This window comes from Sorex araneus, chromosome X, assembly GCF_027595985.1.
Source record: "Sorex araneus isolate mSorAra2 chromosome X, mSorAra2.pri, whole genome shotgun sequence".
NCBI classification, from domain to species: Eukaryota; Metazoa; Chordata; class Mammalia; order Eulipotyphla; family Soricidae; genus Sorex; species Sorex araneus.
This window is the reverse complement of record NC_073313.1, coordinates 190,957,560-191,101,738: the sequence shown is the minus strand read 5'-3', so window position 1 is coordinate 191,101,738 and position 144,179 is coordinate 190,957,560. Positions and strand designations below refer to the sequence as shown.

Sequence of the window (144,179 nt, the reverse complement as noted above, 5' to 3'; positions counted from 1 at the left end):
TGGGACTCATTTGAATCTACATGGTATTTTCCTCCTGGGCATCTGTCCTCTCGACCTAAGCCTCAGTTGCCCTTACTTCTTAGCACCCCCAAAAGTGGGGTCCCGACGAGGGACGGGACGGACTCAGGGCAAGAGGTGAGATAGTGCTACCCTGGCATTGAGATGGACCTGGCCAAAGCACCTAATGCTTAACTATGTTAAGAGCTTGGTCATGGACAAATGCTGTCGTGATCCAGGAAGTAATAACTAGATTCGGACCCTGCTAGGATTAGGAATGATTAATCTGGCCTGAGTGCTGTAGTCTGAGTTTGTGGCAAGGTGTTGCCAGGAGAGCTGCCTTGCAAGCCTCAATGTATCTCTTGCTATGTCCATACAAAAATAACTAGTATTAAGATGTCAATGAGTTTTTGGATTAAGGAAAGGAGAAAAACCCCTTAAGAGGTATTTTGCCTACTGGCAGTCTGGAAGGGCTTTGGAATGCCCCTAGGTTGTGTTTCCTTTGAACCTGGCAGCCCTCAGGAAGGGCTTTCTTATGTTAATTTTGCTACCTGGCTGTGTGTAGCCTAGGGGCAAGGGGGAGAGAGACAAAGAGGGGAGAGAGACAAGAGAGGTGGCCACAGTAGATCCAGAGAGAGGACAGAGCTAGGAATGCAGGAGATGAGAAAGATGGAAGATTGAAAAAACAGTAACTAATCAGCAACCAGCGTGGTCCTTGGTCTTCCTTTGCCTGTCCTTGGCCAACAGCCATCTCGATCCAGCCCATACACAGCGGTTCCAGATCACTGAACATGGGCGGTGAGACAGAGCCACCCGGAGAGCCTTCGAGTGCACACGCCCTTCGGCATGCATAGTTTTTTACAAGAGGTATATGTTGTATGTTAAGGAAAATTAAATATGAAATTCTTTCTTGACTAGGTATTGATTTACTTTAAACACAAATTGATGTGTTATTCAACTTGTATTAATGAAGGCACTGTTAATTGTATGTGAAAGTACTAGATATTTTTTACCAAACTTATAAGTTGACATTTATGTCTTCTAAAATTTCCATGAGATTAATTTTTTAGTTTTTTGCAAGAAAGGACAAGGATGCAAAGGTGAAGCAATTGGTCCAAGTTCACCTGGCTGGTAAATAATAGTAGGTGGATGCAAATATGTCTTTCTTATTAGTTCTTGGGCAATTTCATTCATCTCCTCAATATAGAAGTCTAAATTAATGAAGAAAACTGTATGTGTATTTGAATATTTTCCTCCCAGACTTTCCTTTAACACTTATATGTCCTACCTCTTTTTCTTCCATTAATGGAAACTTTTGTTTCTATAGAGAGCAACTGGTACCTCTACATTTTTTCTCACCATTTACATCACAGGAAAACAAGTGTTTCTCTTCCCAGCCCCATTATCCAATTATTTAATTTGCTTTGGCCATTTAACTATGTAAAGTTCTGTATAAACAGTTATTTATTAGAAGATTACCTAAATTTTTAGCTCAAGTTACTTTGCTTATTTTATTCATGTTGACAAATGAGTAAAAATAGCTTTTTTATGTAACTCTTGAAAAATGAGTAAAAATAGCTTTAGGTTTTGAAACTTTAATTTTTCCTACAAATTATTCTATGGTTACAGAAAACTGAATATTTCCCAGATACAATGAACTAATAATATTGAATACTTAGAATTATCTTGAGACTTGAGGATGCAAAACTTAATACAATTTTCTATACCTCAGGTCTACTTTCATGATACTGTTATTGAAATTCCCTTCATTATGTATAAAGCAATAAACAGGGTTTTATAAAATGCCAGTGATCATGAAGTTGAAGCAGAAGCTTTCCATAAGAGACTTTGTGACATATTTATACTTCAAGGATTCTATCCTATATATTCATTAATTTCAAAGGGGTCTGGGCATTATCTATATAAATTGTAGATTCATCTCTTGACAGTTACTATTTAACTTCACACATAGAAAAGTTGGACAGGTATAATGGGACGTTTTCAAATTTTCTTTACATGGAACTTAGATTTTTTGCATTGCTGACAGTTTGATTTATGACTCTTAGATTAACTAACAGAAATTATTCAAAAAGACAGGAAAGACCTGAAACATAATGGTTTGGAGCCCCAAATAGCAATGTTTTTATTTCAGCATTTTATTTAAAGTTGGTTTATTCATCTTTTCTTTGACTTAGAAAAAATTATTAAATGAAAAAATTACGTCATGATTTGAATTTTTCATTAAAAATCTCATTGGAGGGCCCAGAGAGATAGTACAGCAGGTAGGGTACTTTTCCTGCACATGACCCACTGGGGTTGCATCACTGGCACCTTATGTGGTTCTTGGAGCCCACCAGGAGGGATCCCTATGCAGAGCCAGGAGTAAGCCCTGAGCCTAGCCAGGTGTGACCCCCAAAAAAACAAACGAAAAAACTCACAAAATACCACTGGAGTATCCTTAATTTCCTTAAGTATGTCTTCCTTGATTGGATTCAGTTTCAAATTCTTTATTACTATAGAAATTTTATCAGTCTTTTGAACTTAATTTAAAATTTTAGTAGTTCAAAAGTATAGGAAACAGATGATTAGAAATGAGCTTTCTTTACATTTTCTAGGCAAGTTCTAGACTTCTAACATTTTATTTCATTCAACCTCTTTGCTTTATATTTTAATCCTTGCTTTCTTTTTGTATGGGCCACATCTATGCTGATTATGCTTTATTGAAATTAGGTAATAGGGTTGTGGTACTTAATGAAACTTTGAGAAAAATTAGAATCTTGTATAAATATAAAGATGAGCATGGTAATACATGTTGCTATATTATACTATAGGAATGAAATACTAAATTACAAACTTATGTTATAACATAGAACAAAGTTTAAAGAATTCCACAAACCAGAAACCCGGATTTCACTCAGTGAGCATATAGTGAGCATATAACTAGAGACAGTACTTTATTCTTTCTAAAGGGATCTTAAATGTAATCTACAGTTTTCTGATATCTGTAGATCTTCTTCTATCTCAAACCTTCTACTATATTTTTAATATTAGTTTCCAACTCCTATTATGAAATGCAGCGAATAGTAGCACTGTGCTATAGCACTGCCGTCCTGTTATTCATCAATTTGCTTGAGTGGGTGCAAGTAACGTCTCCATTGTGAGAATTGTTGTATCAAATATGCCATGGGTAGCTTGCCAGGCTCTGCTGTGCAGACGGGAGCAATAGCACAGTGAGTACCTTGCATGTGGCCTACCTGGATTTGATTCCTCCCGTCCCTCTCAGAGAGCCTGGCAAGCAGAGAATAGTACAAAATGAATTAAGTGATAAAGTGTGGAAATTGCTACTCTACTCCTTTTTATTCCTCATGTGACATCAATAGCAGCAACAACAGACACCCTTTGACTTTCCCTCCAAAATATATCTTGACTCTAACTCATAGCCACTATCATTCCCCACTCATGTCCAGCATTCAGCAACAGTAGATGACATCAGCCTTTTCTTTCCCTTTCCCTGTATCACTGCTGTATCCTATCATCCCGTTGCTCAACGATTTGTTCGAGCGGGCACCAGTAACATCTCTCATTGAGAGACTTATTGTACTATTTTTGGCATATCTAATATGCATGGGTAGCTTGCCAGGCTCTGCCGTACGGGCTCCATACTCTCGTTAGCTTGCCGGGCTCTCCAAGAGGGGAGGAGGAATCGAACACAGGTCTGCCGCGTGAAAGGCGAACGCCCAACCGTTCTGCTATCACTCCAGCCCGATTAATTTCTTAAAAATGTAAAGAGGACCCTTTCACCCCATTGCACAAATTTCTCCAATTGCTTCCTATTGAATTTAGATGAAATTCTAACTTGCTCTGTACCACTGTGCACATGCTTTTGCAGAATCTGGCTCTTGTCTATTGCAATAACCACATCCTCAACCACATTCTGATTCTTATGCTTCAGCCACACTGACCTCTCTTCTCTAAATGTGTCATGCCTACATTTAGAGATTCCTTGTGATTCCCTCTGCTCTGATTATTCTTCCTTTTAGTATCTGAATGCCAGGCTTCTCATTATTTAATTCCTTACTTCCCAGATGCTGTCATAAGCAACCAATCTGAATAAGCTCTTCTCTGTCCCAGGCTCTATTGTTTTTCTTTATTCTGCTGCTCAGTTGCTTTCTTTATATGTGTCTCCATCTAGAATTATTAATTAATTTATATGCAATGTGCCTTCCTATAACAGAATTATAAGGCTATAAGGGCAATGTACTCATCTTTCTTGCTGACTATGCAGTACTCTCAATGCCTAACATATTATTGAAATGCAATAAGTTTGAAGAGCTAATAAATATCTAAAGACACTTTTAAAACAATAAAGACATTTGTACTCAGTAGAATGGTAGTGCTGAGTGGAAGGGTGCCAGGGATGGTAGATAAAAGTGAGTAAAGGGATTCAACTGTGTGGTGGTGGAAGGAAAGTTGACTTTTGTCAGTGATCATGATTTCAACATAAAGCATATAGTTGTTTGCCAAAAAATTATCTAATAAAACAAAATAAGTAAAAATCAATGAGTTGGGTCCTTAAAGAAAGAAAAGTGTGGCACTGCCAGTATAGATTTTTAGTTTTGAGCTAGCCATAATAGGAAGATTAGACTCAAACAAATTTATTGTTTTGAACACAAGGTTACTTAAATAATCCATATAATTGTTATTTTAGTACAAAGAATTTGTTGCAGCATCCTAGAAAATCTGTGAGGTATTTCCCAGAGACAAATGCATAGCATATTGAAATAAACATTTAAAAAAACTTAGACATGTGTATGACAAAAATCATGTAGGAGATCTATATTTACAGTTATACATGATCATGTGATTCTTAATTATTTCTCTGTGTATGCTGGCAAAAAAGAGTGTGACCACAACCTTTTGTATATTTCCTTGAAAGATTATTATCCAAGTTGTAACTTGGTTTGGCTTTCAGAGATGAATATGAAAAATAGAATAATTGGTAGTTCTATACTTTCAAATCAGTCATGAAAAGGAATAAAATAGAGGAACTGAGTAGAAGAACAGGTTAAATTTGAGGCAAAATGACAGGCTGGTTCTAAGTCCATCACCTGTAAAGATGCCCTATTTTTTTTTTTTTTGGTCCTTTTAAAAATACTGATTGACCAGTCTTCTTATGAATACTACACAGGACAGTTATTTGACAGTTATTTGAAACAAATTGCTTTGTCAACTGGCAATGGTTAAGTAAACAAAATCCTGTGATTTGAATTAATTCCAGGCTATGGAAGGGGTCATTAGGGCCACACCCAGTGGTGTTCAGAACTTACTCCTGGCTTCTGTGCCCTGAGATCATTGCTGGCCTGCTGATAATGCGCAGGAAACCATCTGTAGTGCTGGGGATCAAACCCATTAGCTATATGTAAGGCAAGCCTTATCCACTATACTTTAACTCCAGCCTCTGCAACTTTTAACAAATAGCCTGGAATTAATTCAAATCACAGGATTTTGTTTACTTAACCATTGCCAGTTGACAAAGCAAATTGTTTCAAATAACTGTCCTGTATAGTATTCATAAGAAGACTGGTCAATCAGGATTTTCAAAAGGACCAAAAAAAAAAAAAAAAAAAGGAGAGACAGAGAATATTGAAAGCAACAAAGTCAAAACAAGATTCACTGCAGATTTATGGAATGAAACTCCATGAGTCAGAAGAGAATGGAGAAATATGGTACAAAAACTCAACCAATGAACACTTCATCAAGAATACTCTGTTCACCTAGATTATCAACTAGACTTGAAAGGATGATAACAGATGTCATGGTCAGACAACAGTTTAGGGAATTCATAGCTTTGAAACCAGTTTTGCAAGAAGCATTAAGGGGGTTTATTTAAAGGACAAGACAAACTTCCCACAATGTGGCATTCATTATGGCACTCATTCATGGTGCTTATGGTTAAACTCTACTTGATTAAAAAGGTATGTTGGGGTCCAGAGCAATAGTACAAGGGGGTAGGGCACTTGCCTTGCACACAGCTGACCTGGGTTTGATCTCTGGCACCACACATTGTCCCCTAGGGAACTACAAAGAGTGATCCCTGAATACCAGCTGAGTGTGTCCCAAAACAATGACCAAAAAAAAAAGTATGTTTACTCCTAGATTTCTATTTCATACATTTTCAAAAACGAATGTCTGATTTATATTGAATGGTCTATGTCTAATCAGTTTTTTACATCTATGGAATTTTTATTTCAATATTTCACTCATTAATGAAGAAGCTTAAGCAGTATCTACAATATAATACTTTCTAATATAAAAGCAATATTCCCTTTCTTAAGATAAAACAGTGTACTTTTTTTTTATAGGCCTACTGATATTTTCCTCTTTAAATTTTCTTAATTTTACCTCTTTCAGGTAAACTCTGAAATATATTAGCACAGAATTTTTAAAAATTTTGTGTGGTTTTGTAGGGTTTTTGTCTTTTTTTTTTTTTTTGTATCACATTGGCGATGCTCAGGGGTTACTCCTGGCTCTGCCTCAGGGATGCCAGGGATTGAACTCAGGTGGACTGCCTAAACAGAAAACACCCTAACCACTATACCATCACTCCAGCCCATTTTTTAAAGTTTTATATGTAACAGGGAAGATATAATTACCGCAGTAGGTTCAAATACAAAATAAAATTTTATGCAATATATTTTAGATGCCAGGCTTGAAAAGTTATTTATGTAAATAAGAATAGGCATTATATTTTTAGACATTATATTGTATTAAATTATTTTAATTTCCTTATTTATATAGGTTAAAAATCACATAGGAACCAACAATCACACATCACAAATTGACTTTTATTGAATCATTTGCCATTCCTTTAAGTTTTGTTGGAGAAAGTAATGAGAAATAAATAAGTTATATGCCTGTCATGGACAGGCTGAAAGGATGGTGGGAATATATATATATATGTAGATACATATACATATATATACACACACACACATTTTGGACTAGAGCGATAGTACAGCAGGTAGGGCGTTTGCCTTGCATGTGGCCCACCCAGGTTTGATTCCTCCGTTCCTCTCAGAGAGCCCGGCAAGCTACCAAGAGTATCCCACAAGCACTGCAGAGCTTGGCAAGCTACCAGTGGCATACTTGATATACCAAAAACAGTAACAAGTCTCACAATGGAGACATTACTGGTGCCTGATCGAGCAAATTGATGAACAATGGGATGACGGTGCTACAATGATATATATATATATGTCTGTGTATATATGTACATATATATATACATACACATTATCACACAAGGCTCAACCTATAATAACATTTTATCTGATCTGAAAAATTTGTGATTATGCTATTATTATGCTACTTTATATCTTTATTATTTTTGAAAGTGTGTTGAATAATTCTGGACCTCAGTTTTTAATTTAGAAGAGGATACAGTACTAGAATGACAAATTCTTTTGAGGGGTTACTTGGTGCTGACAGTGCTCAGGAGCTCCTCCTCACTCTGTTCTCAGGTGCTACTACCATGCAGTGCTGGGAGTTGAACTGGGGTTGGTCACCTGTAAGGAAAGTGCCTTAATTCCTGTATCTAGAATGAATTCTAAGGTGCCATTCAGTACTTTAGCTAGCCACAAATAGTACACACATCATGAATGACAGAACGCTCCTTATTTTCATGAATGTGACATTTATTTCTTGGTAGTAGTTGTATGAGACTCAAAAACAGATTGTCTAGACTATCACACTTACTTCCCATTAAATTGTGTCACTATCAGTCAAGGTTCAGCCACTAATATAGAAACCACTGTGACTGTTTAACAAACAAGTTACTGCAAGTTACTGGTCATAAGGGTCTTGGAAAAGAACTGAAAGCAAAGTAGCCCAGAGATGAGGAAGAGAGGGATCACACGACCATACTTGGCTGTATGGCAAAGGTTGCAACCAGGAGAAGACTGATACTAGGGTGTCCGGAATAGGAAGCAGAGCCTGGAAAATTTATCTGGCTTCATTGTCAGGAACTAGAGCCCGTGAGGATGGAACTAACCCTGAAGATATTGGTCAATGTAGGAGGAAAACATATATTATATAATTCTGTTTTTATTTTGTTTTTAGGGTTTTTTTTTCAGACCATATTAGGTAATAACCTCAGGTTCTACTCATAGTACATTACTGAGCTACGCTGTATGCAGGGCTTTGCTCTTGACAGTGCTCTAAGGACCATATTCAGTGCTGGGGATTGAACTGGGTTGACTTTAGTAAGGCAAGCTTTCCTTATACTATCTCTCCAGCTCTCTCTTCTCATTAAGAGCTTCTCTTTTCTCAGTGTTCCAACAACATATATCCCACTTATATATAAAAGTTGCCCAGAAAATATATCTCCAAAGCAGTACAGAGCTTTTAAAGGGGAAGAGTGAACCTGAAGTCAAGCAGGGTTAGAAATAGGACAAATTTCTTGGACCAGATTGTAGCCTCATGTTCCTGATTTATACATTGAGGCAATAAAATGTTTTTTCATGATAATAAGAGTAAACGATATTGAGAGGATCTGGGAGTTCTAACCATATATATATATACACAAATATATATACCACATATATATACCATATACCAAATATATATATACCACATATATATACCATATGTGTATGTATATGGTATATGTATATGTGTGTATAAAGTATCAGTAACATCATTAGGACAGAGTATTTTATCAACAAGCTTCCAGAAAGGTTATTAAGTATATCTTGATGTATGAATTATTTTATTATTATTAAAGAAACAAATTTTGGTTTAGAGAATACATCCAGCATTGTTCAGGGGTTACTCTTTGCTCTATACTCAGGGATCACATGTGGCAGTGTTCAGGGGCTATGCCTGGGATCAAACTGGGGTCAGTCACTTGCAAGGCAAGCTCCTTAACCCCTATGATCACGATCACAAAATCCTGTTAATCATCGGTATCTCGAGGGGGCTCAGTAACCTCTCATTTTGTCCTTTCCCTGAGATCTTAGAAGTCTCTCTGGACTCAGCCCTCCCAACGATGTCGCACTGGGGGTTCTTTCAGGGTCAGGGGAATGAGATCCAGCTTGTTACTGGATTTAGCATATAAATACACCACGGGAAGCCTGAAAGGCTGTCCCATGTGGGCAGGAAACTCTCAGAAACTTGCCAGTTTCTCCCAGAGGGAGAAGTAGACTACAGTATATCGCGCGGCTGCAAAGCGGCTGCACGCTTCTGAGAGCTTGCTTTTAAGTCTCTCTCTGGATGTTGGCCTTTGATGGGATTACACACACCTGGGTTCCTCTACCGGTACCTTCATGCATGAGGCCTGTCCGAACATGTGGAGAGGGGCCTCCAGCATGGCTGTAGCTAGGTTCCAGTGGTCTTCAGCTGCCGGGAGCTCTGCTCGGGGTGGGGAGGGAAGCTAGAGCCCCGGGGAAGACAGCCAGGTGTGCAGGCAAGAGACTCTTAGCATCACTCTCTTCTGAGAGCTTGCTTTTAAGTCTCTCTCTGGATGTTGGCCGTTGATGGGATTACACACACCCCTATGATATCCTCATATAAATCCTATTTTATTTCTCCAATCCAGAGAGATTAACTTTTGATTTGACAGAAGGGAAGAATTGTTGCTTCTTAGATAATTGGCTAATGTTGTAAGAAAGTCAATTGAATGCTCCTTTTTTTTTTCTTTTTGGGTCACACCTGGCAATGCACAGGGGTCACTCCTGGCTCTGCCCTCAGGAATTACCCCTGGCAGTGCTCAGGGGACCATATGGGATGCTGGGAATCAAACCTGGGTTAGCCACATGCAAGGCAAACGCCCTCCCCGCTGTGCTATCACTCCAGTCCCAATTGAATGCTTCTTTTAATATTACAAATTATTATTGGGCTGAGCTCACTGGTCTGGAGCCCATACCATGCATGCAGGAAACCTACATAGAACCCCAGCACCAGATGCTCACCTGAACACTACCCAGAGCAACTTTTAAACAAATAGAGGTAATGCATGACCAGTGCCATGTGTGGCTTGCCCACTAAACTTGCTTTGCACCAAAATATATTCTAAAGCAAATTTAAGTTTAACAATACAAATAACAAGCATTATTATAGACATGACTGATGTTATTTTGGATTTGGACAGAACTAGATTTTAACCTTTTTTTGTGCTAAATAAATTCACTAACAATGGTTAACATCCTAAGTTCAGATTTATTACTCAGTATAATGCAGATAGCAGGACATTGAGTGTGAGGAGGATGATTTGAAAAAAATTATATATAAAGGGAAATACAGCATGATCTTTTCAAAACCAGATTATGTCTTAAGGGCAGATAGAAGAGTGATTGAAAAATTGTTTTCATTAGTGATGAGTTAACCTGGTACTCAGAAGAATCAGACCTAGATGATGATGAACCAACTAGCAAGTCAAATGTTAGAATTTTTTATTCTAGTAACTTAGGTTATTTTGACAGTCAAAAATTTTTATAAAAATCATTAAAATTATAAGACAAAGAATTACATTTTAAGGAAAAGCAGTATAGTTGAGAGCATTACTTAAAATAGTATAAAGAAGAGGCTTATTATTTGCAATTGGTGTGAGCACTCCTAAGCCAACTCCATGGTTATAAAAAGATTATAAATCTATCACTGCATATGCACTTCTAAAGTCTCCTATTAGATATCTCAATGGTGAATAATGCTTTTCGTGAATAATTAAATATTTCGCAGGATGAAGTTCTTGGATACGATTGCATGTTCTTTTCTGATCTAGAACTTTCAGTAACCTTTGTGATAGAATGTTAATGATTTTCTTTCCTATTGGCTATCTAGTACTTAACATTAAATTTTCAGGAGACCAAAAGCAGAGGATATATATATCGATGAGGTCTGTGAGGGAAAATGTCAAAAGGGCCCTGAATGACTGTACAGTAAAAGCTTTCTTCAAAAGCAAGAGTTGTCATGGTGATAGGGCTGGTGGTGGAGGATTGAAATGGGAATAGATTAGCAAAGACAGCATAGGAAAAGGGCTGAGCAGACATAAAACATGCAAGAAAGCACAGTTCATTCTTCTACTCCTGGATATTACAGACTGCTTGCTTGCAGCCGTCATCATATCAATAAACAGTTTAAGATCCTCTAAGTCATACTAGATTCTTTAATCTCTGCATTATTTCAGCTTTAACTTCAAAGTTGAGAGTGGGAATTTGGAGTGAAAACTGTCCTGAGAGTTAACATCTGAGTACTTAGATGAGACTTTATTCTTTACACTAAATTTTCTTGATACAGTGACTATGTGTCAGTTCAACACATTTTAATATGCCAAAAACAGTAACAACAAGTCTCACAATGGAGACGTTACTGGTGCCCGCTTGAGGAAATCGATGAACAATGGGATGACAGTGCTACAATGCTACTTTTTCTTATTAATAATAAATAAGAACCACTTCATTGATAACAGCAATATAATTACAGAATAAATGTGCACATTGCATTATATGGTATTTTCTCACTTTTTAGATACTAAGTTCATACTTTTTGCCAAAACTCTAACCACCTGTTTTAATTTTTATTTATTAGTTAGAACAAATCAATTCTCTTTTTCCTTAATTTGAAAAAGAATTGAAAAACTGGAAACACATATTACTTGCTATAAATAGAGGTAATTTTGTTCATATATATTCATTAAATTGAAAGTATTTAATTCAAATCTTGTGTTAATTTTTAAAAGTTTTTTGACAGTTGAACTGAATGATTTGTTTTTGCATATTGGATTTAATCCTTCATCATAAATCATTTAAACATATTTTTCTCATTTGAAAAGTTTTTTTAATTTTGTTTACTTGCTTCACTGTGGGAAAGAGTTTATGTAGGTGTACTTTTTTTTGCTTTTCATTTTCAGTTAAAATTTTAAAAAGAATCATAACTATGCTGAAAACTAATTACCCATTTTTAAAGTAAATTCTATAGTTTCCATTCTTCTGTTCAAATATTTGACCATTTTTTTAGTGTAATAATCCAATTTTGGCATATCGAATATGCCATGCCACGGGTAGCTTGCCAAGCTCTGCTGAGAGGGTGTATTCAATATGGCAAAAACAGTAACAACAAGTCTCACAATGGAGACATTACTGGTGTCCGCTGGAGCTAATCGATGAACAATGGGATGGCAGTGCTACAGTAATCCAATTTTATTCTTTTTCATGTGACTACTATTTTCTCAAATTTTTAAAGAAGCTATTTATTTAGTATTGTATTTTTTTATTTATTTGTTATAAATTAATTGAATATATGTAGATATATGTATATATGCATGGGCTTATTTATGGGCACTCAATTGTTCACTGATCTTTATGTCTGATTTTATGCGACAATCATACTATTTTGATTTCTATAGCTTTGTATAATAATTTGAAGTCCGGTAGTGTGAGGCTTCCAGTTTTATTCTTTTCTCTTCTCTCTTAAAAGATAATATGGGATGTAGAATCTAAGCTGGTGGATAATCTAAATATTTCACTGTACTCTCTTCTTCTTTGCATAGTTTCTGATAATTTGTGGCAGTTTTTAATCTGGTTTCATTAGAGATAAGTGACTTTTACCCCTTTGACCTTGTTTATAATTGCTTTGTGTGTGTGTGTGTGTGTGTGTGTGTGTGTGTGTGTTAGAGTTTGTGAAATTTTGCTACTAGATTAATGGGTGTTTTTTTGTTTGTTTGTTTTGTCCTCATTGGTATACTGTGATATCCCCCATTCTATGTTTCTATGTCTGTTATTAGTTTGGAAAAATTATTTGAGTACTATGGATGGAAAGATAATTCATGGGTTAAAATGCTTTTCTTACATGTGACTGAACCCAGTTTGATTGCTGACCCCACATATAATCCTCTGAATGACTGCTAGAACTGACATTTGAGCACAGAAAGCCCACAAAATACTCCTAGGACAGTTGTTTGTTAAGATATATAGAGAAGGTTCGAAATGATGAACAAGATTAATAAGGAACTTAGAAGCATGGATTTTTAAAACCAATTACAGAAGAACCATTTAAATATTTGATTTTATAGCATGTCTACAGGGCTAGAGCGATAACACAGCAGTAGGGTGTTTGCCTTTCATGAGGCAGACCAGTGTTCAATTCCTCTGTCCCTCTTGGAGAGCTTGGCAAGCTACTGAGAATATTGAACCCACACGGCAGAGCCTGGCAAGCTACCCATGGCATATTCGATATGGCAAACACAGTAACAATAAGTCTCACAATGAGAGACGTTACTGGTGCCCACTCGAACAAATTGATGTGCAGTGGGATGACAGTAACAGTGACAGCATGTCTATGCTAGCTCATATCTGCCCCTGTGAGGCCAGTTCATAATCATAGGGGAGTATATTTAGTGGGAGTACTTGTCTGCTTAAAGATACTCAGAAACATGTTATATGAAGAACCAGAGTGATGTTTATTCCAAAAAAGGAAAGGCTTGCAGTAAGAGGCTAGGCTTGAAAACTGTCTTCAAAAATCTGAAGAACTGTCTGATGGAAGACACACTGAACTTGTTCAGTGTGAACTCCAAAGGTTCAGTCAGAAGGATTGAAAGTTTTAGGATATAAAAGTGTAGTTTCACACAAGTATAAGTTTTCAAAACTTAAAGTAAAATGTATGGCTATTCCCATAAAATGCTGAATTCTTATTTAACGATATTCCAAAGAAAGCAGTCAAATTCTTAGCATACATTTGTTTTTAAATTCAAAGTCTCTACAAGGTCTATACCTCTACGAGAATCTTTGGTTCTATGACAAAAAAGCAGCAATTCCCAGAAGAAATTTTTGAATTTTCATAATCCACTTTTACATATAATATCAAGCTTACTCTTCTCTTTAGCCACCAAATAAATGAGAGCTGACAGCCACATAAGTTAATTAACAAGATAGTGGCTGTTATGTAAACTGTAAATTGAGTCCTCTTTGTCCTTGAGGTCTTCTAATCAAAAGAGAGACACATAAAAGCAGTTCACTATCAGGAAGATAAACAGAACAATTCAAACCTAAATGGGATGCTTGTTTTTTTAAGAAATGTTCCTCACCCTTTCCCTCTGTTGATGCTGTTGTTGAAGTGACCAGGGCTCACATGGACCCTTGATTGCATTGCTCCAGCATTTGGCTTGTGGTGCTCTCTAAAGGCTGCAGCACTCACCAGGGTTGAATCCCTCTAGATGTGGCCTTTGAACATGTGATCATCAGGGATTGCACTCTTCAGCTGTATTGCTCACAAACATTCTGCTTGTAGTGCTATCCAGGAGCTACATACTTTAGTTGCGGTGTCAAACATCAGGGTATGGTGCATTTTCAGCTTGGTGATCAATAGAGGTTGTATTTTTTTCCCACACTAAGAGGACTTATTGTTGGTTTTGTGCCCTGGGATCACTCTAGGTGGCTTGGGGATAGTATCCAGTGCCGTGATCTAACCTGGGTCAGCCACATGCAAGGCAAATGCCCTACCTACTTTACTGTTGTTCTGGCTCCAGTGATTGCACTCTTTACTTACGGTATGTCTGATTTCAGTGTGGCCAGATAACTCTTGAGGCTCTGGGGATCACAGGTAAAGAAACTTCTAGGTAGGAGCATCAGCATCAGAGCTTCTAGGATTATCCTCCCTCCCTTCCTCCCTCCGCCCCTTCCTTCCTTCCTTCCTTCTTCCTTCCTTCCTTCCTTCCTTCCTTCCTTCCTTCCTTCCTTCCTTCCTTCCTTCCTTCCTTCCTTCCTTCCTTCCTTCCTTCCTTCCTTCCTTCCTTCCTTCCTTCCTTCCTTTCTTCCTTCCTTCCTTCTTCCTTCCTATTTTTTCTGTTTTTGGGCCCCAGGCTTACCATGCCCAAGGCTTACTCCTGGCTCTGCCTTCATGGATGACCCCTGGTGGAGCTTGGTGGTGGTGGTAGTAGGCCATGTGTAAGGCAAATACTCTACCCATCATATCATGCTCTGTACTGTTGTTGTTAAAACATGGTCTTATGTTTTAATTTTACTCCCATTAATTTATAAGCAACATGTTTCAGTTATATATTAATTCCTGTTAATTTTATCATCAAGGAATTAACAAAGCATGAGAAATTTCAGAGATAAGAAAAGAGAACAAGAAAAGGGGTTGCGCATTTGGCAGAAAAATGCTGCCTTTTATTTACAAGGCTCTTTTACCTCTCTCATGCCTTCTCTTCTACTTCATAAAGCTTTCCATTCTGAATTTTTCATCTATAATAAGGAGAATTTGGGTAAGATATTTTCTTTATTCAATCATCAAACATTTCTGAAGTTGATACTTGGTGACAAAATTGTGCTAGTTTTCTGTACGATGCACACATGTTTTTAAGTCACCATCAGATTCCTTAAGTCTTTATCACATCAGTCGTGAGATGTCTGTGACACTTGGCTGTAAAAATATGCACGCAGAAGGATGTGTATTCGCGGGCTCTCCTGGTGATTCTCTCTCACCGCCCGCATTAGGTGCTCTATCTAGAACCACTGTGTATGGACTGAATCAGGATGGCTGTTGGCTATGGTAGGTGAAGGAATAACGAGGACCAAGCTGGTTGCTGGTTAGTTGCCATTTATTCAATCTCTCATCTCTCCCATGTCACACACTCTTCCTTCCTAGCCCCTCATTCCTTGACCTCAGCTCTCCAGATTTTCTCTCTGACTCTGACCTCTGGATTCTGACCCTGACTACTTCTCCTGCATGACTCCCTGACTCTTTTTCTGCCTCTCCCCCACTAGTTTCTCCACCCCTCACCCTCTGGGCCCACACTATATTCTGTATGGTAGAAACATCAACCTAGGAAAGTTCTTCCTGATGCCCATCAGGCTCCAGGGCAGAAAAAACACCTAGGGGTATTCCTTTTCTCCTAACATCTTGATTAACATCTTAATATTAGTTATTTTTGTATGGACACAGTAAAAGATACATTGAGGCTTGTAGAGCAGCTCTCCTGGGAATATCTTTCCACAGGCTCAGTCTACAGGTCTCAGGTCAGATTAATTATTCCTAACCCTAGCAGGTTCCGAATCTAGTTATGACTTTTTGGATCATGACAGAATTTGTCCATGGCCATGCTCTTAACTTACAGTTAAGCATTATGGCACTTTGGCCAGACCCATCTCGATGCCAGGGTAGCACATAGCTGACTGCTTGCCCGGGGTTCAACCAGTCCCTCATCAGGACCCTGGTTTGGGGAAGATAGGAAGTAAGGGCAACTGAGGCTTAAATTGAGAGAACAGATGCCCAGGAGGTAAATATCATTGAGAGTCAATTAGCTCCCACATTACAAAAGCATAGCATTTACTGTCTTCCTGTGTCCATACAAAAAGGACATTGCTCTGAATAAACTTCAGAGGACTTAAGGAGACAAGGAAAACAATATTTACAAGTCAACAGGGTACAAAGAAAGAAGTTAAAAATAAACACAGAGGGATGGAAGTAACAAATGGAAAAAAAACCTAAGCTCCCTGTGGCAATGCAGAAAAGACAAACCAATGTTATCCTACATTTGGCTGCCATTCATTACTTGCAAATAGGGAAAAAGAAAGAACCCCAAACCAAACCCAAACCCACCTCATAGCAAAATTCAACCTGAAATGATTTGTATCAGTTCCATCAAATGAATGACTGTGAACTATGAAATACATCCTCTGTAGGCATATTATTATCCAAAAGCCTTTGCACAAAGATTGTGAATGTTCAAAGTGAGAAAGGAAACAAATCATGGTTGAATTATCCCCAATTTTCCCTCACAGACGACTATGAGTTCTGATTCCTTTCATTCTCTTACCCATTTTTCTCTCTTTTCCCTTGGAATTTTTTAGATGAAAGAAGTGGCAATTGCTCCTAAAAATTGGTTGCTGAAGTCAGTCCTAGGCATGTATTATAGTCTCAGTCATTGAATGTCTTGCGAGTATTGCAATGGAGACATTACTCATTAGATTATGCCCTTGTTATAGATAGCAAAAAGGAGTAATAACCTTTCATTTTCTAGGTGCATATTTCTCTTTTTTCAAAACTAATCTTTTAAAGATATAACCAAGAGCTAACCCATTTCTTCAGTCTCTTTGACCTTGATTTTCACTAAGGATGGATTGACTTTAGTAGAAATTCATTTTTACATTGAAAAACACAGTTTAATTTATAAATGTAAACGAGACAAAGATTGTTCCAAATATATCAATGAATATCAGACTAAAAGATATTAACAATAGGAATTCAATATGAAGTGAAAGTGAAGACAAACCTAATTAGGATCAATTAAAATGGGAACACATAATAGTAGAATATTTTCAAGTTACCCATGACTTCAGTTAGTTACCTGTAGTTTCTTAAAGAGCCTGCGTTTTATGAACAAGGAAACTTGTTCTTTGTTTTGAAGAATTTTTTAGTCCATTTGTTTTGATTTAGTAGTGAATATTCTTACATTTTTAATAAAGGTCAATTTGTGTTTAAGAGCACAGGTTCCACAGCTAGACTTTCTGGGTTCAGGTCCTGGCTCTTAATTCTTAAAATAATTACTGTTATTTTAAAATTATTACTCTTATTCCAGAAATTTATCTTTAGCCTACTTCTCCTTCTCCCTCTGGGAGAAACTGGCAATCTTCTGAGACTTTCCTGCCCACATGGGACAGCCTTGCAAGCTTCCCATGGTGTATTCATATGCAAAATCCAGTAACAAGCTGGATCTCATTCCCCTGACCCTGAAGAGCCCCCAGTGCAACATCGTTAGGAGGGCCGAGTCAAGATAGACTTCTAAGATCTCAGGGAAAGGATGAAATGAGATGTTACTGACCCCGCCCGAGAAATCGGTGATAATGGGATTTCGTGATCGTGATTGTGTTGATCCCAGAAATTTATTTGTCCCTAGGCTTTACGTTCCTAAATGATATCACTGTATCACTGTGTCACTGTCATCCCCTTGTTCATTGATTTGCTCGAGCTGGCATCAGTAAAGTCTCCATTGTGAGACTTGTTGTTACTGTTTTCAGCATATCAAATATGCCACAGGTAGCTTGCCAGGCTCTGCCGTGTGGGCGGGATATTCTCGGTAGCTTGCCGGGCTTTCTGAGAGGAACAAAGGAATCGAACCCGGATCGGTGGCATGCAAGGCAAGTGCCATACCCGCTATACTATTGCTCCAACCCCCTAAATGATACAAATGAACAAAACTATTTTAGTTGCCAAAGAATAGTTTTAGTGTGTGTTTGGGGTAAGAAAATTTATAAGAATCACTCAGATGTTTTGTTAGTAATGGATATTCTGGCAGAGAGTCTCTTGCCCACACACCTGGCTGTCTTCCCTGGAGCCTCCTCAAAGGGGATGGGCTCCAGCTTCCCTCCCCACCCTTAGCAGAGCTCCTGGCGGCCGAAGACCTCCAGAGCCTAGCCACAGCTACGCTCAAGGCCCTATTCCACACTTTCTGCTGAGCCTCACACATGAAGGAACCAGCAGAGGAACCCAGGTGTGTGTGATTCGGGGCTGAGACCTCCAAGGCTTCTCGGATCGGGACTGGGCCTCCTCTGCCCAGATTTCCCATTTCCCAGTAGCTAGGCGGTCACACCCAGGCACTGCCCCCGGCACTGGGTAATCCTGTCAAGGACCAGCATCCAGAGACTTAAAAGCCAGCTCCCGGAAGCTTGCAGCTGCTTATAACCTACTTCTCCCTCTAGGAGAACCTGGCAAACTACAGGAGTTTCCTGCCCACATAGGAGAGCCTGGCAAGGTCCCCATGGTGTATTAATATGCCAAAATTAGTAACAAGTTGGGTCTCATTCCTCTGACCCTGAAAGAGCCTCCAGTATGGCATCATTGGAAGGATGAGTAGAGAGAGGCTTCTGAAATCTCAGGGCTTGGACAAATGGAGAGGTTACTGAAACCGCTTGAGAAATTCGACGATCAATGGGATGATGATGATGATCATGTTGATAATGATTCTGAACTTGACCAAATCAGAGTATCTAGGAATGAGATCTAGATCTGATTTGAGTGAAGTGCACAAATGAGAGTTCTAGGCAATGTGGATAACACAGACAGCTGAGTAAAACTAACAAAGTGCTTCATTTTCTCAAAGAAATGGGTTTAATTCAAGAACATATATATGAGACAGCAGCTATCTGGCTATCTGAGTAGAATCTTATTAAATCTGAGCAAAACCTCTGAGGCGTGGGACTATCAGAATCTCAGTTTGTCAGATCATGAATTGTAGTTTTTCATGGGTTAAATAAATTTTCCAACTTTTGCTTGTGAAGGAATCACAAAAGAATAGGTAGGTTCTTTTACCACCCAAATCTGTCATTTATAAACATGTCAACAAATTGCCTTCTGTGTGAGCACAAGTTCCTCTTCTGCTGAGACTTGTGCTCTGGGAAACCTATTCTGAATATCTACTATTTATAAGGGTGACTATGAAGCATCTCTATGAGAGTTAGGTTAGCCTATTATAATCTACTGAAAGAGTCTGTCCCCAGAGCCAGACTAGGAGACTAGGAAAGAGTAAGAACACTTTGAGAATTAATTTCCTTCTCAGAGCCAGTCATGTTATGTATATTTTCTAACTTGAATTCTGCCTACCTGCCAGTAGATGGCATGCTCTAAATTTATACCTTAGTCTTAAGCTATAGAAAACCCAACAATTTGGAACATTTAATTAAAATGATAAAAAGAGTTATCAAGCAATTTGGAGATGACTGCTGGATTAGATCTATTACCAACTGGATTCCACAGGATGTCAAAAGACCAGGTGGCCACTCACCTATGAGATGGTCAGACTTCTTTGTCAAAACACTGAATGAACGGTTTGAGGCTCTTCATGTTCCCGGAGTGAGCAGATAACATTGGGTTACACTAGCATGTGACAGGGACGAATGGAGACATTACTGGCGCCCACTCAAGCAAATCGAAGATCAATGGGATGGCAAGTGATACAAGTGATCAAGCAATGTGCAAAAGTGGGTCAGAGTTCTGTTCAAATAAATTTTATTATTACATCCTAATTATAAATATATCTATTTACTACCCACTCAAAGTATATATATGATATACAAAGCACATAAAGCATATACATATATATATATAAAACATTGACTGTGAAGCAGGTATTATGCTTCAGTCTACAGAAATTCAAAATGATTCACAAAAGTACACAAGTATCTTCCAAGACATTAATAAATATAAATATTAATATTATTCATCTCATCCTACTATGTGTCACACACTATACCAAGTATTGACATGTTTTATCAATTTATTTTGCCAATATAATTTTTAATAAAATAAAATCTTTAAAAAAGCTCCATGATATAGTCATTTGTAGAAAGTCTATCCTCCAGTAAGATCCTGAAAATGAAGCAATTTACTAAGTTCATATAGTTTTTTAGTGGCAGAACTGAGAGTTAGATGGCATCCTTTTAATTATAAACGTTTCTAGTAGTTAGGTAATCCAGCTGTACAAAATAATAACAATTGCACAAGACAAAATAATTAAAACAACATAAAGATAAATTGCTAAGGAGATTTAAAGAAAAATTCCAGCAGAGCCTTTCTTTTGGTGAAAGTGCCATAGTATTTGGAGAACATGTAATGTTTAACAGGGACTTTGAAATATGGTTCTAGCTCTAATACAGAGCATGATAGGATGCTAGGGATATAGGTGGCAGGTGTTTAAAGATGTACATGATATAGCAGGGATGTAGGGAATACCCTACCTCAAGGCAATGTCAATGAATTTCCTGAGAAATAATGATATCAGTAGCCCTGAAGTTTCAAAAAGCCAACTTTGCAGAAAACTGGAACTAAAACCTGATAAGACTTTCACCTGGCTAGCAACAGACCAAGAGAAGTCTGAACCCCACTCTGACAGAAGCTCCAGCAGAAACAAAAGGAAAGGAAAGAAATTTCAAAGAAAACCATTGATCACTTCCAACCCTACTCACCTTGGCAATCTCCCTAGGTATGGAGATTTATCTAGGTAGGAGACTCAAAACCCTATAAAAGTCTCCTTGAACACTGGGCATGCATATGCAGCCAGGGCCTGTGTGCTGCTTTTGCCCTTGTGATCAAGCACAGGTGGCACCTGAGCACATGTTGCCTACCTCTTTCTTCTTGAGACGTATACTTTCCTATCTACTGTGGGGCATGTGTGCAGTGGCACTCTCCGCCCTTGGAGTGGCCTGCTCTCTCTCCTGTTCATGTTACTCTCTATTCCCTCTCGCTTCCTCTCTCTACTCCCTTTCGAAAATCCCAAAATAAAATCTGTTTTAATTCACTGCTTGCCGACTCTTGAAATTCTTTTCTGCGAGGAGAGACAAGAACCCAGTTTGGGGAGAAACTGCCTCTCTCTTTTCCCCGCCCTACATAAACTACCCATGGGGTCCAACAACATCAAGCAAGCTAAGGAGAGATAACATCATCTTTGGTAATATGGAATTGTTTTCTGTGGCAAAGCAGTACAACAAAATGGGACAATTTGGGATGAAGAATATGAAAGTCTCTGAATCATCTTTAAAATGGTTTAATATACAAATTAGGAGCAATCAGCAAATGATGTCTGTTAGATTTTGGCAAATAATCTTCTATTTTTTTACTTTTATTGAATAACTACCTTTTATAAGATACACTGTGAGATTTACAGTATCTCCACTAGGAGGCTGGGTTCAGAGGCTTGTAGTTGGAAGACCAGTTAGAAACCTATCAACAAACTCCAGATGAACTCTGAGAACTCGGGGAGCCTATATTTATTTACTGAATTGATTCCACTGGGTGATCATGTTGCTCTACCTCTTCTGTGTCTCTGAATTGCCCACTCCTGAAGTGTGTTTCCTGTATGACATCCAGTTATTGGTGGTGAGCAAGCCAAACACATAGGAAATCATACAATGATTACCTTCTTCCTTGGAGTCAAAATAACAGCTTTACTGGAGTTTGGAATAGAAGTATAGATTTGTTTTGCTCCTTGAAAATGAATTTTTTCTTGAGTAAAATGAATTTACTAAGCAAATCATCAGAGACATTTGGGGATAAATTATATTTGTTCATGGTCACATCACTGTCTCCATATGAAAGCAGAGACTCACAATGTTTTGCACTTTTTTTTCCTTAAAGAAAAATGTGTTTAATTATTTTGTTGCCTATCTCCTCTGAATAACAAAACATTGTCTGAATTTCATAATGAGATTTGAAATAAGTTGGGAGGGATGTTGCTGACAAAGGTATTACTTTCATATGGCTCTGCAATATCCAGGAGGATTATAAAGGGCTTTCAAACTATCAGTGAGTGGGTATGCATATGTAGTTCAAAAATTTGATTTTTGTAGTTTCATAAATACCTGTGCAAATTGTATTTCTACCTAAATAATACTAGAGCATCTCCATGAGAGAGATGCCTTCTTACAGTTAAAAATGCATCAAGAAAAACACCACTGTTTGTAAGATAGAATTATAACTATCAAGCTAAATTCTCTAGATAATCCAACTATTATGGGCATTCTTTTATTCATTTACATTCATAAGTGCTGAATGGATGGGCCCTGAATTGGCGAAATGGCCTAAGCACTGACTCTGCTGTGCCCAACAGTGAGTGGGAGTGTCCGTCTAAGCTTAGCAACTATCACTTAAGTGAAGTGAAGGGTGAGGGACACAGCTTTGAGGAAACAGTACTTATACCTTTCTAATAGATCCATTGTGGTCAAGAGAAAACATTCCTCAGAGGAGAAAGAGGCCCAGAAAGACTTTTGGGAAAAGGTGATATAAGGCTTTGCTATAAGTTGTCTCACCCTGCTGTTCTCTACATATATAAAAGTTTGTCTGGATATTGTCATAGTGAAAAGCCTTGAACTCTTGATGTTTTTGTTTTATTTTTTCTTTTAATATGCCTTGGTGAAGACAGCCAGGTGTGAGGGCAAGAGACTTTAATCCCATCAATGACCAACATCCAGAGACTATAAAACCAAGCTCCCGGAAGCCTTATAGCCTAGTTCTTATAGCCTAGTTCTCCTTCTCGGAGAACCTGGCAAGCTACCGAGAGTTTTCCTGCCTGCATGGGAGAGCCTGGCAAGGTCCCTATGGCGTATTTATATGTAAAATACAGTAACAATGATGGGCCTCACTCTCCTGACCCTGATAGAGCCTCTAATGCGGCACCTTTGGGAAGGATGAGTAAATAGAGGCTGCTAAAATCTCAGGGCTAGGATGAATGGAGATGTTACTGAGCCCGCTCAAGCAAATCTCAGATCAATAGGATGATAGAGATAGTGATAGTAATTATAACCTTCAGGTTCTCTTGAAATTTCTTCTTTTCTGAGGGGGCTCAGCCTTCTTTGGGCATATTCAGTTTCTGCATCTGAATGGTGGCCTTTACTCCATCTCCAGAGAAATGAATGAGGTCCTTATGCTTTTGGGCTACTTCAGGGCAGAGCAATTTCCTAGTTTTTTTTTTTTATTTATTTCCTAAAAAGCTCATTACGACACACCTCCACTCCCACCATCGACCTGTAATATGCTCTATTATTCTTTTGGGATGTGGGTCCCACCTCTGGAATTTGCCCTCAGGATCTGATTTTAAGAATTAGACATGAAGTTTCCCCCAGCAAGTTTGTGAGGGGTATGTGAGATGATACCTGTCACTGATCATGACTGCTGCATGTGACTTAGAGTTCTTTGCATTCAGATTTGGTATTGCTAAAATAGGGTTGTAGAGTTGGTGTGCCAGGATATTAGAGGTCCCATTCACCCCTGTTTCTCAGAGCAGTGTCCAATACTTTAAAAGTCTCTTCAGACTGAGTCCGGTTACCCTAGGATGGGGTTCTGATCTTTACACTTTCCTTTGGCCTGGCCCTTGTTGCTCTGAAAAAGGTTCTGAGGTTTCTTGCTTATAGGCTCAGACTCTTACAGCTTCTTGACAGGAGCTCTGCTGTCACCTGACTCTGATTCTCAGACAGAATAGAGTCATTAATCCAAGTTTTGGTGTCAATTTTGTCACAATCACAAGAAAATGTGGATGAAAGATCTGCTTCTGTCCATTTTGATTCATCCTTTGATCAACGTCTTATTATGTTAGAAGTTTTTTTTTTTAAGTAAGATATACAGAGACTGATCTATTTTATCATATTATATCTTTTTGCATTTCTGTAACAGTTTATGTCTGCTTTTTGGTTTGGGGGACCACACATGGCAGTGCTCAGGGGTTGCTTCCAGCTTTGTGGAGTGGGGAAGGAAGTAAGGCTCACTTTTGGTGATGCTCAGGAGTTTACCTGTTGGAGGTCAAACCAGTCCTCCTGCTTGTAATGCATGTGCTTTAGTTATATTTTAGGCCCACTGTATTTACGTTCATTTTAGCTGGGCTATCACTTTAACTGGAATGTTAATCTCTTATGAGAACAATTCGGATTATCCTGTGTACTCAAGTTCATTCAGGGGCAAACATTCCCTGAAGAATTACTCTAATCTCAATAGAATAAATCTATGAGTTATTGGTGAGAATTTGGGCGGTCCCGTAGGGGTTCCCAGGCAATGGATGGAACTGGTCCATCAATATTTCAATGACATTTTATTGAGGAGTGCAAAAGACAAATCTAAAGTTTATATGGAACTACCAAAATCTCTAGTCAATTAAATACCGCCTCTCCCAAACAAACAAACAATTCAGGAGGCTTCATATTTCTAGTTTTCAAGTTAAACTATAAAGCTGAAATCATCCAAATCATGTGTTCTAGCACTATATAAATAAATAGACCAATAGGCAGAATTAAGAGCCCAGGAATAGGGGTTGAAGAAATAGTACAGTGCATGGCATTCTTGACTTGCACATGGCTGGCCTGGATTGAAGTCCTGGAATCCCATATGGTTCCCTGAGCCCCTCCAAGAGTGATCCCTGATCTCAGAGCCAAGAGCAAACCATGAACATAACTGGGTTTGCCACCTTGTCGCTCCCCAAAAATGTGCAGGAATAAACCCAACCATATACAGTCAACAAATATTTTACAAAGGAGCCAAAATTCCTCAGTGGAATATAAGATTTGATAAATAGTCCTAGAATATTTGGATAGTCACAAATAAAGGAATCAAATTAGATTCATATATTATATTAATCACAAAAATCAACTCAAAATAGATTTAAGATTTAAATGCACACATATTTATTTTTTTATTTCCCTTCATTGGTGACTCCAGGATAGCTCTTAAATACAGAACTTTAAACCATAAAACCCTGAAAGAATAGGAATAAATCTCTTGACATGAGTTTTGATAATGATATTTTGAATATATCTAAGGCATACAATAAAACACCAATAGAAATTACTACATCAAACAAAAAACTTTTGCATAGCAAAATAAATGGGTCTAACATAGAAAATACAACCATAGAATGGAAATAAATATGTGCTAAATATATATCTGGTAAGAGATTAATATGCCAAGTACATAAATAATCTATGCAATAAAATAGAAAAATAATTGAAAATAAAAAATTTGAATTTAAAAAAATGAGCAAAGGACTGATAAGTATCTTTCCAAAGGAGGTATACAAAAGGCTTTTACTACACAAGTTGTTATAACTAGTTATTAGGAAATACAAATTAAAATCACAATGAGCTATCACTTAACGCCTATTAAAACTGGAATGGGCACCACAAAAAATACAAGAAATAACAACTGCTAGTAGGGATGTGGAGAAAAATAAACCCCATGTAATATTGATCAAAATGAATTATATAGAATTTTATATAGATACTATTAGAAAGTAGTACACATGCAGGGTCCTCATAACATTGAAAAATAGGATTATAATATAATCCAGCATTATTTATAATATTCAGTAGCAAATACATAGAAACAATTTAAGTAACATTAATAGTGAATACATAAATAAGTATGTACATATATACATACAGGAGTTATTAATCAATCATAAAATAAATCTTTAACTTGAAACAACATAGATAAATCTTTAAAAACATTATGTTAAGTGAAATAGGTTAGATTAAAAAGATATATTGTATGATCTCACATATATGTGGAATCTTCCCTACTTCTGACCCAACCTAATATTCAAAGAAAAGAGATCAGACTTGTGAATACCAGAGGCAGGAGGTTGGAGAGAGAATATTGGAGGTCAAACAGCACATATGTCTAGCTGTTGAATAAAGAAGTACAATGATATAATGTACAACATGATGTCTATAATGGCTAACATGATGGCAGACACTGATATAGGTATATGAAAATGTTACAAGAGTATAATACTAAGAGTTTTCACTATAAGTAAGAATTTTTTCAAACTTTCTTTTCTTTTTCCTTTCAATATTATTATTTCTACAAGAGAAGACAAAAGTTCACTAAACCCAATATGGTAACCATTTTAGAATACAAAAAAAAATCATGAATCTATCATGATAACGATCACGAAATCCCATTAATCATGGATTTCTCGTGTGGGCTCAGTAACCTCTCATTTTGTCCTTTCCCTGAGATCTTAGAAGTCTATCTCAACTCGGCCCTCCCAACGATGTCGCACTCGGGGCTCTTTCAGGGTCAGGGGAATGAGATCCAGCTTGTTACTGGATTTAGCATATGAATACACCATGGGAAGCTTGCAAGGCTATCCCATGTGGGCAGGAAACTCTCAGAAGATTGGCACTTTCTCCCAGAGGGAGAAGTAGGCTACAAGATATCCTTCTTGAAGCTTGCTTTTAAGTCTCTCTCTGGATATTGGCCGTTGATGGGATTACACACACTTGGGTTTCTCTGCCAGTACCTTCATGCGTGAGGACTGTCCGAATGTGTGGAGAGGGGCCTCGATCATGGCTGTAGCTAAGTTCCGGTGGTCTTTGGCTGCCGGGAGCTCTGCTTGGGGTGGGGAGGGAAGCTGGAGCCCATCCCTCTGAGGGGTACTGGGGAAGACAGCCAGGCGTGCAGGCAAGAGACTCTCTGTATCACTCTCTTCTGAGAGCTTGCTTTTAAGTCTCTCTCTGGATGTTGGCCGTTGATGGGATTACACACACTTGGGTTTCTCTGCCAGTACCTTCATGCATGAGGACTGTCCGAACGTGTGGAGAGGGGCATCGAGCATGGCTGTAGCTAAGTTCTGGTGGTCTTCGGCTGCCGGGAGCTCTGCTCAGGGTGGGGAGGAAAGCTGGAGCCCATCCCCTCCGAGGGGACCCAGGGAAGACAGCCAGGCATGCGGGCAGGAGACTCTCTGCCATGAATATATATATACCTTAAAATTATAGTGATACCTGTGAATTATTTCTCTATTAAAGTACAAAAACAATTTCTGAAAATTTAAACTATACATTATGCTATAGGTTGTTAAAAATGATGGATGAAATCTTAACTGTCTATGGATAATTTTTTTTTTTTGATAATTGGATAGGTTCACTTTGGTGTTAAAGTTTCTCATCTTACACCTACTTGAAAAAAAATACAAGGTACAAACCACTTACCTTATCTTCATTATTCTTCTATGGGACTATATAAAACCACTGATTTTCATGGAGTGAAAAGATTGATGGATGGGCCAGAGCGACAGCACAGACGGGTAGGGCATTTGCCTTGCATGCAGCCAAACAGGTTCTATCCCCGGCACTCCATATGGTCCCCCAGGCACCGCCAGGAGTAATTCCTGAGTGCAGAGTCAGGAGTAACCCCTGAGCATTGCTGGGTGTGACCCAAAAAGCTAAAATAAATAAATAAATAAATAAATAAATAACGTTTAAAATATTTTTTAAAAAGTTGATGGAACTCTGAATAATTTTTCTATCTTCCTAAATCTCAAATAGCTATAAAGTAAAAAAATGAAAAGATGAAAAGAAAAAAATGAAAAGATGATATTAATTAATAATATGGCTCTGGATGCAAGACAAAGGGGCAAAGCTCTTTCTTATCATGCACATGGTCCCAAGTTTGATCACAGGCACCACCTGACTAAGTGAACACTGTTGGTATAACCCTGGTAGCCCCTAGTACAATTAGGCAGTTGCATCTAAGGGCTTGAACACTGAATCATCTACCCTGCCTCAGTCTGTTTGAGTATCTCTGTAAATTCTCCTCAAGCACCCTGAGCACTGCTAAGGAGGTCCCAAACACCCTCCATTAAAAGATAATATTAAAATTTTATAGAGTAATGACAACCTAGGAGTAGTAAAGATAAACTAAAGTATAAGGCCAGTCATGTTTCTGAATGGAAATGATTGTGTTAAGGTATTTGAATGATTAAAGAGAGGTCTTTAAAGCTGAAATGATCTATTTTTCTATGAAGCTATTTTTCTATGTTTATTGATCAACACTCCATTGAATTACTAGTCCTTTCATTCACAATAGGCTTTCAAGATTTAGTTTGTTTGCCATGTAGATAAAGTCTTACTTTTTGCATTCTCTCATTTAATATTTTCTTATGAATCTAGATCCTAGGTATTTTTCAACTCTAAATTAATGAAAAGCACTGACCTGGGCTGAAGTTCCAGATTCTGTCTTTAGAATTAAGTGCACAGTCCTGTTAATCCCAGTAGGGTGATACTTCCTGGCTCTGCCATCATTACCCTTAACAGGGAAGTTGTCTGGGGAAGGCCTTGATAACACTTCAGGCCTTGTATCTTGCTCTCACCTGACCACAGCTCATTTTTTCAATCAAGATGGTTTTTCTTGAGACTGAAACCCAGTGAGACTTTGGGCCAAAGATAGGAGCCCACTGATCAGAGGTAGCACTTAGTTTAATCTGTGCTGCAAACTCTCAGTGGTAGGCTAGGATCCGTGTGACCTGGATTAAGCTTTTTAATCATGCTGAGCTTCATTCTTCTAACATGTTAAATAGAAATACAAGCACTTGCCTTACAGTTTTCTTATGAATATTAAATGTGTAACTAAATGGGAAGCAAAGAGAACAGGGGCTGGTACATAGACTTCAGAGCTGTAGCTATGTTTCTGAAATAAGGGGGAAACTAATGAAGAGTAGCAGAATATGTAACCTTCAAATTATTCTCATTGACATAAAATTGTTTAAGCCGATATTTTTGAGAAACAGCAGACACGGTAGCTGCTTGGAAAACAGAGTAGAAATGTAATTGCCCCTTAAATAGAAAATTAATGACAAATTTATCTTTGATAGGGGCATGTGGTATTTAAAAGACAAGTCTCCATTATGTGTCTCCTCTCTGTACCAGGAAGAGAAGGATGACTCAATTACAAGAAATTCTTACTAATGGAGAAGGCTATGGATTTTAGAGTTACCCATATTTTCTGTTATACTTTTTCTTATAAGTCTTTATAATGGACTACTTATATGTTCCCCACTTCAGTAGGGCTTTGGAGTGGGGGGTTACTCACATTCAGAACCTGTTCTCAGCCTGAGTATCTCCCTTTGTGTATATTTACAGGTATGCCAGTAGTAAATTTCTGTTTCATTTTCTTTTGTATATAGGAGTCTAAGATAAGAATTCAAGAGCAGAGAAGAAAAATATTTTTCCTCTCTTACACAAACATATGGTAGAGAAGTAGCAATGATAGGAGAAATAGTTATAGGGTCCATGAGAGACGTCTTTCAAGTACATGAGAGTGGAGATGAGACCAAAGTGGCATGCATTTTGTCATTTCTCTTATAGATGCTAGGGGATCAACCCTAGGTGAGACACTTACCAATACCTGTTCTTTCCTTTAGAAAAGATGTGAAGCATGTTACCTCCTGTTACACTATTTGAAGATATGATTATTAAAATATTACATTCCTCCCTAGTTCAAAGCAGATACTATAGTCTAGGAACACATGCCAGTAAATTAAAAACAGCCCCTGCCCAGATAAAGCCATAAACACTCTCCTTAGTGAAAGAGATAGTACTTAGACAAATATGCACTTGCTCTTTAAGTAACAACTGTGATAATTACACTACAGTGAAAAATAATGTGTAACAGGAGACCAGTTCTAATTTTGAGAGTCAGGACAGAGTCCTTAAAGAGATTGTATTTTAGGTATTTTAGGCTTTTTCCACTCTAGAGATGCCTGTGTTCTCTCTTAAACACATGCATCTTTCTCTTCTCACACATCTTGAAGTAAAAACTACTTTGCTTCACTTAAAAATATGTATTTTAGCTTAAAAGCTCAGAAATTAGAGTGGTTGATTTAAGGGTTTGTTGTTTTGAGGGGAAAAATTATTTCAAGCAGAGGAAGCAGGTGAAAGGTCTGGAATCATCCGACACTCAGATTAAAAAACAAAATGACAGCAATTAATAACTTCTTTTAAAAAGAAAGCAGTGGTTAGTCACATGTGATTTTTGTTGTTGGTGGTGTTGTTGTTGTTTGTAGTACTTGAAATCAAACCGAGTACCTCACAAAAGCAAGAAAAGTGATATGCTACTGAACCACACCCCGGGCCCTTGAATCAGATGTTTTATATAAGCACACACTTTCATTGTCCAAGAACAGGTTGTGTTGGTGCTATATAATTTGATGGGCAATAGGGATTGTAAAGAATAATTCTGATTGTAGGTCGGACACTCCATGGAAGAAATAGACTTTTAAAGTGTGGGTTGAACTTCAATTAGACACAAGTTAAGCAGTGGATAGAAAGTTATAGACAAAAATGTTACTCTAAAATTATATATATAAAAAAAAAACCTTTGGAATTAACTAAGGTGCTAGAAATTTTTGTACTTTTTTAGCTCCCTTTTCTGGGCTCCAGAACTTCAAATGAAAGCTGTAGCCACAGCCATTTATAATGAAGTTGTCCTAATACAGGTTTTTGATAAGCTGTTTTTAGTCTTTAATAAATAAGAAACAATGCCATTGTCCCATACAAAATAGCTGAGGTTTTACTTGAACAAAATCTGTTTGGAAATGTTAAGCTGGTTACGCAGAACTAATATGTCTCAAGGTGGTCATTCTCTCTGGATTAGAGCTGAGGAACAATTGTGGCTCCTGTTACAAGGAAAATGACAAAGAGCTTTTATGCTAAGGGACAAAAATCTCTGTTCCCAGAGCGGGACTGACAAGCTGAAAGTCCCCCTGTACAAATCAACACAATAGTCCGATTGCCTCAGATTGTTTGTTTATGTAAATCAAAGGGCTGCCATTAATTCTACAAGTGAAACTGCTAAGCAACAAAGCAGGTAGTGATTGGCCAGATTCTTGCCCATGGGATTGGGGCAAATCTGACAAATCCTATTGCTTTTGTTCTAGGATCTATCTGGACACATTTAGAAAAATAAGCTTGCTATTATGTATTAAAGTAAATATTTTTTTCACTCCAAGTGTGGGATCTGGAACTATAGGACTTGAAGGCAAGAGAGCATATCTCAGCAGGAATCTATTCAATTTCTCCAAAGCTCTCTCCATATCCATCAATTGAACACCATGACGGATATTACAGGGACTTTCAGTCCAGTGGAATGTAATGGGGATACACCACCTGAAAACAGTCAACAAACACTCACTAAAATCAATGAAGAAATCAGTGATGTGGATGGCAGCCCACCACACTATAAGGAAGAACCTAACCCAGAAGATTTATCCACAGAAGTAAATCAGGAGGAAATTGAAAAGTTACAAGATAATATGCATCTCAAGTTGTCCACGGAGGAGAAGATTCTAGAAGGTAAAGCAATTTATGTCTCCAGTTTATTTGAGTTGTAAATGCATAGATATTGTTGTTAGTAGTATTTTTTTAAATAAATTGTTATGCTAAGAATAAACTGTACTTCTCCCAAATTCTGCCTCTGCCCTTATTCTACTGAGATTATAAAATTTAAGGATGAAGCCACTGCTTCTGGTCAAATCTAGATTTATTTATTTGAAATCTCTGAATCAATACCACTTTCCACTTTCCTAGTTTTCTAAATCCTTAGTTTTCTTATTAGGAGAAGGCAGAATAATAGTTCTAATATTTGTAGGTTGTGATGATTACTGTTACTTTAATGTTATCTTTTTATTCTTAAGGACAACCCTATAATTATTTGAACAAAGAAAATTGAAAATTTCTGATTTTCCTTCTATATATACCTGCCATTATCTGAACACTAGGTTCTGTATCACATCAATATCTTTATAGATAAAATTAATTAATGATAAAAGTGAGTGGGAAGAGGTGAAGTAATAATTTTTAGTAATCATAGTTATAACTCAAAGAAATCTACTCAGAGTCTAAATTTTTTTTTCTAACTCTTTAATTATTTAACTATCAAAATACTGATCTTATTGGGCTTTTCCACTTAGAGAAGCCAGAAGAGAACCTCTTTATTGTTCACAAGGCCATTACAGACCTTACTCTTCAAGAAATGAGTGTTGATGAAAGGCCGTTTAGAGAAGGTAAGAGAAGCTTTCATTTTATATACAGAAATGTTTTGGCTGGAGATGGATCACAGTTTTTGCACAGAATGTTGTATGAGTGCGGTGTTGAAAAAGCAAAGCTAGGCAATGCCTTGCAAACCAAAAACTGCCATAGGCAGATAAAAGAGTTTATCTCTTATCTATCTCTGAGTTCCTCCTTAGATAGTATTTCAGACACTTAAAACTGGTTAGTTCGATGTAACTGATTGGCATACTTCAACCTGATGCTATAGTTGTCTTTTAATAACTTAGTCTAATAAAGGAACTATATTTAGTGTCTCTATCAGTCTCAGACACCTTGAGAAATGTAAATGATTGAAGAATAAATTTACTCCTATAAGTTTACTATTGACATGCAGTTTAAAATATTTTTAAAAATTCATTGATTGTGTAGAAAAATTTCAAGACTCTGAGGTAAGACTGATAAGATTTTTGTTCAAAAATTTTCATAGGTGATACAATTTATTTATTATGCTTCTAGAAAAAGAGAATAAAAAAAACCCCAATGTTTCTAAGCAACACTATCATATTTGAAATAAACTCATGACTAAGAGGTATAAACTCTCATAGAGTTATAAGCATATATGCACAAGCAAGCAATTTGCAAGCAAAGAAAGGATAAAATTAAAAATTAATTAATTACTTATTTCCTTTCTTGAAGCCACATATAACTTATCTCAAAGTTGAACTCAGCTTATTAGTCTTAATTGATTGATTTTCAATAGGACATTAAAACAAAAATAATGAGAGCCTTATTGAAATATTAGAACATCATATAAAATAAATTCTAGGAAAGAATATTTATTCTTGACAATGCATTGGATGTTTCTTTTTTTGGCAAGTGCTAATGCAATTGTCTGCTCTGTAGAGATTTAAGGATGAATACCATAAGCAACAGCCATTTTAAGCTCTTCCATTATGAAAGATAATTTATGACCTAAAATTCTCTGGAATGGATTCTTTTCTATACTCTTTATGTTCGTAGTATAACAAACTCTCAGAGGTAGACTCTCAATTTATCTAGAAGTTCTTTCAAATTTCTAATTAAAACGTTCATCATAGAACACAATTTTCTATAATTTTTCATTTTGACCAAATTAAAATGAGAGAAAAAAATTTGAAATAAATCATCTCAGGTTGAAATTTTTCATAAATTGATTTTGGTGGAGTTAAAATTTTTCTGTAGGTTAGTGGTACACACTTTGGTATATTTATTTTCAGAATGTTCAAGAGGTATAGTATTCAGAGAGACTGCTCCTGGGTTAAATAAAAACAAGATGCTAAGAATATTCAAGAACAAAGTTCAATTTAAATTCATGGGGTAACTTCATGCATGATAATTTCATACCTGACTCACAAATCTAAGCAAAAGATTAGTTTCTCTGGCTATTGTGGAGGAAAACAAAAGAAACTGAAGAAAAAAAGAAAGAAAGCATGATAATAAATAAGGTATATAATGCAAAAATATTGAAGGGGCAACTGTGGTCTAACACGTTAGAAGGGATTTCCATATTCAATTATTTCTTTCTATGTAATATTACAGTTTGATGCATAGAAATGAGAAAACAAAAGAACAAAATGGAGGGTAAGAAAAAAATCTTGAATGGAAATGAACTTGTGGAACATCTCCATGAAAGTATAAAATTGTGGAACTGAATGGTTAAGAGCAACACTACCTCTCATCTAATTTAATGAAAAGTAAACAGAAAAATAGTAATGGACTAATACCTAGATATATCAGGCCCATTACACAAGAAATATTTTTGAACTGTCCACAGACTGGAGCTTCCCACAGATGATTCTTTAGGAGTAAAAGCATAGAGAACAACCTTCACTTTATCACAATTATTTTTAGTGTATTCAATAAATATGGTGGTATTATCAGTTAATATGATCTGCTTAAAGAATCAAGAATTTGTATAAGTTTCATCAGTCATGACTGTCTCCAAACAAGTCAAGTCAATAAATTATCATTAAAGGCATGTCTAAAATGATAGGTGTATGTAGCACTAGATAGATGTGAATTCAATATGATTTAAAAGTCTTAGCTTTCTGAAGTCACAGATTTTAGATTACATTGTGTCCTCTGATGCCTTGATGCTCTGACTGACTAATGCATGACTCTTAACATCCACAACACCATAACACCAGTTCCTTCCTTCATTTCTAACACTGTAGGGTGACTCTGAGGGACATTGTGGCATAAACTGAATGTTTTCCTCTATGCATAACTAGATGTTGGAAATCATTCTTGCTATGGGAAGAAAGCATTTTTTCCCCTATAAGATTTTTTTCTAATTTTTCTTCGAGTGTATGTGTGTGTGTGCATGTGAATATTTATGTATGTATATATACATGTATATGAAATATGTTTAAATATTCTATATTCTTATGATCAGGTATGAAAGCCTAGAAGACATTTTAAAAATGTTTTAGAAAAGTTCAGTCTCACTAGAGATATAATAGTCCATAACAAAAGATTTCCATAGTCAAATAAGGTTGAGTTTCTGAGTTTACTAAAGTTTTACAAAATATGTTCAAATTTTAGAAGTTTGGATTAATTCTGAAGATTAGTTAACTGTATTTAATACAGTGTTTTCCAAACTTATCTGGTATTCTAGCCCATTTTATTGTGTAAAACACATTTTAAATCCACAGAATAACAACCCATAAAACAGGTTGACAAATAAATATCCAAAAAAATAAATTGGAGACCAACAATTGGGCAGTATATAGTCTCTGAATATATCAATTGCCAATTGATTTTGCTACAGGGAATCAGTGGGAGAAGATGCCTCTGACTGGGAGTATCCAGGAAGTAAATAGACAAAAAGAAAGGATTACTGAACAACCTTTAGAAGAGAGAGAAGATGAGGACATGGCCAAAGATTCCCAGGCAACTGAAATTGAATGGCTGGGGTTTCAGAAATCTCGTCAGATCAACATACTGAGTTCTAAATATGATGAGGAACAAGAGGTTTGGGATGAAGAAATTAATAATGAAAACGATGAAGATAATGATGAAGATGAAGATGAAGTCCGAGAGATAGAATTTAAGAAAAAAAGTGAAGCCAGTTCTAAATTAAAAGAAGTTGATGCAAGTGAGGATTCCCCACTCAGTAGCCCCAGTTCTCAACCTGTGACACCTGATGAGCAGCCCACTTTGGTGAAGAAAAGTGATATCTCCAGAAATTCTTACTCAAGATACAATACAATATCCTATCGGAAAATCAGGAAGGGGAATACAAAGCAAAGAATTGATGAATTTGAGTCTATGATGAATTTGTAAACTAACTGCAACTGAGAGGTTCTCATGCCCACTAAAGCAAGCTAATTCTATTTTCCTGAGATTCATCTTTATGTACTTTGTTCGAGTCATCCCATTGATGAGCGGATACTCACTGTTTAACTGTAGAATAATGTGGAAATAACCCTAGGTGAAATTCAATATGGTAACCTCAAATCAAAAAATCTTTAGATTTATTTTAGGCATTCACTAATATGTGTGAGAAACACTAAACAACCAGCATCACTGGGAAATCTGGCATTATTTGTCTTTACAGTTGTCATGCTGGCGAGTGTAGTTGTCAAATGAAAAAAAGGACTATTTGGAACTATTTCTGTATTACTTTTTGTGTTTTTCCCACCTTGTACATTCAAGCTGATAGAAAGTCTGTTATTAAACTTCTCTTAATTTTAAACATGGCTTTATAGGTATTGGCAATAAACTTTTCAAAATACGTTGTCTTTTATATCACTGTATCACTGCCATCCTGTTGTTTGTCGATTTACTCGAGCGGGCACCAGTAATGTCCCCATTCATCCCAGTCCTGAGATTTTAGCAGCCTCTTCTTACTCATTTTTCCCAATGATTGGAGGCTCTTTTCAGGGTCAGGGGAGTGAGACCTGTTATTTTTACTGTATTTGGCATATCGAATAGGCCATGGGGAGCTTGCCAGGCTAAGTTATCTTTTATATTATCTTCAAAAATGTTTAAGTAATTTCCTTTGGCACTTAAAGAGTGAAAATTCTCTATAGGTCTCCTTCACTAAATTTTTTCCACCAGAAGGCTGAGCAATTGTTAGGGAGGAAAATTCTATTCACTAAGTGTTGACTTACCCTTTCAATATGAATTCAATCCATTGTGAGGGTGATACAGGGAGGGGCTACATGATTAGTTGGTAGTAAACTAAGGAGTTATATTGGACAGTTTTATTTCTGTGGCTGAACATAAAATCTTGTCTAGCACACTTAAAAATCATTAAAATTAAAAATGACAGCTTTAGCACAACTTTGAGAAAATATCCCCTCTATTACCAATCTTTGCCTTATTAACAGTATCTCAGAATAATTTTCTTTCCCAAGAAACCTGGGACAACTTTAGTCATAACTGTACTAGCTACTTTAAAAATGGGAATAATTATCTTAGAATATTTTCAAAGCAGAGTGTGAGCATGTATTTTTAGTGAGAAGGCACTGATACTTGTTGGGAATATATAATTTACTGGACCTCAGCCCGAATCAAGATAGATGCTTAAAAATTTGCTTGTGTATCTTCACTCAAACCAATGTGTCAAATAATGTATTGAATATTTATGAAAGGGGAGAGTCATATTTATATTCTTAGATAGTTCCATGATTTTTGTTTCATGCTTTCATATATATTACCCAGAGTTTTCTATCTCCACAGATAAAGATGTTTTTTGGGCCTGAAAATAAAGACAATCCCTTATTGTCTGAATGTAATATGGTCTTCATTGTACTATTCAACCCTTTGTTTACTTCTTTTCTCTTTTGTGAAAAACCAGGACTAGCCCTTCTTAGATTATTGCTTATTTATGTGTAACAAATCCCACAGATTCTACTGGAAATTTATTTAATTCTTCCTCGTTTTATATTTCCATAGTATCAGATACTGTTATTTAGTTTTTATAAGACTCAAAATTGAGTTCAAGATTGAGGTACTCCTCCTTTATTTTCTATTTTAAAAAAGTATTTAAATAGATACTTTTCAAGCAGAACATATAAAGTTATGTCACATAATATTACAGCCTGTAGATTTCATTAGTAACAATGCAAGTTTTCAAAATAAAGAACATGAAAGCATGTCATCATTGACGACTTTAAGTAGAAGATAGATGAACAAGGATAATCTTCATTTTATATAGATTTTGTAAATTTTCCCACTAGACAACCTATTGTTTTAACTGGAACACTGATTACACCTTCAATTTTATACTTAACTTTAAAGCACAGTACTGTGTTATTCATCTGGGAATAGGCTTGTAGTGTTAACCTATCATCAGTTGAGTTTATATTTTAAATTATTCCAGCATAGATGTTAAAATTAAGATATGGTGAGTGGCCTACTTGATCAAGTAACTAACTTTTATGTGTGCTCAATTTAAGAACTCTTGCCTTTTTAACTTTTGACCCTAAAAGAGATGAATAATTACTTATCAGAATTTGTTAACCAAAACTATTTCAGAGATGTTCAGGCCTAAGTACTCATGAATGAGGCAAGGATTAAGCAAAAGAACACTAAAATTGTACTTTGGTTTTGGTGTTCATTTCATTATGCTGACATATCCCACAAAGACCACAGTTTTGGTGACTATGGTGATATGTGGCTATTTGAATCTGTAATCTAGGAAAGAATACTGTCTGGTTCATATTGCATAAGGGACTTTAACATATTGAAAATTCATTGGGACAAATTAAGAACAAATATCTATGTCAACATTCAAATATTATCTTATTTGTTATTTCAAGCTTTCAGATAGATGATTTTAGGTCATGGTAGGAGGAATGTGGATCTTTTTCTGAGAATTGTGATATTTCTCACTTATACAACTTTATATTTTCTTAGGTCCTAAGTCAATAAAAATTAAAATTGCTTATCTAAAACTTACCTTTAATATAATGTTAACGTTGTTTTTTTTTAATTTTAAATTTTTTATTGAGTCACCATGTGGAAAGTTACAAAGTTTTCAGGTTTAAATCTCAGTTATACAATGCTCGAATACCCATCCCTTCACCAGTGCACATATTCCACCACCAAGAATTATGTTAACTTTGAAGGCCATCTGTTTATCTATCTCTAATTCAAATAAAGCACTATTGTGTCTGATTTGTTCACAATTAATGTTCTTGTTTTGGGCACCTAGATGTTATTTTCTTTAGCTGTATTTTATTTTATTTTGTTTTTTAGGGGGCCACAACCATGATGCTGAGGGCTTACTCCTGGCTCTATGTTTAGTGACCACTCCTGATGATATTTAGGTGTTCTTATGACAGGGAAGATGCTGATTATCAAACTCAGGTCAGCCACTTGCAAGGCAAGATCCCTACCAACTGTATATTCTCTTCATTCCATTCCTTTTAGATGTCTTTGAAAATCTAGAAATGAGCCTTACATTTCTGCAACTATTAAGAATATTCATAAGTGCTACTTCTGGAATTGAATTCATCTTATTTTAATCTATTTACATACTTTTAAAAGTTTAAAGAATTTCTGTTGGGTAGGTGTTGGATACTGACCCAAAGTGTTTTAAGTATATTGCCCTTTTCCTCCTCCCAAAGAAGCTTACAGTGCTCTTATGAACACCCCTAATACCCTGAGTTTATCTTTAACCTTTCCTTTGTGCTTTTCATTTCATGATTACGTTCTTCAAACCAGTATTGATTACTTATAAGTCAAAACTTTTGGTGATTCTGGACTTTGTATTTGATGTGAATTACTTGCTTTTTTATTTCTCTGTGGCCTTTTCATATTTTGACATAGAGCAATGTTCTTTGCTTAAACACAGAAATACCATTAATGTTGTGCTAGCAATATTTGGGAGTTGATTAACTCAAGTATATCTACTCCTGGACATCCATCATAATTACTTGGCTCAGGTTTCAGCTGTCGTAGTTCCTAGCACCCCACAAAGGGAAGTCCTGCCATGGGACTGGCATGGACCTGGGGTGAGCAATGAAGCTACCCCAGCATCGAAATGGGAAATGGGACAATCTAGAAAACATAAAAGCATGGTCTTGATGCAAGCTGTTATGACTTAAGAGACAGGATGTGTATGAGGAAGGACAAGTTGAACAGGCCTGGGACTGACTTTGAGATTTATGGTAAAAAGGACTTGCTTGCCCTCAGAGCCCAGACAACCAAGTTTTGGAAGCTATATCTTCTTATTGTGTTTGTCTAAATAACTAAGTATTATTATTATTATAAAATAATCTTAATTGTTTAATATGTACAACAAAAGGGAAAGAGAAAAGCAATATAGATGTCCTTGGGAGACAGAGTATCTACTTGAGTTAATACCCTCCAATAGAATTGCCTCTACAGAAAATCTTTACCACTGTAAAAGATCAATCACACCTACATGCAGTCCTATACCTTGAACCCTTCAGATGTTCTGTAAGTATGCTAACACTTCTACATTAAAGGGCCCATTTTGACCATGTGTCCATGGTCCCCCGCCTCTGGGGTTCCTCTACCAGTGAGACAGGGGAAGTGGTTATCATCCAATGAACATGTGTCATACATCCACATTTTTTTAACTCACAGATAGGTATATAATGCTCATGACTTTTCAAAATTACTTTTATAGTAATTGAACTATTGTTTCAGATGAATTTTAAGTTCCAACAAGTTGTAAAGCAGTGTATCTTTGTAGTCATTAAAACAACACATTTAAGCCATGTTAACACTTATAGAAATTATTTCATTGTTTTTGCATGGAGTTATATTCTTGAACATTTTCAAATGGAGAATGGGCATTTACATTTTTCAAGTTTATGGGGAAAAGGCAATTTTAAATTTACAAAACATTATGGAAGAAGATGAAATATCCAAGTACCATAAAAATGAAATAAATTTTTTTATGTAAGAAAGGAAGAAAAGGCTTGAACTTTGTTTTATAAAAAATATGGTTATATGATTGATATTAAAATCTATATCAAACATCTTTCAACATTAAAATATCACACAATAGCATAATAACTGTGACCACCAAAATGTGTATATATCTTATGAAGAACATGAAATTATTAGGTCTTAAAATCATCCAAATTACAATGAAGCAGGTAAGAACAAGAAGAAATTACCCAGTTGTTGAAAAAAAGTACAAAATCAAATGATGATGGCTTGGGAGAGGTTTGGAAGTGAATTTGAAAATAATTAGAACTTTTACTTGGAAAGAAATTTTCATATTCAATTAATTATTGATAATATCTGTGACTCACGGATAAAAAATTGGGGTACTTCAACTGTTAAAATAACTCCAGATCCCTTTATACTGTACAGTTTTTATTGTGCTCTCCCACTATCTAATGTTTTCAATAACCAACATATTACTTTGACCCTTGCTTTAGCCTGATGTTTATGTTTGTTTTGTGTGAATATATATAAAATTGGCAATATCAAAACAGACATTTGAAGGAGAATCACAGTATTGTTCACCATCATAAAATTAACAACAAATATCATAGTAATTTAAAGTTTGTACAATTCTTTTACGTTTGGAACATTATACCTATAACGAAACAATTATGCCCTGAGCTACTTTTGTCCTAAAGGTCAGATACAGACAAAGCTAAGAGAGATTTTAAAATATCCAAAAAAAATCCCTCATTTTCTGCAAGAAGAAACTCTTGCTTTTATTTTCTTCCAACTCAAAGCATAATATGTGTATCTATACCCAGATATGTATATATGCATATTTAGATACATTCATATGATTCAAATGGCCAAGGCAATGGAGACCACCAAAAATTTTCAGATTCAGTCCATAAATATTTAGAATAGGGGTCAAGAGAATATGTTCTGTGTGTGCTAATTCTTAGTTTGATACCCAGAACTGTTTAGTATAGCCCTGAAGGACCCTGAGATCCTGCTGGGCCCCAGAACCACAGAACCCAAACAGTACTGCATTTTTATCCAATCATTGACCTCTGACAGCCTGGTTGCTAAATATCACAGTGAGAGGCACCTGGATCCCCTTGCCACTGCTTGAGAGACTACCTCCCAAAAATATTACATTCAACATCTGAAATAAACACTTCATTTACATTGATAATTATAAAGATACTCAAGAAGTGGCAAGCATTTATATATCAAGCTATAATAAATTAAAAACTTTAGCTTCCAATCATTTATTTTAATGTTTTTTTAATGATAAAAAATGTGATTTAGGTAATGTTCTTGCTACTTTTTTGGCGGGGGCTGCTGAGGGAAGGTGTTTGGGAGCCACACTTGGCTCTGCACTCAGAAATCTCTCCTGGCGGGGTTCAGAGAACCCAATGGGATACTGAGTTTGCAAGGTAAGTGCTTTATCCATTGCACTATCTGTTCTGTTTGTTACTTAGTGGATGATAGCAATCATTATTTGGATCTCAGCACAAAAGACGCTGTTTGCTGAAATATGAGAAATTTACCCATTTTTGGTGAAAATTCACATAGAGTTACAAAAATCTCATAATGGAAGTGATTACTTCTATTTGACTCATTAGGTAGAAAGCAGAGGAATTAAGTCTGCTTGGTGCAGTGATATTTTCCTCCTCTCTTTTAGACACAGAAACCAACGTTATATTATTTACCATAAATATAATAAAACTTAGTCAGGATCTATTAAACCTAGTCAGTATTTTGCATGATATTTAAACATGTGCATTGAATGACTATAGACCAAAAGTAAGTATTTTGTATATTAGCTTCGTCTAATGTTCCTTTTCTTTCTTTTTTTTTTTTTTGCTTTTTGGGTCACACCCAACAGTGCACAGGGGTTACTCCTGACTCTGCACTCAGGAATTATTCCTGGCGGTGCTGGGGGACCATATGGATGCTGGGAATCGAACCCGGGTCGGCCGCATGTAAGGCAAACGCCCTACCCGCTGTGCTATCGCTCCAGCCCCTAATATTCCTTTTCTTATTTCAAGATATTTTCACTTGGTGCTGGAGCCATAGTATAATGGGTAGGGTGCTTGCCTTACAAATGGCCTACCTGGTTTCAATCTCCTGACCCACATACAGTTCCCTGAGCTTGACAGGGGTGATTTTTGAGTACAGAGCCAGGAATAAATCATGAGTGCACCTGGGTGTAGCCACAAAACACAAAATAAACAAACAAAAATAGAAATTTTAGCTTGTAGTAAATAAACTTGTTGAACAATTTATGCAAAAGCTGTCATAAGTACTCTGGGGACAATCTACACAATGAAGTAAGAATCAATATTTCTATTTTTTTTTGTTTTACATCATATTTTGGGGGTGAGAGTCACACCCAGCAGTACTTAGGGTTTATCTCTGACTCTGGGCTCTGTGCTCATACTGGTTGGGATAAGGGAGACATATGTGGTGCCAGAGATTGAACCTGGGTTGGCCTCTTGCAAAGCAAGTGCCTTACCAATTGTACGATCTCTCTGGTGCTTTATTTTGCATTGGAAATGTAAAATTTAAAATATCTTTTGTCTTTAATTCTTTACTTCTCACTTTCATACCAACTGAGCTGTCAATTCTGATTAATGGTAAAGAGAAGAAAGATCTGGCAATTATATAAGATAAATGGGATCTCTATAAATCTACACATTCCTCTCATATTTGTTTGAGAAACAAAAAAGAATGTGTCCTGAATGAAGCTGGGAAGACAGATACTACAAAGCATCTGAGAATTGTCACCCTAAGCCTATTATAAGTGGTTTAACTGAAAAGGTACAGCCTCTATTTCTTATCTGTATAATACCCATGAGAGACTTGATGCCACACCCAATGGATTTTAACAGAATCCATGTGAATTTATCGTCCTATTTCAAGAAATATAATCACAGCGGCATGTTATAGAGTGAAAGATTGTTTTTGACCCACTTAGAATAAAATAGTATTATCTCTCACTGATGGGGTTAAATCTCATTTTCAATCTTTCTCCTAGTCTATGTAATGAAGATCTTGAGACCCACCTCACTGATTTTAGTCGAGTGGGTGGCAGTACAGTCAGTGCTCAGATCACAGTAGCACTGTAGCACTGTCATCCCATTGTTCATTGATTTGCTCAAGTGGGCACCAGTAACATCTCCATTGTGAGACTTGTTGTTACTGTTTTGGGCATATCAAATATACCACGTGTAGCTTGCCTGCCAGGCTCTGCTTCGAGGGTGGGATACTCTCAGTACCTTGCCAGGCTCTCTGAGAGGGACAGAGGAATCGAACCCAGGTTGGCTGCATGCAATTTAAGCACTTTACCTGCTGTGCTATTGCTCCAGAACATAGTAGGTAATCAAAAATAATTCATTCCCACCACTTTTCCCTTTGCTCCTTGTATTATTTATCAAAAATGTTGGTGCATTCATCTGATGTGTATTTTTTCTTTTGTTTGAATGCATAGGTTAAGATATTAGAACAAATAAAGATATTACTATCTGATGTGACTCACACACATTTTCTTGTTTGATAGCATATTGAAATTTATTTTAAGACATTGAGAAATCAAAGGTGATTGGGGAGAGTGAATTCCCATACACTGCCATTGGTATTCTTTTGTTCCTCCACAATCCCTAAGGTGATTCTAGTACCAAGGTGTTTTAATATCTAAGAGAATATTTGCAAATTAGCATGTTGAAGCTAACAATACATTGTGATTGTGCCACATGGTGGGTTTTGGCCCTGTGAATAACAGCTGATTGAATGTCAGCAAGCGGAATTGAACAAATTTGATGCTGGTGATAAAACATGGTTGTTCCAACAACAGCTGTGCCATCTTTTGGAAGAGTAGGGTAGAAGCTCTGGGTAACTATTGAAATAGAAAAAAAGAGCTGTGCACACCACAATATTTCTGAAAAGCTCATAACAGGCTGTTTGGTTACTTTTCAATCAAATAAGCCTTGTTAATTTTTTTTTTTTTCAAAAACTACACTTGCTCAAGGTAGCATTATGCGTTGACATTTTCCTAAGAAAGTATGTAACTCAAGTAAATTCATCAAAAAAGAAAAAAAGAAAAAAAAAGAAAAGAAATCCCTAATAAACAAGCTCCCCATTTAAGAATTAAGGGCTGATAAGAACCCTATGTATGTGTGTATCTCACCTAAGGGTTCACTTATTATTAGAAGATTCGGAAAACCTACTAAGATTTATAGCTTCTAGTGCTTTTTGTATGTTTATTTGTTTTTTTGAACCACATTTAGCAGTACCCAGGCCTTACTTTTGGCTCTGTTTTCAGGGAATACCTGAATTACCAGGATTTCTCTCCTGGTATTGCTCAAAGAACTATATGCAGTGCTCAGAGAACTATGTGCAGTGCCAGGGATCAAACCAAAGTTGGCCACATGTGAGGCGAATGCTTTCACTTTGTATTATCTCTTTAGCCCCAAATATTTACTTTTTGGTTCACACCTGAAAGTGTTCAGGACTTACTCCTAGCTCTCTGCATAGGACTCACTCCTAGGATGCTTAAGTAGCATATTTAGTGAAGGGGATCAACCACGTCCGCCTCAAGCAAGGCAAGAATTTTAACCCCTATATTATCATTTTGTCCATTATCTTAATTAGTCTTATGAAAAGAATATTGGTAGCATATTTTATCTTAGAGTAATTTAGCAAATAGGTGGTAAATACTGCTTTAAAACTTTAAGAATAGACATGTGAAGCATGAAAATAATTTTATTTTCATATTAACAAGAAAAAACAAATAAAGCTTTATATTTAACTATGCCAAGGGAAGCCATGAGAAGCAAACATTGAATCAAACGTAGCTGTTTCATCTGAGAAAAACATTTAGATATTTTCAATTCTTACTGGTAAGTGTATACAAAGCAAATTTTATTTTACTGAACAGAATTGATATTATTAGTAAAAATCCTTTTTGTTTTGCTTTGGGCCACACTTGATGGTGTTCAGAGGTCAGTCCCAGCAGTGGTCAGGAGATCACGTGGTTGGTGCTGGCAATTAAACCTAGACTTCCTGCATGTATACACACAGTCTGTAGTGCTTTCTCCCTGACTCTGGAAATTGTTTTTAAATAGAAGAGGTAGGACTAAATGTTTCACGTATTTTTAAGATACAGAATTTCATGAAGTACACAGAATATTCCATTTGGTCAGTAATTCAGTTAGTCCTTGGACAACGGACTTGTTTTTTATGTCCTTTATGGTGATTTTCAAAAAGGATTTTCTCATTTTATAGTCTTCTTTTATCTCATCTAAAATGTCATTTATTTCATTAAGCATGTAAAATATGATGAAAACAAGCAAAAATCTTTCTGATTCTTAGGTAAAACTCTGCTTTTGTGTAATTAATTATTAAAACTAATTTTGAACAGAAAGTGCAAATAGATTGTTTTTATATTTTTCTTTTTTTATATATGTTAGATTTGAGGTCACACCCAGCAGTGCTTAGGTCTTATTTCTGGTTCTGTGTTATAGGGTACTGTGGATTGAAACCAGGTTAGCTATATGCGAGGCAATCACCTTACTCCTGGTACTCTCTGCAGCCACATTTTATTAAACAGTAAAAAGCTTATTATAGAGTTAACTATCCAAAAATCCAGCTCCAGCAAAACATTTCTTTCTTTTCTTAAGAATTCTTTAGAACGAGAGTCATTTTTGCTAGTGGCCAAAGCAGATTGAGCATTATATTTAGAAATCCATATCCTAATCCTGATACTGTTGCTGACTCAGCATTGTTTAACAAGTATTGTGTCTTCAGGACATTGTTCTATTATTATTATTTTACTTAAAGGCTTCTCCTCCCCCCAAAGTATTTCAGGATTTATAAGATCCCTTCTGGTATTCATGAACATGGGTGCTCTTAAGATTAGGAAAACAATTTAGATTTAAGTTCCTCTCAAATTTATCAGTGTTTTTATTTGGTCCATATCTAAGATTTTATTTCTCACTGCTACATTCTTAGACATACTAGACCTACTCTTTTTGGCTAAATCTCAGGAAATATTTTTTTCTTAACTCTCTTTTGAAGGGTTGCTTACCTCATACTCTTCCTCACATTATGCTTTCTTCATTTTAGGTCTTTTAGGTCCATTTTAGCATTTTAAAAAATTCCTATAATGTTGTTAAATAAAGCATTTATTTGCTTTATATATACCATCTTTCAGATCTTCATTTCTCACACTATTTCTTCTTTATAGTTTAACCTCTCTAAATTGTTCAAACATTGAGGGAGTTATACCAAATTGCGTGATTTTCCTTTTGTAGTTTTAACAAATATCCATATAGGATGGGAATAAACTCACTTATAAAGCACAAAATGAATTGAGACAGTTTCCATATCTAGAGTTGAATAAGCATTTAATTTCCTCATTTTAAAAAATTTCCACTGATTCAGACTTTAAAAAAAATCATACAATAATCAAGATCAAAACCTTGCCATCAAACTTTATAACAGTAACATTTTAGACTGTTAGGTAAATAAACGTGTAGTCTTGAGGGACTTTACAAAACTGATATTTCTGTGTTTATGGTTTTCTAGTTATGGAAACTCAATTTTTATTTTGATTATAAAAATGCAATTAAGAGAAGAGATTTTTAGTGATCATAACTACTCAGAGGGGGAACAGATTATCGTCAGGTGCAATTAATATTATTGTGCTTCTGTCTTTATTTCCATTTACCTGTAAGATTGCAGGAAGGCCCTTGCAGGCTGGGTGCCAGCGAAGACAGGAAACAGGCGATTCAAAGGGCCACCTTGAAAAGAATGACTCCAATCCACAGTTGGACTGTTTCCCTGAGTTAACATTTGGTATTTTAAATACTATGATTTAAAAAATTCCACTCCAATGCTATTCATTTTGAAACTTCGGACTACAATGGAAAAATGTCATCAAGTTCACTCTCATTTCACAGTATTTAATGGGCTTGCTAGATAAAAGCATCAGTTCCTCTTCAGGCTTCATAATATTTTTCAAATTTCCATTTTTGATTAAGTTTCATTGGGTCACAAACAACAGTTTTCAGGCTCTTTTGAAAAAGATTTCCTTCCAAGCATAGCAACTGGTGATAGTGTTCAAAAACAATGTGGTTCACCTGGAGAGAAAGAAGATCTGGGAATGAGCCACAGACAAATCTGACAACAAATATGCAAAGAAATGGAAAACAAAAAAGGGTTTGGACTCTATTGTTTGTCTCTGTCTCAAACTAAATTCTTCTTGGTCTGTAAACTACAAGACTCTAAAATTCTCAAAAAACCATAGATGGATTTTCTATCAATTCAGTTAACAATAATATCATTTAAAGAAAATAATTCTAGAAAAAATTTCTATATTTAACAAGTGGTGGCTCCCTTACCAATAGTGGGAAAGAAAAAATACATATCACAAACAAAAAATGTAAATTGGTTAACTTTTTAATTAAGTCCATATGTTATATATTTAATTTTTTTTTCTTCTTGGGTCACATCCAGCGATGCTCAGAGGTTACTCCTGGCTCTGCACTCAGAAATTACTCCTGGCATTGCTTAGAGGACCATCTAGGATGCCAGGGATCGAAGGCGGTAGGCTTTGTGAGAGGCAAACTCCCTACCTGCTGCACTGTCACTCTGGCCCCTTCAGTCCACATTTTATAATGTAAAGTTAGAATACAACTGTCTGTCATCCCATCTGTCTCGATTTTGTTTGAGTGGGCACCAGTAACATCTCTCATTGTGAGACTTATTGTTACTGTCTTTGGCATATCCAATACGCCATGGGTAGCTTGCCAGGCTCTGCCGCGCCGACTAGATACTTTCGGTAGCTTTTTGGGCTCACGGAGAGGGGCGGAGGAATCGAACTCGGGTCGGCCGCGTGAAAGTCGAACGCCCAACCACTGTGCTATCGCGGCCAACCCAGAATACAACGTGATGAATATTATTTTCCAGTAGGAAACTCACTATGGCAAGGGTGGCGGGGAGAGGAAGATGGGGATGAAGACCACTGGGACAATGGTGGGAGGAATGGACACTCAAGTGAAGGGAGGTGCTGGAATGTTTTATGTATGAAAACCCTATAATTAAAAGAATGACTGATGGTGCCTAAAATGAAATAAAACTTAATTTAAAAATTTACTATTCTATTTTACTCTACCACAATTTATGGTTACATATCATTTCTGATGCAATTAGAAAAAAAAGTCAAGGTTCAGGGTGGCTTATTGCTGCTTAATATTTATTTGAATATTTTAGAAAAATACTATTAGTCATATAATATTTTCAGTAGTTTTATAATTTTTGATCATATCCAGCTGTGTTCGCATTATATTATCTAATTTTACACTTCAAAAAAACTTAATCAGAAAATAAATCAATAGGGGTAGAGTGATAGTACTGTGGGTAGGACATTTGCCTTGCACACGGCCAATCTGAGTTCAATCCCCGGCATCCCATATGGTCCCCAAGCCATGACAGGAGTAATTCCTGAGTGCAGAGCCAGGAGTAAACACTGAGTATAATTGGTTGTGACCCAAAAAGCAAAAAAAAAAAAAAAAAAAAAAAATTAAATAAATCAATCAATAGTACTATGAAAGAAATATAATATCCTGAGAAGAAAATCAGTTATTTGCATAATATTGCTGCAAATCTGTTCAAATACTTTATATATAGTTTATAACATGTTCAGATAATTTATATTTGTAATATATTATATCTGAATAGTTTGTCTTTTTTAATTTTGCTATTTTCTATGTTTGCTAATGTCCTTTTGAATATCTTAAATGTCTTTTTTTTTTTTTTCATTTTTCACTACTGGCAAGGCTCTGGATCCCATTTGCAAGGGAATAAAATCCCTGGCTATTGCATGCAAGGCAAACACCCTATTGTTATTCTGTCTTTGACCCCAGAGACATCTCCATTTAAAAAACCACAATTCAGAGCATCTAGGGAAAAGGTGAAGTAAGAACAACTTGTATAAGTATGTTCAGAAATACGGAATTTTGTCAACCAATTTTAATGTGAGTTACAATTGGTATCCAATGTCATTAGTCACTCTTCCTTTTCCCATTCCTTTAAGATCCAATGTTAAGGGAAAGACTTGTTTTTCATACCCTTAGTTACCTTTCCCCATGTGTGTGTGTGTGTGCGTGTGTGTGTGTGTGTGTGTGTGTGTGTGTGTGTGTAGTCTGTGTATGGGCGGGGATTGGACAACACCTCACAGTAGTCAGGGGCTCACTGCTCTTGGCTCATATTCCAAGATCATTCCTAACAGTGCTCAGGACATTATGCAGTGCTGGGGATCGAATAAAGGTCAGCTGTGAGCAGGGTAAATGCATAATTCCCTTGGGCCTCATTTTTTCTTTCTCTCTTTTTTTTTTGACAAAGATTTAAGTGATCTTAAAAATATTTAAGAATATAGTGGGTTTAGTATGAAAACTATCAAAAGACCAAAGAAAGAACAATTGTCAAGAACTTAAGTCCAGGGCCAGAGAGATAGGACAGGGGTTAAGTTGCTTTCCTTGCCTGTTTGATCCTCTGCACTGCATATGATTGCCCCAGTCCTTTCTAATATACACAGACAGAAGTAATCCCTGAGCACAGAGTCAGATTTGTGAACACAGAGCCCAGAGCACAGCTATATGTAGCCCCCCAAAACACACAAAACTATTTATATATGTATATGATATACATATATATATATTTCTATGACATCAGGCAACATGAAATCATGATGTGGAGATGGAACAGCTCTGTAACATGCTGCAAGGACAATGACACAAAATTGGGGTGGAGTTCTATATGCTTTGCCATTTAGGTTATCTTCGTGTTTCATTTTGTTTTGTTTTGTTGTGCTAGTGGTGACACCAGTAGCCCTAGTGAGGCTAATCTCTGCCTTGTGCTCTGGGGTTGCTTCTCTCCTGGTTGTTCCAGGGGCACCATTAAGTGTCCTTAATGGAATCCAGGATCCCTTTGTGCTATCAGTTGTATTTCCTTCCTTACATATTGGCCTATCCGTTAGAGGAACAAAATTTGGGTTAATAAAGAGTCATTAACTAATGAAAGTTCTTTTTTTTTTTTTTTGGTTTTTGGGTCACACCCGGTGATGCACAGGGGTTACTCCTGGCTCATGCACTCAGGAATTACTCCTGGTGGGGCTCAGGGGACCATATGGGATGCTGGGAATCGAACCCGGGTCGGCCGCGTGCAAGGCAAACGCCCTACCCGCTGTGCTATTACTCCAGCACCCAACTAATGAAAGTTTAAGTTCTTCATAGGGCTAATCCAGGTTGTAAATAAGCTCTGAATGATTTAAGGACCATCATCTCCTTTATATTTCCCACCAATCTGAAATCATTTCCAGGAAGAGATTCACCTCTGGAGATGAGAAATACATTCTCAGTCTCTTGCACTCATTCCCTCTGACAGAAACCCATGGTTAATGATCCAGAAGATAAAATATAAGTTAATGATAGAGATGTCTATACTTCTCAAATACTATGCAATGCAAAAGTAGCAGCTAATACATTAGGAATTGCTAATTTGCCCGAATATCTCAATAACTGATGCTCTATGCAGGATATTAGGTCCACTTAAGAGGGAAAAAATGTACAGAATAAACTGAAGCATAACAGCAAATATCAAAAGTGATGTTCTGGACTTAACTATGACCCTTATCTGAAGAAAAACCCACTTTGGGGTTCTTTTTGTTTTGGCCACTCCCAGTGGTGTTCAGTGGAGCTCACTCCTGACTATGTGCCCAAAGATCACCCTAGCAGGCTTAGGGGATGATATAGGGTCCTGGAAATCAAATTCAGGTTGTCTACGTGCAAGGCAAGCACTCGACCCATTTCACTATCGATCAGGCCCAGATAAAATATGTTTTGACAGGAATAGTCACTGACTTATATCAAAGGGAAAATATGGGATGAGAGAGAGAAAGAGAGATAGAGATAGAGAGAGAGAGAGAGAGAGAGAGAGAGAGAGAAAGAGAGAGAGTGTGTGTGTGTACAGGCGTTTAGACATCTAGTATGTGACTGACACCTGTATGATAATTGGCACCACATATTGCCCCGTCAACACTACTAGGAGTTACTCCAGAGCAAAGGTACATGAGTAAACCCTCCATCTTCCATGCCCCATAACAACTAAAGACTGGAAACTGTCAGGGTGGGCAGGGAAAGTGTGCTTACTTTGCGGCCAGCCCTGAGAAAAAGAATCATCTGGTGTCTACTTTTTAGTGAGATAGTAGAAAATCTGAAGTTGGCCTGAAATTATTCTTATACCTAAGATCTACATCAGCATGTGTGACTCTTGAATCCTATTAAAGTTGTCTACAGCTACATCACCCTGAATATGCCAGACTTTATCTAAATCCTCAAAATAGGACTGGGAAAATTGGCTGAGACTTTGAGACTGAATAGGACATAATAAGGGTGTTCAGATGAATATTAGAAATCGAATCTCTGGCAAGACATGCCAAGCATGAGTGAGAATACTCATGTCATAACTAGTTCCAACCTGTCAATGTGAGGTAGGAAGAAACAGAAATATGAGGTAGGATGGAAAAGAAACAATTCACTCCTATTAATTGGAGGGAGCTGCCTTTAGCACTCTTGAGATCCCAGGTGTCTGAAAATCAGAGGGTATGAGAGACAGTATCTCTGAAAAAAAGGGAGGCTGAATTAGGAACCAAAATAATACAAAAATGCATGGCTTTCCTTATGTATTCTTCATATAAGCTCTTTTGATAATGATAAGAAGCAGTTCTAGTCTATTAGTCTTAGTATTGATTTGTTAACTTCCTTTTACTAAATTGGCTAATGGCATGTGACATTTTGAGGGATAGAAGGAGTGGGCTTGGACAACATTATGTATGCATGCTTTATATGCTCAGAGTGATTTCTAGGTCTATGCTCAGAAGTGACTCCTGGGGTACTGTGGGAATATATGTGATATTTGGTGACGAAACTGGTGGGTGGCATGTAAGGCAAGCATCTTATCCCCCGTACTATCTCTCTAGCCAAGGCAAATGACTTTCAGGAACAAAGATGATGAGAGCATTATAACCAAAAGAACTTGGTAGCTTTTATTAGAAAACAAAAACTCAAAAATAAGAAATAAACTATGTGACAATTAAAAAAAAAAACTTGACCATTTCCCATGAAACCTCCTCATCACTCCTTCCTGAGCTTTTATACTACCTCTATTGTCAGAAAAGCACTTAAAGCTTCTGATTTAGGTTGTTGACAGATAAAGATATAACCTCCCATTGAATTGAAAGTTGGATTGTGATAAAGAATAGGTACCAACAGTTTGCTTACCAGTCCTGGAAGAGAGACTGATGTTGATTTATGTAGCCATTTTAGTCCTTTGTTTCTGTTATCACAAGGGTGCAGCCCCAGGGCACCCTTATCAGGAATGGGAGCTAAGCACCATTCTCCATGCTTAATAAGTTTTAACCAAGTATAATTAAATTGTTGAAGCTGTGAGAGAAACAAACAATAAGAAGGTCAATTCAAGCAGCAAACTCCAGCAGGGGTTTTGCCAAACATTTTTAAACAATGGTTACAAATATAGACACTCTAGTCAGATTTGATATTCAAATCCTTGTTCTTCACTTTCATTTTGGTAGCATAGCAGTTATTAATTCTGTCTAATCTCTCTTTTTTAAAAAAATTTAGATGTGCATCTCAGTAGCATTGGAGTGAGTTGGAATAATGACAGGCAAATGTTTAGTACACAGTAAGCCTTCAATATGTTAGTTGCAAACATAAAAATGATTTAGTACATTCAGAATACAGCTGCATATGGATAGTATTTCAGGTTTTATGATATTTGATAATTCTACCACTGATGTATTGGATCACTCAACCCACTAGATGATTAAGCTATTTTGACTATGAGTGTCAAGCCATGGTCCTAACTTATCCGGAGGGAAAGTGAGGGAGACCAGAAATCATTATGCTTCATTAGTTAGGTAGATTCCTAGATTTCTTTATGGTATTTTTATACAAATTAAAAGCAAATCTTTCTTTGCTGGGACCTATAAATTCAGTGCTATAAGCATGAAGCCATGAGTTTAATCACTTAAACCCAAATATGGGCCTGGCAGCTCTGCTCTCTGGGAATCTTGGCTCTAAAATTAAATGGGCATTTTATGTTTCATAAAAAACTGTTGCTGTGTGAGTACCACAAAGGAAGGATGGAATCCTTGGTAGTACCACAACTCAAAAGGTGTCTGAGCACCATGGTCAGGAATACAACTCCTAAGCTTGTATGTACACACCATTGTTATTCCTGGTGAGCATTGAAAGAGGTGTGCAAGTACCACAGTCAAGCCTGTGTGACCTATCTCATCACAAAAGCAATGGCAACAAAGCGGAGGGGAAGGGTGTGTGCAGAGGAGCTGAGAAGAACTTTCTCAGTGCATCACCCTTGTGTTATTATCTTCCAATTCGTAGGAACTGCTTTGGAGAAGCTTAGTCTGGGGGAGTCACTCAGTGTCCAAAATACCAATTAAGGTATTACTGTATCACTGTCATCCCATTGTTCATCAATTTACTCGAGTGGGTGCCAGTAATGTCTCCATTCACCCAGTCCTGAGATTTTAGCAACTTCTCCTTACTCGTCTTTCCCAACAATTGGAGGCTTCTTTCAGGGTCAGGGTAATGAGACATGTTATTGCTACTGTTTTTGACATATTGAATATGCCACAGGGAGCTTGCCAGGCTCTGCCATGCAGGCAGGATACTCTCGGTAGCTTGCTGGGCTCTCTGAGAGGAGCATATATATATGTATTTCCCTCTATGATGATGTGCAGTTTCCAGGAATATGTTCACTCATGCATGAGGCTTGGCCGGAGTATGTGGAAAGTTGCCTGGAGTGTGGCAGCTGTTTGGTAGTGGAGGTCGGCTGCCAGGGCTGGGTCCCTTGGAAGGGCTCTCACCAATTAAGGTGAAGAAACTTAAATTCCAGTTCTTAAAACATTTTTTTCTCCAGTTGTTTATAAGTTTATGCAATCTTTCTGGTCACTTTACTCAAAATTTCTGAGTCTATAGGAACTTTGCTGTTTTGCACTAATGTAAGCATGTTAGAAACAAAATAGAGAACTGGTAAAAATCTCTGTGAATTCTCTTACCAGAGAAACCAATTACAATATCATGAAATTTATCTTGGCTCACTTAGAAAGTCTTAATGTTCAACCTAAACAATGAAATATATATATTATCATGGCATGGAGAGTGAAGTGCCATTATTAGGAGCTCATCTTCAATACTGTTTTGATTGTTTTTGTACCACTCATGACAGTGCTCAGGGCTTCTTCCTGCCTTTGTGTTTTGGGATCACTCCATATGGGGTTGGGGGACAATATTCAGTCCTGGGAATGCTACCCACATCAACTGCATACAATGCACTGTTATCCTGGGCTGGAGTGATAGCACAGCGGTAAGGCGTTTGCCTTGCAGGCAGCCGACCTGAGTTTGATTACTCTGCCCCTCTCAGAGAGCCAGCAAGCTATCGAGAGTATCTTGCCCACACAGCAGAGCCTGGCAAGCTACCTGTGGCATATTTGATATGCCAAAAACAGTAACAATAAGTCTCAAAATGGAGACGTTATTGGTGCCCACTCGAGGAAATTGATGAGCAACGGGATGACAGTGACCTGTTATCCTATCTCTCAGTCAGGCCTATGACATTCAGTGTTATAGAGTGTTATTTGTTTTCCCTAAGTCAGAACTGAATCCCCAGGGGATGGAAGACTCATACTGACATCTTTACTCTCTGACACTATTTTATATTTATGTGGACCTTTTTCACTAATCTTACAATTACTTAGCAACTTAAAAGTTCATTAGGCAAAAGTGAATTTCTTAAATGGGTAGCATATGTGTGTGTGTATATATATGTGTGTATATATACATATATATACTACATATATAAACTACACCTGAACTAATGATTAATTTCTTGTACACATACAGAGAAAACCCAAATTCATCATACCTGTTTGCTCCCATCACAGTCTTCCAGAATGGCTGTAGAGTTTTCAATAGCAATGCATTTTCCCAAGGCGACATTAATAAGCTAGAAAGCAAAGTGTAAAATATACATTTAAAATATTTTTATGTAGAATAAGACATGCACACACAATCAGAAAGCACAGAATATAGAACTCTAATAAGGTTAAAAGATAGTTAAGTTAATAGCTTAGCATTACTTAGCACTATACGATTTTATTGGTTGTTATCTCTAACAGAGACATAATGTAATCTTGCTAAAGTACAGCTTCAATCTGTCAATCTAGCCTGTGATTCAGCCATAGAGCCAACAACAAAAGCTTTTAATTAACCCTTGCCTGGAATATTGAATTGGGAAGAGCAAAAAGTGGCATAAAAGGTATTTATTTTCTTGTCTCAAGTTTGATCTGTATATTAAAAGTCAATGCACATACTTTGAATTTAATCAAACCAACAGTTACTGACTTGTTCTCTGGCTGACCCCTCCAAGCTATTTGACTGCTTTGGCACTGAATCATAGATAAATTGAGTCTTTTAAAGAACAGCAGATTCCAGCTGATTCCCTGTCAGAATCTTCCTAATGACTCAGGCAAACTACTATTCATTATAGGAAAGTCACCAATGCTAACGCTAAGCCAATTTTAAAGGCACTTTCTGGCAGCCCCCCAGGTTTTTAATGGATCTGTAGGGTCAAATATGGAGGCAAATTTCTATAAGACACCATTTAATTCAGAAAAATGCTGATTCCCATTCCCTTTTCTGACATTGTGGACCAGGCTAAGGAAATGGTGGATTAATAGTGCAACTTAGACTTCTTAGAGTCTACAAGAGCTGTGTAGAGAGAGCCCTGAACTGGGAGGTATTGAAGTCTTTGTTGCCAGGGATGCTACATGTGGTCCTTCTTAGTCCATGGCTTCTCATCCAGAGCACCAACTCTGGAGTGTTTTACATTGCAGACTGCACAGCATACAGCCCTACAAGACTACAGCAGGTGCTGAGTGGGCTGGCCCTCACTTTCACACACAGAAAGTAAAAGTCATCTTCAAGAACCAGTAAACAGAGGTTGGGGCAGGAACCTCACCTAAATTAAGGAGGGCAACGGTAAACATTGATTAGCGGGGAACTTAATTCCTTATGAGGACAAGAGAAAAATTAGGTATAAGGAAGTCATTGTTGGAACTGATGTCTTCCAAAAGAAGAAGAAAACAAGTTAGACTCATTGAAATGGGCTACTGGGGAAAACAGTTTACTTAAGCATAGGGAATAGGGACATGGTTTCTCCTACAAAAATTAGAAAACTTTTAGATGCAAGTTTGTACTACTTAAGTTGGATAAAGAAACTTCATAGGCTGGACTGGAGCAATAGCACAGCAGGTAGGGCTTGCACGTGACCGACCCGGGTTCGATTCCCATCATCCCATATGGTCCCCCGAACATCACCAAGAGTAATTCCTGAGTGCAGAGCCAGGAGTAACCCCTGTACATCGCCGGGTGTGACCCAAAAACAAAGCAAAAAAAAAAAAAAAGAAACTTCATAAGCCACAGGCAAACAATGAAGCGAAAATAGATAGAACTAGTTATCTGGCATAGAAAATTATTCTAGAAGAGAATCTTTCAGAAATTCTCCAACAAAGTCATAAAATATAAAATGACAACAACCATGACAACTATGGGAAGAGACAATTTACCATTAGTCAATGGGGTCCATCAAGAATACAGAGGCAGACCAAACCTCCATAGAATTTAGAGAACAGAATTAATAGACAGGTATAAAGTTAGAATAATCCTAGAGTTTAAAGACAGAAAATAGTGTTTCATTATTTTCTGCATATTAATAATAGGTATTAATTCCTTTATTTGTGAATTTTTAAAAAATATTGTTTTCCCAATGGTTTGGAAAATTCTGATTTCAATAGTCCAGAATATTGCCTTACCCAGAAAGTTGTCCACATATTATCAAAGAATAATAACATAGGCTGTCAGCTATTTGATAATAGCTTAATCCCTCATGAATACATGCTATTTGTGAATTTCTTTTATTACTTTAAAATATTTTGGGTTTAATTAGAAATGCTTTGTTCTCATTAAAATAAAACATTCACTGGATTTAAATTCCTAAGTGCATAGTTTGAAAGAAGGGAAAGTGTAGATGAATAATAAAAAGTTATAGTTAATATTTTTAGAATTTTTAAAGAATATTTATAAAATAATTAATTTTAAGATTAATTAAGGGTAATCATAAAATTAATATTAAACTAGAGAAAGGTCTTATTTTCAAGAAAAAAGGTAAATAATGCTCCCTACTGGTTGCTTTTGTGAATAACATCTTTTTTAAAATTTGTATAAGAAAGGCGACAATGAAGAAATAGAAAGAATTTGTTAAAATAATTTTCTAAGATATTTTCTGAACATTGACGATATTTAATTCAGATAAAGAAGATGGTTGTTTTAGTTCAAGAACTCTTAAAAATGTCCTTGTAAGTTTTAAAATTTAGCATTGCGAGGCATCAAAAGATAGTTTTCTAGTTCCCTCTAGTGACAAAAATTCAGTAATGCATTTGCTAACACTGTTAGGAGAAGGAAAAAATTACTATGAGTTACAATGGTGATTTTTTACTTCCTTTTTTCTTTTTCCTGTTCAAGAAATAGAACTAAAAAGGTAAACTTATTTGATGAATATATTGCTTAAACGTTTGTAAATCCAAAGTGAAATTCTGACTGTTGACTTACCTAAAATAAAACACCAGGTTGAATTATTTGGTTCCAACATCACTACTATTCTACACTGATTGTCATTTTATAATTCATTTGGTTACATGCACTTATGTTTGTCAGATGACTATGATAAAAGTAGAGTGCTTTTTCATACCAGGTTCCTCTCCTCACACTCTTCTGTGTTCCATAGCATCATCACAAGAACAGAATCTCTAAGTTTTTGTTTTTAGGAGATTTGTTAAGCAAAGAGTGGTAGGTTTGCACAATCCACTTCCTTGATGGAATGATAAAAAACTTGGCCAAAAAGAGCAGATTTACTCATAGTCAGGTGTGAGCACCTTTTAAATTAAAAAAAATTTTTTTTGAAAGAAAAAGACTGGTAAGAGTCTATTCCCATCACTATTTCTCTGTCTCTCTTTTCTTTCTCTCTCCCACTCTCTCTTTCTTCCCATAATGATTGAGAAATGAAACAACAAAAGAGATTTTTAAAAAAATCTCCCAGGAAAGAATATCAGCACAAGGCTTGCTAAACCATCTCTGAAGCCCTTTTCTGGGAACTGTCCTCATGTGTGACCTCCTCTTCAAATAAAGCCTCATTCCTCGAATGGGTAAAAAGTGACCTTCATGCAGATTCTCCTCTTTCCTGATTTTTCTCTCTTACTTTTGTACACTTTCTAATTAGCTTGGTTTATTCCTTTCTAGCATGTTATTCTTTCTCCTAAAATTAAATTTTCTTTTTAATTGTCTGACAATTTCTGTTATTTTCATTCTCTCTTGTTACAGTTTAACAAAAGATACATGATAAAATCATTGCCATTCCATTGCTTAATGCTATTCAGTGACTTCACATTGTGATCAGAAACATGACTGTGTATGTATTCGAAGAAAAAGAGATAGAGAGGAAGAGAGAGATATTAAAAATAAAATTCTTACTTTGCCTGTGAGGATCTACATGGTTTAAACCATTCTTTGTTCCTTCACACACTAACCAATTCTTTTATTTCAAGTTCTTGAAAGAACTCCCTCTAATTCTCCTTTCTCTGTAACTTAATGGGTAAGTGTGGTTTGCTGACCTTGCCTGCAGTCCTATCCTGAAAGAGTACTGTTTACCCAGAGGAGTCGATCTCTGTCATCGTGGCCTCACTGAGAGGGATATTTAGGGAATACTTTTATTTTTTAAAACTTTTCACATTGTTGGTTATATCTTTTTTCCCTACTAAACTATTATCCCCCACAAATAAGGAATTAAGTCAACCTTTTTTAACATCCTATACTAAAATGCTGCCTGCTTTCTTTCTTGATAGCTATGGGCAGAACATCAGTGACCTTGGGACAGCAGCAATTTTACTTACATTTGATCCTCAACCATCTTTCATCCTTTCTTCCTGCATGGCTGGTTTATTTAAATTAATAATTCATTCTTTCATGCACATTCTTAATACATTTTTTGCATGTTGTTGTTAAGGAGTAAGACTTGAAATTACTTCTTAAACTTACCACACCACTAGCTTTCACAAGGGGTGCCTTTAAGTCAGGAAAAACATTCTCCAAGTACCACTTGAAGCTCTTGCATTTGAGTTTCTGCCGAAGTTCCCGTTGTTGCGTGAGGTTCCCGGCATCTGGCACATGATCTAAGAGGTGATCCCTGTGGCCGTAGAATAACTCTTTGTACTCATCAAGCCAAACCTCAGCGACCCGCACCAAGTTCCTCTCCACTGTCTTCACCGGGTCTTGGGGGAAGGAATATGGATTACCATCTCTGAATATGTGGCCCACTCGGGAGCAGGGAACAATCTCAACCTCACCACCACACATCCATACCTGGAACAGTGCATAAACACAATCATAAAGTGACTGTCCACATATTTGATTAAAAAAATAAACCTAATTAAAATTATAATTAAATAACACAAAATTGCCGAGAATTGTTCCCCTCCCTTTGAAGTAGGAGCTACGTAACTACTAATATGCTTCTGAATAGAAAATTTAACAGTTTATTTAGTTTAATGTATATTGTTGTGGTCTACTTAGAATCAATTAAATATACAATTCCTCCACATCTTACCGTGAGAATCATGTTTTCTAAAACAAAGCTTCACAAAATCCTAATATATAAAATATAAATGAATTCATATAGATTTCCTCCCTCCCTCCCTCCCTCCCTTCTCTTTCTTTCTTTCTTTCTTTCTTTCTTTCTTTCTTTCTTTCTTTCTTTCTTTCTTTCTTTCTTTCTTTCTTTCTTTCTTTCTTTCTTTCTTTCTTTCTATCTTTCTTTCTTTCTTTCTTTCTTTCTTGATACAATATATTTCTGGAATGTTTTTAAGCATATTAGGAATAGTTTAAGCATATTAGGAATAGAAGCATAATAGGGAAGGAAGAAAAGATTTCCTTCCTCCCTCCCTCCCTCCCTCCCTTCTCTTTCTTTCTTTCTTTCTTTCTTTCTTTCTTTCTTTCTTTCTTTCTTTCTTTCTTTCTTTCTTTCTTTCTTTCTTTCTTTCTTGATACAATATATTTCTGGAATGTTTTTAAGCATATTAGGAATAGTTTAAGCATATTAGGAATAGAAGCATAATAGGGAAGGAAGAAAAGATTTCCTTCCTTCCTCCCTCCCTCCCTCCCTCCCTCCCTCCCTCCCTCCCTTCCCTCTCTCTCTCTCTCTTTCTTTCTTTCTTTCTTTCTTTCTTTCTTTCTTTCTTTCTTTCTTTCTTTCTTTCTTTCTTTCTTTCTTTCTTTCTTTCCTTCTTTCTTTCCTTCTTTCTTTCCTTCTTTCTTTCCTTCTTTCTTTCCTTCTTTCTTTCCTTCTTTCTTTCCTTCTTTCTTTCCTTCTTTCTTTCCTTCTTTCTTTCCTTCTTTCTTTCCTTCTTTCTTTCCTTCTTTCCTTCTTTCTTTCCTTCTTTCTTTCCTTCTTTCTTTCCTTCTTTCTTTCTTTCTTTCTTTCTTTCTTTCTTTCTTTCTTTCTTTCTTTCTTTCTTTCTTTCTTTCTTTCTTTCTTTCTTTCTTTCTTTCTTTCTTTCTTTCTTTCCCTCCCTCCCTCCCTCCCTCCCTCTCTCTCTCTCTCTCTCTCTCTCTCTTTCTTTCCCTCCCTCCCTCTCTCTCTCTCTCTCTCTTTCTTTCTTTCTTTCTTTCTTTCTTTCTTTCTTTCTTTCTTTCTTTCTTTCACTTCCTCTTCAAACAACTTGGGAAGACCCACTGTGGGCCAATTTAAAACCATTCTTGATCAGGAGGTTGATGTAAAATCCTTTAAATAAATGACGCCCCATTCTATAGGAAAGAATTTTGATTTTTGGACATTATTGTTGAATGTTGCTGAGGCATTGTAGATGATAATCATTTTATAAGTACCCAGATTTGTTGGATATGCCTCAAGTTACTGCATTATGGCCTGTTTGAACTTTGTGTCAGGTGCTCTTCTCCATGACCCATCACTGAAAGATTCGACTATTCCTAATATGCTTAAAAACATTCCAGAAATATATTGTGTCATATATTAATTTCACAAAATTTATTCTGGCTGAATTGCAGAAAGTTACATCCCTTATGCTGAGGTTTATTTGGAACCTCATAAGCGGGGGTGGGGGAAAATGGCTGGGGGTTGGGGCTTTTGGCCATCCCTGGTGATGTTAAGGCCCCTACTCTTAGCTCTGTTCCTATGAATCATTCCTGGTGGTACCAAGTGATCCATATTTTATGCCTAAGACCAAACTGGGATTTACTACATGCAAGGCAGGGACCTTATCCTCTGTATTACCTTTCCTTCATGCCCCCCTCACTATTTTGTGGTGTAGGGTATTGAACCCTTGCATGCATGAAAGGCATAAAATGTACCACTAAGATGCATTCCCCTTTTCTCCCGTATTTAAATAAACAGTGCTGTAAATACTATTAAACTTTTATGAGGGCTATTGCTTCTCAAATTTAGCCTGTGATACGGAAACATTTATCCCCAGACTACAGTTTCTATGAAATTTTCTCACAGTGGCTGTATTGGTAAAAGAAATTTATTTACTCTAGTCCCACACTTACTTTTCAAGATATTTAGTAGTTTAATTAAATTTATTAGTCTGCCATTGGTTGGTTAACAAATTATAAAGTATATATATATATGTTTAATGTAAAGAGATTTTGAGAAATACTTGATAATACCTTGAATGAGAGCTCCATATTTTCTCCACCCCAAACATCAAGCCCAGGGTCATATGTTCCAAGTTCAAAGAAGTAATTTTTATCAATAGAAAATAATCCACCTGCCATGATGGGACACCTACAGAAAGAGAAGTTTCTTTAAAACATTTGTGTCTCACTGGAGATTGAATTTTGGAGTGGGTCTTAGATAAAACTATGTTGAGGTTTTGGATCATTCCAATATAGCTACCAACTGTGGTGTGGTAGGAGTTGTAGACAGCACAAAAATGACAAGTTTCCTGGTTCTTGGGGAAACATTTGATTAGCAAAAACTGAATGAAGATTCTTTTGTCCTTTAGTCTCTAAGATACACATATACACATGTATATATATATATATTTATATATGTATATATGTATGTGCATACATAATTATCTAATTATCAAACATATCTATATAACCAAAACCAAATACATATAGCTGAGACTAAATTTATACATATCACTGTCACTTTATCACTGTCATCCCACCATCAATTTGCTCAAGCGGGCACTAGTAATGTCTCCACTGTGAGATTTGTTGTTACTGTTTTTGGCATATCAAATACACCACAGTTAGCTTGCCAGGCTCTGCTATGCGGGTGAGATATTCTCGGTAGCTTGTCGGGCTCTCCAAGAGGGACGGAGGAATCAAACTCGGGTCGGCCACATACAAGGCAAATGCTCTCCCCACTGTGCTATCACTCCACCTCCATACACACAATATATACACCAATATATACATATACACACCATATCTATATATACACACCTATATATACATATATACATATACACCAATAAATATATAATCTAAACCAAATATATTATACACATATATAAACTAAAAATAAGTATATGCACATATTTACAAATATATATTTAGTTCTGAGGGTGTTACTTAGGTTGCTTAGGGTGTTACTCTTGGCTCTACGTTCCAAGTGTTCTGTTCCCAGTGGTGTTTGATGATCAGGGGTCCATGCAGTCCTGGGGATTGAACCCAGATCTACCATAAGTAAAATGTGTGCTCAGCCCTTTAAGCTATCTCTCTAGCCGTGAGTTTATATGTGTGTGCGTGTTTGTGTGTGTGTGTAAGGGGCATTGTAATCCTCTTCAGGAGCTCTGGGCACCTCACTAATGGGTCTTGGCCAATCAGGCTGGAGGTTTCAATACAAGGGGCCAGAGTATATTGATGCTCAGGGTACTGGAAATCAAATCCAAGAAGGGCATCTGCTTGGTACTTGGCCTAATACTTCTTTATTGTCTTCTGGCCACCTAAGATGCTATTTTAAACACTTACTTGGTGCTAAGGTTGTGTCAGATATTGTTGTTGTTAAGTATTTTATATGTATTAATTATACTTCTCAAAAGTCCAACAAGTATAAACTGTTAAGAAAAAAAGAAACTTTCCAATTATTAGCCAGTGAGGTACATTTGATATTGACAGTTAGGCTGGCTTTAATCAATGCTCCTATATGCCACACACAACTAAGTGTATCTTAGTTATAGACATACTTTACTGACAACTTGTTATGGTAAACACTTGTTATGATAAGCACTTCTTAAAATAATTTTATATCTCTTATTTGTTGCAATTTTCAACACAATCTGATTTGATTCTCTAAATAATCAAAGTTGATATTTCTGTAAGTCAATGTAAAATGAGGAAATAGACTAAAAAATGTCAAGTAATTGGGGAAGGGAACATGCAGAGGTGCTCACGGGATGCCTCAGACTATTCAGGAGTGAACTCTACTAGTAGTGCTGAGGGAACTGTATGTGTTGTCAGGGATTAAGCCAGCCTTGTCTGATGTACCATCTCTTTGCGTCAGAGAAGTGAAGTAAATTTTTAAAGCTAATACCACAATAAATAGTAGGGTTGAAATACAAATTCAGAGATTGATTCCTGAGACTTTGCCTCTTATTCATTAGGAAAGTTAGAATATACATAGAACCAGTAGGTAGACAAGGAGCTTACCACTAAGACAGCTGAAAGTGATTTGTGTTGAGAATCTCCTGTGGCTGGTATTTAGAGGACACAATACTAACAATAAAGATCTTCCTGTGCACACCTGTTCAGAATGTATGCTCTTACCAATATTACATTGACTATAATCTGAACTCAGCCACTGTGTTAACATATGTAAGTAAATATAAAAGGCAAAGACTGTGCTTAGATATAGTATTAGAACAGAAGTGTTAAATTCAGACAGACATGAATTTGAATCCCTATTTTTTCTTGATATCTTTGCTGGTAAAAATTTAACATTTGCTTCTGTAGTCCAAAATCATAAGGAAAAAAAAGCCCTAGTTCTTTAAAAGTGAAGGTAATATAAGATTAGGTGCTAATAGCTTATTTTACAATATGAGGGGATGGCTTCAATAGTAATTTTTAGAAAATTGATTATTTTTATTTGAAGCAATATAATTTACAATGCATATAAATGATAATGGTTCATGCACACAATGTTCTAAGACCACACTCTCCACCAGAATGTCCACTTGCCTTCACCATTGTCTGAGTCCCTGCCCAAGTCCTCCTTTCTATTCTGTCTTTTGCTAGCTTATAGCTGGGGGAAAATACATTAAATCTTAAGTCCCAACTTCCTCATCTCTCTATGGGGATATTGTCACCTTTCTCTTATGTTTATGGGGAGGGTTAATCACATAGTGCTTAAAGGTCAGAACTTCCACTTCACTTTTTATGACATTCAACTCAAAGGAGACTCACTCATGCTAAGGGATGAGGCATTATCTATGAGACCTAAATTCAGAAAAACCATGTTGCAATGGATGATCTCTGCTTGCTGGCTTGTGTTTGCTCAAGTTTCCTATCCAAGAGGACTCCTGTTATTCAGAGTGGAGTCAACTACATGATTGGTCCACAGAATTAGAGTACTGAGGAAGTATTAAGAAGTCTCTATTTAGACATTAGATCAAAATCATTTCTTTGATCTTGATTTCCTAGTAATAGAGCTCAACTTGTAAGACTATTCAGTTCCTTATCTATATCTTAATCCATTCACAGATTTTGGCACCCTTTCCAATTGAAAACATAGGATTTGACTCTTAAAGAAAAATCTAACAGTAGATATGATTATAATGATGTTTATTAGTATTATCTTCATTAAAGTTTACTCATTCAGGTTTTTAACATTATATGTATTTAATAGAATTAATGTCATATTCTACTAGTTTAGACTGTTAAGTTCCAGAGAATAGGAAAATTTTTAGTGACTTTCTGAATTCAGGGATGAATGGGGGTTCAAGTGACCCTTTCTAGACAACAAGTTTTGATAGTGGCAAATATATTTCTTAGGAAAACATTATTATATTTTTGCTTTTTGTTATTTATTGCACAAATTATAATTCATGATGTTCCGTTGAATGATATCTTTTTACACCTGAATAAAAAGATGCATAAGTGCTTCCTAGTCTTAAATTTTACACACTTACCTTATTATGTCTGTTTCTTTGATATTGTCTTTTGCAACAACATCTGGAGGAATTGTTCTCCAAGCAAAGTTCATAGGCCACACAAAGATCCCTCTCTGAAAGTTATTCACTGTCATGTAACTAATGTAGGAAAGAAAAAAAGTGTCTCCTGAGATTATACACATTTTTATATGCTTTACCAACTCAAAGTAATTTCTTGTTCAATTGAATGAAAAGGTGTTTTATATAGATGATTTTAAATCATCACAATTGTAAAAAGTAATGTTCAATGAAAATATTAAGTCCAGTATTTTCAATACTAATTGGCAGTCTGGAGTGCTTGCTTTAAACTTATATCTTTCTCTTAAGTATCCACTTTTGTGAATAAAATATTAATAACATATATTTTTGCAATATTTTTCATAAAGAGCAAACTAAACATAAGGGAAATAGGTATTTTGAGGTTTAGCCAAATGTAAAACTGGAAAAAAACTGAACAATGCATATTTGAATTCATTAGTATTGAGGACAAATTCTGTGGTGATAAAATACTGTGCAGATCAGATCTAATTCCAAGATAGCTATCACATACTTTCATTTATTTAAATGAAAAAAATTATTCATTTGATTTGCAAAAATGTATGTATGTATATATATATATATATATATATATATACACACACACACACACATATGGTAGATCTCCACTACTCTTTGCTTCTGCTACTTAAATATTCACTTTAGAAATATCTTATGGAATAGGACATATTACCTCATATCCTTGTCATTGATAACTTCAATCACTGGACAGGCTACTTTCTTTCTACTTAAATAAACTCTCTCCAGAAGAGGTTCTAACCAACCAACATTGCATTCCACATGAGAATCTAAGAATGTTAGTACATCACCTAGAGACAAAAACCAAAAAACCCAACATTAAAAATCAGATGTATTAAATATTTGTAATTTTTTTTTTTTGCTTTTTTTTGGGTCACACCCGGCGATGCACAGGGGTTACTCCTGGCTCTGCACTCAGGAATTACCCCTGGCGGTGCTCAGGGGACCATACGGGATGCTGGGAATCGAACCCGGGTCGGCCGTGTGCAAGGCAAACGCCCTACCCGCTGTGCTATTGCTCCAGCCCCCAATATTTGTAATTTTTATTCAAAAGCCTTAGGGATCATTTCATAAAGAAGGTTATACAGGATTTTATTCTCATTTTAATTAATGGGAGTAAACTATTTTCATTAATAATTATTAATTTTATTTAAAATTTTAATTTAATTCAAAACTTTATTCAAAGTCCATCATTTTATTCTATAAATAAAATGAAACACATTTTTATTTTATTTAATCTATAAAGCAAAACAAGTATAGCTCTAATTTTCATCCCTTTAAATGATAAGGATATAAAAGAACAAAAAACTTCAGTAATACACCCAAAGTTTTATAGGTAAGAGAGAGTATAACAGAAAAAATGTGAGTAATCCATGATAATCTTCCTTAAAAATGGAATGAGAAAATAAGATAAACAAGAGGTAGAGTATTGAGTAGCAGAAGACTTAAAATAAAAATAATAGCAGGTGAACAAGGTGATAGACAACTGGGTGATACATTACTATCCTCTGAAATAAACAAACTACTTCTCAATTATTTGTATTTGGTAGCTTTCTAATGACATATTGAAAAGTGGTAGTATCTCTCTTTTGTTTTGTTTTGTGGGTCACTTATTGTGGTGTTTGAGGGCTACTTCTGGCTCAGTGGTGGGAAATGAAGCTGGACCTACCATCCTGTTAGACAGTGATAATTTTGTTTTAAGATAAAGATTCAATCTTAGCCATGATCTTGGTAGGAAGTATTTTTGAAGTGGTTTCTTTACACTGAATTAGGCTGTACTAGACAGAAGACTCTTGATGTACTCTTGTATAGCCTCCTCCTTATTGTTCAGAGAGATTATCTAAACAAGTATGATGTATAATAAAGATGTATCAGACTACTAGTAGCAGTACACTGGTAGTACAGACTACTAGTACAAAAGACAGTTGTTCCTTATCTCATTGTTTCTTATCTCTGTTGATTAAGAACTCAGACTAAAGAGAAGCCTCTATTAGACCACCTTTTGGTCTACTAGACCTTTACTAAACCACAAAAGTCTTCCAAACTTTTCAAACAGACCAGATTTTTACAAAAGTGTTCTTTTAATTCTTTCCAGGACCCAAAGGAAACAGCACTTATCCAACAGATCAATGGTTGTCTTTGGTTTCTACTTTATTAAAACATTCTGGGAAAAATATCTATCTTTTCATCTTTGCTGATTTATGATTATAGATTCTTCAGGACCAGATGATTCTTGCATATATATTATATATATTTTGCATATATATAACTATTATGTAATATAATAATATAATCTATCTTTCTTTTTTCTTGTGAAGGCTAGATAACTGAAGGTGGGTTAGCCTAAGAAGACTCATCAATCTCTTTTATCAAGCTCAATGACAGAGTATGAGTGGTTCCTGAATTATATCCTCCTCTAAAGCTTTTAAATGATCCTAATAATTCCTTTTGAATTCCTTAAATATATTAAATTCACTTCAGGTCAATTGATGTATCCCTTGTAAAGGGTTATTGAGACACAGTTTTCTATTTCTTTCCATATTCAGGTATCAGTCATCCACCAATGCTATTTAGAGTATGGACCATGGGCCCTGCTATCTATAGGGAGAAAACAACAGAATAATAGAGCAACTGGTTTTCAAATTTAGAACAATTTATTAGAGTGATTTGTTAATTTCTATTATATTTTTACTATTTTAGATATATAAACATACACATAACAATTATTATGCATATTCTGGTTGTATATATAGATATTTATATACACAATTTAATCTATCTTTATAAATTATTAAATAATCTGTTTTAAAGAAATTTCCATTATAATTGAAAAGCAAGTCTCCACCAGAAAATAACAAGTAATTAAGATGAACCTAGCTATATTTTTCAAACTAAAACTGTGACTACTTGATAACTCTTTAAAACAATTTAGTGGTATTGAACAGAATCTGAAAAATAAATACAATATATTAGAATGAATTTTACATAACATTTCTACTGCAGTTAAAGTATAACATATGTACAAAAACATTAAATATATATATTTATGTCACTGGGTTGTTATATGAAATTTATTAATATGGAATTATGGTCAAGGTAGTTTGAAAGTATATAAATAAAAATTGGACTAATGTTATCAAGGAATTATTTATTTACTTATTGGTGCTTTTCTTGTGTTGGGAGGGTCACACTGGGCAATGATCAGGACTTACTCCTAGTTCTGCACTCAGCAATTACTCCAGGTGTTGGTTAGGTGACTTATGGGATGATGCAGATCGAAGCCACATCAGCCACATGCAAGGCAAATGACCTATCCACTGTAGTACTGCTCTAGCCCCTATCAAGGAATTAAATAAATCATCAAGAAGAAAATTTATATGCTCACATTTTGAATTCAAAAGAATTTTTTGTAGTTATATTTACAATTACTAGAGCTGACTAAGAGGCAATTTATATATTCAAGTTTATTATATTACATCTGAACATTTCCAAGTTATAAAGGTTTCAGATATTATAATCATCATGTGTTTTATTCCATGCAGGTAAGGAGAAATTTTATATGTAGTGCCATTTTAATCTTGCATCTTACATTAGCTTTAGTCATATAGATTTATAATTTTAATTTCAAATTTACATGGATAAAATCAAAACTTAATTATAATCTCAAGTTCATTTCTCTATTTTTGAGCACACCAGTAAACAAGTTTTCCTATAAGCTTCACTAATTGACAGGTAGGATTTTTTCAGTAGGATTTTTTCAGTTTGTCTCTTCCGTCATATCTGACTGCAAGTCTTATGGGTATCATGTTCACAATATATCTAAATCTGAATATTCTCTTCATATGCTTAGTAGCTAATTATTGCTTGCACAACTTTAATCACCTTCTAAGTGGTTTACCTATTTTCTTTTTTAACTCTCTAATGTACGTTATCTTCTGTATGGCTAAACTAAACATTTAAAAATATAAGTTAGACAAATGTATTCTTTTTTTTAAATAACCTTTATTGGGCTGGAGCGATAGCACAGTGGGGAGGGCGTTTGCCTTGCACACGGCCGACCCGGGTTAGAACCCCAGCATCCCATATGGTCCCCCAAGCACTGCCAGAAGTAATTCCTGAGTGCAGAGCCAAGAGTAACCCCTGAGCATTGCCGGGTGTGACCCAAAAAGCAAAAGAAAGAAAAATCAAAAAAATCCTTTACTGGCTTAATGAATAGTGACTACATTTCTTAAATGAGGACAAAACTTAACAAAAGTCTTCCTTTTTCTCTTCCACAAATAAATTATTAATCACTTTCCTTGATTAACACTCAATAGACCTGTACACTTCTTCAAAAAGACTGCATATTTCTTTTCACTTTTTTCATTTTTCTCTCATCTTTTCTTTCTCTCTTTGGCTGTTTGGGTCATACCCAGCAATGCTGAGGGGTTACTCCTGACTCTGCACTCAGGAATTATTTGACTGTATGCAAGGAAAATGCCCCACTATCGCTTGAGCCCCAATGCATATTTCTGCATCAGGATATTTACTCTTTTGATTCCACTATCCTAGAAATGTTCTTCACAAGTATCTCAGTTCTGAAATTATTTTGTGGGGCTGGAAAGATAGTATAGCTGGTAAGGCACTTGCCTTGCATGCATTTTACTGGGGTTCAATCTTTGGCACCACATATGGTCCTCTGAGCCTTCCAGAAGTGATCCCTAAGCTCAGAGTCAGGAGTAAGTCCTGCGCACTTCTGTGTGTGGCTCCCAAATTTAAAAAAAAGATAAATTACCGTCTTGGACTTTTTCTATTGTTTGTGGGTAATTTCTTAAGCTAGATCAAATGTGCAATTTTATCTTCTAATTTTTCTAACTTCAGTCCATCATGAAGAACCCTTTTTTCAAAAATTGAATCACTGTGAGATATAATTGCAAAGCTTTCATGCTTGAGTTTCGGTCATACAACAGTCAAACACCCATCCCTCAGACCAGTGCACATTTTTTACCACAAATGTCCCCAGTGTACTCTCACCCCTTCTCAACCTTCCCACTGCCTCTATGACAGACAATTTCCTCCATACTCTCTCTCTACTTTTGGGCAATATGATTTGCAATATAGATACTGAGAGGCTATCACATTTGGTTTTTTATCTACTTTCAGCAGACATCTCCCATCCCGAATGATTCCTTCAACCATCATTCACTTAGTGATTCTCTCTCTATTCCAGTTGCCTTATCCCCTATCTCATGAGACAGGATTCCAAATATTCCAACAATATTTCTGGCCCTTGTGTATATTGTCCTTGGGTGCCTTTTTCATATGATGTTATTTTATATTCCACAAATGAGTACAGTCATTCTATGTTTGTCCCTCTCTTTCTGAATCATTTCACTTAGCATGATACACCCCATGACCATCCACTTGTAATAAAATTTCATAACTTCATCTTTCCTAACAGCTGCATAGTATTCAATTTTGTAGATATAAATGAAATTTTCTTTAACCAGTCATCTGTTCTCAGGCACTCAGGTTGTTTCCAGATTCTGGCTATTGTGAACAGTGCTGTAATAACATACAGGTGCAGATGGGACCAGAGAGATAGTACAGTGGGTAAGGCTCTTGTCTTGTACACTGCCTACTTGTTTTGATCATTGGGACTCCATATGTCCCCAGAGTCAGTCAGAACTAGTTCCTGAGCACAGGGCCAGGAGGAACCCTGAGCATTGTTGGGTATGGCCCCTAAACAAACAAAAAATGATCATAAATGTCACTGCAATCAAATTTTCAGTTGTATTTGTTGTCACTTCACAGATTCCGTGAAAAGTGTAGAGAAGGTGTTGGCAACCTAATGGACTATGAAAAATTCTACATTTGGGATCTTATGAAAGGAAGCTTCAAGGAATTGAAAGTTGAATGACAGATTGTTCTAACCCAAGTTAGTAGAGGTCTGTGTAAGAGAATAGTGGTGGCTAAATATCTAAAGGCAATAGAATATAATAGATAATGGATAAGGTTTTAAAATGAAATTTTCTATGTTCTGATCCTGGATCTACTACTTACTGGATGGAAGAACTTGGGCAAATATGACCTCACTGTGCCTTTATATATTTACAGGCAAAATGAGGAAAATGATTATGAGGATTAAATTTCTCAGAAAAGAAGTGTTTGGAGTGGGACACAGTATATATGATCAGTGGTCATTATGGTATTATGGATTCTTTCACAGAATGTATAAAATTCAACCAAATAGTTTGGTAAAAATTTGGTTTGGAATGCAGAAAAATATTGATGGATATAAGAGATGACTCCTCCCATCAATACACTGAAGAAGCATGAGGAAAAAAAGGCACACTGATCTTTGAGAAGAGAGAAGGTCTATGCAAGAACAGGGAAGAGATAAATAAACCAGTTGAATAAAACTAGAGGGTATTTGGGACAATTTTCAAATTTGAATTTTAAATTAAAAGTTAATTTGCAATTAAATAAGATTAATTCAGAAAATACACATATTAAATTGCAGTGGAATTTGGACCTTATCCAGAGGTGCTCAGGGGATATTCAAGGCTCTGTGTCCAGGGATCATTCCTGGAATTTCTCAGGAACCATATGCAGTGCCGAGGACTAAACTGGGGTAGGCTCTGTGAATGACAAGCCCCTTAAGTCCAGTACTATCTCCTGACCCCATATTTAATTTTAAAGACATAAATCTACAGTGATAGTGGTTGAAAAGTGATAAGTATGGAAGGAAGAGATAAAGGTAAAGACAGAAGGAGAGATGAGGGAGGGAAGGAGGAAGAGAGGCAGAGGAAGAAAGATTTCTTTGTTAAGTGACTGCTAGCTAAAAAATAGAATCACACAAATATTTTTTCAGCCTTAGTGAAGTAATTGACTCACACATTAATCACCAGTGAAGGGTAAAACATTGGATATAATACTGTGAAGAAAATAGAATATTTTATAAATCAAAAATATCACCACACAAATTAGTTCTTCTACCCAAAGGAAAGAACTAGGTAGGTCTCTTCTTAGCCAGTGCTAAACTTTACTTTCACCAGCCATGGATACCTTGGCATCATGTGGCTCTTTATTTGACACAGTAACTACACAATTCCTATGAATTATGTAATGGAATTCTCCATGATACTCCAAAAACATTCATCTTATATGTCATATAAGAAGACAGTAGGAATGTTTCTGAACAATTCCAGTAGCACAGAACCAATGACTAGGACTCTTAACAAAAATAAGTAGGGATTTCACAGATCAGTGATAAAAGTTCCTGTCTTATTAATGTAAAACCTCAAGTTTGAACCCCAAGTGTTATCCTCATGCAGTGTTGTGGTCCCAGCACTTCTGCAACAGATAATGTACTCTTTCACATATAGCAATTAGGTATGCACAAGCACCACAACTAAAAAAAAAATGCAATCTCTGCAGTCAGGTAGATAGGCCATTGAAAGCATTTAGGGAAGCAATCCACTTACAGGTGTGCAACCCATGGTAACCATTGAAGCTGAATGAGCAAGTCAAGCAGATATGTGACCCCAGAAAGCACTACAACCAAACCACATCTTCCCAACAACAACAAGGACAGATGGAAGGGGGGAAAAAGAAATGTAAACAAAGTTATGGAGTTGACAATTGTAGCGTGAGAGAGTAAGGAGACTAGAAAAATCAAACAATGCATAAAACTTAGATCTCAAAAATAAACAAGCAGCTATAAAAAATCGAGTGGAAATTCAGCAAAATCATATATTAGGTGACATATTAAATGATATTTATAAATGAAAACCGTGCTTTGTAAGAGGATGCTTGTTCTTCAGAGTTGCCTGTGGAAGTAGTTAAGGATACAGCAATATAATGTCTATATGTGGGTGCTAACTGTAATATCATTTCAAGTATTTTATACATTTGAGAAAAAATAAACTAAAATCTATAAACTTCTTACCTGTTGCTTCCTTTGCCCCTGCCAGTCTGGCTCTTATTAAGCCATGTCTTTCTTTGAGGCGAAGGATCCGAACTTTTGGGAATTGAGACATATATTTATCCAACTTATCCTTTAGGTATTCTGGATGAAAGTAAGGATAGATAAGAAAACACTTCAATAGTATTAGAAACAGGTCCCTATGTCAGATTCCAGTTCTGAATAGAATCACTTAAATCTATTATTCGGATCCTGATTATATTTTCTCATGTAATTTTCTTGGATTTAGTTTATATTTGGTTTAATATCTAAGTTGTTTTCTTAAATCTCAAAACATTCTTTTAAGGTTGGGGTGAGAATGGAGGGAGGGTTGTTGGACCACACTCAGCAATGCTCAAGGATTATTTCTGGCTCTGTGTTCAGGAATGATTCATGGTAGTGCTGAAGGAACCATATGTGATGCTAGAGTTTAGAACCCGGGTCAGCAGTAAGCATGATATTATCTCCTGTAATCTCTCTCCCACTCATCAAAATATTGCTTTCAATGTTGCCATATCACATAGAAACAAATGAGCCTTTCTAAGTGTTTGTCAGGACAGGGGCAAATTCATCCTGAAAATTACTCAGGTTTAAGTAGAATATTTTCCCTCATTCAAAAGCCCTTGGGAAGAGGCTAAATATTGTATGTACATATTGAAAAAATCCCAAAGTACTGCAAATGCTAATCTAAGGCTACTGTAATTTCCTACAATGACATCTGCCATCCTCCACCATACTTCCTTGCTCTTTAACTAAGATGATTCAGCTTAAGAATAGTGTGTGTGTGTGTGTGTGTGTGTGTATGCAGCAGGGGGAGAGGAGGGTTATCTGCTATATTTACATGGTTTGCAGTCATTTTTATGTATAATCAATATGTTGAAATATATCCCACATAGTGCAGGTCTCTGAAATTTATGTCTTGTATAACTAGTAACTAGATGACTAGTAGATAGTTTCTATTTATGCTTGCATTTTCATCAACTCCTTGAAGTTTCATCCAGATTTCTTTTGGCATCTCACAACTTCTAGAGCTCAGAATCGTTCTGGTAGAAATGTTTAGGCTGAAGAAACTAGATCATATCATTGAGCTCATGCTGGAGCTAAGTTATTGTATGAATTTTACCATCTCTTAATTAGCTTCTAATTTTTTGAAGTGGATTATATTTTGCTTATTGATAACATAGTAGTCAGGGAATTTTAGCTGTCTTTCAAGCACACATTATTTGACAGCCCCAAAAAAGACATTACAAAATGTGATAAACAAAAGTATATATAAAGACCATGGTGGATTCTGCTTTTGAACTCAATTGGAAGCTGTTCACTCAATTTTCACTGTCAATTTTTCTTCTCAACAATTTATAGTTGAGGAAGAAGACATAGACTTTCATGTTTTCTTCAGAATTAGAGTTTAACTCTAATTCTCAGTATTACCCATAGAAAAGGCATTCCATAATTATGGCATATTTTATTATTGGATTATAGAAAATATTATAAAATTGTAGAGAATGTCTTCTGCAATCAAATGATCCATGTCTGAGCTATGTCCCCTGAATACATCTTTGGATCTCTAAAACTTCATTGTGCTAATACTGAAGGAGCTATACATAGGTAATTACTTTTTATGGAAGAGAAGTCATAGCTAAAGAAGTCTGAAACAGCTAACAACACATGGCCTAGATGATATCAGAACTAAAATTTTTAGACACATAGCTGTTTGGTTTTGTCACCAGATGAAACAATGATTTGTCATTTAAGTTTTATGCTTCATTAAGTTACTCTGAGATTCTTCCATCAATCTCAACTGCTACCGACACACATCAAACACTCATCCTCCAGGAAGTTTTCATTTCACCTTTGGTGCTGAAGTCATCCACCAGAAGAATCTCTTTAATGAGGTGTGGAGGAGAGCGATTGAGAACACTATGAACAGATCTCAGGAGGGTGGACCACACCTCATCCACGAAGCACATGATGACACTAGTTTTTGGGAGGGTGTTGTGAACTAGCTGTTCTGCACACCTGCACCAGAAGACAAGAAGAGAAAACATGCTGATGCTAATGAGATCATAATGTTACTAAAAAATTCAGAGTATGAATATGTATATAGCATCTACACTTAGATTGTCTATTGACCTGTTACCTATTATCTATAATGTCCATTCATTTACCCACCCACTATCTATATCAATGGTTTTTTTAATGTCCTTGATCTTTGGGAGGAGTGTAAACAAAATAAAATAGCAGAGGAATAGCAGTTAACTGTGGTTTTTATAAAAGGTTTGTATAAAAGGACTAAAAATACAACACGTGAAAAATTTCCTGAGAAGAAAGGCGTCTGACTGTAGTTGAATGGACATGGGTTTGCAGGTAGACACTATGTTGAGTCTCACCATCAGTATTTCTCAGATATTTATCAATTGATAACCTAATCAATCTCTCAGTGCTTCAGTTTTCTCATCTACAAAATGAAGCAATGATTCTCATTCAACCAAGTTTAACTGCCTGGTGAGAAATCTCATAAGATGTCTAGCATATTTCCTGACATGGGAATTCACCAGATGGTAGCCGTTGTTCTATTACATATGGTATATACTGCAAGAGAACATTCTGACATATTTAATGCTACCAATTAGTTTATGATTGACCCTCCAACTAGTTTTATGTGAAGTGACAAAGGAAATGGTCTCTCTTCTTGCCTTCATGTGGATCTATCTTATGGTACACTATATACCAAACAGTTAAACCTCTCAACTTCTCGATTTAGGGGTTCCTTATGGAGACACTCTATGCTCTGGAATAGACACACCTGCAATCATTTTTCTGGCATGGAAATGAGATCAGGCTCCCGTGGGAGTTGATATTCAGTGTGGGTTGTAATTTGCCTTCTTGGTGTTTTTCCATGCCCTGCGGTGCATACTGCCTCACAGTTGGCAATATTCCCTTCCCTGCCTGTGTTACTCTTCACAGGATGGTGCCCAGTGGGATCTCACAAAGAATATTTGCTATCCTCCTAACATAGCTGCTGTTATAAATGCAAAGTTAAATTCTGACCATAAATAAATATTATAGGCATTTTTCTTCTTTCTACTTTAATCACATACTTGTAGCATCTCTTATCCTTTTTATAGGTGAATAATAAAAAGAACACAGGGAATTAGCTCGAGATTATAATGTTAGTTAACAACAGATTTGGGAATCAAACTCTGGTCCAGGCTGCCTCCAGAAATATTTATGTATTAGGTCTTAGGTCCACAAGAATAAAAGCAGCTGGCATAAGATACAGCATTTTGTTGTAGCAAGTCAGGACTTCTGCCATATTACAAATCTACAACTTCATATAGTACATAAACAAGAAGTGAATAAAATCCAGTCATAGTAAAGACATGGGTACATGCCACTTTAAAGTTGGTTAAAATACTATAGCACATAATTAAATTCAATCTTTATATTAACTGTTGAGGTACGTATGCTCTTACTCAAATAGAGTAAATGGAAGCTTAAAAAGTTAGACAGCTTACCCAACCTCATTCATTAAGAAAGACATATTTTTCCATGTATATATAATATATGTAATATATATGGAAATGTGAATAACTAGTTTTCATTCCACTGCATTATGCTGAATTTTTTGAAATAGGATCTTGAGTTTCAGAATCAGTGAGGTAAGTAGCTCTAACTGCTAACTTGGAAAGGTCATTTAGTATCCTTGAATGCATGACCCCTCCAGAAACTTTAGGGGAAATTCTGTTTCTTGACTCTTCAAGATTCTATCCAGGCCTTATGGCTGCGTCATCCAGTTTCTTTCAGTCATTTTATTATCTTCTCATCTGAGTTTGTGTGAAAATTTCATCTTATGTGTGAGACCACATAAGTGTAGATATCACTGTTTTGAGAACTTACCTGCACAAGTTAGGATAAGCTTATGTTCAAATATTGGACAGCCAATATTCAATAAATGGGCAAAAAGTATGGAATGGAGCAAGAAAAGGCTATCAAACAAATGAAAATAGATAAGTTACATGCAAAAAGAGGAACATAGACATCTTTCTAACACCACACACAAAAGTCAAATAAAGAAGGTTAAAAATCTTGATACTAGGGCTGGATTCATAAAAATAAATATAAATATATATTCATTTATATTCAGGTAAAATATAGCAAAAACACTTTATGACATCTCAAAACACTAAGAATCTAAGGTAGCTTTACTGGTTCAACGTCATTGGCCTAAGAAATGCAAGCAAAGACAAACAAATGGGATTGCATTAAACTAAAAACCTTCCGCACTGCAAAAGAAATGACCAGAATAAAAAAAAATCACACATACTGATAGAAAGACTTTTCCATCATTTATTTGGTAAAGTGTCAATATTCAAAATATATAAAGCACTGGTAGAACTATATAAGGAAAAAAACTAACCCCATCAAAAATGGGTGGAAAATATGAATAGAACCTTCTTAAAAGAAGACAAGCAAGTGGTCAACATGTATATAAAAATATGCTCTGCATATTTCCCTAAAAATAAGCTCTGCATATTTTTAGGGAAATTCATATTAGGGAAATTCATAAAAAATTAACAGTGAGATATCATTTCACACCAGTGACACTGGCATATGTTACAGATATCACACATCCAACTAGTGTTGGCGTGGATGTGTGGACAGAGGGAGCTGAAGTCACTGCAAGTGGGAATGTCAACTGGTCCAGCTTTTTTGGAAAACAATATGGACATTTCTTAAAACACTAGGAATTGAATTTCCATGTGACCCAGCAATTCCACTCCTTGGCATCTACCCCAATGTGCCCCAAACTCTATTTATAAAATATACTTGTACTCCTATGGTCATTGCAACACCATTCACAATAGCCAAAATATGGACACAACTCTAGAGCCTAAGAATAGATGGCTGAATAAAGGATGTACACATAATAGAAGACTACTCACTGTGATAAAAGGTCAAATCATAGTATCTACTGCTCTGTTGGTGGAGCTATAGAGTATCATAATGAAGCAAGTCAGAAGAGAGACAAATACAGAATGATCTCTCTCATATGTGGGATATAAAGAAACACAGCAGGAGAATAGCAAATGGCCAAAATGTAACAAAATGAGAAACTGGTCTTCAGTAGGAAGTTAACTGGGCAGAAGGAGAGTGGCAGAATAGGATGGGGGACAACAGGATAATGGGATCCTGGTGGACGGTGTGGAAAAAGAATGCTTAATGCAAGAACTAAAATACGTGATAGGAGTTAAATTACCATTAATAGTGTTGCAAACAACAGTGCCAAAACAAAACAAAAAAATAATCCTTACTGAATAATTTATTTAGCAATGTTTACTAGTTCTGCGTATTAGAAGGAAATGTATGTTTGGGGAGCCTTTATTTATTTCCAAACTTTAAAAATTTAAGAGTCATGTTTGTGTGTGTGATGGTGTTGGTGGTGTTGGTGGGGATGGCATTGGCTGTGCTCAGAACTTACTCCTGACTCTGCATGCAGGATCTACTCTTGGAGGGTTCAGGGGAATAACTATGGTACCAGTAATTGAAGCCAGGTGAACTATGTGTAAGGTAAGAGCCCCATCCACTGTGCTATTACTCCAGTTCACAAGAAACATGCTGTGGATGTGCATATTGAATTAACAGATTTATTAAAGCAAGGGAAAAATTTTAACTGTATTTGTTGTTTCTCTGAAATTTGGAAATTATGCATTAAGACCATAACATTTTTATCATTGATACTAACTCTGAATTATAATCCTATAACTCAATTACAGAAAAAAATTTTAAAAACAAGAAAATATTTCCTACATTAAATAATTTAATTTAGTGTTTAATTAATTGAAAACAATGCCACCAACTGAAGGGCAATTTTGATACTGAAAATATTTTAAACTGGATTTTAAACTGAATTAAAAAGTCCCTTTTTGGGGAAGGAATTAGAATATAGTCAGCAATGCTCAGGGATTACTCCTGGCTATCACTTAGGAATTACTCTTGGCAGTGCTTGGGGGGGCCATATGGGATTCTGGGGATTGAATAAGGGTCGATTCCTCTTAGGAATCGAAAGATCTATGCTAGGAGTATCATGTTTCACTCAAGTGAGAGAAGGAATCCGGAGTTCCGACCTCCATCGACGGTCAAGAATCAGGGACACTGTCTCATTTGCCAAGGCATCAAAAATCAGATGGGCCAGACACTTAATGCAATTTAGAGATAATCGCTGGACTAGAGCTGTTACTGACTGGATTCCCCTTGATGTCAAAAGACCTCACGGCTGCCCACCAACGAGATGGTCAGACTTCTTCATCAAAACCCTGAATGAATGATTTGAGGCTTTTCCTGTTCCTGGAATGAGCAGATATTATTGGGCTACACTAGCACACGATAAGGATGATAAGGACAAATGGAGATGTTACTGGCGCCCACTCGAGCAAATCAAAGATAAATGAGATAACAAGTGATGCAAGTGAATAAGGGTCAGCCACATTCATGGGAAGCACCCCATATGCTGTACTATCTCTCTAGCCCGACAAGGCAAGAATTCTCTAGCAGAGATTACTGTTGTCAGAATCTTTGATGGTGAACAAGAGAAATCATAAGGGATGAAACTAAAGTTTCTTAAAGGGGAAATGTGTGGGGACAGAGTAAAACAAATCTAGAATTAAAAAAAAGTAAAGAAGGGTGTAGAAACTCTTTTGTACATTATTTTATAATATTCCCAAATAGACATACATATGAGGTAGGTGGAGCACATGGCAAATTTGTCATCTCAGTTCTCACTGTCTTTCTTGAGTAGAAAGGGGGAGAAATATATCTATGGTCTTTAGATGAGAAAAAAAAGTTGAAAGTTGAAAAAACTATGGTTGATAGGATTATTGATGGAACAAGGTCTCTTTCCTTGCAATAATCAACTTAATGATATTGACCAAGCGATAGGTTATAGCTCCTTTAGTGGCTTCATGGATCCCTTCTATTTATTCTCAAATTAAATATTGCCACAACAGCATTTTCTATTAATACACTATAGAAACACAGCTCATCTTTCTAATATTACCACCACCTGTGTTTCTGTCATGAAATTCATTATTTTATTTATTTTCTGCATGTAGAATTTCTAGAGGGACAAATCTATCCTACTTACTTCAATGCCACAAGCTTTCAGTATAGCAATGTATAATAAATATCAGAAAAACATCTATGAAATATATAGAATCATGGAAATAGAATGACTGTAAATCAAAAGTTTATGTGGTGAAATTGTATTTTAGATATAATTTATATTTAGATAGGAAAAAAATAACTTATTGTGTGTACAGATAAGTTTGTGCATTGGGTGAACATTAAAACAATCTGTATCTCACACTGGGACAAGGTCATTTGCAAGTGTAATAGGGCAGACTGGAAGAGGATGGAAAATATTTTGGTAATACTCTATATGAAATGGGGAAGAGTGCTGGCTAACTAAACATAAAAGAAATTCTTTGGGGAACTTTGCACTATCCTGAATTTGAAGACTCAAACATTTCAATCAAAATAAAAGTTTTATTTGCTCTACCAGTGTCTAACAGCTTGGGTGAAGAAGGAAATAAAAAGATTGTTGTATTATTTTACTCTTGGGGCCATCAGAGCAAATGAGGTAAAAGAAAAAAATCATAGAGGACTTTGAGAGTGCTAGAAAAAAATGACTAAATAATTCTATCCTGGACTTTAGGCTGTGAAAGAAATAAAACTCAAATAGGTTCAATATCCAGTGGCAGAAAGAGGATAGAACATATCAGTGATTTCTTACAACCATCTCATCTCTAATTTATAAAATAAATAAATGTGAAATTCATATTTCACATTTAAATATATACTTAACACTTGATGTAGATAAAAGTAGGTTTTAAATATGCAGTCTGGCTACAAAAATTCTGTGTGAGGCCTCTAATCCAACAAGCCTCGTTGAAGTCTTGAGAGCTCCTTTATCACTGACAGTTGGTTAAGTTTTCAAAACATCTAGTGATAAGTGAAAATACACTGGGAAGAGTTAAACAAACAGGTTAACGCAAATGAATATTCTTATATCATAAATTCACACATCTTTTTGTCTCATTTCGAAAGATGTTCTAAAAAGTTTTGTGATGTTAATTGAACTTAAATTGGAGGTTTAAAAAATAAACCCACAAAAATATGAGAGATTTCATGAAGACTCCTCATTTTACAAAGCATTTGATCCTTTCTTCCATCTCAGCATTCAAAACTATTGGCTTCATCTAGAGATTGGGAGGAGAAAAGGAGGACACTTAAAAGATTTCAAATATAATAAATACTTCAGGGTATTTGGGTGGTTTGGGTGGTTGAGGTAAGGGACCACTCTAACATTCATTTGTACTTGATGTTCAGCATTACTAAACAGGTTAAACATGTTTCCAGATGCATAGAAAAGCCAGGATGCTTACTTTTCTTCATTCAATTGGTTATTAGACCAAGAAGGATTTCAAAATTGTTACCACTTCCCTTCATTCTTATAACTCAAGAGTCAACTAGTTTCTACAGGTTATAAAAACCATTTCAAGTTATCCTACACTGACCCAACTTCCTCTATTCCCATTGGAACCATTAATTTCTAGGGAAATAGAAGCAAGTAAAGTCAAGTACAATTTAAGTGCTAAATATCCCTAGGTTTAAAATAATTTTTTGAGGTGAAGAAATCAAATTTTTATTCTATATGACCATTCTTTACACAAATTACTATTTAGAGAACTATAAGATCCCATTCTATCATGAATCCAGTTGATTTTGTTTGGGGTGTGCTTAGATTTTGATTATCACATCAAACCCAAGTACTAAAAACAAATGGGAAACCAAACATGAGAATTTCAACATCATGTACTGAGTGGAGGTCAGGACTGGACTGGAGCAAGAGCACAGAGGATAGGGTGTTGGTCTTGCATGAGCTGACCTGGGTTTGATTCCTCCATCCCTCCTGGAGAGCCCAGCAAGCTACCGAGAGTATCCCGCCTACACGTCAGAGCCTGGCAAGCTGCCCATGGTGTATTTGATATACCAAAAACAGTAACGAGTCTTACAATGTAGACATTACTGGTGCCCGCTCAAGCAAATAGATGAATAACTGGACAACAGTGCAGTGCTACAGTGCACTGAGTTGATACATTATTGTAGCAGGAGAAAAGACTCTGGGCTAGAGAAGGATGACAGAGTAATTGTCATATGTTCTTTCTGACACTTATTGTGTGCACGTCTATGGTTAAATCATACAACTTTTCAGGAGCTCACTTTTAGCATAAAGTGTATATACTTTCACTGCAGTGTTTGTGATTTGGTAATATGATGGTTATAAAAGTACTTTGTAAGCTCCATGGTAAAAAACAAACAAACGAACAAAAACCATGTGAGTACCTAATATTATCCACAAAGCAAATATATACATTGTGCAGAGATTTCTGCCCTTTTATTAGGCAGCCCTTCAATCCAAATCTATCCAGGCCCATCTTTTATCAAGAAACTCAGAAAGTGATGTTTAACCTTCTTAGCTGTGTGAGCTGAATGCTCAGCAGTATGCTGATTTGAATGTAGCCTATCAAATAAAGAAGGCATCAGATTAGAAGACTGAGAGAATGATAACATTCTCTTATTTCTATGAATTTTTCATTTTACTCCAAGACAGTCAATATGTACCATGAGGGTCAGGTCTTGGTCTCCTTAGGTTTGAACAGAAGGTCAAGGAGAATATTTTCTCAAGTTCTATTTGCAATTCAACTATGCTCTTCTTATGAGCCTTCTGAGGCAGTGAGTCCCCCAGCACTGGTATCTTCAGGAGAATCAGAAGAATGGAACCTTTAGCTGAAGAACTCTGTCCAAAAGTCATATCCTTTTCTCTAAGATCAGAGTTGTTGGCGCATCTTTTCCTCCCACTAGGAAAAGAATATAGTCATACAAAAATGTGGTTTTCTCTTTTGTTCATTCTAGAATAGACTCCTCCTGACATTCAGTAAGAATTACCCAGTTACTAATTTAGAAGGCCAGTCACTCACCGCCTCCATGCCAATGGTCTCAGCCAGCTGAAGTAACCGTAGAACCAATCACAGCTAATGGATTCATGCTAGGAAATAGAAACCATCAGCATCAACATTCCCCACTGTAACGATAGTCCATTTTGAGCAGGCAATAGGAATGGAGGAAGAAGAGTAGATGGTGGTATGATGTCACAAAAATGGGTACGGTGCTTAGGGCATTTTTGGAGAATAAGGTTTTGTTTCAGTGGGGATGGGCACACCTCATTGTGCTAATTTCTTATTCCTGGCTCTGCACTCAGGGATCACACTGAGTCGTGGGTTGGAGGACCATATGGGAATCAAATCTTAGTTAGTCACATGCAAGGTAAGGGCCTCATTCGCTTTGCTGTTGTTCAGTATATGTCCTTGGACAAGTCACTTTCCTCATCTGCCCCTATAGTCTCAGATGGACCAGATTAGATAGTATTTGAAACTTCCTCAGTAATTTATATTCTGGGATTCTCTAAGCAATTCCTCCACCTCATCCACCTGCTAAAAGAAGTCTCCTCTGAGTCATGAGACCCAGCTTCTCCCCCAGAGAAAGATAAATGAAATTATTCTTTCTATGGTTTTAATCCTTTCCTGTTTTCCCACTGTTAGAGGAATTTTAGCAAGGGCTATACTTATTTCAGTGGTCACATTTACACCCACACTGCTCTTCCCTACACCAGATGAGATTTGCTTCTGTTTTCCAAGGGATCATTCTTTTTATAAACTTTGACCTCATGCTTTCTCATGTCCTCCCACATCAAGTCACAGCTAAAACACTCGGGTCCATTCTCAGCTCAAGGGGTGGCTTTTCTTTCCCTTACTCCAGTAAGAGCACCATTTGTATTAGCACATTTTACTTCACACTGCAGGGGCCATACTCTGAGGCAACATGGCATAAAAGGTGCTCAGACATTTTTTTTTATTGCTGAGCTAGGACTGTTGAGCAATTTTAAATAAGCACCTTGCCTTAGTGCTATATAGAAAATGATTTCTATCTATTTTTTCTTCACTGACAAGGTACCTATCATGCAAAAGTAATTCCTTTGTACAACTCTGGGCCATATATATAGAAAAGAGATGTATTAATTCCTCCCAAAATCACATGACAAGAGAAAAAGAGGAAAGAGAAACTTTATTGGGTAGAAATAGTAGTAGAACTAGAAGTCAGTAAATTTTTTGTTGATTTCCAAATATGCTACTGGTTTACTGGGACTGTAAATACACCATGAATTCTTTTAGAACTTCACTTTCTCATCCATAAAAATGTAAGAGATGATGGATTTATTTTTTATAGTGTTGCTGTGAAGATTAATTAGAAATGAAAGCAAACACACCTATATAGCCTCACCCTAATCCCATATCCCTCAACTTCCCCCACCACTCACACCTATCACTGTCTGAAATAAAAATATGCATTAATTTGGGGGTATGGCTCACCAGGGAAGATTCCGGTTACTCAGAAAGTGCTTTGGCAAGCCCAGATGGAAGTAAAGATGGTCATGAAGGTTAAGAGTAACCAAAATCAGGGAGGGAACCAGACTGGATTGGTAGAATTATTACTACGTGAGGAAGAATCCAAGTCCAAAGATTATGCTTGGGTCCCAGGTCTGCTATATACCAGCTCTGGAGAACTTGGACAAGTGACTTTGCCTTTCCCTGTATGTTTCTATTCTATTGTTCATATGGAACAAATAAGACAGTGTGAACTATCCTGAAAAGGGGAAGGATGGAGGAAGAGATGCGGGAGGCAGAGAGGGAGACAGGGAGGATAGGGGAGACGGGGGGGGGGGAGAGAGAGAGAGAGAGAGAGAGAGAGAAGAAAAGCTCCTGCCAGAGAGGCAGGCAAGGGGTGGGGGTGGGGGGGTGATGGGAGAAAAAACGTGGGGACACTGCTGCTGGGAAATGTACACCAGTGGAGGGATGGGTGTTGGAATACTGTATGACTGAAATCTAATCATAAACAGCTTCGTAAGGGTCTATCTCACAGTGATTTGAAAAAAAAATGTTGAAAAGAATAAAAAAAAAAGACATTGTGAACTATCAGTTTCCAGGTCTATGGCATGATATGCTCATGAAAGTCCATGAGCAATTCGTACACGGAGTAAAATCAACTGCCACCATCTGAATTTTTTGCAATAATCCTAAACCTTAGTTTCAGTTTAGCTTGGGTTGAGCTAGACTGGTTATAAGACCTGTCTTGAAGAATGGGATCAAAAGTGAAGGCAAGTAGTAAAGATCCTTAGAAAAAGGAAGCCTCACTGTATCACTTCTTCTTATGTAAATCCTTATCTATTTAAAATATAGAGGGTACTCAAAAACCTATCTTTTGAAAATAAACAAGGCAGCTTTAATATTATTGATTTTCCCAAATCTTATGACCACTGTTGAGAAAAAAAATAATGTTTTCATCTTCAGAGGTTTCTTTCTGAATGGGAAAGCTTTGAATAGTTCAGCAAGATGTTATTTCCTGGGTTAAGAGTATCCAGGGCAACATTATAGTAAGCATTTATAAAATTAGGCCAATTATTAAATGTGGGTCCTAGATTAGATGTGTTAAAAAAGAAGTATAAATAAATGTGGGTTCCTGAATTTACCAATTATCTTCCTCCAGAAATATTTCTAGGTCCTTGGCAGCATTTTGGAGAAAGAGTCCCTAATTTGTTAATATTTTATACTTTTACATTAATTAAGCGGTAACTTAACTGTTTTATTCTCTTTATTTAGAAGCAGAAATGTATTTTAGGTCATTGCATTTTCTCTCTCCTTATTATTGCCCTGGGTATAGGGAGAGTGTGATAAATAAAAATATCTCAAGTCTCCATAATTATCTTAGGCCATTATTAACCCTTGTTTATTATATTTTTAAACAAATGTGGCATTTTAATTCCTGCTTTGCCATGACATTTTAGTGATATCAAAATTTGTGTATGCACTCGACACACACAAACCACAGAAATTCTTACATATGTATATGAGTGCACAGACTCAAGAGTACACTCAGTACAGTACACTCAGTACTGTACAATACACTCAGACATACATATACTTCAAAGACAATACTGTCCTGTGTTTAGCCTTGGAGGGGAAAGATGAAAGTATCCCTCTTAACTCTATCTTGTTTATGTTTCTCCTGCCCCTATTTGATCATTTAGCATTTTAGCTTTTCCAGAATTTTAGACATTCTCCAATCACTATTAGTCACAAAGCAGCATCATTTCATCTGCTGAAATACTCATTTTGTGTCAAAATAAAAGTCATCTTCATAACTTTAAAGAGCCCCTTCCTTTAACTCTGCTATATGTGTAGAAGACAAAAAAAAATGGAAGGATTTGCATGGAGCTAATTTTCATTTTCTCTTTACTGTCTATTTCCACTTCTGCTGGTTTCAGGAAAGTTTTATTATTTTTTCCCTTTTCCTTTTTTAGTTACTATTTAATTACTATTTAGACTGTCTTGTGGAAAATGCATGATGCTATCTTTTTATTTTTTATGTGTGGCAAAAGAAAACCCTTTTAACTTGTAGGAAAGAACCAAATTATAGCTTGAAAGTCCTAGCTCAGAGCAGAGAAGAATACAGACCATTTTTAATTGTTTATCAAGGGGCTTGCCATAATTCAGTAGGAAAAAAAGCCATTAAATTAAGCAATAAAGCCATATCATAACGACACAGCAGTGGTATGAAAACATGCTGCAATTCTTACTGTGCTTTAAAAAACTAGGTGCTGGCAACAAAAACTTCTTTGAGTTATTTTTCTCTAAATCCGGATTCAGAAAATACACTCGTAAAATAAACTTGTTTTTGGAGTAAGACTTTATAGCCACAGGCAGAGAAAGTCTCTTTAAGTAGAATTATCTTGCATTTTAATAAATAGGCTCATGGTTGGGGCCGGAGTAATAAATAGCACAGCGGGTAGGGCATTTGCCTTGCTCATGGCCGACCAGGGTTCGATTCATCCACCCCTCTCGGAGAGCCTGGCAAGCTACCGAGAGTATCCCGCCTGCACAGCAGACCCTGGCAAGCTACCTGTGGCATATTTGATATGCCAAAAACAGTAACAACAAGTCTCACAATGGAGATGTTAATGGTGCCCACTGGAGCAAATCCATGAGCAAAGGGATGACAGTAACAGTGACAGTGACAGGCCCATGATTGAGTAAGACCTCTGTTTGCATTGGTTGAATGGAATAGATGTCAACATAAATAGAAAGTGCAGAAAGGATTTGTAGCGAACTTTCATTTTCAAAATGGACTAAATTATGGACTAAATATGAAATTTTAAAGTGACTCTCAGGGGTTGAAGAGAATAGTACAGTAGACAGGGCATTTGCCTTGCAAATGGCTAATCCAGGTTGGATCCCTGGCATTCAAATGGTCCTTCGAGTCACCAGGACTGATCTCTTAGTGCAGAGCCAGGAGAAAGCCCTGAGCACTACAGGTGTTCGCAAAAAAAAAAAAAAAAAGTCACTGTCAAAAAAATCATTTACTTGAGGCATGTATTCTAGGTAAATATTCTAGACAAAATTGATAGACATTTTACTTTGCTACATACAAATTATTATAAGTAAATCAGGAAAATTTCCTTTTTAAAAGTCAAACATTAAAATAGAAAAACAATCAAGAGTTTGAAATATGAACAGAACAGCAAGCATGAATTAATAAATAGATCATAGTGTTAGAACCAAATACATGTACTTTAAACCGAATACTAAAATATTCCACATGTTTAAAATGAAAAAGTAAGTCATTATTAATTTATAAAATGACCCATTGCAGGCTTTATTTCTACTTTATACTCATTTCTTTTAAAAAAATAGTATCAATTTTCAAAAGTCATTTCAGAGAAATATATCTTGTAGAGCAAAGATATATTTTAGAAGGTAACTTTTTAGAATATACTTATAGAACACATTGTGCAAACTTGTATCTTTTGAGTGTACAGCACTGAAGGAGTCAAAAAAAATAAAAGTTTGATTTCACTCAGAGCACCAAACAGATTCTCAAGACTTATCACTAGTGAAAAGCACATGACAAGGAGTTTTTCAGAAACCCTGAGTGCATAAAGGGCCCTTGGACCAGATGAAGGTATGTGGTGGGCTTCTGTGGGAAAGAACACTTCGAAGATCACTTAATGGGAATAAACATATTATCTAAAAAAGGGTAACAAGCAAACTTTCCTTATTCAGGGGGACACATGGGGAGAATGTCACATGCAGAAAGTTACAGCTACATGAAGTAGAAAAAGAGGAGGCACTGACAAAACTGTGGAACTCAGGGAGTTCTTAGTGTCTTTCTAGAATAACAGAAAGGAATTCTTGTGCTTTGGACGTGTTTGCTAATTAGAAAAATCCATGCTAACATCTCAGAATCCTAAGGTATGCTTCTTTCAAAACTGGAGGAAAAGAAGGGAAGGGCATTTTCAGAAATGGGATACTGACTTTGAAACCAGAGAAGGTAAAATTGTACAGGGAATCCTCCTTGTCCTTTCTCCTCAATGCCTACTTCCTCATAGGATCTTCCTAAGAATCAGTCAAGCTGTCTTCAAGAAGATTCTCAAAATCCATGGGTTGCTCAGATTTTTTTCTTTTAACATGATTAATTTTATTGAATTTTCAGACATTGTAATAATACTATTAAAACATTAAGATGATTTAATCTTTTAAAAAATTTTATTAGAGAATCACTCTGATGTACAGTTACAAATTTATGAACTTTTGTGTTTGCATTCCACTCAAACAGTGATCATTTATCTATCCTTCCACCAGTGAAATGAGTCAGAAAGAGAGAGACAGACATAAAAAAGATTGCACTCATCTGTGGAATATAAAATAACAGAGTGGGAGACTAACACTCAAGAATTGAAGAGATAAGGACCAGGAGGTCTGCCCCACAGCTTGGAAACTGGCCTCACATGCTGGGGGAAAAGGTAGTTCAGATAGAGAAGGGAACACCAAGTAGAGGATGTTGGGAGGACCCATTCGGGTCGGAAGATGTGAACTAAAGGTTGTTGAGTTTGAATGCTTGCCTTGCAATTGTGAGGCCTTGAGTATGAACCTTAGCACTGCCCAGATGCACTGACAATACACTGTAACCATGTGCATGAGCCCTAAATGCTATAATAGTAACAAAGTGAAGGGAGAAGATAACACATAAAATAAAATATTATGAAAATAGAGTTATTATTATATTTACTGACAGAATTAAATTCATATTTTTCATTTCTGCTTTGTAATGCTGAGGATTAAACCCAGGTATCCCATGTGGAAGGTGTTTGTTTAATGATTTGAGTCACATCACCAGCAGAGAATTAAATTTATGTATGTATGTATTTAGAGGGTAGGGCCATGCCTGACTGTGATCAGGAGTGATACTCGGTGAAATTGAATCAGGATCAGACACCAGTTAGGCAAGCAACCTTCTCTCTCTATCTCACCTGCCTTGGGAATTAAATTTATATGAACCTACAAGCAAAATTGTGGAGGTTTTATTGTTGCTGTTGCTGGATAGTCAGTGGGAAGTTATGTTGTACCAGTGACTGTATTAATCTCTAGTGATAAATTTGGGGGTATATAAAAGACAGTAAGGGAGAATATTTCCAAAACTTAAGGGTTTCAGCAGGCTGCTAGTGTAGCTTATTTTAAGGCTCCTTCTCTTATGTTTTTATTTTTTTAATTTGGGGCCATACCTGATTATGATCAAGTCTTACTCCTGGCTCTGCAAACTGGGTGGACTCCGGCAGACTCAGAGGACCATATAGGGTGCCAGGGTTCGAACTCAGGTCAACTGCATGTAGGGCAAACACTATACTCTCTCCCCAGCACCCAAATTCTCCTCTGTTTGAATATACTAGTTCCCTCTTTCCTTCTTTACTTCCCTCCCTCCCTCCCTCCTTCCCTCCCTCCCTCCCTCCCTTCCTTCCATCTACCTGCTAATTTTATCTCACTCGCACACATTTTCTTATTTTCTTTAACAATTTTCCTCTTAAGTTTATTTTAAAAAATTTATATTTTAAAAATCTGTGTGTAGGGGGCTGGAGTGATAGCACAGCGGGTAGGGTATTTGCCTTGAATGCGGCTGACCTGGGTTCAAATCCCAGCATCCCATATGGTCCCCTGAGCACCGCCAGGAGTAATTCCTGAGTGCAGAGCCAGGAATAACCCCTGTGCATCGCAGGGTGTGACCCAAAAAGCAAAAAAAAAGAAAAAAGAAAAAAGAAAAAAAAATCTGTGTGTAGTTTTTATGTCACTCTTTTGAGCAAGGCTTAATGTAAATAAAATTAAGATAAGAAATGTCAAGTCATGTCAACATGATAAAACAAAGGTTTTTATTTGTAATTTCTTATAAGTTTTATAACCATGACTATATAAATTGGCATGCACTTGTAGTTAGATCAAACTCATTTGTATAGGTAAAAGCAACAAAACCATTATCCTCTTTCAACAAGAAGTTCATAAAAGAGCTGAAAATACTTTGTGGGGGCCCATGCATAGGTTCTGAGGCATTAAATTATCACTCCTATCCTATTGAAAGAGTAGAGCATCAGGAAGCTGATTGCTGAGAGTGCCTTTATTTAGGCAAGGTGGGTTGTATGATAAGAGGGAGGGAACCTGGCCACAAGCTGAATGACTCATCCTCTCCAGCACACGTGTTCATTTTTTTCTACAGTCTGGACAGCTTCCTTCAGAAGTAGTCTGCCTGCAACTTCTCTGGCCTGCAACCCTTAACTTGCACAGATCAAATTTCAGAAACTAACAAATGCTTGAAGTCTTAATAAATCACCTGCATCATAACAGCATGAAGTTTGGAAAGTCACACAATTGCCCTTTTTCTGATTCATAACTGTAGACTGCTCTGTGCAGCTTGGATCTTTCCACAGTCTCCATGAACTCTGTTAGGCCACTCAGAGGCTGTTAGAAACAACTTTAACTGCAGCCGTGTTCCTTAGATTTTATGTTCAAAGTTGGTATATAAATAATGGGCATATATGTATGTCTGTCTGATATATACCATCAATGATTTAAGATTAGAGCTTATCTATAATTGTATTTTTTGGGGAGGAGGGGGTCAATTCCCTAACAGGTAGAACACAAATAGCAATGCATCCGTTTGTGCTTGGATTTTAATTATTTCTCTGTAGTTACCCTCTTTAAGACCAAGATAAGCTAAGCTCTCAGGGCTTCAATTTCTTCATTTTTAAAAAAATAGGTATTTGTTATCTTCAGACTGTGAATTTCATAGAGTGAGGAGCATGAATGACACGGCACTTTGTCTAAGTGCGGTTAAGAGCCCCTTGTCAGTGGTTATATGTCACTATAGGATATGGCTTCCTTGTGGCTAATATCACATTGAAGAAGCTCTAACTCATATGAGTGCAGATTCATCTATAGCTACATTCTTCTGAAAACTTCTGACTACTTATATGACAAATTAATGTTCGTTACAGAGGGCAAACAAGGCCTTTGTTTTCATACCACATATGCTAAGCCTGAATCTTAGTATATTCCCTAGTTTCTGTTTCCAGGCAAACATTGGCTCAGAAATTGAATTTCAAGGTACACGCGGGATGCTTATCAGTTGATGAGTAGAGAACATATGGCTACAAAGTACCTTTACTCATCTATATTTGAATCAGATCAAATATTTACAACTTAGCCACCTTCTGGTATATAATGAAAAGAAATTAATTCTTTTTTTTAGGCGAAGTATCAAGAGCTAGTCAAGGAACTTCTGGGGATAGCCCTGGAAATATTCAATATTTAGCCAATGACGGCAGTCAGTTCAATGCTAGGGTTGAGTAGTATGGTGCTTGGTGGGGGGGTGGGTGGGGAATCTCTAGGACACCACCTAGAATGGTGTTAAGAGTCATCTGGTGGCAGGAATCACTGGTCCTTGCTCATGCAAAGCACATACCCCTGATCCCTAAGTGAAGTTCCAGGCCCAGGAATTTAAGTCTTTGAAGAATGGGTTCATGAATGACTACAAGACTTTGGAACTGTACTGCTTGGGAAAGTAACACCATTTTTCAGTAACCTCAATGTGTTAATTTGAACCCATAAGATCTTCTGCCTTTTTTCTAATGTTTTTATTAACCTCATCTGATATGTAATAGGCTCTTTGTAAGTGATAAAACTAAAAATATAAGTGTTGATTATTATATTTTTGTACATCCTGCGGGTGTTAGTTGTTGTCTGATTGACTTTTTCTAACATTATTTCTGTATAATTGAACTGAAATATCTATCATCTTCATGTACAAAGGACATTAAATTTTAGAGAGTAAAGTCACTTTTTCACTTGTGATTATGATGATCATAACTTATAATTACACAGAATTGTGGTTAAGATATGATTCCTGAGGGGCCCAGAAAGGTCTTTCTCTATTCTCCATGTCCAAATATAAAACTTGTTAGTAATAAAAAAAAGTTTGAAAATTGGGAATTCACTTCTTTCTTGTCATTATGTTAATGGAATTGCATTTTGTCTCTACCATTAATAATATGCTCTATTATAAATCAAATTAATCTCATCATTTTAATAGATTTTCAATGAGGGAAAGGAAATGGAACACAAGTACAAGACAAGAAGTCTCAGAAAAATGAATGCAGAAAGAGCTTACAGTGGTATGCTGATATCACAGTATTTTTCTGATTGGATAGCAAAATATTTGGGCTGTATCTAACAATGAACACTGTTCCAGTTCTCTACTTGAAAAATCAGATGGAAATTATATAGAAAGAAATCCCTGTACATGAACCAAAATACTAAAGGTTGATTAAAAGGCTGGAGCACTAGCGCAGCGGGTAAGGCGTTCCCCTTGCATGCAGCCAACCCAGGTTCAATTCTTCCACCCTTCTCAGAGAGCCCAGCAAGCTATCAAGAGTATCCTGCCCACACGGCAGAGCCTGGCAAGCTACCTGTGGCATATTCGATATGCCAAAAACAGTAACAAAAAGTCTCACAATGGAGACATTACTGGTGCCCGCTTGAGCAAATTGATGAGCAATGGGATGACAATGACAGTGACAGTGACAGTGATGAAAAGGAAGAAAAGGGGATCTTACCCAGCAGGTCTTGTGTCTCCAATGGCTCTGTCTACTGGGATCAAATCACTGAGGTAGACATTGAAATTGCCTTCCTTCCATCTCCTTTCTGCTTCCTTCTTCTTTCCAAGAGGAACAAACACTGGACGTCCAAATTGGCCTGGAGCTCTGTGGTCCCTTGGAGAAAGTGTCACATCAATTTTTAACACATGGTGCATTCCATGGTCTTCTGGTAAATGGGTTTTGATAAGACTTTGGTTGTATTCCATAGGCTGAGTCTGGACAGTTAAGTTGATTCTTTCTGGCTTCTGCCTACCAGCTAGGGCTTGATTTGTTTGCAACACTGTTTTCTGTAGAGCCAGTGAAGGAACAGAGGCCTCACTTCTATTTCCAGAAATGTATTTGTCTTGGATTTTACCCAGAACTATAGGAAATGGAGGTTTCAGACTGGGTACTTCTTTGGGACCTATCTTTAGCTCCTTCTCTTTGGTTATAATCACAACACGACTTTCAGAGAAATTGAGTTCCTTCCCTCCTGTCACTTTGGCCCCATCATTCCCCAGCAACTGTGTTGCATTAAAAGATCGCTTCTCTAAGTGATTTAAATTGGCCACGGGCTTGGAAAAGGGGAGGCTCTTATTGAAATTTTGCTTATTTGCATTCAGTTCTTTGTTCCGAGTCTCAGTTTTATTTAAGGCTTTGGTGTCCCTGGGTTTTGACATTGGCAGGCTGGCAAGGTACTGTGTCTTTACTCTTGCCGGTGTTTGCTGCTTCGATCTGCCAGCATTAGAACTCCTAATCACATCCAGGTTCCTTTCAGCTGCTTGCTTTGATGCATAACTTCTGGGTCTGGGACTCTTAGGGGCCTTTTGCTTTGTGCCCACAGATCCTGTGTGCGCGGTGAATTCTGCCAATAGTGTCCCTGGTGCTGCCACAAGCGGGGGTTTCTGAGCCCCCTGAGCGTTGGTTTCCTTTGAGTTCCCTTGGTGAGAGGTGCTCACTCGCCCCTCTGGTTTCCGGCTGGTGAAGCTTACAGGGAGCTTCTGCAGTTCTGGAGGAAGCCACACGGGTGAAACTTTGCCCCTTCCTGGAGTTTTCAGCCCTTGTCTCTCCCTCTGGGACTGTGCCAAATCATGCTCCACCTCCATCACCCTCTTCTCAGTCTTTCGAAAGTTCTTATTGCCCCACATACCCTTCCTGTAGCCCCTCATTGGGAATTTCATCTCTCTTTTGCTGCTGGAAAGTGTCTCTATTTGGTCTAGCTCAACTCGGAACCCTGTGCGGTCCCTCCTGACGACGTCCTCCTTGAGGATGCGAGTGTTGATCTCACTGAATGAGAGACGGAGAGCTGCCATGTCAAAGAGCAGCCAGATGACAGAAGTTACAAATATAAAGGCTAGGACGCGCCCACTCCCTCGGAACAACTTTCGGATCTTGCTCATGGTACAAAGGCTTCCCTGGCAGCCTGTCCTCCCGTTGAGCCAGCTTACCTTGAGTGGAGAGGGAGCAGGAGTAGCGGTATTAGCAGCAGCAGCCTCAGCAGAGTTGCCAGAAAGGGCCCCTGCCCTCCCCCGAAACAGCAGGAAACAGCAGTCCAAGGGGGAACGCTTAGCTCCTACTGCCTGCCAGTCTCTGCCTGCGTGGCATTTCACAGCACAGCATCTGTGCCTGCTGGGCTGGCCTCCGGCTAAACCCTGCTGCAAACTGTCCCGAGGTCACTCTGGGAACAAGTCGATTGCAGCCACCGGTCAGCTCAACATATCACTTGGTCTTGTCTCTGGGAGCCCATGTTCACCTTCTACAAGCCCAGAAAAGGTGGGGGCCCCGGGCTGTGGCCGTAGCTTCTCTCCTCCCAGCTCGGTCTAACGCTGTAACTCAACACCGCTTCTCAGAAGGAAAACATTTCAAGTCATTACCCAGAAAACTTCATCCAGCGCTCACCTTCTGCGTTAGGAGAGAGCATGTGTGCTTCAAGGGCAATTAAACGGAAAGTAAACCATCTAACTTCGAAAGCATGTGTTCCTGGTTTATAACCCCACCTCCCCCATTTCTGCTCATTAACCCTGTTGTACCCAGGTCTCCAAAGGATCTGCCTGTGTAACTAATCACTGACCTTAATGACTCTGCTTTAAGACTTAATGGCTTGAGGTGGGGGCCTCATGTCACCACAGGACTGGAAGGGAGTGTTTAATTATTCAGAAGCATTACTTGAGGGGAGGGGCGTGTATCCAAGTCAACTATTCTTTCCTAAAAGCTAATCCATCTATTTTCACTATTCAATAGCCATCAAGTTCATTTATCAGATTACTATGAATCTTTCTAAGCACTTGCTTTCAGAATTAGAGCTTATTTCATCACAGACCAGTAGAAAACAGCTTGTAGATTGCCCCAGGTCCTGGCTCAGATTTTGAGGGCCAGGAATAGAAGGTCAGATTAGTGGCTCAGATACAGGCCTTCTGTTTGAATTACTCTGAATCAGTACCTGCAAGTTCTGGTTAATTGATGGGGAGGGAGTGAAGATGAGTTGAGTTGGTCTGATAATTGTGTTTTTAAGAAGCTTCCTCTGTGTTTTCAATGCTGAAAGTCACTGTTGAAAAACGCCTTGTGATTTTTTTTTGTTTCTGAACACTACCCATAATTTATGAAATTTCTTCCCGGAGTAAAGCCTAATAAAAACAATATAGTCTTAAAATAAATACTCAGAATCTGTATTTTAATATTGTCTATTTAAACATTGTCCACGAGTTCGAGAAGAACTGCCAGGAGCATTCTCCCTGAGGACTTTAGTGATCTACAGACAATAATGTCCTGTTTTAATTCAGCGTTCAGTGGGATATAGTGCCTCTGCTTGGAAATAAGCTCAAAGTCCCATAGATTTGGGAAAGGAAGAGAGAAGATTCTAAATTTGTTATACTTATGTACTTCCTTCTGCTAGATTTTCAGTTTAAGTTTGTATTTCGTCCCAACGAAAGAAACCTAGATAAATGCAAACATTGGCAGTTCAGACATTTCCTTAAGAAAATATATCTCTACCTCAATTCTTCCATCTTTCCAATATTTATTGAGCATGACCTATGTTCAATGCTTGTGTAGAGGAATGTTAAGTAAAAGTTCCATAGTTTTTTGACTTCAAGATCTCACAGTCTGGGACTGGAGAAACAATATAGTAGGTAGAGTGCTTGCCTTGCTTGTGGTTGATGTAGGTTCAATCCCTGTCTCTCCATATACCCAGGACCCTGAATACTGCTAGGAGTGATCACTGCATGCAGAGCCAAGAGTTAGTGCTGAGCACAGCTGAATGTGGCCCTCAAAACAAAATAATAATAAAAAAAATCTTATATACAATACACAATAAGTAACATGAAACAATGCCTTATATCTTTGGGGATGCCACTTAATTTGGAGTTGCCTGAATAATGTTTGAAAAAATAAAAGTTTAAGTTTTAGACTTAAAGGATAAGTATGAACAACCTCTGCTTAGACTGTGATCTAAGAAAAGAGAGTATAAAGGGAAGATAAATTGGCAAAATCATAGAAGAAAACAGAGCATGATACAATTTCTAAAAAACAGTATTGGGAACTATAGGTTTGATTTTAGACACTGTGTGTTTGTGTGTGTGTTGCATCCTGAACACTTTGCTAAGCTTTTTCATTGACTATCTAATCCACACAACAATCCAAAGGGAAGACACAATTGTAACTATCATTTCACAATTAAGGAAATGTGATATAGCTTGTGGTAAATATGGGAAGAGTTAGGTCTCAAAAACTAGGCTGTGTGACTCTGTGGTCCAGAAGCATAACTACTACACAGTACTGTTTATCTGAAGTAACTTGCAAGTTGGTTAATTTTATGTGCTTACGCAGCAATAAGAACATTTTGTCTGGCAGGTTTAAGTGAGGGTTTGAGAAAATGATTTAAAGTTCTGTCTTATTGAACATGCCCTATACAGGATAATCACTGCTGATACTTTTTATAGACAGATGGAAGACCATGTATGATTACTTCCTCCAAAATCAAATAATATGATTTTGAAAAGTCATATATCAATTTTTCCTGCTCCTATTCTTTTATTATGAATTTAATCAATAAATAATTCTTTTCTCAAAACTTCAAGCTCCAACCACATAGTTAACATTGTTTTTGTCACTAATCACTCCAAAACTTGATCAAGCAGAACAGTATAAATAAAAAATGGAATGGCTATTTATAATCCATGTTTTGATGTAAACTGAAAGATAAATTTCCCCTGATATAAGGGATAAGTGTTTTGCATTCTGGTGTGCCCTAAACATAAAAATAAATTCTTTAAAATATCTTCTAAGATTTAAGACTTGTCCAACCACATCCATATCCCAAATGACAGATGGAATTACTCACACTCCTGTTAGAAGTTAGCACTTGTTATATCTCTACTATGCCTGCCAGTTTTTAAACACTGATTGAATATTACACTGAGTTGTCTATATTCTTTTGATATCAAAAGAAAAATCCCTCTCATCTCTCTCAGGCTAACTAACCAAACCCACAAATTACTTGCAATAAGAGATAAAAGTGCATAGAAAGTAAGTTTATTTTTTATGTTACTACTCTGGGTAAGTTATCTATTGATTCCAGCTTACTTGACAGTCTTTATGTGTCTGTCTTCTAGTCATTGTAAAATTGAGAATAAGATATTATAAGTACAAGAGGGACTGGAGGCATAGGTCACATGCGTTATGTATGCAAGGCCCTATATTTGAATCTTTAACACCATATGGCATACTGTGATAATAACCCCTATTAAAGAAATCCAGAAGATATAGATAGGAATTCTCCAAAGTCTCCTACTAAAGGTTGCATGGATAGATCTGGTCTAGAGTACTAAATGGCCCTTAAAACATCAAGGTTATTTCAGATATAATATAATTCCCAACTTCCCAGACTTTGCCCTGAGTCATTTTGTAACAGTCCATGGAAATGGCAGAAGTAGTTTATAAGCAACCCAACTATCTTCAGGGAACCAGAAACAATTTGTGGGCCACCATAAGCTGAGTTGGTGATGGAAGATTCCAAGATGGTCCTACTTGTGATTTTGATTTAAAGATGGTCCTTAATGTTTCCTGCCTCCCAGGAAGACTGTAAGAATTGTAAATGAGATTCCTTCATCTATGATTCAGCTGTGTTTCTGCTGTTGCAAGTGCATTTTAAGGGTGTGTTCCAGATTATCATTTGCCTCAACCAGGATAGAATTATATTTGTGGGTTTCTCTTGCCAATATTGGTGCTCCCAGTTTTTCTTTGTTGTGAACTTTACTTGTCCAGGCTCAGTAGGTCTTCTAGAAAATTATTCCACATGTAGTTAAATAATTGTGCTCAAGAAGGAGATGAGCTCAGGTTTTAGGGGGAAACTTAATTTCTGTCCATAAACATTATTCATATCATATTGCTTTAGACAGGTTCTCATGTTCAGCTTGCAAGGATTCAGTTCGATACTCTTTTGATTCTGTGCCTGGAAAAAATCTTTCCACCAATTTTTTTTACAAATATTTAATAGAAACTAATTTCAAATTGGGAGTTCAATTTATGGAATTGCATTGAAATTTAGAATTGAGTTTTATCATATTTATTAAAAAGTTCTATTGACTTTGGTTAGATATTATGTTTTTGAGTAAGATCTCTGTAAAAAAAGAATATTTGTGAGGCATAATCATGAAGGGGAACATAGACTGAAGGCTCACTGCAGAGATTATATCAAGATTCTCTTCTAGGAACAATTATAAAGGCGTTAGAAATAGGAGGAGGACAAGACTGAATGGCATGAGAAGGAATGTTTGGATGACTCGTGGCTTAGTAATGTTTGATGGATAATTAAAATTGCTTTGTGAGTGAGACAGGGCTACATGATGAATCTTGGAAGTATTGGCTAAAGAAGATTTATATTTGAGTACTATATTTTTAGTTGGTTTGTCAATGTTAACATGAACAAGAATCAACTAGAGGAACACTGGGTCTATGATTGAGTAGATATGGAGCAGAGTCCCATAATTTCCACTTAACACAAATTCTCTTATTAATGATGGAAGCCTGGGGGGTACAGTTTGAGAAACACTGACTGTGGAGGAGAATGAAGAGCACAGAGGATAATAAAGTTTGTGAGGGATAATGATTATTTTAATTGTGGTTTTGAGATCCCAATTGTTATTTGATTAGATATATTATTTGTTAAAAGAATTGGCTTGAATTAAAAAAACTCAAGACTTGAGATCTTTATGGCAGCAAAATCATGTAGTTGCGATTTCATAAGATTATTTAGATATTGCAGACACAAATAATGGCTGGGAAAGTAACACAAAGAAGGTGAAGGTCACATATTTTAGAAAAACATGAGAAATATCAGTAAGAAAGCAGGAAGACTGGAACAGAATAATGACAACAACTAAGGATATCATGAGAGAAGGTATAACACAATTGAATGATTCTAAGAAATTGTATCACTGTATCACTATCATCCCATTGCTCATTGATTTGCTCGAGTGGGCACCAGTAACATCTCCGTTGTGAGACTTGTTGTTACTGTTTTTGGCATATCAAATACGGCATGGGTAGCTTGCCAGGCTCTTCTGTGTGGGTGAGATACACTTGGTAGCTTGCTGGCTCTCAGAGAGGGGTGGAGGAATCAAACCCGGGTCGGTCACATGTAAGGTGAATGCCCTACCTGCTGTGCTATCATCAAGATATTGGTCAAAACATTCTAAAATTAGTTCTACATATTTGCTATTAAGAGTTATTCTAGTTATAGTAAGTGGAAACGTTTTGAATGGAGTACTTCATATCACATAAAATCAACTATTGAGAGTGAACCGTTTGGTATCATCAATACTTTTGATATGTTATATAACAACTACCACTGTCCTTTTTTTGAAAGCTTTCCACTTAAAAGGAAAGATCATACTTATTAAGCATTTATTCCCTGTGTTCTCCACCTTCTGGTCCCTATAGATCTTGTATTCATTGCTTACCAATTTGGAGTGCTTCATATCTGTTCATAAATTAAATAATATTGGATGTGATATTTAATATATATCTTATTCTATGGAGTATAATGTATTAAAGTTCATATATTTATATATATGTATATAAATGTACATATTTTTTTCATAAATAAATAATATCCCACTGTATCCATAAAGGCACCTGGACTTGTTGCACTTTACATTGTAGGCATTTCAGCTGTAATTTTTTAAAGCAAACTGAAGACTTGTAGTTCCTTTACATCAACAATATTGGTGGCAATTTTAAAGTAGATTAAAAAAACAGAAAAAAACATACTTTAAAATCTCTGTGTATGTTGTGGTAGTTCTTACATTTCAAAGTGTTTTGGATGGAGGGGTTTAGGCCCACACTTGGCTGTGCTCAGGGGTTTAGGGATGCACTTGGTGGTGATTACTCCTGGCATTGTAATCACAGGACAATCCTGGCAGGACTACAGGGCCCTATACTGTTCCAGAAATTGAACCAACGTGGGGTGCATGTAAGGCAAGCCCTTTTCCTGCTGTACTATGGCTCCAGCCCTACTTTAAACTTTTAAATTATTTTATTTGTTATAGCAATCAACATTAGTTATTACTGATGTTACCATAAGAATGTTAGTGCCGGAGTGCCACAAATCATGGTTCACTTAAAGGAGAAAACCAGCGTTTTCTTATTATGTGTTCTGATTATTCCACTAACCAGCCACTTCCCTTTTTTTCCCTCCTTTGATTTATCTTCCTATTTTCCTTGACACAAAAATAGCACTGTAAAAAAAAAAATAGCACTGTAACACTGTCGTCCCGTTGTTCATCGATTTGCTCGAGCGGGCACCCGTAATGTCTCCATTGTGAGACTTGTTACTGTTTTTGGCATATCGAATACGCTACGGGTAGCTTGCCAGGCTCTGCCTTTCGGGTGGGATACTCTAGGTAGCTTGCCAGGCTCTTCGAGAGATTTGGAAGAATCGAACCTGGTTTGGCGGTGTGCAAGGCAAATGCCTTATCTGCTGTGCTATCGCTCCAGTCCAACACAAAAATTTTGAAATTAAATCAAGTAATCTCTATACAATGACTTTAAGTGTTAATTTATTTTTGTTGGGTCACAACTGGCAGTGTTGAGGGCTTACTTCTAACTTTGTGCTCAGGGATCACTCTGGGCAGTGCTCAGAAGTCCATATGTGGTAATGGGGATCAAAACCAGATGGGCCATGTGTGAGACAAAACCCTACCAACTGTGCTCTCTATCCAGCCCTAACCTCTAAGTGTTTAAATAAAAGAGTTACATGTCTCTTTATTTAAATAAAAAATCAGAAGTTATTAAACTCAGTAAAACAGGCAGGTCAAAATGCCCAGAGAATTAAAAATCACTGGTGAGAGGAAAGAAAGTTCTAAATATTTTTGAAGAGGTATAAGGTTTTAAGGTGAATAGTAGATAAAAAAAAAAGTTAGATAATGAGGATCTAGAGCAGGTAGGTAATGGGATTAAAAATATGGCGGATTATTTATTTTAAAAAAGACTAGAGATGCATTTCATTACAATTTAAAAAAATGGTTTGTGGACCAAAACACCCCACAGTTCTCATGGGTTACTCCTGGCTCTGCACTCAGGGATCACCCTTGCATGCTTAGGAAACCATATAGGATCCCCAGGACTGAACAGGGTTGGCTGTGAATAAGGCAAGTGCCCTGTTTGCCGTACTGGCTCTCTGACCCCAGCACATTTCATTTTGAAATTGTAACTGTTAGAGGGAAGATTAGGATGAGTGGAGATGGGAATGTAGCTCACATTGTTCTCAGTGGCTTATTATTGTTTTGCACAAGGAATAGGCAGATAGTGTAAAGGGACTAGGTAAAATGGCAGTCTACAAATTTCTTAGATAAAGGTTGGAATTATGTTGTTAGCAATGGAAATTAATGCTGGTAATTCAGAATAAAAGTAAGGATTGTCAGAGATTTTTATGGATATTTGCACCATTACTGCTAATTTAGAGGCAAACACACTAGGTGGTAGTACAACAGAGTGAAGATGTGGACAGTTGCCATGGCATGCATGAGGAGGAGGGTCAAAGGTTAATGAAGAAGCATATGGGGAGTGATAATTTCTAGTCAGTGTGATGTGGATAGGGGTGTAATGGAAGACCTCCTGTGGCATAGTTGGATCTTAAAACACTAGTGAAATATCTACAAGTTAGAGATGAATATAGGCACTGGGGTCTTCGTTGGTTTGGAGGAAGGAATCCTTTACCTCAAGCCTGTTAGTGGCTTTCTTCTTTGAAATTCTATTACTAATGTAGTAACACCCTTCATTGTCTCTTTGGTAGAAATTGGGTTAACTGTGGATGCCCTTTGGTAGCTCAATTTAAAGCTTCAATGACACATCGATGCTTAAGTTATGAAAACAAAAACCTGGGTGCGTCTCTTTTAGGCTTGGCTAAAGTAAGATCATGGTGAAGAGAAATGGTTGATTGGTGCTCAGACCTCTTGCCGACCCCCAGGGAGTTCTTCTGCCCACCTTGCTGCCTCCTCTGTCATATTCCAGGTGCTACATCAATCATGCCCATCCATCAGTACTGACTCTTCTCATCTGTCCTACTGTCTAACCATTCTCTTCTGCCTACAACCTCCATTTTAGCAAAGGGAAGAGAAAGAAAGGGAGAGAGGAGAAAAAAGGAATATTGTGGGAGGGACAGACAGAAGGCATCATGGAGGGCATTTGAGGGCATTTTTTCATGTGTTATGAGGGAGGATGAAATTTTTAAAATCTTTCAAAAAGAGCTGGAAGTTATTTCAAATACCTTCCCCCACCCCCACCAACACAGTTCCTGCCCCCAGCAGAAAGATCAAAATAACTTTCTGTGGGATGAAATGATGTCAATGACTTTGGATCCAGTAAATTATCATAGCCTGGTAACAACTCTTCTATTTGAGGCTTGCTAAAGTAGTGAATTGGTAAATCAAATTGCCGCAAGGGAAATGAGAAACTTGAACTCAGGACCCTTTGGAAATTTCTGTCATTATCAAAGGAGAAAATATTACCCCCACCTTTCTACTATTTGAAAATAGTGTAGAAAATGGAAAAGTGATATAGTAGAGATAAACTAACTGATAAACAATATAAGCAATACTAACTGAAAACAAACTAAGATAGAAAAAGAAGTGGGTCATGCTTTAAGTTTACAAAGAATATAAATTTTATTGACATTAACACACACTGTCATAGTTATTCAGCTTTCATCATATAGAGTATCTACATTTTTTCTTTTCCTCGGAAGTTGGGGATTAACTAATAAATAAGACTGGGCATACAGGACATAGGTTTACATAAACGTCTACTCATGACTAAGCTAAGAAAGTATATACAGCTCTAAATTCCACACTTTATATCTAAACGATGAAATATGCCTGAAAACCAATTAATTCTCCCTATGTATTGGGACTGGACTGGAGCCACACAATGAACTAGCACTTAAAAAAAGAGAAGTAGAGTGTTTATTACATGTGCTCACATATGTGTCAATATATTTTTATGTAAACACACCAACTCCATGTGTGATTTATGTTTGTTGTATATATTCTTATTTATGCACATATATATTAATGAAGTTTACAGAGCACACCCAAGCAAATATACACCAGATGTGCTGATTTTGAGCACGGTAAGAATAAAAATTACTATTGAGAAAGAAATAAAGCAGGGCTTTTCTGGGTCTTGGTCAGAGTACCAGGTACACTGCTTTAGGGAAGACATACATATGTTTTGCATGTTTATTTGGGGCAAGGGAAGACTCAGGGGGGCAACATAATTGGTACACATTTGTGGAGGGATATCATGTGGAAGAAGAATTTAACTCATTCCATATGGTTCCAGAGGGTAGAAATGAGGCCAATGCGTAGCAGATTTCTGTTCTAAATGAGAATGACTTTCTAACAATTAGTACTATACAAAAGAGACACGGATTCCTTCTAAAAGTAGATAATGATTTGCCGGCTTTTGAAAATGACATGTGGCAGGGCTGTATGGCCATCTGTCACCAAAGTGGTAGGGGGCACTATTTGGTGGAGATTTGGACTGGAGTCATTTGCTGAGCCTTCTCTATCCTGGAATTCAGTAGCTCTCTGAGATATATAAATGTATTCTAAGACAAATCCAATAACAAATGTCTTTTTTTTAAATTTTATTCAGTGACTAAGAAGCTTTTAATCCAACTTCAGTACTTCTTAGAGAGGATTATCTTCTCAGATTCCTGTTATTTCTTCTTTTTCCCCCATTACCTTTTGTTTTGTGATGTCTGCTCTCTTTTTCCGTTTCTTTTCTTATATTTCCTGATCTTGTGCTTCCTAGCTGTAAAGAATAGAATGCAAATAGTGTTTGTTGAGTGATTAAAATGAGGAAGAAAAAATATAAATCATTAGATTTTCTTTTCACTTCAAATCATAATCTGTGTATGAGTATGTGAATTTGTGTTTGTATTTGAATCAGTGTATGTTATGGGAATAGGATTTGTGTAGACCTGCATTCAGCTTTGTTATTTCCTTGGGAATTAGTCTTCCATTTTTTTTAACCTAGATGAGTCCTTATATAATATTTGAGGTCAACTTAGGAACAATCAGATTATAATAGAATTTAAAGATGACTGCAAAATAGGGATCATGGTCTGGGTACAGAGCTGAGGAGAAGTCCAAAGAGTGTTGTTTCTCCAGAATCTGGGCCCAGGGAGGTTTCAGCATATAGAAAATGACAGGTCTCAGACAGTTTAGATATGTTTGACAATTGGGGTTGATTGATGGGAGTCTTTGGACAGAACATCGCAGTGTGGTATATTTTAAATGTACACTTTTAATGAACTACTTTGGAAAAAGCTCTGGTGGGGGAGCTACTGAAGCAGTGCTCTTAGAGTCTAGGCATCATTCCCAGTTATACTTGGCCAACTAGGCCAGATGGTTCAATGCTAGGGCCAGCCCAGGGGTGCTGGGGTTAATCAACCACTTTTAATGGTTACAATGCCTAACAGCTTTCTCTGGTATTTTGATGAGAGAAGGGAAGAAATGTTCAATGACCTGTAATGTGTGAGATAATTTCATTTTATCAAATATTCGCCCTTCTCAAATGACACAAAAAAAAAGCCCATTGAAGAAAAATAGGTAAGATCTGGTTTGAAGATGCAAAAAAAGAGAAAGAAATTTAAATATATCTCACACCATTCTTAAAAGTAAACTCAAACTGAATTTTAGGGCTCAAGAACTGAACCAAATCCACAAAAGACATTAAAGAAAAACATCAGCATAACTCTTGAGGAAATTGACTTCAGAGATTTAAAGACATGAACATGGGAAGAAAGACAACAAAAACAAAAATAAACAAATGAGACTACACATCAAATTAAAAAGTTTTTACACAGCAAAAAAAGCTTTATAATAATAGCTACAATGTATAATAACAGCAATAACAACAATCTACTAAATGAAGAAAATATTTGCACACAATACATCAGATAAAGGACTGGTGGACAACATATACAAAACACTCAAAAAACTCAACAACAAAATATCCAACAATATTATCTAAAAATGAATCCACATGAACAGACACATTTCTTTTGGCAGGGAAGACATATAAAATAGGCATAGGATCTGTAGCAATAGTTTAACAGTTATTTTTGCCTTGCAAAGAACTGACCTGAGCTTGATCTCTGGTGTCCCACCCTAAGCACTGCCAGAACTAATTCCTGAGTGCAGAGCAAGGAGCAATCACTGAGTACTGCTGGATGTCCTCCCACAATATCCCCTCCCCCCAAAAAAAAACCCAAACAAAAATGGACATCTGAAAAGTGCTCAGCATAACTCATGATTAGGAAATGCAAACCAGAAAACAATGAAATATCATTTCTCTCCAGTGAGAATGGCATATATGAAAAAGCCTGGAAACAGCCAGTGCTGGTGGTGAGAAAGGAACCCTTATTCACTGTTTATGGGATAGCCATCTGGTTCAACCTTTATAGAAAGCAATATGGAGATCTCTCAAAAACTAGAAATAGAACTCCCATACAACCTAGTGATACCACTTTTGTACCTACCATCAAAATGCAAAAATTTTAAAAAATGTAATTCAAAAGGACATATGCACATCTATTTCCACTGCATGAATTAGTGGAAACCAAGATATGGAAGCAACCAAAATGTCCAACTGTGGATAAATGGATGAAAGAAGTTGTGATGTATATACATGATGGAATACTATGCAGCTCTAAGATCAAAATCAAGCAATTAACCACCACATGGACAGAACTAGAAGAAACAATGCTAAATGATTTCAGTCATAAGGAAGGGGATACATACAAAATGATCGTTCTTGCATGTGGAACTTAAAGATGCACAGCAAAGTAGTGACAAAAGACCAAAGGCACCAAAATGGAACATTTGACCCACAAAACTGAGTTTGTGAAGGAGAGAATAAAAGAAAGGGGCATTGGGGACCTTAGCGGACGATGGGTATAATAGTCATTAGTGTGGTGTTGGGATTCTGTATATGTAAAACCATCATTTACAGTATTGCAAATCATAGTTAAATAAGTAAGAAAAGATTTTTTTAAAAGCTTCTATAAACAGTTCCTTGGTATGAGTAAATTAGAGTTTAAATAACCCCCACCACCCAAATAGAGATCTGGATTTGAATCCTGGTTCTGCTATTTCTACATGACAACTTTAACCTCTTTGTGCTGTTGTTTTCTCACCTGAAATAAATAATGAAGGTAATAGCAGCTACTTCAGAATTTTTTTAATCAGGAGCAAATTAATTAAACAAATCAATATTTTTGAGATGTATGGAGTAATTATGCATAATAATTATTAATTATAATATTACTTGTTTTCTGGCCTGGCCTGCATTGAGCTATGTAGATTGACTTTTCACATGTGATAGGTTCTTTATTGCACTGTGTACTTTGGTACGATGAACAATATTTCCAATTGATTTTCCTTCATTTATTGAAATAATTTCCTTTCCCATTTTGGCCTGATCCATTGGAGGAAAAATATACATGACAATACATAGACTTACCGATGATTGCCCCACAAAATGCCTGTTACATTTTTCTATGAATATAAATAGAAAAATGCAATTTTTCCCATCCTTCATGGATACATTTATTGATAAACTCCTGGTATAGGTAACCTATAATGTGTGCCACTAAAACCAAAATAAGAATGGGGTCATCTTATAGTTTAGAAATTTAAATCTGTATACTCACTCATGTTCACTATTTGTAATAAGGATTATGTGACTTTAACAAGTAATGTGCTTAGGAAAATTATGATGAATAATACACAACCAAATGTCAGCTATGATTTATATTATGCTCAGGAGGCTATAAATGAACTATTTGGATTCATCTTACATGGTGCTCATAGAACAATTTCTGTATGCCTTAACTAATCCTAAGGGAACTGGAAGATGGTGATTTAGTATACAACAACTTTCATGAAGAGGATAGATATATCAAATATTAAATAAGATTACTTCATGTACTATTAAGATATATTATCTTGGTAGCAGGGGAGGAACTGGATAACAGTACAGGGGTAAATGGGATAGTTATGATTAATTTTGCCATGAAGCCAAAACTTTTCTAAAAGTGGTATACTAATTAAATGCTAAAATAATATTGGTGTTGTAAAATGATAGTGATAATAGGAAACCAGAGGAATATTATAGCATGAAAGGCCCTTGCCTTGCATGTGGTAGTCCTGGGTTTGATACCCAGAACCCTATATGGTACGCTGACACAGCCAGGAGTAATCCCTGAGCCAGAAGTAAACACAGAGCAGCACTGGGAGTGGATCCCTAAAAAAAATTGAAAATAAAATAATTATGGTGATTATGATGATACTGTTGGATTAATTCCAGGTCTATAATACCAATATTCTAATTCAATTTTTCAGCAAAAAACAAAAATTAGTGAGCAACCAGTCACGTGTACTAAAAGAAATATTCTGTAGCCAGAAGGTCTGGTATAAAATCAAAGCAGACAGTTTGAGATTACCAACACTCAAAGTCAAACCTCAGCTTTGTCTCTGTGTGTGTGAGAGAGACAGAGCGAGAAAGAGAGAAAAAGAGAGAGAGAGAGAGAAAGGGAGAGAGAGTCCTACTTTTGCAACCCATATTTCTTCCTGAATTTGTGATTTCAGTTTCCTTCTGTGCAAGCTGCGACTTTGATGCTTTTTATTTTTTGTTAGAGTTGTTGAGAGCATTCGATCTGAGGAAAGGAAAATGAACTAGCTCTGTGTCTGGCACAGATGCTTATTTAATCTAAGGTAGCAATCAATAACTGTTGTTAATTTAAAACTTATATTGAAATCCTAACAAATGACTTGTTAATGTGCTATCATTTATATTTAATTTATGACATTATAGAGTAATATCTGCAGCAGTGAAAACAATGACAAAATATTTAATACTTCTCCCAATAACTGTCTTTATAGTAAGTTTACTGAAGTCTATAAACCCCTGACAATATTTACAGCAGATTTTAGGGATAAGATGTAAGAAGATTATCCCAGGTGCCTAAAATGCACACCAAACTCCTTATTATACACAATATTAACAGGTAGTTCAAAATTTATATACCATATTTCATTGTGATTTGGATGCACCTTATCAATGAACTTTAAATGTGTGTATATATACTTGTTTACCTCAATTTGTAATTGGGAGTTAGACAAAAGTACAATAAAATACATACTAAAAGAAGATATTATCACTTTACTTATGAACTATTCATTTAATAATATTATATGATACTTTCTGTGATTTTCCTGGGAATAAATATAGGAAAGTATAGAAATTTATAAGACATAGTTCTTTAAATAAAGTTTCTGAGTCCAATAAACCAGCATTTATAACACAGAAAATGATTGATGCTCTGGAAGGTTTTACACCACAGCTAATAGGCATACACAGAAGGATATCTGATTAGCTTGGAAAGGTCAGGGAAATAATTCTAAGGATGAGTAATAAAGATTGAATAACTACTATGTAGAAAGACAAAAGGATTGGGGAATTTCAATCAGAAGAAGGGCAGAGACAAGACCATGTGACACTACCAGGTATACTTCAGGGGAAATGTAAGAAAATAAGTCTGGGGAGGTGGTGGAAACAGTATCATGACACTGATTCTATAGGAGGAAACAACCGCTGAGAAGCAGAAGAGACCCAACAGAAGCCGTAGCAAAGAGAAATTCTATTTCTCCCCATACTTGTGAAACCTTTCAGGACTCTGCATCAGTTGGGTTTTCAGTACATGTTCTTTTTGACATTGATTTTCTCTGCCTGATTTTGCTCTTGAATGGAAGTGTCTACAATTTGATAACTACAAAACATTTATCCCGTATATACTGTACAGATGCTTTTAGAAGTGAAGATTTTTGTTGCAGGACAAAGAAGTTTGCTATAAAATTTTATTATATGTTTAAAATTATTTTAGTGTGTGGTAGAATAGAGTATAACAGTGCTTCCATGGCATGTGTCCTCCAAGCTCCGCCAGGAGTGATACCTGAGTGTGGAGCCAGCAGAAAACCCTGAGCATGGCTAGGTTTAGCTTCAAAATTAAAATTAAATAAGTCAATGATAATTGTGGTGGACATACAATGGTCAGACTCTATTCTTTAAAATATTGGTACCTCCTTAGCCAATCTGATTTGCTAACTATTAAGCTTCTTCCATCTGTTATAGTCATTTCATGAACCGAAAGGTCTTAATTATCTTGTTTCATCTTTGTTTCATTTTGTTTTGTTATAATTTCACAACCATAACCATCGAAACTCAGTGACTACTCCTAGCTTTGTGCTCAGAGGTCAAACCTAGAAATGCTTGGGAGACCATATTCAGTTCTGGAGGATTGAAACATGCCCAGCAGCATGGGAAGCAAGCACCTTAACACCTACAATATCTCTATAGTTTCGGGCTCTTCTACTTTGATTACCCTTTGAGATTGTTCTTAAGGTCCTACATGTTACAATATCCTAATTTATCCAAAGTTTTCAGGACACCTTTTAACCAATTAACGTATATGCCAGTGTGACTACTACTAGAACAAGTGTGTACTACTAGAACAAGAAAAAAATACTTTACATTCAATGTTAATGGTTTGTCATTATTTAATAGCCCAATATTTTCACAAAAGGAAGGTCTGAGTATATTTCTCTTGCTTCATCTTTCTTACTTGCACCCAATTATATCTTAATATATTATGTCTTAATATATTTGCAGCAAATATATTAAAATGTAATATATATGTACACACAAATACACACATATAGATTTCTCTTCTAGCCCCTATTCCCTTCCCCACCACATGCACAAGTCCCTTTCCTTATCAGCATCCAAAGTGGAGTGATACATTTGCTACAAATGACAACCTTCCATTGACAAATCATAGTCAAGTACCTAAAGTCATTAGTTCACATTAATATTCATTCTTCGTGTTGTATATTATACAATTTAGGACATATGTATCCACCATTGTGGTATTATACAAATATCTTCAATGCCTTTGTGCCAATTTTATTTTTTTGTAATCAGCCATTTATCTTCTCCTCCAAATAAACCCCTTTCAACCATTGACCTTATTTTTGTCCCCATACTTTTTCCTTTTCCAGAACATTAATAGTTAAAATAATACATTTAAATAGCCTTTATAAATTGACATTTTTTTTCATTTGGTAATTTAAATTTCCTTTATATTTTCTCCTGGTTTGAAAGCTCACTTTCAAAATACTGGATAATATTGAATTACATGGATGTAATGCAGTTTATTTATTTAGTGAACGACTCAGGGACATCTTGGTTGCTGTCAAGTGTGGACGATTATGAATAAAAATGCATAAACATCTCTTTGTTCCTGTGATGATGTAAACAATTTTGAACCATTATAATTTGTGAAGAGAATTATTAAATTTGAGGAGGGTGCTCTTATATGCGTACAACGCTATAACTTTTAATAGTATATAAGCATCTGAAATATGCTCTTCCTTGACTAATATTACATCCAGTTGTGCTTTTCACAACTGCTCATATACTCTATTCAATTCAATAATAAATCTGACAAACCACATTAACGTTGTCCATATCAACTATAGTAAAAAGAGATCTTGTTTTTAAGACTGGTCTCAGCACACTTACAAAGTTCAGTTGGATGGATGGGAAGTCTTGTGATTTTAGTGCATTGATCATTTTGTTCTAATTACATGCTTCCAAACATTATATAAAAAGTTTGAAATATTGAAAAAGATTAAAAAGTTACCTATACTACATTTTAAATTGTGTTCTAATCTGATAATTTTCTTTGTACTCAGACAATTTATACATAGACATTTATTAGCAGAACTACCAAGAGAAAATCATTAACATTTCAAATGGAAAGATTTAGCATCTTTCCTTGTTCTATTTTCTTCATAAATATTTGGTCAAAATTTGTTTTACTCTCAAGCAGAACGGTAGACATTTCCTAGTCACACAGAATAGGTGATATTTAGAACAGAAGAGTGTTTACCCTCTCCTCAAACCACACAGCATGAAGAGGTTACTGATTTGCTACATACAAGTGATTCCCTTGATAAAATTCAATTTGTTAATACGGCTATCACTATTTTTGTCAAGGAAGGAAATACTATCCAAATAGCCAATTATATATCTGGAGAGAAAATTAGTTTATAGTGATTGTAACGTGATAATAAAGATAATTTTTAGGATTTGGGCAAAGTTTAAATGAATAGGGGCCAGAGAGATAGTACAGTGGGTAAGGCACTTGCTTTGTATGCAGCTGACCTTGGTTCAGTCCTTGACATTCCATATGTCCCCCGAGCACTGTGCAAAACCAGGAATAACACTTGAGCATTACCAGTTGTGGTCCAACACCATCCTTTCTCACCCACCCCCTGACCCCTGAAAAATAACGTATAGGGTTTTCTTTGGGACTTCTTTGGAAATAACTATGGATGACCATTGACCTTATAGAATTATTTTCTAAACAATTATTCTACATATTCCAAAATGATAATTTTAAAACATGGGAGAGTAATATAGTAACTAACTGCTATTAATAATTTAATTTTAAAATCTTTTTAATAGGAAGAATAATGTGATCTCCACTTTTCTTTCTTTTTCAAGGGGTGGGAAATGTCCAGTCCCTGAACTATATAAGACTCCAGAAATTATTTGCCTTGATCCTGATACATGGCAAGGCAGAGCAGTATACTTTTTTTTTTTTTTTTTTTTTGCTTTTTGGGTCACACCCAGCAATGCTCAGGGGTTACTCCTGGCTTTGCACTCAGGAATTACTCCTGGCAGTGCTTGGGGGACCATATGGGATGCCGGGGATCGAACCCGTGTCGGCCGCGTGCAAGGCAAACACCCTACCCGCTGTGCTATCGCTCCGGCCCCAGCAGTATACTTCTTGTGTCTGTCTATATTATATAATGCAGGAATGATATGTTAAGCTTGGGATTCTGGGTTCCCAAGCGGTGAGATGGACAGAGACACAAACACGATAATGCAAAAGCAGTAAGTTTTATTCCATATACTGGGGTAAACTATCTCACCCACAGAGTGGTTTCTTGATAGCGACTGGACTTTAGGCAGCAAGCGGTTTATATAGGGCTTGATTACATAAGGAGTGCATGCCTTATTGTTTCGAAAAGAAGCTTACTTAGTTACCAAACAAAGGTGTTTTGACAAGTGTCTAGGGTAACAGTGGTTAGACAACAATTGAACAATAATTTCCAGTATCAGTACCAATATTTAGATAGACTTCTCGTTCTTTTAGGGTTAACAAAAAGCAACTTTTTGAGCATTGTGAGAATTGGTTAATTGAACCCATTTGCTGATACCAGGAACTTTCCCAGGTGGGCTCAAGTTGGCTAGTTATGCATTGAGTCATTACTGGGAAACTGAATCTGTTTTAGTTCCCTTAACTAAACCTGAAGGCCCACCTGATTTTTCTCATTTCTGCTGCTTTTCATGGCGTCAGTTTCACCCTTACAGGTACTATAATTATACAAATGATCATTTTCAGAAAAAGATTTCTTATCCCATTTTATTTTCTTTCAGCATAGCAATCGCTACCTATTTTATTTTGTTATTTGGGAATCACACCTAGCAGGGCTCAGGGCTTACTCCATTTGGAGCCACCCTGGCTCTATGCCCTGGGATCACTCCTGTAGGTGTTTAAGGGAATGTATGTGGGGCTGGGGATTTGGAGAAAGGTCTGCTGTGTGCAAGGAAGATACCTTTACATTTGAACTATTTATCCAGCCCAACAGTTACTTATTAAATGTTAGTATATACCACATAATTGATCAAAAGTCAATTTTAAGCCTATTGAAACTTTAAGTTCTTTAAAGTTTTAAGCCTTTAAGTTCTTGTATATTCCTCCGCTCAAAGATTTAATAATATATATACAATAGGAGAATGTTTCATGATCCTCCAGAACATTTTCTTCTTTTTCCTTTATTCCCATTTATTCACTCTCAATATTGATATACCTCATACAATACCAACATATGAGATCTAAACATGCAATACTTTTTGTTCAGCTTTCCAGACATTCTCTCATAGTGAGAAAAGGAAACATCAAAATATATTGAGTGTCAAGGAAAATAGCCATTAATGAGCTCAGAGAAATTTTTAGGACAGAGAGATGAACTGTGTGAGTATTAAACAATTATTGACAACTACTGCTCACTCTTTAAAAAGGATTTTTTTTCATATTTTATGTGAATACTCATAGGTTTAATTTTACTCTTTTCCAAAGAATTTTACCGTAAAGTTATGAATCCTGGCTTCCATTACAGAATCATTATCATCTGCCTTTTAATAGATAGAAACTCAGTCAGACATAGCACACAGATGCAAATACTGATCGTGTTATCATTTGCTTTACCAGGATCCAATTAAATAAATACCAAGCTGACTGAGTTTATGTATTTAATTGTAATAAGAAATGGAGAAAACTGGTGAAAGGTCAAAGTCATGGAGGAAAATATATAATTCATACAAATTTTTACTTTTCTTATCTTCCTTTCTTAGAGCATGTACCTTTTTAAAATTTTTTATTGAATCACTGTAAGATAGATCCATACAAAGCTGTTCATGATTGGATTTAAGTCATACAGCACCAGTGTCCCCAGGTTCCCTCTCATCACTCTCCACCCCCCATCCCCTGCCTGCCTGTGTGGCAGACACTTTCATTCTTTTGGACATTATGATTTGTGATACTGATACCAAAAAGTTATCATGTGTATCTCCTTACCTACGTCCAATACTCAGTTCTTGTCCAGGATGATCATTCTCAGCTATTATTGTCATACTGGTCTCTTCTCTATCTTACCTACCCACAGCCCCCACACATACTTGTTAGTTCCAGCCATTGACCAATCCTCCTAACCCTGATTTCCCTGGCCATGGATATTAGTCTTCTACTATATACATTTTTAATAATCCATAAATGAATGTGGTCATTCTATATCTGTCCCTCTCCTTCTGACTCATTTCATTCATTCAGCATGCTACACTCCATACCCCTCCATTTATAAGCAAATTTTTCCTAACAGATGCATAGTATTCCATTGTGTGGATGTGTCACAGCTTCTTTAACCATTCATCTGTTCTTGGACACTCAGGTTGTTTCCAGATTCTGGCTATGGTGAACAAACAAAAGAGTGCAGATGGTGACTCATCTGTGTTTTTGGGCCTCCAGGGTATATTCCCACGAATGGTATTGCTGGGTCGAATGGGAGCTCAATTTCTAGATTTTGAGACATGTCCATATTGTTTTCCTAAAAGGCTGGACCAGTCAGCATTCCCACCAACAATGAAAGAGAGTTTCTTTCTCCCCATATCCATACCAACACTTGTTCTTTTGTTCATTTGGATGTGAAAGCATGAACCTTGACCAGAGACATTTTGCATTTGAATTCTGGCCATGACATTTTGCTTTTGTATGACTCAGAGATATAGCCATTGGGCTTTGTGAAGAAGAATTAAAATACCAAGTGTAAAAAGTACAACACATTACTAGCAATGTAATGAATGTCCAATAATGTTAGGGTATGTCATGATCATAATCCTGCTTCTGCGGTTTAAAGATGACCCTTCTGTTTAGGCAAGGATATTTGGGACTACTTACATGTTGTTATAGAAAGGACAAGTGAAAGAAACTTGCTAAAATTTTCCTCCAAACATCTATAATATCTTGAAATTCAATCACAGTCAATCACAGTCATCCCATTGCTCATTGATTTGCTTGAGCAGGCACCAGTAATGTTTCACAGTGACTTATTGTTACTGTTTTTGGCATATCGAGTACACCATGGTTACCTTGCCAGGCTCTGCCATGCAGGCGCAATACTCTCGGTAGCTTGCCGGGCTCTCCAAGAGGGGAGGAGGAATTGAACACGGATTGTCCATGTGCAAGGCAAATGCCCTACTACATTAAAAATTCAATAGACTTTTAAATAAATTAGTTCTAAATTATTCCCCCACATTTAGTTCTCGAATCCTATTAAACCAAAGGAAAGGTTTAATTTAAGACTCAAGGCCCCTACTCCACACTCTTCTTACAGAGTTGACAAGGATGATTGGGATTTTGAGGAAAATCATTAAAAAGAGACATGAAGGGGGAGAAATCTCACCTGTTTCAAACTTTTAGGAAAATTGGCCATTTTTTGTTTCTTGGGTTAGACCAAAATTAAGAAACAAAAGAATACTATTTAAATAGCTCTCATATCCCTAAAGTTGGAGGGTATAATTCAACCTTTATTGTTTTGCCTAAGAAAGTATTCTTTTATACACTTAAATAAGTGGCTATAGTAGAACAAATACATCAAACAATGTCTTGCTGAGGAAAAATTAAAAAATAGAATAAAATGTTGAAAGAAGACATTCACTTGAGTTACTTTGAGTTATTTTGAACACTAACTAGATAGAAACCTGGTATTGGATCTGGGATAGCACTTGGCAGGGTGAGAAAAGATTGCCGGAGGTTTGAGAATGGAGGGAGGGAAATCACATGAGAAAATAAACTAAACAATACTTTCTATCTCCATGCTTAAAATATGAAATATATATTATAAAGGGTAAAAGATTATGGACCTTTTTTCCAGGTAGGTTTCAGCAGCCTCCACATCCAAGCTGTGCCATAAAAGCAGCTGCATAATAGTTGTGCTAAACAAATTACATGCTGCTCACAGTTATTCCTCCTGTCATTCTGTGAGGACAGGTAGAAAAGACAGAGAGCAATCTCCAGCTTAATCCCTTAGCATCTTCCAAGGGGGTTAACTACAAAGACCTGCCCCCAGCACAGCAAGAATCCTTAGAAAACTGATGGGGAAAACACAGAGAAACCAAGCTCAATGAATGAAAACAATATCACTGAAGACATAAATAACACCAGAAAATCTTCAGAGTGTCTTTAGTGACACTATTATGAAGATGCTTGATGAGTTTAAAGAAACAATAGAACAGGTAAGTAGTCAGCAAAGCACAAGAAAGTATGAGAGTCAACGTTAAAAAAAAATGGTATGATCAGAAATGAAGAACTTGCTAGGTGATACCAAAAAAGTCAACAGAATTGCTGAACAGTAGAATAGCAGAAGCTGAGCAAAAAAGATCAAGTAGCTCCAAGATGAGAAGGAGGAAACCACTAGGAAACAGCAGAAAGTAGTCTGAAAGAAATGAACAGCATACCAGAGAACTATGGGATAAGTTCAAATGGAACAATATAAGAATCACTAGTGTCTCTTTAGAACGGAAAGGCAAATGTGAAGAAACCATAGTTAAAGGAATCATCAGTAAGATCTTCCAGAGTTGAGAATTACAGGTACCAATGTCAAAGAGGCCTAAAAGGTCCCAGTGAAAAGACAACTTGTATCACTTGTCATCCCTTTGCTCATCGATTTCCTCGAGTGGGCAACCAGTAATGTCGCCATTTATCCCTGTCGTGTGCTAGTGTAGCACAATGGCATCTGATTACTCCAGGAACATGAAGAGCGTCAAACCATTTGTACAGGGTCTTAACAAAGAAGTCTGATCATCTTGTAGGTGGGCAGCTACGCATTCTTTTGACATCCCATGGAATCCAGTCAGTAACAGCTCTAGTCCAGTGGTCATCTACAAATCGCATTACATGTCCAGCCTGTCTGATTTTTAATACCTTGGCAAACGAGACAGTGTCCCTGATTCTCTATCATCCACAGAGGTTGGAACTCCAGATTCCTCCTCTCACTTGAGTGTAATGTGAATTTCCAAGCATAGCTCTTTTGATTCCTCTCTGGGAGACATGAATAACATTCTTATTCTGTTTTTGTAGGGCCCAGGTCTCTGAGGCATAGGTTAGTGCAGGAAGAATGGTAGAGTCGAACACATGTACTTGTACTGGAGGTTCTTCGTCCTCTCGAAGGCAATCCATGCTGTTCTCTTCCTTCTGCGCAGCTCAGGTGCCAGGTCATTTGTCATGTTGAGATCTCAACCTAGGTACTCATAACTGCTACATTCATAGATGTTCATTCCATTGAGAGCAAATAGAACATCAGGCACTAGTTCCATTTCTCATGACCATTGTCTTCATGAGGTTCAGCTGCAGTCTGACATTACCACACTCACGGTCAAAGTCAACCAGCATTCATGCCACTTGGCTAATGTTTGGTGATATTAGAATGATGCCATAGATGAGACAGAGGTGGTGTAGTTGCTGACCATCTATCTTCACTCCCATATCTTCCCATTGCAGTCATTGCATGACATTCTTGAGGGTGGCACTGAAGAATTTCAGTGAAATGGTATCGCCCTGCCAAACCCTTCTCTCTCTCTCTTTTTTTTTTTTTGCTTTTTGGGTCACACCTGGAGATGCACAGGGGTCACTCCTTGCCCTGTACTCAGTAATTACCCATGGTGGTGCTCAGGGGATCATAGGGGATACTGGGAATCAAACCCGGGTCAGCCGTGTGCAAAGCAAATGCCCTACCCGCCGTGCTATCGCTCCAGCCCATAAACCCCTCTCTTTACATTGATGATCACTTACTTGTAGAATGGTGAGATCCTGGTGGTGAACCCATAATACAGCTTATAAAGGATCCTAATGTATACTGAGTTTGAACACACTGTTTGGCTAAGACTTTGATGACTGCTTCAGTCTCAACAGAATCAAAGACCTTTTTTAAAATCAATGAACATTAGACAGAGCAGCATCTTGAACTCTCACGAAACTTCAATGAGAGTGGTCACTGTGTGGTTATGGTCAATCGTGCTGAATCATTTTCGGAACCCGGCTTGCTCGCATGGTTGTCCTTCATCTAGTGTTCTGCCAATCCTATGCATGATGACTAGAGTCAATAACTTGTAGACGATGGAAAACAGGCAGATTAGGCAATAGTTGGTGATGTTGTGGATATCTCCCTTCTTGTAAAACAGGATGGTCCTGCTGGTTTTCCATTGGGATGGAAACTCACATTCAGACAAGTAGCATGTGAAGAGTTGAGCCAGTGTATTGATGAGTACTGGCAGCAGATTCTTCAGGTGTTTGGGTCTTACCTTGTCTGTACAGGGTGCTGTACGCTTTACTGACAAAATGGCATGTCGGATTTCAGAAGGGAGAAAGCTGGGGATCACATGTCCATGCTGTGGAATTTGGTACATGGGCAAGTGACCGTAGCTATCAAAGATATCCAAGTCAAAGTCGTAAATAACCTTTTTTCATTGCCCTTCTGGAAGATGTGATAGATCCATAAAGACATCTGAGGGCTCTCATCTTGGTCTTCTAGTTGACGAAGGACAGGCGGGTGTTGCGAATACTTTTCCTGGTTTCTGCCAAATCGGCCAACACTGCTGCTCCTCTCTCTTTGAGGTCTTCCTCTATCACTTCTCTGCATAGCTTTGCAAGCTCAGATGTTAGCTTATGATTGCCTGAGGCTCATGCCAAACCACATTGGTGAATGAGCTCGAGAGTTTCTGAAGACAGGCGTCTTTTGTGGGTTTCTCTCTCAGTGTTCCTCGCACAATCATGGAAGTGCTGAATTAGTCAATCGTATTCCTTGTTGATGTTGTCAGTGACGGCATCTTCCCATATTTCTGCAATAATACCAAAGAGCTACCAGTTGGTTTTCATTCTGGGAGTTCTCTTCTTAAAATTTGCAGCCTTTTCTCCCCATTCCATGAAGTAGAATTTCACACGAAGGAGATGGTGGTCTGATCCCATTTGGAATTTTGGGAAAACAGTAACATCGGTCAGGGAAAATTATCAATTGAATATGATGTTATCAGTTTTGTTGTGGAAGTGTCCACTGGGAGACTCCCATGTCCAAAGTTTAGATTTGGCCTTCTGGAACTGCGAGTTACCATGCATGGTCTTGGTCAAGATGATGACCAAGTTTCTCACCCTGTTCATTCCATTCTAGGCCATGGGTCCCGATGTGGAGTTCTTTAGGTGACCTTCTCAGTCATATCTTGGTGTTAAAATCACTGACAATGACCTTATAGAAGGTGTGGTCTTCTTTATAGAACTTCTCCAGCTCCATGTAGAACTTCTCAATTTCTTCTTTATCGTAACTGGATGTTGGTGTATAGACGACAAAGATAGAAATTACCTGAAATGAGCCACATATATTCAAATGTAAGTGTCTGACCAGGTTTCTTAGGCATTCGAGCGAATCCATGCTCATGGCCAAGTTCATGTAGATGAGGACATTGACACCACCGACGCCACTCCGAGAAACAGTTATTCTCCAGTGTTGAAAATGGCATGATGTGATCAATGCCTTCTAATCTCAATCAATCCAATGATGTCATACTTGGTCTTCTGCACTTGCACCCTCAGGTCCTTGATGGATGCTTCTGATGTCAGCATATATACATTAAAATTGTAAGCAGTCATTTGAGTCCTTCTTCGTTTTGGCAGCCGAATTCGGCCTTGAGATTTTAGCAGCCTCTCCTTGCTCATCCTTTTCAATGCTGCCATATTGGGGGTCTTCCAGGATCAGGAGAATGAGGCCCATATTTGTTACCATTTTTGGCATATCGAATACACCATGGGTAGCTTGCCAGGCTTTGCTGTGCAGGATGCATGTAGATAAGTGAGGAGTAGGGAGGGACCAGCTACAGTAGATAAGTGAGGAGTAGGTTGGGGGCCAGCTATTGTAGATAAGTGAGAAATAGGAAGGGGGTCTCCTCCCTACATGCCGAAAATACAACAAATTAGAAAAATCCAGGACAAATAAAACTCAAAAAATGGCAAAATCCATAGAGCAATGTGCATGATAAAATTGTTTTGAATATGTTAAGAGTAGAAATTGTGTCTTGCATCTCCCTTCTTCTGAATTAAAAGGGTATCTTCAGGTATTTTCTATTTCATATCTCAGATACCTACCTCAGTTGGCTTTCTTCTTACTCCAGCTTTCACTGAAAAACTTGGGAATGTAGAAAAATTCTTTTTTTTTTCTTTTTGGATCAAACCCGGCGATGCTTAGGGTTTACTTCTGGCTTTGCACTCAGGAATTACTCCTGGCCTTGCTTGGAGGACCATATGGTATGCTGGGATTCGAACCCAGGTTGGCCGTGTGCAAGACAAAAATGCCCTACCCACTGTGCTATTGTTCCAGCCCAATTTAGAGCAATTCTTGAAGAAAAATTCTTCAGCTAAGTCAAATTTGCATATTTATCTTTCAATATGTTTTCCTGGTTAGTGTATTTCTTGAGCTGTTTTCATATTATATTTTTCTTTCTCTGAAATAGTTTTTTGTTTTTTAAAACTTGTGACTAACAAGCCGAAAAAGTGCATGTTTTTACCTGAAAGTTTTATTTACCACAAGTAGACTATCTTGTTAAGTCAAGAAGAGTAAATCTCAATACCTTTTTTTTTAATTAAAAGAATCCTATATAAAATCTGCTTTTTTTCTTTTTTTTTTTTATTAGGCATTAGTCTTTGACCAATAGTTTGACCATTTTTACCAACAAGACTGTTTGTTACTCTCTGTGACTAACTGTGTAAGTGTTTATAATGCAATAAATTGCTTTTCTCCATTAATAAAGGCAAAATCCAGTGATAGAGACAGAATACTGAAAGCAACAATATGAAAAAACAGGATCTTACATACAATGGAAAGCCCAGATCTATTAAATGACAGTCTACAAGCCAGAAGAATATGGAAGAGCATAGCACAAAATTTAAAAAACTAAACACCTCACCAAGCATACTCTATCCAGCTAGATTATTACTCAATTTTGAGGGGATTATATAAAGTTTCATTGATTGTCTAACAGCTTAGGGAATTCATAGCCTTGAAGCCAGCTTTGCGGGAAGCAATAGAAGAGCTCTGTTAAAGAACAGCAGAAACTTTCCATCATATGGCATTGAGTATAGCACCAAATAATGGTGCATATGGTTGTCCTCTGCTAAATTAAGAAAGGTTAAAAACATAGCAATTAATCATCACATTGGCTATCATTGATTTTTTTTTCTAGTAATTCTATTTGCCATTGTTTTAAGTTTTTTGAACCAAGTAATATAAAATAAATTTGTTATGTGCCTGCCAATGGGAAAAAAGTTTCATTTATGACAGGGAAGATATAAAGATTACCACAATAAGATCCAAGTCACTGTCACTGTCATCGATTTGTTCGAGCGGGCACCAGTAACGTCTCTCATTGAGAGACTTGCTGTTACTGTTTTTGGAATATCCAATACGCATGGGTAGCTTGCCAGGCTCTGTAGTGCGGGCTCCATACTCTCAGTAGCTTGCCGGGCTCTCCGAGAGGGGCAAAAGAATCAAACTCATGTCGGCCGCGTGAAAGGCAAACGCCCAACCACTGTGCTATCGCTCCAGCCCAAGATCCAAGTACAAAATATAATTTAATGCAGTATATTTTAGATGCCAGATAAAAATTTAGTTATGAAAATGAAAATAGACAGTATACTGCACTGCATTCAGTGATTGGAAAAAATTTAAAAAACATACCTGGCAGGAGTGATACCATGATCATGAGGGTGTTTTTTCCAGGGTGAGGCTTATACGTAGTACTCCGGATGTGCTGACCCCTGTGATTTTCTCAAGTGTTGGGGAACTTAACTGCATAATTTGTTGTAATGGGGGCATACATTCCCCTGAAAATAAATAAATAAATATTTTTAATTTCCTTATTTACATAGGAAAGCTTGTCCAGCCCTTGAGGCACTCACAGATCTCAAGATCAGCTTGCTTTCCTTACTGCAAGAATGGCTCACACTGTCCTCCTGCTGCCTTTAAAATAATACTCTGAAATTAAGTCTCTCCTTACCAAGTCTGGACCTATTTTGTATTTGACCATATATAATAAATTCCTACTTGTATTTCAGAATTGAACTGGAGCGATAGCACAGTTCGGTAGGGTGTTTGTCTTACACATGGCCGACCCAGGATCGATTCCTCCGCCCCTCTTGGAGAGCCCGGTACCAAGAGTATCCTGCCCACTCTGCAGAGCCTGGCAACTACCCATGGCATATTTGATATACAAAAAACAATAACAATAAGTCTCACAAGGGAGACGTTACTGGTGCCTGCTCAAGCAAATCAATGAACAATGGAGACAGTGCTACAGTGCTACATTTACATAGGTTAAAAATCATACAACAATCACTACAAATTGATTTTTGTTGATTTATTTTATTATAATCCCACTTGCCATTTCTTTAAGTTTTGTTGGAGCCAGCAATATAAAACAAATGGTATATGCCTGCCAAAGGTGCAAGATGGGGCCTGGCAAGGAACATGGGAACAACAAAAAATTTTAAGCTAAATTAGTAACACTGTTACACAGGTCACTTGAAAAAATATCAGTTGCTTGTGTACTACACATTGGGTTCCTAAAACAAAATTTAAATGAAAGGGTGAGCTAACTCACTAAGCTAAATGTAAATTTTTAGACAGACTAGAAGAGGAAGAGGCTTTATTCAAACTAAGTCTGTGAAATCTGTAAAAGAATCTTCTTCCCAGGGTCTTTAAATTCTTGTTTGTTTCTTAGCATTTTTCTAAAAATTGCAGCAGAATTCTGAAAGTATAATGGATAAAACTTGAAGGAAAAAACTTCAAATAATGTTACTTGAAGGGTAAGATGTTTTCAAACAACAAATCTGAGCTTATCAATAATTGGTATAACTTTTTCCAAGATATCAATGACCAGTAAAGGCTTAGGCTCATGAATACAGTTAATTGTTAAATTAGATTTTGTTCTGTGACATTTTATTCTCTTTTTTTTTCTTCCCAAGTATCAGCATTTCCTCGTGAGCAGTCTCTCTTTCCAAACCCTCCCTGTGGTGAACCCAAATGTTGTTTATTAGGTGGGTGTGATTCAGCCCACTAAAATACATGCTTGCCAATGAGATTCGTGCTATGAACTCCAACCCCCTCTGCCTAGTGACATACGCAAGTTGTTCTCAATCTGCGTCATGAAGATATGTGAGCAGATGTAGGTGGTACCTAACAGATGCAAACTTTTAAATTTTGTTTTCCTTTGTTATTTGGGCTGAGTGGTAGAAAAGCAATCATTTATTACTAGCAAGACTTAGAAAGTAGAGTTTTGGACCTACTCAGTAATCTCAGTAATCTTGCCCTGCTCAGTGAATCCTTCTAGATCTTGGAAGAAAGAAATTGAAAATGAATTCTATATTTTTCAGCTCATTTTAGACCACTCATACCTTACAGTGTTTCTGAATCTGGTCTATATCAATGTACCACACACGTACAGCCAGAGAAAAAGAAAGCGATGCCTCAATATGATTCAGACCTATAAACACAACATGCATTTGTACCCATGTAGTTAAAATGTGGCTGATATTATTTGTTCCCAACACATATTTAGAAATAACTTCTAGGAGTCAAAATATAAGCATATTTGAATCACTTTGTAATGAACTAGAAATTTAGTAGAAAAAACTGTACAAAATAAAATGAGAATATGATTATAAAAGACTTCTTGGAAATATCTTCTTTTACCACGACACTCAAAAGGAGAGAGAGAGAACAAATTGGAATGCTCTGCCACAGAGGCAGAGTGGAGTGAGGGGGATGGGATACGGAGGTGGGAGGGATACTGGGTTCATATGTGGTGGAGAATGGACACTGGTGGAGTGATGGGCTCTCACACATTGCATGGGGGTAAAACAAGCACAAAAATGTGTGAATATGTAACTGTACCCTCACTGTGACTCACTAATTAAAAAATCAATAAATTATAAAATAACTTCTTTTACTAGGAGGAATTTTAGCATGGACTGGAGCGATAGCACAGTGGGTAGGGCATTTACCTTGCATGCGGCTGACCCAGGTTCAATTCCTCCAAGACCTTCTTGGAGAGCCTGATAGGTTGGCAAGCTACTGAGTGTATCCCGACCGCATGGCAGAGCCTGGCAAGCTACCTGTGGCAAATTCAATATGCCAAAAACCGTAACAAATCTCACAATGGAGACATTACTGGCGCCCACTTGAGCAAATCAATGAACAAATGACAAATGTCACAATGAACAATGGGATGACAGTGCTACAGGGCTACTAGGAGGAAAAGTAGATAACACTCTATATTTGGACTTTTGAAAGATCCTGATTTTTTAAAAATTCTAAATATATAATCTATATTATTTCTATTTAATTTTTCAAAATTGCTATTGAAAAGAATTTTGAAGTTATCAGGAGACTTTTTCAGTAGGATATTATAGGTATCCTATAATATCCTAGGTATAGGATATTATTAGGTATATCCTATATATATACTAGGATATATGTACTAGTATATATATCCTATATATATACTAGGTATATCCTATATATATATAATATAATAGGTATAGGATATTATTTCCAAAGGGTCTTTGTTAATAATTTAAATAACTTTAAACACTTCCAGAACAAAGTGTGACTTGTTATAAGTCATTGTCATTGTCATCCCATTGCTCATTGATTTGCTCAGGCAGGCACCAGTAACGTCTCCATTGTGAGACTTGTTTGTTACTGTTTTGGGCATGTTGAATATGCCACGGATAGCTTACCAGGCTCTGCCATGTGGGCGATATACTCTCAGTAGCTTGCTGGGCTCTCTGAGAGGGGTGGAAGAATCAAACCCTGGTCGGCCGTGTGCAAGGCAAATGCCCTACAGCTGTGCTATCGCTCTAGCCCTGCTATATGTAAACAAGATTACTATAGAATAAAAATTGTGACTATGAGGGAAATCTAAGCTTGACAGGACTGTATCTAGAAGGAAGATTGAATTCTGGAGTATTAGAAGGCATCAATCTATGTATCATCTTATATTTCATATATTTAACCACACGATTTAAAAGCATATTTACATCAAAATCTCTCTCCCTCTTCTAAAATATTCTTAACTTTATGTTTTTGTTCTCATATTTGGATCTAAATATCACTTGGGTTTTGGTAGTATTGATTTAATATTTTGTTAAAAATGCTCATATTTGGGCTAAGAGATGGTTCAGCGGGCTGGGCTGGATGCAGGCTTTGCACGCAGGAGACTGAGCATTCCCTGGTACTGCAGTGCTGCCCAAGCACTATTGGGAGCAATTCCAAGGCAATGAGCCAAGTTTTTGAACATGATCGAGTATGACCCCCAAAATAAAGTAAAATTATCATCTCTGGATTGCCTTTTTAGTTATTTTTAGTTATTTCATCAGTATTCTGCATTAAGGCAGAAGGGCTGTTGTTAAGAGAAAAGAAAAATCAAACAATTTGATTGATATTGACAAAAACTCTAGACTTTACTCTGTCGGTGGATAAATGCAATGACCACTTCTGTTGGATCTCTGATTTTTTGAAAAAATTGGGGGCCACATCTGGGGTGCCTAGGGCTTACTCCTGGCTTGTGCTTAGACCTCACTTCTGGCAGGTAAAGGAGGCCAAATAGGGTGCAGGGAATTGAACCCAGGTCTTCCATGTACAAGGCAAATGTCTTACATGCTGTACTATCTCTTTGGCCCCTTTGCCTTTTACCTGTCAAGATTATCAATCTGGTTATATTGCCAAGATTATCATACTACTTTGTAGGCATCATCCTGTGTGTTTATTTTCAAAAGAATAAGTTATTACTTAAAATGTAGTTATTAAAAAAATAAATCTAAGTCTTGTTTCATTAACTACAAAAAAACTTTGGGCTTTCATACTCACTTTTTTGTTTCACTCCATAGCCTTCAAAGTTACATAAGATGTAGAATATTGATAATATAACATGTTCCAAAAGATTCCAACACTTGTCTTTTGGTGTAGTCAATCATAGGCTTTATTTAGGTTTCAAATTTTCGAATTTATCATTATCCAGAATCAAATTTTCTACTAAATATAGGAAATCTTTAAAAGTCCTTTGGAAAATACTCATTTGTCCCTTGTTTATGGATTTTGGCTGATTTTACCAGGAAAACAAATATCCTGTATTCGTTAGTGTTGTAATACAACTAGCTTTCCTCACATTATATTTTTTTTAATGTAGGAGTACTACTATTTATTCAGTCATTGATTAAACTGGTTGAATTGGGCATGAACTCCACATTACTTTTTTTTTAAAAAAATTGAATCACTGTGGGGACACAGTTACAAAGCTTTCATGTTCGAGATTCAGCTATATAATAATCAAACATGCATTCCTCCACCAGCGCACACTTTTGAACACCAGTGTTAAAGAATATCCCCCTCCCCCATCCCAGTTCTCACCCTGCCTCCATGGCAGGCAATTTCCCCAATACTTTCTCTCTACTTCTGGGCATTATGTTTTACTCAAATTTTCCCACCGCCATTCAAGCTTGCCTGCCAGGGGAAGATGCTAGATCATTTATTGCCCATTGCTCACTTTGAATATGATGGGTGTCATGGCCACACTCTTCTGGAATCCTAGATTGTAAATGGTTGGATTCCAGAGACATTTCTGTAGGGCAGTAATCCATTTGGAATTCATTTGGGCATCTCTGGACCAAAACTGCTGGTGCGCTAAGATGGCACCCTGAGGCACATTGTGGGGGTGACAGCCAGGCCTACAAGTAGGCGGGGAGCCAGCGAGGAACAGCCCAGCACCTCTGCTGCCATGCAGCATGGAGATTTAGTACTGGAACCCACATACCTGGGCTTTGCTTGTGGAAGTTCTTGGTCGCTGAGATTCTGTCTGAAGTAGGTGGGGAGACTGCACCTGCTTCATCTGGGGTGCCCCAGTGAAATTGGCTCGGTATGGGGCCTGGAAAGATCTCCAGTTCTGTTTAGTCTTCTGGAATTAGCTGCTGTGTCTCTGGCTTCTGATCTCTTTCAAGATTTATTTATTTGTCTCTGAAGCAAGGCCAGTAATAGAGTTTACAGGGTGGCGCTGGAGTTGGTTCATGGGGGTGACTGCCAGTGCTTCCATGTGTATTGGGAAGTGTGGGGAGGTAGCCCACCCCAGCTCTGTGAAAGCCTGGAGATTTCAGTCCAAAACCCACATACCTGAATTTTCAGTAGATTATATATTGGTGAGGTCCGTCCTGAGATGGTGGAGTCAGGCCAGGGGTATGGTGATGATTTTGGATTGTGGGGGCTCTGCCTGGGCAGACACAGGCCAACCTATCCCCCTCCATTTTACCCCAGTCTATTCAGCCATGCATGGGTCTGAGATTAACTGTGGTTTTTGATCTCTTTTGAGATTTATCTATGGGTCTCCAAAATAAGGCCAATAAATCAGCTTGTATAGCTGAGCTGAAGGTAATTTGGGGGCATGGCTCCCACATAACTAACTTTTGGCCATTTAATTTCTTCATAAACTTGGTTCCAAGTTGTTGGGGTCTGGCCAAAGGCACAGCAGCAATTTTGGGTTGTCAGGAAGCCTGATGCACCATCAGGCTGCTGATGCACTCACCCCGAAGGTACAGTTTGACCTGTTGGTGGCACCATACCCCCTCTCACATAGTATTAAGCTCAACAACATTCTATTTGCTTTGAAAAAAATACTTCCCTTGAGTTCGTGGCCTTTGAGGCAAAATGCAACCACCTTGGACAAAATCATGTCAATGAGTCTAGGCTCTTTACGTGGTGATGACTTTGTCTTAAAATATTTTAGATTTTCTTAGCACCCCAGTTGCTAAAAGAACGTATTGGCCTCATAGCTGAACTGTCTGAAAATACAGTCTAACAGTCTAGTCTTTGCATCTGAACATTCCAATATGAAGTTTATGTCAATTTTTATTAACACATGTTACTACTCTCCTTAGGATATTTAATAAACAAAAACAAACAGAAAATACTCCAAAAATCTTTTTGTCTCACTACTATTTCTCCAAGATCTCCATGGTTTAGAAAATTATTTATTGAAACATTAAGAAACAGGTTTAATACCCTGTCTGAATTTCAGGCAATTCAATATTTCTAAACTTACAGTGAGGGAGGAAGGAATTTCTTTATCTTCTGTATAGTTCAGAGAAAGAAATATATGAAGCACTTTCTACTATGGTGATTCTTCTTTAAAATTTTATTTTCTCCTCTTTTATTTTCAACTATTTTCTTTTTATTTTCTACTATTTTTTTAAATTTTATTTTCTACTCTACATAGACAGGAAATGAGTCGTGGTTAATAAAAAAATCCATTAGAATATTTCTTCCCTCTTAAGTCAAATGCATCAAATATATTTCCTAAAAAGATAAATACACTTATTGCCTCCTTTCTTTATTATTAGGACTTTAGCAGAATTTTCAATACAATAAAATTCCTTTGATATGCTAATGCATTATGTAAAGAGTTGTCAGTGATTGATACAAACTGTTAATGGCAATGTGTATGATTTTTTAAAAGTTCGATGTTCCTATTAAGCAATTGATACTTTTATTTCCACATGTTTCTTATTAAAAATTGAAAACTTAATCCCCAAAAGTAGTTGAAAGACATTAAAAAATAATAAAATGGATTACCCCTGGTTTCTCCATTCCATATAGTCACATGTTATTCATTTGGTAAGAATATGTAACCAAGAACCCTACTCATTGTACTATCCCACAGGCCCAAGTAGCTTAAACTACTTTTTAAAAAGATGATGCACAAAAAAGGCTTTGTTAAGAGGGTATTTGTTAATAGGTATTTTTGTGGTGCAGAATACATGAAAAATAATTGATATTCCTGATCATGCTAGATATGTCATATTTGCTACTTGTATTCTACATGATACATTTAAATATTTGAAGATGTGAACAGTAATAATTGGCATAAGATTCATGGCCAAAGTAATCAACTTGGACCTTATCTGTTTCATTCTTACAAAGAGATAAGACTTCTCAGAAGTCATTTTTGAAATGGTGGGTAAGCAAAAGAACTGGGTCTAAAATGTTTACTCATGAGTAGCCTGCAAAGTTTGATCCATGATTAATCAAAATTTTAACATCAGATTTCCTGTTACCAGTAAATGAATGATTACTCAATCTCTTCCAAAGTGTGTTAAGTTCAAACTTACAAGTTATTTTAGGAAAAGAGCCGGAAAGAGATTGCCTCAAGAAAGGGTACTCCAATGAAGATCTAATCTGGGGGCCATCTATGACATTTACTGATAGTGCTTTGTTACGCTTTTGTTCATAGAATCTCCAATATTAAGATACCGAGTTATGAAGTTACAATAACAGGAGAAACTAATATTTTCACTTTAATTTTATGTTGGCTATAAAAGAGCTCATGGCAAAATTTGGAGATCAAGTGTTGCTGTCACAGTCTTTTTATTATAACTATTCAGGTTGTTTAAAATAATTTCTTTTGTTCTCATTTATTGTGATGTTAATAGATTAAGTTGATATCTGTTTTTCCTGTGTCTTTAATAATAAAATTTGATGCACTCAAAGCACTTCGTACATACATTTATTTAACAAAAGGGGAAAATGTAAAATAAATACAGAACAAAGAAATAAATAAAAATGAGAATATTTCAGATATTGGGACAATTGAAAATAGCTATTTTAAAATGGAAAATTAAGCCAAAGGTTTTGCATAAGCTTATTATTAAAAAGCACTTGTGAAGTTTAATTTATTTTAAACATAAATAAATTTCTCATTAATAGTATTCAATCTGTTATATATGCCTTTGGTTGTCTCTGATGATATTGCCCTGAATGGAGTACAGTGATTTCATTTGTCCATCACCGAAGTGCCATCAGTGAAGTGAAAATTATTTGTTTTTTGTGACTTTCAGTATTATTTTTATATGTTATGTAAGTTTCCCCTCTCTCTTTCTCCTAGAATGAGTTCCTTCTCAAAAAAAGCTCACATACACATTTTAAACTTTTGGTAAATATGATTGATTAGTCCTTCAGTCAAGTCCAATCTTGATGTAACTTAGTATTTAGGTGTCCATATCTTTGTGTAGGAGGGGGTTAATATTTGAATGTATCTTTTTTTCTTTAATATTGCCAGTTAATTTTTTCTGAATCCATTTGGAAATGGCATTTGTCTTTTGTTTTTCTTGTTCATGTCCTTTACTACAAATTAGTCAAAAAATTAAACTTTTCTGACTTAGATTTGTGCAATCCAGACAAACTACTGCAGTTTTATAAAAATACCACACGTACTTATTGTTATGTCTGTGTGATATTTCCCATTCTATAATAGTTTTTCATTGTGGATATGGAAGCAGAAGAAGTTATATGAGATAAATATGGTTTTGAGTATGGGTGAGTACATAATTATAGGACTACAATTGGACAAGAGTAGGGGCAAAACAGACTTTTAGTATGTAATATTTGAGATGTCCTTATTTTCTTAATTGCCATAAAAATAAACCTCAAATTATTGATAAAATAAAATGTATTTTATAACTATCATTTGCATGTATGTTTCCAGATTCCTCATGCTGTTGAAAAGTACTAGTTAGAAAGGACTTACATTTTTCCAAAGGCATTTACTAAATTTTTTGTACTTTTTACCCAAGTATTTATAAGTACTTATTTAAATAATTAAAATCATTAAAAGTATATGTGTATGTACTATACACTATTTTAGAATAGCATGAACTATTCTAAAATATCTCAGAAAATGAGTAATACTATTACCTGAGTGAAAAATGCTTTTTCATGAAAAAATAGAGTAAAATCAGAATGTGAATTAAAATAAAATAAAATCTCATTAATGAACACTGGTTTTAATTGATGTGCATCTCATGCAAATAGCATGTTAAGAATATAGCAAGTAGCGCTAAGAATTTAAAATTGCATACATACATATATGCTAACTTAATTTGAAAATTAATTATAAATCATGATTCAAAATGAAAACTAATGTTGACATTCATTTTCTACAATTGTTAAGTATAACCTGTCTAGCAATGCTAATTTTTTAGTAAACTGTTACAACATGTATGATATATGTACCTTATTAACAGTTTCATTAATCGCTATTAGAAAAAAGAAGCTGCGAAAGCTGGTTTGTGTAGGAACAAATGTTGAGGCAGATGGTTGAAATTAGTGAAACTTGGTCGTTGCTGAACTAGTTCACTTAATTAGCTCTCAAAATCAGAATAGTTTAAATAGACTTGTCATATTGTCTATAGAAAAATAAAATCCAGGAGATAATTTTCACATATTATATTTTAAAATAACAAGAAGTATAGCAAAGAACTGTGAGTGCTGACCTGTGACAATTATTAGTTTGTTGTGTATTGAGTCAGCTGAACTGTTTAGATTGAGTGGGCAATTTCCCTGCACTGACGTCTTTCCAGTCCTGTAATAGAGAAAAACAGAAAGAGAAGAGCAAGTGAAAATTGGCCACCGTTCACAAAATTCCCTGTTGTTGTTACTTCTTAGTTAATGAACTTAGATGTGCTAAGATAGATCATTTAAATACTAGTAAAATAGTTTAATCTTCAAGTTGTAATAATTCTATGTTCAGGCCATTCCTGGCTAGTCCTATACCTATGTTTACCCGTGCCTTTATCTTCATCACTGTCTCTAAACTGTTTATCTATATAATTTTCTCTCTATATCTATTCTTCTTTAGTGGGGATAGGAGTGGGGGAGGCAATCATCTAGGTACTTATATTTGGTCAATTCTTAAATATTTGAGCTTGGTTCTAGCACCCAAAGCATCAGAATGTAGTGAGGAATGGTAGAGATTTTCATGGCAACAAAGTTCATATGTTGGAGAATATGATGGAGAATATGCTGATATCCAAATTGTTTAATGTAATTCTCAAAATTTTGAGTGTTGTTTTTATACCTGATAAGTTTATACAAGTTTTTATACCTGATAAATTTATACAGGATTTTATATGCAAAATGAAAGTTAATTTTCTCTATTGTCTTTCCAACCCCAAAACTCCCCACTCCCACTTTTTACAGGAGTGGGGAAGGTTTTTTGGCACAAACCTGGTAGTGATTCGAGGCTAGTTCTGGTTCTTGGTGTAGAAATGACCCTAGACATTTCTAGAGGGACAATATGCAATGCTGGGGGTTAAATTGGGGTCAGATAAATGCAATACAATATCTTATATATCCTGGACTATATCTCTACCCTAATTTCTATTTTTCTATATTAAAGAAATGAATATAGCTTTTATTATTAATGGATGCATCTGTGTGGATGTCTCAAGATGAGATTACCATTTTAGTTGTATACTGAGTAAAACAGGTTGCTCTCACTGATATGGGTAAGCTTCATTTAATCTATAAAGTGAAGGACTAGCCAAAGAGGCTGAATACAAAAGAATTTTCCAGTCACTGACTTTATTTGAGCTGAGATGTTTTCTTCTTGTCTTCTGTTTGGGGCTTTGGATTGTAACTTATACCTTGGCTGTACAACATGTTTCTCAGGCCTTCAGAATCAAACTGAAATTGTACTCGCCACTGTTTCTCCTTGGTCCATAAGCAGACTAGTATGACAGTTCAAAATCTTTGGAAGTCCCATAAAACAGGGCCTACAGATACCAAACAATGCTTGTCTGTGGGCCCAAGAGGGTTTTCTTAAGCAGGATTGGAGGCATTGTATAAAAACTGAGAATAATCTGGTGGTACAGATATAAAGAAGATAAAGAAGAGAATACATATTTACTATTATAAATTTACCTCATGTTTTTTTACTCACCATGTCAGAATCTGGTCACATGTGAAAAAAAACACAATAAAGTGACAATGATAAACAATGGTATAAAACTGAGCCTAGAAATGGACCCATCTCCATAGATATGGTACATTTTTAAAAATAAAAATCCCAAGGTATTTAATAGAGAATTAATTATTTTTAACATCTATTTAAATAAGTAAAGCTGGCATCTAATGAAAAATAAGGAAATTTAATAAAGTGAGGGAGTGTGAGGACTAATAATAATACAAAATTATAACATGATAATGATCACAACATGATGTGGAAGTGAGGTAACTAAAATCTTAAAGGAACAAAAGAGCTTACCATTAATGAGAGTGGGGAGAGAGGGAGGAAATGATGGGTCATTGGTGGAAAAAAGCTGACATTGGTGGGTCTGTCTGGAGTTGGACATTGAGTGCTTGAAACTATTTCATCAGCTTTGTGGTAAATCATGGTGTTGGGGACTAGAAAGATAATGAGATAAAGGAAGCAGTTTATGGGACTTTTTTTTCTTCCTGCTTTTTGCTTTACACCCGGCGATGCACAGGGGTTATTCCTGGTTCATGCACTCAGAAATTACTCCTGGCGGTGTTTGGGGACCAATAGGATGCTGGGAGTCAAACCCTGGTCAGCGGCGTGCAAGGCAAACGCCCTGCTGCTGTGCTATTGCTCCAACCCCAGTTTATGGGACATTTTGATCCAACATGAAGGCATCTGGAGGTAGAATGCTGTTCCAGGAGAGAGTCCTGTATCTACTCCGTTTCCTTCCTTAGAAGAGCTTCCAGTTGTGAAAGTTCTTTCCAAAGACTATTACTACCTACCATTTCATTACTACCTAAAGCCTCCGATACATACAAGTCTAAGGTAATTAGGCATTTGGGCAAAGAATGCTGTTCACCTTTTGTGATTACTGATTCTAAGTAATAAATACTGTATCTAGGGGACAGTCTGGGTTCTCAGTCCATGAAACTGTTAGCCCTTTGAACCCATGTTTTTTTGCTCTATCTCTGTTTCTTTTCTTAATTTTCGTGGCCTTCCTGCTTCAGCCCTGTTCACCCAGGGGTGGTCCATGAAATTATGGTACCTAACTAAATAAAAATAAAAGAAAAAATCCAAACCAAGTTAAAATAGGCTCAAAGAAAATTTTAGACCCAAATAGCATATATAAAACATTTCCTATAAAATCCAGAGGAAAAATATTTTATTTGACAATTTCTATTTAATTTTATTTGGTTTCTTATAAAAGACAAAAGGTAACAGATTAAAGCAAAAGAAAATTGAGAACATTGGTATGATTAAAAAAAATTTGCTTATTGTGACCCTCATTTTACTGTTTATATGCTCTTATTATTTAAGGTAACCAACATTTGGAGTAAAAATATTTATGTGTAGCACACAATAGCTGCTGAAATTTAGCGATATCATTATTAATTTTGCTTTTACTAGCAGTACTACTAACATCATTTAAAAATATTTCAAAACATTTAATTATTTATTTTTAATTTTTTTGGTCGCACTCAGGGATTAATTTTGGTTCTTAGGAATTACTTCTGACAGTGTTCAGGGAGTATATGGGATGCTGGGGCTTGAACCTGGGTCAGCCACAAGCAAGGCAAATGGCCTCCCATCTGTACGTCATTTAGACTCCTTAAGTGACATCTAAGCAAGATAATTTCCTTCAAGAATTTTATTGCCTTAGTCTAAGGTATTTTTTAACAGAAAATTCTTATATTATCTAAACAGTTCCACAAAGATCAGAAAGAAAATTTATTCTAAAATTTATTATGATAAAGCCCTGAACAACAGTTTATGGTCTTAACTTTGACATGGACATGCTAAAGCATATTAAAAGCAGCTTTTAGAGAATAAATATTTTTGTTTATTGCCATCTGCCCCATCTTAAACTATTGTAACATTTTGCCAAATCAGTGGCCCAATCCTTATTTTAATTCATCGATTAAAAATACTAATGGACTAATGGCACTTTTACTTTTTGCTCCTTGTTGATTACAACTGTTAAAATGTGAACATAAGGACGTTTTGTAGAAATTCTGGTGAACAGCTTGTTTCAATTCTAATCAAAACAAGTTTTTATTCAGATCAAGCTTATTACTTGTGGAACACAAGGTTAAAATAGAGATCTGCATTGTATTATAGAGATGAAGCTAAACCAAAATAAAATATACATATTTTTAGAGGGCCCAGTAGGTAATTTTTTGGTAGATTTCACATTTATTTATATCTTATGAGGAACTGACATATTTTGATCTTCAACAGTGATTTTTTAAATATTGTCAAAATATGGTATGAAAGTTTATGGATTGATTTTTGAAATAATTGTTTGAAAAATGTTGTGGTATAATATTATTTTATTTAGTATTAGGAGAAAATTATCTTTGAACTTTTTGCTCTATGTAGTATAGTTTCCTATAAAAATATAAGTAGAAAAATAAGGGGGAAATGTGAATATAAAGGTTTCAAATAACAGTTACTAGTCTTTTTTCTCCCCATCCCTCCACCAGTGCCCACCAGTGCTCTCAGTATCCCTCCCACTACCTCCACCAGTGCTCTCAGTATCCCTCCCACTACCCCCACCCCATCCCCCACCACCCCACTCTGCTTCTCTGGCAAGGCATTCCCTTTTATTCTTTCTTCTTTTGGGTGTTGTAGTTTGCAATAGAGGTATTGATGGCCAATTACTAGTCTTTAATCATCTTTTTCTGAAATAATTGAAAATGTGCAGATGTTTTGTAGAAGAATCTAAGATATAGTTTTGAACAAAAGTCAGGTTAAGTATGAATGAAGTCAACCATTGGAAAATGCAAAAAAAAAATCCAAACAATATTGTTGTTTGGTAAATAATAGGAAAGGACAAATCTATGTCTTTTGCAATTTGACTACAAATATGAAGTCAAAGTATACAAATCTTTAGTTGTCTGAATTCTCTAGGAGAACTAGTTGATAAAAGAAGACTTTTCACTTTATTTTTTTTAGGTATATCATTGATTTGATAAAAATTATTTTTTGAGAGGGAGTTTTGGGCTCATACTGAAATTCACCAGAAAGAACACATAGTTCCCAGAATCTCCATCACTCTAGGTATACAACTTTCCCTTTGCTCTACATCTGTACCTCATTTGTTTCAACTGATCAGCCTTCACTGGCATCATTGTTATTCTAAATCTACAGTTCAGATTAAGATCACTCTTGATGTGACACATTGTATGTTTGAGCTTTGACAAATGCATAATAACATAGGCCACAATTGTAATATATTGGATAGTGTCACTACACTAAAACCTTTTTTCTGCCAATGTCCCTCCCTCTCTTCTAACACTTGCAACTACATATTTCTTAATTTTCGTGGTTTTGCCTTTTCCAGATGATAAAGCCCTGAACAACAGTTTATGGTTTTCTGGAATTTATATAGTTGAAATTATATGTATGTGACCTTTTCAAATTGCATTATTTCATTTACTAATATGCATTTAAAGTTCTTCCGTATCTTTTTTACAACAGCTCATTTTCTACAATTGATTTATTAGTTCTCTTAATGAAGAAGCTCTTGGATCCTTCAAATTTTTGGCAATTTTGAGTTGCCAAAATATGCATTGAATGAACATATATCTTAAACTCTTTTAGGTTAATACCAAAAGGTATGATAGCTGGATAATGGTGTAATCCAGCACTTGATAATCATGTAGTAGCCACTTCTAAAATGGCTCTAATATTTGTATTCCCACAAGGAGTAAATAAGAGTGCCTCTGCTCCAACTCCTTTTTTTCCAGCTCTTGGTACTGCCTATATTCTGTATTTTGGCCTTTCCTTACAGATGTGTTCTAATAGATCTCTGCCATTTTAGTTGGAATTTTCCTAAAAAGACATGGTATTTATCATACTTTCACTTGCTTTCTGAACATGCTATGCTTACAACTTTGGAGAGGTTTATTGCTTATTTTTATCTTATGTTTTTAATTTTCTGATTAGTCAGTTTCATAGTGCTTTTTGTATCTTGGACTGCCATCTTTCCTCAAATACATTTTTCTGCATGTGTTTTCCCAGTTCACAATTTTTCTTTACTCTCTTGACATTATCTTACAGAGCACAAATTTTAAGTTGTAATGAAGTCCATCTTATCAATTGTTCTTTCACATATCAGATTTTTGTTTTGCATTTAGAATCTCATTACAATATCCAAGTTCATCTAGGGGGTTTTTTGTTGTTAATTTATAGGAATTTTAAACTTTCAAATGTACACTTATGTTTTTCACTTAAGTTATTATTCTAATTGTGTGAGTTGTGTCTTTATTTGTTGATGTTTGGGTTTTTGGACCACACCAACCTCTCAGAGGCTACTCTTTGCTCTGCTTTCAGGAATCCCTGCTGGCAGTGCTCAGGGGATCACATGGGATGCTGAGGATCAAACAGTTTGGCCACATGCAATGAAATACAAGGCTTACTTGCTATACTATCTCCTTGGCAAATCTCTTTGGTGTAAGATAATAGCTCGTTGTTAGATTCTATTTGATAGTATTATGTTGAGGATCTTGTGTCTGTGTTCATCAGGGATATTGGCCTGTAATGCTCAATTTGTTGTCGTTGTTGTTGTTTTTATGTTTTTTTGAGTAGAGCCACACACAGCAATACTCAGTGATTATAGCTAGACTATGTGCTCAGGATTCATTCCTGGCAGTGTTCAGGGGTACCATATGGGATTCTGGGATCGAACCTGGGTCAGCAGCATGCAAGGCAGGTGCCCCCTCCACTGTGCTGTCACTCTAGGCCCTGTAATTCTCTTTTTTGGTGGTGTCTCTGTCTGCTTTTAATATCAGGGTGATATTTGTTCATTGAGTATGTTTGAAATTGTTATCTCATTGTTATTTAGATTTGCATCTCCCTGATGATTAGCAATGTAGAGCATTTTTTCATGTGCCTTGGGCCACATGTACTTCTTCTTTGAGAAAGTTTCTGTTCATTCCTTCTCCCCATTTTTTAATTGGGTTGGACTTTTTTTCTTATCAAGTTCTACCAGTGTCTTATATAACTTGGATCTTAAACCCTTATCAAATGGATATTGGGTAAATATGTGAGTACCCAATATTGGGTAAATTGGGTAAATATATTTTCCTAATATGTGGGCTGTCTTTGTATCTTGGTCACTGTTTCTTTTGAGGTACAGAAGCTTTTTAGTTTAAGGTCATCCCATTTGTTTATCTTTGCTTCCACTTGCTTGGTCAGTGGTGTTTCATCTTTGAAGATGCCTTCAGCTTCAATGTCCTGGAAGGTTCTGCCCACATTTTCCTCCATGTGTGTTATGGATTCAGGTCTGATATCAAGGTCGTTAATCCATTTTGATCACTTTTGTGCCTGACATTTGAAAGAGGTCTGAGTTCATTTTTTTTACATGTGGCCACCCAGTTTTCCCAGCACCACTTGTTGAAGAAGCTTTCCTTGCTCCACTTTATATGTCTTGCTCCCTTGAAATCAGTTTAAATAAAGAGGTAAGGACCTATACAAAGAAAACTACAAAAAACTACTTCAAGAAATAAAAGAGGACATTTGTGGAAACACACATCCTGCTCTTGCATTGGGAGAATTAATATTACCAAAATGGTAATACTCCCCAAAGCACTATACAGATTCAATGCAGTTCCTATAATATTACCCATAACATTATTCAAAGAAATAGATCAAATACTCCTAAACCTGGAACAATGAATCTCTACTAATAGTTAAAACAATCCTTGGGAAAAAAAGATGGGAGGCATTACCTTTCCTAACTTCAAACTGTACTACAAAGCAGTAATAATTAAAACAGCCTACAGAAAGACCTTCAGATCAATGAAACAGAGTTGAATATTCTGACACTGACCATCAAATATGTGATCCTCTATTGTCTTTTGATTGAGTTAAAATAGCAAAAATTTCTCTTTCCCTATCCACATACCTTTAAAATATACTTGTCTTCTATTTTCAAGAGGTTTCTTATAGAAATAAGAAAGTCGGCTATCAATTTTTTTTATCAACTCTGATAACTTGTTACTCAATTGAGGTATAATACCTTGGTGATTAAATTAATTGATAATATAGTTTATTTTCTATTTTCATTTTTTTATTGAATCACCATGTGGAAAGTTACAAAGCACTCAGGCTTATGTCTCAGTTATACAACATTCAAACACCCATCCCTTCATCAGTGCCCATATTCCACCACCAAAAACCCCAGTATACCTCCCACCCCTGCCCTCCCACCCCAACTGCATAAGTGATGAATTTCACTTCATTTTCTCTTTACCTTGATTACATTTTATATTTTAACACAAAACTCACTATTGTTGTTGGAGTTTCCTCCCAAGAAGGACAGCCCTACTACCAAGGAAGCATTTGATAATTAGTTTTCCATTGCTTAGAATGAAGGGATATGTAGCCCCACTACTCCAAATACATAATTCTTTTTTTCCTTTTTCCTTTTCCTTTTTTTTCCTCCTCATCCCCCTTCCCGCGCCTCCTAGTATGGTGGACGCCACGCCGCATTTCTCCCCAAAAATGGGAAACAACCGGGAAAGAAGGATATTTCCTCTTCTCGGCTGGCGTGGAGCTGTTGCTTAGTTCAGTCTAGAGAAATGGCTGCTACTTTGACTACTTTCAATATTTCAACAAAAAAACTCACTGATATTATTTGGAGTTTCCCCCCAAAGTAAGACCTGCTAAAAATGAAGCCATTTCACATTGCTGACAATTAAGAGATGTTAAGTTGCACGGCTGCAGCAGCAGCTGCGCGGTTTTGGAATTCTGCATAAAGTCCAGGGAAAATTCTGCCAGAAACTGCATAGCCCATCTCACAATCCCAGTGCATTGCTGTAAGAAGCTGCCCTGGATGCCAAAATGTGTTAGAAGGTCTCTGGAATCAAAGTCTTTAGGCGCAGAGGGTCCGTTTCACTCTCAGCAGCTCCAGATTTATCTGAGCCGAGGGTGTGCCAGTTACACCCACTTCCCATGATTCCCTAGGAGCCCCAAGTGTAAAAACGTATACCTCTGGGTTAGGAGTCTTAGAAGATAGTGCTCACCATGTGGATATTGCTGCCGCCACCATTTACCTCACAGAAAAACAGGGTGGAGAGGAAAAATCCATCCCCGGGCAGCACAGGGTTGTAGCCCAGCTCATAGTCCCAGTGCATTGCTGTAAGAAGCTGCTCTGGATGCCAAAATGTGTTAGAAGGTCTCTGGAGTCAAAGTCTTTAGGCACAGAGGGTCCGTTTCACCAATAATATAGTTTAATAGCATATTTGTCACTGTTTTATATTTGTTGTACTTGTTATTTTTAAATTTAACTTTTTGTTATTAATTGTGGTTTAATTTTATTTCTTTTTTAAACTGGAGTATTAGGGATTGAATTGGGGACTCACACATGCAAGGCAAGTGGTCTGCTACTTCATACGCACTATGATCCTTCTACTGTGGTTTTATTGGCTTTTGTTTGTTTGGGGTCAAATATGGATGTGTTCAGGCTTAGTCTGGACTCTGTGCTCAAGGATTACTCCTTGTGGAATCAAGGGACAAAATAGGGTGTCTGGGATTCAATCCAGGTCAGTCAAGTACAAGACAGTTCATCTGTATTATCTCTCTGGGCCCATCAATTACAGGTTTAATTTGCCATTTTATATGATTCTATTCCCTTTCCATCTTAGCATATCAGTTAAGCTTATTTATAAAGTTTTTGTAGTGGTTGCCCTAAATTTTGAAAAATTCATTAATAACTTTTTCAAGGCCACTTCTAAATATCAGTGTACTACTTCAGAGGTAGTAATATATCTTATACTAAAAATTCTGGATATAGCCTTCCTGTCTTTTCATTGGTTCTATCATGTATTTCACTTATATGTGAGCATTTCTTTGTAAATATTTATATGCACACTCACATTTATACAGATATATGAAATCATAAACATTTATGTCCAGACTGTCATTATTTTATTTTTTTCTAAAAAATATTAAATAGAAATTTTAGTGTCATGATTTACAAAACTAAAAATAATATGGTTTCATGCATGCAATGTTCCAACACCACACGCTCTACCAGAGTGCTCCTCCCGCCTCTGCCTGCCCCCCCCCATCTCCCTTATCCTGGTAAACTCTGTTTTGTAGACCAGTTCTTAGGTTCTTTTGCCTTTGGCCATTTGTTATCCTCTGTTTCTCTATATTTCACATATGAGGAAGGTCATTTTTAACTATCCCTCTTTTTCTGAATCATTTTATTATCATCATGCTGTGTCCAGTTATTCTCTCAATCTTTATGCAACTTTGCTGCTTTCCAAACCCGTTGTTATTTCTGATTCTGTCCCTCTCTGATTCATTTATTTGGAGTACCATCAACTCCTCTATACCAAATTCACCCCACCACATGATTATGGTTTCTGCCAATTGAATTTCTTTTTATTTTTTAATTGAGTCACCATGAGGTACATAGTTACAAAGCTGTTCAGACCTCAATATCAGACCTGAATAGATAAGTTACATGGAGGAAAACAGGCAAATCCCTCCCTGATATTGAAGGTAAAGGTATCTTTAATGATGAAACACCATGGACAAAACAAATGGAAGCAAATATAAACAAATGGAACTACATTAAACTAAAAAGCTTCTGTACCTCAAAAGAATGGTAACCAAGATATGAAGACAGCCTACAGAATGAGAAAATTTATTTACTAATTACCCATCAGATAAAGGGTTAATATCCAAGATATATAAGGCACAGTAGAACTTGACAAGAAAAATACATCCAATATCATCAAAAAATGGGGAGAAGAAATGAACAGAAACTTCCTTAAAAAGAAATTCAAATGGCCAAAAGACACATGAAAAAGTATTCTACCTCACTAATCATCATCAGGGAGATCCAAATCAAAACGAGATATCATCTCATACCACAGAGACTAGAACACAACCAAAAGAACAATAACAACTAGTGCTAGAATGGATGAGGGGAGAAAGGGACTCTCATTTATTGTTGGTGGGAATTCTGACTGTCCAGCTTTTTTGTAAAACAATATGGATATTTTTCAAAAAAATGAGAAATTGGGGGCTGGAGCGATAGCACAGCAGGTAGGGCGTTTGCTTTGCATGCGGTCGACCCAGGTTCGATTCCAAGCATCCCATATGGTCCCCTGAGCACCGCCAGGAGTGATTCCTGAGTGCATGATCCAGGAGTAACCCCTGTGCATCTCCAGGTGTGACCCAAAAAGCAAAAAAAATGAGAAATTGAGATTCCATATGATCCAGCAATACCACTTCTGGGAATATACCATGGGGGGGCATAAAATCACACAGCAGAAATGTCATCTGCATTTCTTTGTTCATTGCAACGCTATTCACAGTAACCAGAATCTGGAAACCGAAGTTCCTGAGAACAGAGGACTAGATAAAGAAACTTTGATACATGTACACAATGGAATACTATGCAGCTGTTACAAAAAATGAAGTCATGAAATTTGCTTATAAATGGATGGACACAAAGGGTATCATGCTGAGTGAAACAAGTCAGAAGGAGAGGGACAGACATAGAATGCTCACACTCATTTGTGGGACATAAATACACATAGTATGAGATTATTACCCAAGGACAATAGAAACAAGGGCCAGGAGGGTTGGTCCACAGTTGGGAGCCTGCCTCAGATGCTGGAGGAGAAGACAGTTGGGATAGAGAAGGTAACACTATGACAATGATAATTGAAAATGATCACTCCAGATAAGAAATGTGTGCTGAAAGTAGTTAAAGGGACAAAGATGATAAACTCAGTATCTGTATTGCAAAACATAATACCCAAAAGGAGAGAGAGAGGGAGAGGGAGAGAGAGAAGGAGAGAGAGAGGGAGAGAGAGACAGTAGAAACAAGGGCCAGGAGAGAGAGAGGGAGAGAGAGAATGAGAGAGAGAGAGAGAGACATACACTGGTGGAGGGATGGGTGTTGGAACATTGTATGACTGAAACCCTAGCATGTCACTATTTTAAACAATTTATTGTTGGGATCATTTCAGATAAAAAGTTTTAGATTTCTGTGATTTTCTAGTTTAGTTCCTTTTTTATATATAACTTTTTGTTTTGTTTTGTTTTCCACATCTAGTGGTGTCCAGAGCTTACTCTTGGCCATGCATTCAGTGATCACCCCTCGTGGTCTTGGTGGACCATTTGAAGTTCCAGGTATCCAACCAGAACCCTGTCGGTTACATGCAAGGCAAGCAGCCCCCTACTGAGTGCATTATCATTTGACCCTTTAACTGATTTTTGCACCCATGATTATTTCCTTATTTCTGAAAATATTATTAAAAATGGAATTCTAGGGACAACAAATTGGTAACAATTTTGCTTGTT

General features: G+C 36.5%; 2 protein-coding genes and 1 non-coding gene across 3 annotated transcripts; 2 read left to right on the top strand and 1 right to left on the bottom strand.

Annotated features, from left to right (window-relative positions):
- Window positions 1-31,144: 31,144 nt before the first annotated feature.
- ERMN (ermin) lies at window positions 31,145-36,069 on the top strand. The gene is made up of 3 exons (XM_004608117.2): window positions 31,145-31,598; window positions 32,216-32,308; window positions 35,104-36,069. Exons 1-3 carry the CDS (start codon window positions 31,358-31,360, stop codon window positions 35,616-35,618), a joined length of 849 nt encoding a protein of 282 aa, XP_004608174.1. The 5' UTR covers window positions 31,145-31,357; the 3' UTR covers window positions 35,619-36,069.
- Window positions 36,070-47,215: 11,146 nt separating this feature from the next.
- GALNT5 (polypeptide N-acetylgalactosaminyltransferase 5) lies at window positions 47,216-95,155 on the bottom strand. The gene is made up of 10 exons (XM_055123080.1): window positions 93,735-95,155; window positions 75,477-75,643; window positions 73,610-73,729; window positions 66,335-66,470; window positions 65,584-65,703; window positions 62,111-62,228; window positions 59,465-59,788; window positions 55,239-55,319; window positions 52,556-52,717; window positions 47,216-47,356 (listed from the first exon to the last, which is right to left on the bottom strand). Exons 1-10 carry the CDS (start codon window positions 95,153-95,155, stop codon window positions 47,216-47,218), a joined length of 2,790 nt encoding a protein of 929 aa, XP_054979055.1.
- Window positions 95,156-122,717: 27,562 nt separating this feature from the next.
- Window positions 122,718-122,874, top strand: LOC129400721 (U1 spliceosomal RNA). Its single transcript, XR_008627902.1, has one exon. It is a non-coding gene; the product is annotated as a U1 spliceosomal RNA (small nuclear RNA).
- Window positions 122,875-144,179: the final 21,305 nt, after the last annotated feature.

Bases quoted from the DNA above. Each gene is read 5' to 3' on its own strand.
- ERMN (XM_004608117.2), top strand. From the start codon at position 31,358: ATGACGGATATTACAGGGACTTTCAGTCCAGTGGAATGTAATGGGGAT. The intron at 31,599-32,215 runs GTAAAGCAATTT...TTTTCCACTTAG, and splicing joins GGAGGAGAAGATTCTAGAAG to AGAAGCCAGAAGAGAACCTC. The intron at 32,309-35,103 runs GTAAGAGAAGCT...ATTTTGCTACAG, and splicing joins TGAAAGGCCGTTTAGAGAAG to GGAATCAGTGGGAGAAGATG.
- GALNT5 (XM_055123080.1), bottom strand. From the start codon at position 95,155: ATGAGCAAGATCCGAAAGTTGTTCCGAGGGAGTGGGCGCGTCCTAGCC. The intron at 59,789-62,110 runs GTATTATCAAGT...GCACTGTTCCAG, and splicing joins ATATGGAGCTCTCATTCAAG to GTATGGATGTGTGGTGGTGA. The intron at 55,320-59,464 runs GTAAGTTTAAGA...TTTGCTTTCTAG, and splicing joins TTGTGAAAGCTAGTGGTGTG to CTTATTAATGTCGCCTTGGG.